This window comes from Silurus aristotelis, assembly GCF_946808225.1.
Source record: "Silurus aristotelis genome assembly, chromosome: 6".
NCBI lineage: Eukaryota > Metazoa > Chordata > Actinopteri > Siluriformes > Siluridae > Silurus > Silurus aristotelis.
The window spans coordinates 24,792,573-24,918,354 of NC_139579.1; the positions used below are offsets into that span (position 1 = coordinate 24,792,573).

The 125,782-nt window shown below is 37.3% G+C and overlaps 6 protein-coding genes across 11 annotated transcripts; 2 read left to right on the forward strand and 4 right to left on the reverse strand.

Annotated features, from left to right (window-relative positions):
- Positions 1–6,975: 6,975 nt before the first annotated feature.
- On the reverse strand, positions 6,976–8,841 carry LOC310727269 (rho-related GTP-binding protein RhoB). The gene has a single exon (XM_083543529.1). It carries the CDS (start codon positions 8,648–8,650, stop codon positions 8,060–8,062), a length of 591 nt encoding a protein of 196 aa, XP_083399655.1. The 5' UTR covers positions 8,651–8,841; the 3' UTR covers positions 6,976–8,059.
- Positions 8,842–10,912: 2,071 nt separating this feature from the next.
- Positions 10,913–14,503, reverse strand: LOC310727453 (b(0,+)-type amino acid transporter 1-like). The gene is made up of 6 exons (XM_083543967.1): positions 13,771–14,503; positions 13,004–13,137; positions 12,796–12,925; positions 12,360–12,484; positions 11,925–12,012; positions 10,913–11,390 (listed from the first exon to the last, which is right to left on the reverse strand). Exons 1-6 carry the CDS (start codon positions 14,479–14,481, stop codon positions 11,160–11,162), a joined length of 1,419 nt encoding a protein of 472 aa, XP_083400093.1. The 5' UTR covers positions 14,482–14,503; the 3' UTR covers positions 10,913–11,159.
- Positions 14,504–20,410: 5,907 nt separating this feature from the next.
- LOC310727454 (b(0,+)-type amino acid transporter 1-like) lies at positions 20,411–25,626 on the reverse strand. The gene is made up of 6 exons (XM_083543968.1): positions 24,621–25,626; positions 24,242–24,375; positions 23,978–24,107; positions 23,333–23,457; positions 22,150–22,237; positions 20,411–21,670 (listed from the first exon to the last, which is right to left on the reverse strand). The coding sequence occupies exons 1-6, from the start codon at positions 25,323–25,325 to the stop codon at positions 21,440–21,442; spliced, it is 1,413 nt and encodes a 470-aa protein (XP_083400094.1). The 5' UTR covers positions 25,326–25,626; the 3' UTR covers positions 20,411–21,439.
- Positions 25,627–25,774: 148 nt separating this feature from the next.
- Positions 25,775–49,462, reverse strand: LOC310727452 (b(0,+)-type amino acid transporter 1). 4 transcript variants are annotated; one of them, XM_083543965.1, is made up of 6 exons: positions 48,745–49,462; positions 29,704–29,837; positions 29,452–29,581; positions 27,015–27,139; positions 26,532–26,619; positions 25,775–26,347 (listed from the first exon to the last, which is right to left on the reverse strand). In XM_083543965.1, the coding sequence occupies exons 1-6, from the start codon at positions 49,441–49,443 to the stop codon at positions 26,117–26,119; spliced, it is 1,407 nt and encodes a 468-aa protein (XP_083400091.1). In that variant the 5' UTR covers positions 49,444–49,462; the 3' UTR covers positions 25,775–26,116. The 4 variants fall into 4 exon arrangements, with proteins under 4 accessions (XP_083400091.1, XP_083400092.1, XP_083400090.1 ...); XM_083543966.1 differs by lacking the exon at positions 48,745–49,462 and adding an exon at positions 42,019–42,778; XM_083543964.1 differs by lacking the exon at positions 48,745–49,462 and adding an exon at positions 32,103–32,834.
- An 8,099-nt stretch (positions 49,463–57,561) lies between these two features.
- Positions 57,562–69,181, forward strand: LOC310727465 (uncharacterized protein). Its single transcript, XM_083543982.1, has 5 exons — positions 57,562–57,782; positions 65,922–66,006; positions 66,142–66,752; positions 66,870–67,008; positions 67,242–69,181. Exons 1-5 carry the CDS (start codon positions 57,717–57,719, stop codon positions 67,406–67,408), a joined length of 1,068 nt encoding a protein of 355 aa, XP_083400108.1. The 5' UTR covers positions 57,562–57,716; the 3' UTR covers positions 67,409–69,181.
- Positions 69,182–84,943: 15,762 nt separating this feature from the next.
- On the forward strand, positions 84,944–117,309 carry LOC310727472 (hippocalcin-like protein 1). Of its 3 annotated transcripts, none has more exons than XM_083543994.1 (4): positions 84,944–84,962; positions 111,110–111,606; positions 113,931–114,036; positions 114,924–117,309. In XM_083543994.1, the coding sequence occupies exons 2-4, from the start codon at positions 111,229–111,231 to the stop codon at positions 115,019–115,021; spliced, it is 582 nt and encodes a 193-aa protein (XP_083400120.1). In that variant the 5' UTR covers positions 84,944–84,962; positions 111,110–111,228; the 3' UTR covers positions 115,022–117,309. The 3 variants fall into 3 exon arrangements, with proteins under 3 accessions (XP_083400120.1, XP_083400118.1, XP_083400119.1); XM_083543992.1 differs by lacking the exon at positions 84,944–84,962 and adding an exon at positions 86,776–87,552; XM_083543993.1 differs by lacking the exon at positions 84,944–84,962 and adding an exon at positions 103,653–103,889.
- The last annotated feature ends 8,473 nt before the right edge of the window (positions 117,310–125,782 follow it).

Below are 125,782 nucleotides of genomic sequence, written 5' to 3' on the forward strand. Positions count from 1 at the left end.
GACTTGATTTTATTTCGCTGCAACACATAGCAATGCAACAAGTTTATCTGCAACAAACTGTGACATTCATTGTGGGAGGAAATTACACTTAGCTGGCAAGTGTGTGACACCATGAGGCAGACTGACTGCATTAATTGCTGCCAATGTTATATTGGACCTTTACCTTGTCTTGACCTTAGGCAGATGCCAAGGCCTTGTTAGAAAGAGTTTGCAGATTATTTTGGTCAATTATGTTTGTGTTCTAACAGATATCAAAATATATTATTTACAAAATAAAATTTTTTTTAGTCTTTACTGTTTTCCAGAATTACACCAAACCAACACTTGATGGACTTTCCTACATCAGAATTTAGTTATATATCAACAGTACTGAAGTCAAGATGTTTGCAAATAAATGAATATTCAAAAATGTAAAAAAATATTTATAATGAAAATGTGTTTTATGTAGTAATCTCTCTAGATCTCTTAGATAGATAGATAGATAGATAGATAGATAGATAGATAGATAGATAGATAGATAGATAGATAGATAGATAGATAGATAGATACTGTAGATATACTGTAGATATACTGTATATATGCATTTTTTTGACAACTGACCATCATCATAGTTGTGTTTTGTTGAAAAAGCCATTACAGTTTTATTCTTTCATTGCTTTTATAATAATCTCCTTTAGAAAGTAGCTGTGGGGATTTGTGACCATCCACAAGAACACTGGTAAATCAATAAGTGATGTCAGAGGAGGAGACCTGGCATGTAGTCAGTGTTCCAGTTCATCAGAAAGGTTTTTAGTGAAGATGAGGCCAAGGATCTGTGCAGGACCCTCACCCCCTTCTTCCAAAAACCTGTGTCTTTATACACCTTGCTTTGTGCATAGGGACATGCTTGAAAAGTGAAGGTTGCTTGAACAATGAATTCTAAGTCTTACAGTTTACAAAGATATTACTACATAATTATGTGCTTCCAGCTTAGTAGCAACAGTTTGAAGAAGGCCCATATATGGGTGTCATGGTTGTGTGTCCAAATACTTTTTATCATATATTGTAAATTTTCAGAGTTTTCAGGCATCTTATTTGGAGTCCATAGTGCATAAATGGCTGTGTTGCAATTTTACCAAACCAGATCAGACTGGATGTTTCAACATTACTCATAGAACAGTCGCTTTATTAACTGCACAAAGGTCTGACCTTGTGTATCTTTATGATAAAAATATCTTGCACATTGCTCATCCATCTTCCAGATATTCTCTTCAGATTGCAAAACAAACACTTTAACTGTAAATGAGCAAATCTGGTACACATCTTAGCACACATCTGGTAAAAATGACTTTTGCAAATAGCTGTGTTGGATGTTCCTAAGGAACTAAACTGAATGCTTGGGAACCAGAGCTAGTTTCATTTTGTTAGTGAAGTGAACATGTGGTACTCTGTGTTATACACAGATGCATGATTTCAGTGAATGTAACAATGCCAAAAACTGTTCTGACTTGACCAAATCAGATTTCTGAGATGGCCATTTTGGCTAGATACATAACCCTCTATTCATACCCTGTTTCCATAGTGCATGCTTTAGGAAACTCAGCAGTTTTTTAAATAATACTATGCCTACATATATTGTCATATTTTGTAAGTGTGTACAATAGGGTAGATACATCCCCAATGACCTTTTCATAATACCTATTAAAATGCCTTTCTGTCTTTCTTTGCTCATCAATGCCTTTCACCACTTCACTTCTCTTTTTCAGTTAATAATAAGAATGTGATGAATAGCCTACTGACAATGTAAGAAACTGTGGATTTTTTTCTTATGATTCCCTTTCTAAAGTATTTCTCCTATTCAGATAGGACTAGATTTCAAATTTGTAAATGGTACTCATGGGAGCGCTCTTTTCTGTTATTCATTTATTGTATTATTTTTTAGTGATTTTTTTTTATATTAAATATAACAGAAGGTACATTTTAGATATTTTACGTAAGTTATGTAGTTCTGTGTACAAGTAAGGTCACGTGACCTACTAATAGTTTTGCCATGTGAACGTTTTAAATCATAACACCCTTATTTGTACTATTTAATAATATGGATAGATTTTTTATCACATTGCTGTAAATTGAAACTGATCATTCATTAAAATAAATAGAAAGGGGAAGAACATGTATTTGATATCTTAGTCAGGCAAGAGAACATCCCCTTCAGCCCTGTGGTCATTTTGGCAGTTCCCCAGACTCTGATAACTTGTTCCACCTCCAGTGAGACAGACGAGGTATTAAAGATCACTGTTAAATTTTTTTGCACATGGAAACAAGGTTTAGTCATGTGTCTGCAGGCTTATGTAAGTTTTAATCAGCAGTGCTGTATATGAGACAGGGCATTTTTGATTTCTCTGTCACTGAGTTTCTCTGTGTAGATCTTGAGAATGTTCAGCCTTTTGTAAATCAATCCTATAAAACTGTCCTAGCAATCTAGCTCTATGCCCTAGCGATTTTGCTGCACCCACATGAAACACATGACACTCTCTTAAGGAACAAACTGTAAAATAGATATTTCCAAAATTGTACACAAATAGATGCAGATCAGAGATCCTTTAAAATATAATAAGGTATATAGAAAACAGGTTTACTTTTTTTAATGGTCGTAGGCTAAACGTTTATCATATTATGCTGAGTCACTATTAGCTGTTAAACACAAACGCCCTGATTTTTTTTATATATTATTTCCATATATTTTTATATCAATATTAAGACCATTCTCAAAACATTACTTCAGTGCTTGAGAATAAAGCATACTGTATACACACACAGATAAATGATTTTAATACAAAAAATTGAGCACACATATAAAGGTATGCACATGTAGGCCCTATAGGCACGTGTACATATTTGCCCACTATCACACCTTGCCTGAACACACAGGACAAAGAGCAGGAAATTCCAAACTTAATACCCCCAGATCCCACACTCACAACCTTTCTATTTAAAGTGTTATAAACACTTCACCAAAAAATGTACCACAGCTTTAGTGTATCTTGCTCCTCTTTCCATCGTATTGCACACAAACACACACGTTTGCATTCAGGAATGGAGTTTAAAAAATAGTACAAAGTGGTGGCTGGCATTGCTCTGTTCTTGTTTTTGGTCTAAAAACAAACAAGCTTGGAGACCTTCCCAAGTGAGTCATTCATTAAGTTGATGACCTCAAAGCACAGATTTGGCTGGAGGAAGTGTTTATCCAGGACACAGCACATCGGAACACTGCCTCAAACTTCCAGCCACCAGGGAACGCGGAGTAGATCTTCCAGCTTTTTCTATCCCAGTGCTTACTCAAGCATGTCTCTGATTCTTGTTTTTTGCTACCAGTCCTGTACAATTATGACTAACAGAATATGAGGGCTGTCTGGATGGATACAGTCTAGAGTGTCATCATCTAGATTGTCATCCTGTTTACAAAGTAGTATAGGTCACAAAGTTTACAATCACACATAATCAAGAACATAAATCAATTAGGGTCACGTTCCATAATTGAGGACCTGTTTATTGTTTGTTTTGTTGTTGTTTTTTAATATCTGACATAAAATTCAGACAGAATTTTATATCCATGCCGTTTATCCAGGCAGTGAAAGTGAAGAAAATTATGAAAATTATTACTGAATGAATGAAACTTGAACTAACAACTGCATGACCACAAAAACAACCAAAACATATTTTTTCACAAGTGTTATGACCAAAAATATGTTGTAGACATCAGATTTTTCAACATTCTTATCAGGATAAAGAGCAGTAGTTAGGTTTGCTACAAGTAACCGGCTGCTTGTAAACTTAACTAGAAAGTAGGGGGGAAAAAAGGAACTAATTAAGGGAGATACAGTGTCTTCAATTAAAATACCTTATAATCTATTAAAGATTAGTGCAGTGCTAAGTTCAAGCTCTGAGCCTGTATAATAACGTTGTGGGAAAAAAAGCTAGCAGTGATATAGCAATGATAACTATTGAAGGATCAGATTGATTTGTTTGGTGGTTAATAATTGGAATAGCTATAGTCTGCAGTGTGGCAATTGTTTTTTTCATAAGAGCACACATAAGGACTGTAGACTGCTTTGACTATTCTGTATAAGCACTCTATGGAAAACTTCACTAATGTAGTATATAGATCAAGTGGTCAGACTTCCTTTATGTTGCTGCTGATTCAGAACAATAGTCAATCGTCAGGTTTTTATTTTAGATTTCATTTCTAAATGCTTCCTGCATGTTGCCTGTGTAATATTAGGTGATAGGCAAAGCTGTCATTTGTTGGTGCATGCAGCTGATTTGGGAAAGTTTGAACCTTACTGCTCATATCCTGCCATTGTTTTAAACCAGACCTTTGGGAAAGTACACACAATGCAATCTTTGGTTTACTGCTTTTGTTCCATTATTAATGATAATAGTCATTAGATTGTGGATGTACCCCCTTGGTGAAAAGCACTAAATGTATTTTTTCTGCTCTCTCCTGCACACCTTTTGTAATATGTATTTTTTCCTATGAAGATGTATGTAGTGTATCTTTGAGGTTTGTTAAGGTTCACAATATCCACAATTGCAATACTCAAGTATATTTATTAAGCACATCTCATGTGCAGGCTAGCTTTTTGAAGCTTATATTTTTTCCATTTGCTTTGATTGGTACCCTAGTGACATATGGCCCTGAGACAAAGGACACAAAAAAACGTTAAAACGCATATATAAATCAATAAATCCACCCTTTTCTCTGACCAAACTAGTCAGCCCACACACTTCCCTTTGAGCTATCCCATCATCCTCCCCTGAGTTCCTTCCATGTGCCTCTTCTTCTCTTTGATGGTCTTTATTTTTCCAGCTACAGTATATTTACCCAAGAGAATGCAACGATTTCCTTAAAAAAAATCATACTGCTGATTAAAATAGTGCAGCAATCATCCGACTTACAATATAAAGACTGCAGCTCTGTGTGTTTTTAAAAGTCTTGACAGGCTCTAACTGATAACTGATAGGAGGATGCATAATAGATCAGTCAACAGGCACTCAAAAGCATTAAGTAGGTCATCTATTTTTCTTTCTTTCTTTTTTTTTATTCATTTCAACAAGATTTTGCCCAGCAACAAGACATTTTACATAGTGGTTCCAATCAAATAATGACATGGATGGCAAATATCAAACTTCAGATCAAGTCAATGTGCAAAAGGTTTAGTACGTCATGCCTGTTATGTAGTCTTGTGAGGAGTCATTATCAAGGAATCAAGTTATGTGCATAAATTAGTAGTGATGACAGTGGTAGTCATTGGTCTTGATAACACAGTGCTGCTGAATTCTTGATTTTAATAGGTCAGAAGTTCTACATCAGTTGTTCCTACAATATGCTGACAAATTACAATATTTGAATGCATGGTTCTTATAGCGTATCCTTTCTATCGTAATAGACACACAAATAAATAGAATTTACACATAAATAGAATTTTAAAAGATGTTGCTGTTGATATGATGTTTTCTCTAAAAACATGTTTGTTTTTTTCATGATTATCCAGTGCTGGGTTTATGTAGCAATTTAATGCAAAGCTGTTACTTTAAGGTTTCCGGTAGTTTCCATGAGGTATACTTTCCAGATATCCCTATAAAATTACATGCTTTGTTTTTGTCTTATTAACTTCAAGTGACAGAAGGGACTGATGAAGGAGCAACTGTTCATACCTGTTATAACATGAATACAGGAATGAATTTGTTTGGAGGATATTGGCAAATAGCTGTGGTGTAGGAGTAATGCGACTCTTCCGGATATCAAATTGCATCATACCATTCCATCGCTGATTATTTTTCCTATGAAAACCTGTCCCATAATGTCTAACTTATTATATTGTATATATCTTGAGAAGTACTCATCAGAAAGAAAACATTTGGGAAATTATTTTTTCTCTTTCCAATAAATGAACTTACCTTTTGCTGTTGTAATATGAATAAAGAAAGGTAAAATTATATGAGTGTTTATCATTTCTATTTACAGTGGGTACGGTTTGTCACTTTCTTTTACTGACTGTCCGATTATTTTCACATTTACAAATGAAAAAAATGACTGGCAAGAACAATATAAACGTAAAAGCATTTCTAGGTTATAACGCTGCATCATCAAAAGCTCTGTATTGTTAGTGCATTGTCATTTGTCTTAGTTGCATCATTAGGATGACAGCCTTCAATACTTTGCAAGAATGTTTTCCACATACTCAAAGCCATTGTGATTTGGCCTAAAGCTTGCTAAACTAGCATGGGCATGCTAAATAATCTAAAGAGCAACCCTGAACTGTCATGTGCTAATGAGTGGAGCACAGATAACTGCTCACCAAATTAGCAATGCAGAAGCATCATCTTTAACTTTTCAAAGCGGATTAAATCTGATGTGTAAAGGTCTGTAGGGAATGTGTATTGTGTGGGGATCAAAATCCAGACATCTCACAGCATCAGGCGATATTACTGAAACATCGGACATTTCAGTCACAATAGCACACCATATATTTGACTTAGCACACAGATGAGGTGTACATGCTGCTATTGTAATGCAGGGGCAGACAAAAGACAGTTTAGTTGTTCGTCATGCCTTGTCCAAAAATAGATGCATACTTAAATATCATGTGCTATCCCAAATCCATAATTTGCATTATGTTCTTCTTAATCACTTTGGATTTTGTGCTTTCTTTAAAAAAGGTTTTAATATTATAAACCCTAAAGCAAGGCCATCATACACTTCAACATTTATAATTATTGTATACTATTCATGGATATTATAGATGATAATAAAAAATTGAAAATTCTTTACAATTTTAGGGAAAGTTTTTGTTCAGTTGGCTTCTTTAGCTTTGTTAAAACAACAGATAACTATGCATTTACAAGTAAAAACCACAACAACAGTGAGATAACAGACGGTTGTTAGGTGATGCTCAAATGGTGTGTTGCACAAAATATCTGACCCCACCCATGTTTAAGTTCACTTCCAATTTTTTTTTTTATTTCTGTAGAACCAGTTATACAGTTGAAAACCACAACAATTTAACAAAGAAAGGAAAAAAACAAAAAACTAACACACACTGAAGCCTTAAGGTTTCTGTCAACATAAACATAAGACATTTACATTATTTGATTTTCTCTCTGTAAAACATTCATTCATGTCAAATACTTGCTGGGTTTATGTAAACTTGAGAGTTTACCACATGAAACATACAAAAAAAAATAAAAAAATAAAACCAAACTTAAAAAGTACCACAGACATTAAACATTGGAAAATATGCATTTATTGTAAATCTCCTCTTCTGCTGTGTCCTGTGGTGGTATCGAACACAAAAACAAGGGCTTGTACGAAGATGTTTTTCCCATTCGTTTTAAAAACACAGATGGCAGTTTCATTCAGTGCAGTGGGATTAGCAAAAAAAACAAAAAAAAAAAACAATAATTTAAAAAATTATATACATTTGGACTGCACTGTAATGGAGCTTTATGACATAAAATATCTCACAGGCTTTGATTAGAAGCAAGTCGAATTTTCGAGCAAAGCACAATGAAAACACAGGCCTGAGCCCTGACGACCCACATCCCCCACTCCATACGTCCGTCATGCATTTCTTCAAGCAGCATCTGCAGGACTGCGTGGCAACAGTTGTAACAGTGTAAGCAATGCATTTCTCTTTCTTTCTCTGTCTAGTCATGGAAGGGAGATCCAGAGAGGTTAAATGTTGTCCCCCTATAAATATATAGGAAGGTTGCTCATAGCTGGAAACCCTACAATCACACTCGTAAGAGCAGTGGGTTTGCTAATCACCCCCCTAAGTTCTCTTTTCCCACAATGCAACGAGCAAAGGGACAATTCAGTGTGTGTGTGTGTGTGTGTGTGTGTGTCCTCTCCCTTTTAAAGCAACTCGACACTTCACAAAAAGGAGACGAGCCCATTTTTTTTTTTGTTTTACAGCAACAGCTGCTGTTCTGCTTGTATGTTCAGCGCCGGTGGAGCAGGACACGTCGTGGTTGCTCGAGGTTCCTTAATTCTTCAGAAGAAATCAGAGGAGACATTTTAGAGCAGTTTGCAGCACTGGCCGCAGATCGGGGCGGGTCTCGTGCGCTTCTGCAGCGCCGCGCGTGTGGCCGTCTCGAACACCTCCCGCACACCGTCTTTAGTCTTGGCCGAACACTCCAGATAGTCGTAGGCACCGATGCGCACGGCCATGGCGCGCCCGTCCTCGCCCTTCACCGGCTCCTGCTTCATGCGCGCCAGCTCGTTGCGCACGTTCTCGTCGTTGCGCAAGTCCTTCTTGTTGGCCACCAGTATTATGGGCACGTTAGGGCAGAAGTGTTTGACCTCGGGAACCCATTTCTCAGGGATGTTCTCCAGGGAGTCAGGGCTGTCCACAGAAAAGCACATGAGTATTACATCCGTGTCCGGATAGGAGAGTGGTCGAAGCCGGTCGTAGTCCTCCTGACCGGCCGTGTCCCACAAAGCCAGCTCCACCTGCTTGCTGTCCACCTCGATGTCCGCCACGTAGTTCTCAAACACTGTGGGCACGTAAACCTCAGGGAACTCGTCCTTGCTGAAGACGATCAGGAGACACGTCTTGCCGCACGCGCCGTCCCCGACTACCACCAGCTTCTTTCTTATAGCAGCCATATTGTACTAGTTCGGTCAGATACTACAAATGGAACCACTACACAACCTTCTGAGATAGAAATCAGTGTTTAAATCACGCCGTCCTTTACTATAGTGAACAAAGCCACTTTCTCCCCAGATCTGACCACAACGTGTTCCTGAGCAGCTGCCGGGCAGAACTTCTTTATAAAGCAACCTCGCTGCTTTCTTAATATAGCTCTCCAATGGCGAATGGTACGATGACTTCATGGTTTTAAACACGTAATCTGATTGGTTGAACCCACACGGAGGGTGGGGTTTATTCTTTCGCCACGAGGACTAGAGTTGCACGGGCGCGGAGTTTGTTTTGCGCATGCGTATTTGTTCTCGTAAAGTTAGTGGACAGGCTGAACTGGAAAAAAAAGTCATGAATTTTTCATTATAATAAATGTTTCACAAGATGATAATTTTTTTTAAATAAACATCTACAACATTCAGATGAAAAACTTTAATTATGTTATTTATTAGGGTATTCCTGATTATTTCTTTTAGCCTCCAATGGAATATTTGTTTTTAATGCGCAAACAAATTGAATTGACTATGTTGTGTTTGTTTTGTGAGCAAATTTTGACATTAAGCATAAATGTAGCAACAATTGGCTTCTTTTAGCTTGTTTATGGACGGAATGTTTGAAAAAAAAAACATTATTTAAAAGTAACTTTTCTTAAAATAATAATAATAATAACTTAATAATATCTTTTCTTAAAAAACAGAAAGTATCTCTCTGGAAACCTATTTTTGGCTGATTATAAGCATTATGTAGATAATTCCAACCCGTATGTATGTATATATATATATATATATATATATATATATATATATATATATATATATATATATATATATATATATATATATATATATATATATAGCATATATAGGGTTGGAATATGAATATATATACATACAGACCAAAAGTTTGGACACACATTCTCATTCAAAGAGTTTTCTTTATTTTAATATCTATGAAAATTGTAGAGTCACACTGAAGGCATCAAGGGCTATTTGACCAAGAAGGAGAGTGATGGGGTGCTGCGCCAGATGACCTGGCCTCCACAGTCACCGGACCTGAACCCAATCGAGATGGTTTAGGGGTGAGCTGGACCGCAGAGTGAAGGCAAAAGGGCCAACAAGTGCCAAGCATCTCTCGGGGAACTCCTTCAAGACTGTTGGAAGACCATTTCAGGTGACTACCTCTTGAAGCTCATCAAGAGAATGCCAAGAATGTGCAAAGCAGTAATTAAAGCAAAAGGTGGCTACTTTGAAGAACCTAGAATATGACATTTTTCAGTTGTTTCACACTTTCTGTGAATCTACAATTTTCATAGTCATGAAAATAAAAAAAACTCTTTGAATGAGAAGGTGTGTCCAAACTTTTGGTCTGTACTGTATGTATATATGTATATGTATATGTATGTATATACACACTACAACTTTAGTGTACTAGAATTGTGATTTTAACATTTGCCAATATTTTCCGAATGGATAAATAGAAGCTTGTTTTATGGCTATTTACGGATTTTATTTTCTACAGCAATTCCTTCAAATTGTATAAAATCTCGCGAGATTAGAGAAGGTGCCTCCCATCCTTACGATGACGAGCAGTGGTCAGTTGATGGATTGCGCCATGTGGCGGTGACAGCTCTTCACTGCGCCTGTATGGTGCGTGGGAGTTTCTTGTTGTCATAACAAACGGTGGCTACAGTATACAACACTAACAAATCTTCTTTATTACCATATGCTTGTCAACACAGACGTCATCTACTGATAGTTTGCTTCAAATAAGCAACCCTTTAGCAGGGACGAATCAACCTACTGTAAAATCACAACTTTTTCTGGTTGATCTTTGAAGAAACACCCAAAATGTAACAAACTTGAGTTTTATACTCGATTATAATAACTCCTCTGTGTTTTTTTTTGTTTGTTTGCTTGATTAGGATCCTGCTGGGCTTCATGCAAATGTGGGAAGTGAATGAACTTTTCTTTAAAGGCCTAAAAGAACAAATGTTTGCTTTCTTGTTTATTTGCAATTTTTTTTTGCTTTAAAAAGTGATCTTGTGGCTATAAAGTGAAAGCAGTGGGTGAGTTTAATTTACAATTACAATAAGACCAGCTTATTAGAAACGTTTTTATCATTTTCTTTCTTGTACATATATTCTCTACATACAAAAATAGCTGCGAATACAATATCATGTTTTCATATAATGAAGTAACATTTAAAAACACATTTCAGCTTATGTTTTATTATTTATTTCTACTATCTATCGTTTCTACTGTTTATTGTATGTTTTTATATATTAAAAGCAAAAAAAAAAAAAATTAGAAATGTCTTTTGACCAGTGTGCATTCTTTCTAGAGATTCCACAAACCAACACATTTTATAAACTTGCAAGAAGGCAAGCTAAAACAGGCTTTAAATGTGCATCATTAAAGTGTTAATGCTGTACAATAATGCACATAGTTATTAATCTAGCACAAGAGATGTGGTGTTTTATACATTTTTATCAGCTGGCGCCACCTCCAGGAAGAGCTGCAGGAACACTGTGAGTTTGTCCAGCAGGCCTGGACACAGTTTGAAGTGAATGAATGGAAAATAAAACAAAGCTCCACTTAGGATGAAGAGAGTCACATATAGGTACTCGAGCTGAGGCTTGTCAATAATGGGTGCTAGAACCAGGAACACAGCCACCAGAAACACCAGAATGGGGACAAAAATAGGTACCTGGGAAAACCATACACACATTTTTTCATTTATTTTTCTTTTGCTTTTCCTTCTAAAACTTTATACAAAATAATGACACTTTCACTCAAACAATAATTTGTTTTCTTTTAAATACTAGTGTTATAAAAAAAAAAAATACACATGCCAAAATGACTGAATGTTATCTCTTTTTCCTTTCCCTTTCCCTTTATAAAATAGCCAATAATTTAAGAGTTTGTTGTTCCTTATATCTTAGAGGAGAAATCGTGCAACTGAGTAATTGAGTAGGAACATATGTTTCTGTCAGTTTCATGTTTGATGTGAACATTAACATTAAGCTCTTCAGCTATATCTTAAGACATTTTGGCATTGTTTCACTGCCACGAGTGGCATCCTGAATAATTGCATGAATGAGTAAAGGGGGAATTAAAATAATTGATTGACTGTGATTGTGTATAGAAATAGTAGGTATTCTGGTAACTTAAAAAAAAAATATATATCTTTAATATCCATCTATTTTTTTATAAGAATTAAAGTATTTCTAATCTCTCTCACCTTATATGCACGGGGAAGATCCAACTTTTTGATTTTTATATAGAGCAATCCTGATATGGTAACTCCATAGAAGAACCAGGATGTAAAGCTGAAAGTCAAAGTATAATTAGAGAAACAGGTGAATAACAAAATAAAACCCTCTTTGTATTGTTGGCATTCAAGGGTAATAGAGTTTAGCCAAACTGTGTGAAAGAGTTCTTATCATGAATGTGCAGCTCTTATCATGTTTTCATTCAAATCACTCATATAGTTTATATTTTATATTGAACATTATTGCTCACTAAATTTCTAACTTCATTTTGAGGCAGCTTTGAACAGTTTGATCTAGATAAATCATACACTATAAAATATATTTTGTAGCCTTTAAGTGGACACCAAAATGCTTTTAATATGCTTTTACTGACAGTGAAGCTGAAAATGTTACGTTATGCATACCTAAAGAAGTTGATTATATTCTGGAAGTCTCCAGGAATGAGCACGATAAAAGCGATGATGGTGGAAAAAATGAGAGCTGGAGAGGGAGTGAGGTGCCGGACATGGGCCATAGAAAAGATACTGGGCTGAAAGTGCAAGAAAACATGAAGGAAGAAATATCTAAGGTCAGACATTTAAGGTGTGCGTTGTGCATAAGCACAAATTAGAGAGGCATTAAGATCAAAAAGTGTACAAAGTAAGAATTTTTTTTTTTTTTTTTTTTTTTACATACGATGTGTCCCTCTTGGGCTGCCACAAAGCAAATTCATCCCCCATCAATAATTTTTTTTTCTATGATTTGATATTTTATAATTAGGATTATTCTGCCTTCGATTTAATTAATACCGTTTTACGTTTTTTGTGGAGCCATCCGTGTTTCCATAACAAAACAACTTACCATGTGACCCTCTCGAGCAGCAACAAAGCAAATTCGTCCCCCACCAAAAAATGATCCATTTAATGTGCCAAAGGAAGATAATGCTGCTGCAATAGACATCACCCAGCCCCAACTGCCCAGCACCTTATTACTGTTTTTAGAGACAAGATTTATTAATATTATTATTTTAAGCATTACCTTTGGTGAGTGCAAACCTGTGATGACCTACCCCCAGGTAACCGCTACAGCACTGGACGTCATCATCTCTCTAGGAGTCAAGACGACCAGATAACTGATATTGACCAGCAAGTAGAGGACTGTTACCAATGGGATGGCAATCATTAACGCTCGGGGAAGATTCACCTTTAACAAATGGATATTATGTAAAATTCAGTACAATTACAGTATTTGTGGATGCTTCTTTAAATAAATAAATTATTTTCCTTTACACTTTAGACTTATATACTGATATAAAAAAGCAGCTAAATTTACTAAAAGCGGCTAAAATGTTTTAGACTAGATTCTACAGTCAACCATGTGAGTACATTGGTAAATATTCTATTTTTCCTTTGGTTTATTGAAAGCAGGATCTCTTAATACTTAGACTGCAAAAGATATCACTTAGCTAGTTTCAAGTCTAATCAGCAGTGTACGTCACCTCAAATATACCAATTCAGACTCTTTTCATGTGCTATTCAGAGTTGATTATTTCAGTGTCTGATTTAGAAATAACATGGTTTCTTTATTCTTTTGCTGCTACCTTAGAGCTCTAAGCCTACATCCGGTTTGTATAAAGCTGCTTTATGACCACATACTGTATATTTTTAAGAGTGCTATACAAGTTAAATGGAACTGAAGAAAATATATGCGATATCTTAACACTCTTGTGGAGGAAATACTTGTCATGAATAAAATATAATTACAAAAACATTGAGGGTATATACAATATCATATATACAGTGTTAAGTGGGATATTATATCAACACAAAATCTTACCTCTGGCTTTTTGACTTCTTCAAGCACAAAGTTTAAATTGAACCATCCCGCAAAAGACCAGAGTCCCTGATATAGAGCCATTCCAATGGTACTTAGTTCCAAAGTTGTGCCTTCAAAGGCAATGTCTGGAGTTCCAAGGTTTCCCAGACCATTCTGGGCCATGCTAACTATTCCACCAATAACAATCACCATCAGACCCACAACTTTGGCCACCAGGAAAATAACCTGAATGGCCATAGCGAAGCGAACATTCATCATATTGACAGCAGCCACAACAAAAATGGACACCACTGCTATAAATTTCACCACCAATGTAGGTGGCATGCAGCCTGAATAGAAAGGAGCAACTGCATACTGAGCTAAACTTAAGGCAACAGCTGCAATACTTGCCGGCTTCACCACAAGTATGAAAGTGAATGCGACAAAAAATGCAGGTAATGGTCCATAGATTCTCAGGACATAAATAAATTCACCTCCAGATTCTCTGAACATGGTGCCAAGCTCTGCATAAGTGAGCGCAGCACATAGAGTCACCAAGCCACAAACAGCCCAGATGATCAAGCTCGCTCCAGGGCTTCCAACATTGGACATCACAAACTGAGGAGACATGAAGATCCCCGATCCTATCATAGTGCCCGCGACCAGAGATACGGCACTTATTAACCCTATCTCCCGCTTCAGCTTCAGTCCCTGGTGATTGTTGTTCGTCATGGTGTGGTGTGCAAGTGAAAGTCTGCTTAACACGAAGTAAAAGAAAATATTTTAAACACGGGTAATCAGATACTAAGTACAAAGTGTTTTAGATTAAATATTAACATTTATGAGGTCTTACATTTACAGCATTTGGCAGACAGCCTTATCCTGAGCAGCTGACAATTTTCCTATTAGAGCTGATCAGTTAAAGGTTAACGGCCATGCTCACATTCACAGCAGTGTTGGTGCTGGGATTTGAACTTTTCTCCAAAATCTTAACCACTGAGCTGCCACTTCTCTTTATACTGTTGGCAACTGCACGTGTGGATATTGCAATTTATACTAAAATATAAAATCAATTAATACTTACTCTTTTGCTTATCTTTGCTTCATCATCTTAAATACAAGGCAGGATAGAACTTTGTGAGTGCCAAGTTGAGAACCAAGTTGAGTGATACAAACAGTGGAATGTCTCTGTGATGTTGTTGTAAGTGCACTTTTGGAATGCTGCTTGTCCAATCAAAATAGAATGAATATAATAAATTAATATAAACACACACTTTTCCCCAACTACACAGTGTCCTTAACTTTAATACAACAATAAGGACACAGAATAATCCATATCCTTCTCTTCCTGTCACCGCTGTGACATCTGTGAAGCTGGGAACGGTTTCTCATCAATGACTTGGGTAGTTCCATGAAATTCCCGGAGTAAGAACAGGAGCTTTGAAGATGGAATTGGACTGTGGTTAATGTCAACAGTCTGCTACACTGACTCAGGACTACAGTTTTCTTATGATCACTATCACTGTACCCTTTCAACATCGTATATCTGCGTGTATCTGTAAACGAACATTCGGTGCAACCCAATTGAGGATGGGTTCCCTTTTAGGTCTGGTTCCTCTCAAGGTTTCTTCCTTATGTCATCTCAGGGAGTTTTTCCTTGCCACAGTCGCCAACGGATTGTTCATTAGGGACAAACTTACATTTATAAAGAACAACTTATTAATTTTTATCACCACATTATCTGTGTAAAGCTGCTTCATTGTTCATTGGAAAAAGCGTTATACAAATAAAAATTTAAATTTTGATATATTATGATTTCATACTGTTTTAAAAGAAAATACTTTCATTTTAAAATTGCAAAAATATATTTCTTCATGTAAGGGCACATGCTACCATTTAACAATGTTGGGAACACCAGCATGAAACCATCCCAATTAACCAACAATCTGTATGCCCCTCTAATGTACCCCAAAGCTATACATGGTGTACTACTAAACAAGTACTAAACAAACACATTTTTGCCTATATTTAAATGAGAATGTGAATTGATTACAATGAGAGTGGCTTGTAGAAAAATTAGTTTATAGGCAAACATATAGGTATTTAATTGTATTTTTAGAATCAATGCAAAAATCTATTGGGACCCACTGCAGTTTTAATACAGTATATTAATATTCTCCATGTTTCAGCTGCTAGTAAAGACTTTGTTACTTTCTGGACTAATACCAAATTTGGGCAGTTAATGAAACTTCCAGAAAGCAAAGTGTTCATAGATGTGTTCGATAGAAGTAAGAAATTGTAATATAATACATTTAATTGTAATGTGCTTCTTGAATTGAGATTTATGGAAGTCCAAACTTCATTTATGAATGTAAAGAGAAGGCAACATTAACATTTACAAACATATCAATGGAATCATGAGAACAATCATTATCTTCTGCTAGCAATTACAATTTTTTTTGCTGGGGTACATAGTCTTATTAGGGTAGAAATTAAAATGCCTCATGGCATTCTTAAACTGATTTTAATTACAAGTCACAAAATAAATGTCACAAATTAAAAACAAAAAAATTGTGAGCAACAAGGAATAATGACTTCAATGTTGTACACTTTGCATTCAATCATTTATAGAATATCAATGACATTTTGAGAATTACATTTATTTTTATTTTGTTGGTTATGATGTCAGTTCATTGTGATAGAAGAGTATGTGCAAGAGTGAAAGGGAATGTTTATAGGACTGTGGTGAGACCTGCTATATTGTATGGAGACAAGGGCATTGAGTAAAAGACAGAAGGTGGAGCTGGAGGTAGCAGAGCTGAAGATGTTTAGATTTTCATTGGGAGTGACGAGGATGGACAGGATTAGAAACTAGTTTATTAGAGGGACAGCGCATGTAGGACGTTTTGGAGACAAGGGGAGGGAGGTGCGATTGAGATGGTTTGACATGTGCAGATGAGGGACATGGGGTATATCGGTAGAAGAATGCTGAAGATGGAGCCACCAGGAAGGAGGAAAAAAGGAAGGGCCAAGGAGGTGGTTTATGGATGTGGTGAGGGAAGACATTCTGGTAGTTGGTAACAAAAGGCAGATGAAGAGGACAGGGTGGTATGGAGATGGATGATCCACTGTGGTGACCCCTAATGGGAGCAGCCGAAAGAAGAAGACAGTGGCATGAACTTTTGTAATGACTTAAGTCTTGTTTCTGCCCTGTCTTTATCATCTGTAGTGTCCAGGTCATTGCTTGATTAGTTTGACTTTTTTATTACCTCCTCTTTCTTATCAATAAAGGGTTGAACACTAAGGAAGGAGAAAAGGATTTGTACTGATTGGCCAGGCAGAGGGACAGAGCTGGAAAGGATGTGTTGCAAGTTAGAGCAATAAAAGATGGAGATGGAAATGTGTTGACTAGTGAGGAGAGTGTGTTAAGAAGGTGGAGGGATTATTTTGAGCAGCTGATGAACGAGGAAAATGAGAGAGAGAGAAGGTTGGATGATGTGGAGTTAGTGAAGCAGGAAGTGGATAGGATTAGTAAGGAGGAAGTAAGAGCAGCGAATAAGAGGATGAAGAGTGGAAAGTCGGTTGGACCAGATGACATACCGGTAGAAGCGTTGAGATGTTTAGGAGAGATGGCAGTGGAGTTTTTAACCAGATTGTTTACCAAGATTCTGGAAGGTGAGAGGATGCCTGAGGAATGGAGAAGGAGTGTGCTGGTACCGATCTTTAAGCATAAGGGAGATGTGCAGACCTGCAGTAACTACAGGGGAATTAAGTTGGTCAGTCACACCATTAAGTTATGGGAAAGAGTAGTGGAAGCCAGGCTGAGAGAAGAGGTGACTATCTCTAAGCAACAGTATGGTTTCATGCTGAGGAAGAGCACCACTCATTCATTCATTCATTTTCTCCTGCTTATCCGTACTTCGGGTCGCGGGGCAGCAGTCAAAGCAGGCCCCCGCCTTCGACTGCTGCCCAATCCTCACAGCACCGTCCCTTATGATCCCTCCTGCAGGTGGTGAGCCCACGGGAAGGCGGCCCCACGTCACTCCGACGTCACGGACCTTGATATTTCCCTCGTAAGGGACCCCTGGAGCATAGACGGTTAAGGGCCTTGCTCAAGGGCCCAAGAGTGGCAGCTTGGCGATACCAGGGCTCGAACCCCAGACCTTCTGATCGACAACCCAGCGCCTTAAGTACGGGTAATCAGATACTAAGTGCAAAGTATTTTAGTTTAAATATTAATGTATTAATAATTAATGTATGATGTCTCACGTTTACAACATTTTAAGACACCCTTATTCTGAGAAACTGACAATTTTCTTATTCGATCTGATTGGTTGAAGGTTAAGGGCCTTGCTCACAATTCAATCAGTGGCATCTTGTTGCTGCTGGTATTTTAACTCATGACCTTCATATTGTTGTACACATGTTTAGTAAACAACTGCAACTGTGGTTATTGCAATTTATACTAATATATTAAAGAGATTAATACTGACTAACTGATATTTCAGATACTGTCTCAATATTTGGCTTATCTTTGCTCCATCATCTTAAGTGCACAGCAGGATAGAACTTTCTGATGATCATGACTGAGTAGCAGTAGTAATATTTAACAAACTAGTGCTAAACTAAACTAGTGTAAAAAAAAAAAAAAAAAAAAACACAAACAAACAGTGTGATACAAACAGTGGAATGTCCCTTTGCTGTTGTTTTAAGTATCAGCACTACCCTCTTGAAATGCTGCTTTTCCAAAAAAAGACCTATGATAACTCACACATATAAATTAATATAAACACACACTTTCAATATATTATGATTTCATATTGCTTTATAAGAAAATGCTTTCATTTCAAAATTGTAAATATATATTTCTTCGTACAATAGCATGTTACTATTTAGCAATACTAGCGCAGCAGAATTAAACTGTCTCAATTTACCCAAAATCTCTATGCCTGTCAATGTACCCCAATGCTAATTAGCAAAATGTCTGACTACATATTCATGTTTTTCTGCCTAGATATATATATATATATATATATATATATATATATATATATATATATATATATATATATATATATATATATATATATATATATATATATATATAAAACTCCAGTGGAAAAATATTTTTATCGCCTATTTTATATTAAATATAATAGAATCAGAAAATTGAGACAAAAATTTTAACAGCTATTAGATTGATGTCAGGGTCTGGACATTTTTTGTGTTCGTTTTTGCTTTAGCCACTAGATGCCGCCACTGAGCCCTTATCCCCTACTTCCTTAGCCCCTGCTCCCTAGCCCCTAACTGTGTAATGTCTCCCACGTGCTCCTTGTTAGTGTTTTCTATTTAAGTTGCCCCTTTTGCCTTGGTCTTTGTTGGTTTATTATATTTGTCATTATTTTTGTGTTGTGGTTTTGTCGGCTTGATAGGCGCTTTAGAATCTAGATATGTGTGGGTTTGTTTGTGCTGTTTAGTGAGTGTCTTTCTATTTTGTTTGATTTCCCGTCTTCCCGAGTCTTCTGGCTTCCTCAGTCTTCTTGAGTCTTCTGTTTTCCTTATTCTTCCATCTTCCCAAGTCTCCTGGCGTCTTCTGTTTTCCCTAGTACCCTGGCTTCTTCTGTCTTCCCGGTTTTCCCTAGCCTCCTGGTTTCTCCTGGCTTCCCCCGTCTTCCCGAGTCTCCTGGCTTCCCCAGTCTTCCAGAGTCTACTGTATACCCTAGTTCCCTGGCTTCTAGTTTTCCTAATCGCCTGAGTCTCCTGGCTTCCCCTAGTCTTTCCGAGTCTTCTGTCTACTCTAGTCCCCTGGCTTCTGTTTTTCCTATTATTTTGAGTCCTCTGTCTTCTCCAGTCTTTCCTAGTCTCCTTGCTTTTCCGTTCTCCTGCGTTTTCCCAAGCCTCTGGTCTTCTCGAGTCTCTTGGTTTCTTCGTTCTGTTTTGTCATTACTTTTTTGTATTTTGTCTAACTTATTGTTTTCATCAAAGAAACATGCCATTGCACATCTTGCAATTGTCACCCGCTCTTGCACCTGACAATTGATATAAAAAGTCAGACTCTAACTGACTGAGGGGACATACAAATTCCCGATTATAGTGCCTGCCAACAGAGACCGCAATAATTGACCCTACCTCCCATTTCAGCTTCAGCCTTTTTGCTCGTTGCTTGCATGGTGTGAGTAAAAATGAGCTTAATACATTTTGCGCATGAGCATTGAATGCAGAGTATTTTAGTTTAAATGTAAACGTTTGATCTACATTTGGTCTACATCACTGTTCCGGTCTACAACGTACTGTTCTGGAACTGGGGTGGTGGATGAACTTTACCTAGATGTCCGAAACAGTGGAGTCCCTGGCTATCTTTTAAGCGACAGTTGAAGACCTACTTCTTTCTAAAACACTTAAACTAACACTTTCTTTTTGCTTTGTAAAATTTTGTAAAAACAGAGTTTTAGGCTGATTTATATTAAGTTTGTAATCTAGTGTACCAGTGCTGATTTATTCATTGCTAGAGACTCAAAGAACCTTTGTATGTCACTCTGGATAAAGATAAGTCTGCTGCTCCCGTTAGGGGTCACCAGAGCAGATCATTCGTCTCCATTCTACTCTGTCTTCTACATCTGCCTTTTTCAAACCAACTACCTGCATGTCTTCCTTCACCACATCCATGACCCTCACCCCACCCATGAACCTCCTTCCTCTTTTCCTCTTTCCTGGTGGCTCCATCCTTAGCATTCTACTACTGATATACCACATGTCCCTTCTCTGCAAATGTCCAAACCATCTCAATCGGGCCTCTCTCACTTTGTCCCAAAAACGTCCTACATGTGCTTAACCTCCATTTAACTTGTTCTTAATCCTGTCCATCAGGTGTCTGCTTATTGCCGCAAATGTAAATCACAGTGCAAAAGTCTTAGCCATGCCCATATTAAACTGTGAGTGCCATATTGAAATTCATACTGAAATATTAACAAGAGATTAATACTGTAACTAATATTTAAGATACAGTATGAAGACCAAACCTTATTTATAAATGTAGAGAGAAGGCACCATTAATGTTACAAGTAAAGGGATTATGAGAACAATCATTAGTTTTACTAGCAATTACTATGTTACTCACTTACGGAACACAATTTGATTAGTGTATAAAAGTAGGATGCCTCATGGCAAAATTTTATTTGCAAAACTTTTTTTGTTTTCACAAATTGTCAAATTGTACAAAATATATTTGTAAGCAACAAGGAAAAATGGCCACTTTTGTACACTATGGAATTGGTAATCTATAGAGTGTAGACCTTTAAAGAGTGTAGTCTAAAATTAAGAGAAGTAAAGTGTTATTAGTTTGTAAACACTTCTGGTATCCAGACACAGTTAGTTTCTCCAATAAATTCAACTGTAATACTTTGCCATGCCTCTTGCAAAACTTGCCAAAGGTGTTCTTCAATAGTTTTATATTTGACCTTACAATCCAGTTAATCCCAGAGAAGTTCAACAGGATTTGGGTCCGGTTACTGGACAGGCCATTGCATTATAGATAACACTCCAGCCAACAGTCTCTTAAAAATGATTATAGAGCTTGGACATATGATTTGGGTCATTGTCTTGTTGTATGGTGAAGTTGTTTCAAAATGTGCTAGGATTCAAATGATGAAAAAGAGTCTAAAAAGCTCTGCATCTAAATCAGATGAAATGTTTAGAGATTTTTGTCAGCTGGCGCCACCTCCAGGAAGAGCTGCAGGAACACTGTGAGTTTGTCCAGCAGGTGTGGACACAGTTTGAATTGAATAAATGGAAAATAAATGAAAGCTCCACTTAGGATGAAGAGTGTGACATACAGGTACTCAAGCTGAGGCTTGTCAACGATGGGTGCTAGAACCAGGAACATGGATGCCAGCAGCACAAGCAAAGGTATAATTCTGGGTACCTGAGGAGACCATATATAAATTGAACACACACACACATTGATGATTCACAAGAATGTTAACATTGTCCAGTTTCCCTGGAGTGTAAATATGAAATTGAATGCAAGTAAAATATTACTACAGCACAAAAATCAGGTAGTCACAAATTTACAAAAATGTAGTATAATAAAATAAAATAAAAAAAAAACATTATATATATATATATATATATATATATATATATATATATATATATATATATATATATATATATATATATATATATATATTTAAGCAATAACTTCCAAGAATTGGACTGCTGATGCAGAAGGAGAGAAAGAAGTATCTGAAGATCATATATGGTACAATGGGTACCTTTATTATTAGGTGTACATCATTTAAAAGGAATAAAAATAATCTATTGAGCCACAGTTTAAGAGAGAGTATAAATATGTATATCTAATGTGCAATAATGTATATTGAATACCTAAATCTCTCTTACCTTGTATGCACTACGAAGATCTGATTTTTTTATTTTTAGATAGACCAATCCTGATATCGCAAGTCCAATAAAGATCCAGGATGTAAAGCTGAAGGCCAAATAGAATGGAATTACAGGAGGAAATTTTACGCAATAGAACTGGTTACAAAAAGTTGCATGTATCACCTATATTTAAAATATATTTATTGTGTAATATAGATATCGGTTTCAGCTAATTGTTTTGATTTTGCTGTAAGTTATTATGCATAGACAGATCTTTAATCACTTGATTCGCACAGACGCAGCACTGTTGTATGTTTTTTTATTGCAATTCTTAATATATTATACAGTTTTTATGATATTATATAATTTTTTTTATTATATTTGTCATTACCGTATTTTCCGGACTATAAGCCGCTACTTTATTCCCACGCTTTGAACCCCGCGGCTTAAACAAAGTGGCTAATTTATGAATTTTTCCTGGGTTTTTCACGGTTTCACAAACTTCAAGACAAAACACTGAGCCCCATAACATTAGACCAATGAAATTTCCGAACGGGTTCAGGTGAACCAATGAACCTCTTTATATTAAATCAGATGCGCTCCCACTGAATCGGGCCGCACCACATCATAAATATGGATGATGTTCCTCTGACGTTTGACCTGCCGCTCACTCAGACTGTCTACAGGAAATGCGAATCATTCGTCACGCTGAAAACAACCGGGCATGAAAAACGCACTTCACCTGTGTTCTGAGCTGCACGGCATCGAGAGAAAAGATTCACAGATGGTGATTATTAAACGCACGACGATGCCAAAAGATAAACTCTCGAGAGAAATAGTTGTGAAAGGAAGGAGGAAGACAGTGAACAATGACTTTCTTGGTAGGCTACTGTTTAGATACAAGCCGTGTAACAGACACTGTTTTTCGGTAAAGCCTGTTTAAAGTTTTAGTTTTACACATTAGTTTCAATGTAGACACCTGCGGATTATAGACAGGTGCGGCTTATTTATGTAAAAAAAATAAATCTTTGTCAAATTCAGTGGATGCGGCTTATATTTGGGTGCGCTTAATAGTCCGGAAATTACAGTATTTAAAAGCGCTTTTAAGCATTGGGATCTGCATGAATTATACGCTATATAATGCATTTTGTATCCATTAATAAAAACAATAATGTATGTATCCAAAGTTTGTTATCCAGACCTGAAGTAGTTGATTATGCTCCGAAAGTCTCCAGGAATGAGCACAATTAAGGCAATGATGGTGGAAAAGATGAGAGCTGGAGATGGAGTGAGGCGTTTCACATGGGCCATAGACAGGATGCTAGGCTAAAAGAATAAACCAAAATAAAATAATTCTCCAAGGAAATACAATTTAGGAAATAACATCTTTAGGACAGATGATTATAGTTTTTTTAATACAAATACAAATCAAAGAGCTAATTGGAGTTTGAAACATTATAACTGTAAATATTAAAGGCTTTATTAATGCTTATGTCAGGACACAGCCTTCTAGCAACTTCACTCCCCATCAAACATTGTGTCCTTTAAGCATGGCCACCACAGGCTATACTTTAAACTTTCTGCAGCATTCTCAGCACCATCACTGATTGAACACATCAGTGCTAAATTAGACACACACACTATTTATAGAGACTTTATTTCAAACCGTTCAGTTCTTGTTTTTCTACACCTGACATAAGCATTCTAATTTTGGTTGTCAATTATCAACCTGTATTGTTTGTTTAGACTGCTCGACCCTGTTCTGATTTCTTGACCATGAGTTTCTTTTAAATTCTGCTTTGGATTTGATTGTAGCCATCTGTGTTTCCTTAACAGCACAACTTACCATGTGACCCTCTCGGGCAGCTGCAAAGCAAATTCGTCCCCCACCAAAAAATGATCCGTTCAGTGTGCCAAAGGAAGATAATGCTGCTGCAATAGACATCACCCAGCCCCAACTGCCCAGCACCTTATTACTGTTCTCAGAGGCAAGATGTTGATCTTTAGTGGGTCATTTTTTTTGTAAATGCATGAATACATGTTTACATGTATTACATGAATACATGTTTTATACATAGTCTTTAGTGAGTGCAAACATGTGATGACCTACCCCCAGGTAACTGCTACAGCACTGGACATCATAATATCTCTAGGAGTCAAGACGACCAGATAACTGATATTTACCAGCAAGTAGAGGACTGTTACCAATGGAATGGCAAACATTAACGCCCGGGGAAGATTTACCTTTCACAAATAGATATAGAAAATTCAGTAAATTTATTTATTCATTTGTATTTCCAAATTGCATAAAAAGCATTCCTAATAATAGATTAAATAGATTTCTGTTTCCTGTATAGGATGTAAATGCTATATTTTGAAAGTGTGCATATTTGAGATATTTAGTTGTATAATAACATAAATAATATATATGACACAATATATAACAAGATATTGTATATCATATCAATAGAAAATCTCATGGAACCTACCTCTGGCTTTTTCACTTCTTCAAGAACAAAGGCTAAATTTGCCCATCCTGAGAAAGACCAGAGTCCCTGATATAGAGCCAATACAATTGTACCGAGTTCCAAAGTTGTGCCTTCAAAGGCAGTGTCTGGATTTCCAAGGTTTCCCAGACCATTCTGGGCCATGCTAACTATTCCACCAATAACAATCACCATCAGACCCACAACTTTGGCCACCAGGAAAATAACCTGAATGGCCATAGCGAAGCGAACATTCATCATATTGACGGCAGCCACAACAAAAATGCACACCACTGCTATAAATTTCACCACCAATGTAGGTGGCATGCAGCCTGAATAAAACGGAGCAACAGCATACTGAGCAAAACTTAAGGCAACAGCCACAATACCTGCCGGCTTCACCACAATTATGAAAGTGAATGCCAAAAAGAATGCAGGTAATGGTCCATAGATTCTCAGGACATAAATAAATTCACCTCCAGATTCTCTGAACATGGTGCCAAGCTCTGCATAAGTGAGCGCAGCACATAGAGTCACCAAGCCACAAACAGACCAGATGATCAAGCTCGCTCCAGGGCTTCCAACATTGGACATCACAAACTGAGGAGACATGAAGATCCCCGATCCTATCATAGTGCCTGCGACCAGAGATACGGCACTTATTAACCCTACCTCCCGCTTCAGCTTCAGTCCCTGATTGCTTGTCATGTTGTCGTAGTGCAAGTGAAAATGAGCTTAACACATCTTGCAGTAGAAGATATGAATCATAGGTAATAAGAAACTAAGTGCAAATTAAACATTAACATTTAAGGCAACTTAGTATATTGTACAGAGACTGTAACTGTCCACCTAGAATTGTGTTAATGTATGTTAAAATTGTCTGCATAGTTTCCAGTTAAAGTTTGTGGTTAAATTGGAGGAAGTCTGTAAAGTGAAATGCATGAACTTTCTAATACATTGAGGTCTTTCCACCTCAATGTATTAACTTAAAATTTTTATTTTTTTTTTGGCCTAACCTTTTGGAAAATGTATCCAAGAATTCAAGAAATATAAGAAGTAATTTTTTTTTCAGGGAACTTTAATCTTCTACTTATTGCAAAAGTTTTATTAATTCCATTTCAGTGAACTTATGCAACAACACAAACTGAGTCATACTATTTCCACATGTTTATTTGTTTTGAAAAAATATGGCTAAAGCTCAACCAATAGGATAAAGAATTTAAGCCCATTTCCTCAAACGTATACAACAGTTAAATTTATCTCAATATAGTGTAAAGAGTATCAAGTAGGTTGCTTGCTCTAGCATTTAAGAGCAATCTTTGTACTTCAATGCTTTTGGAAAAATTATAAAATGTATACAATTATAACAAATATAAGATTACAATAAAAAGTTAGTCTGTAACTGACTGTTGGTAAAACATTGCCTTGGGAACATTAAGGGAGCTAAATAATAACCAACAAAAGCTTTGCTTCACAGTATGACAGTTTAACAGTATGTTTTACACATTTTTGTCAGCTGGTGCCACCTCCAAGAAGAGCTGCAGGAAAACTGTGAGTTTGTCCAGCAGGTGTGGACACAGTTTATAGTGAATTAATGGAATATAAATCAAAGCTCCACTTAGGATGAAGATTGTAACATACAGGTACTCAAGCTGAGGTTTGTCAACGATGGGTGCAAGAACCAGGAACACAGATGCCAGCAGCACCAAGATAGGGATAAATATGGGTACCTGAGGAGACCATATCAGAGTGATCAATAAAGTATTCTTAAGAAATAAAGACAGTTAAATATTTTTTTCTTGGGTAAATTAAAGCTTGTGCCATGGCACAGTGTGCATGTTTACACTATTACAATTTAATCAGCAGATTAAGTATCCACATCTGTAATATTTTGCACTCATTTAAAGCTCTTACCGTGTATGTACGAGGAAGTTCAGGAAATTTTATTTTTAGGTACAGTAACCCTGCTATCGTAACTCCATAGAAGAACCAAGCTGTAAAGCTGAAGGTTAAATTAAGTAAAATTAGAAAAACAATACAGAGATAATATCTTACATTAAAATTAGTCATCACATGCAAACCTGAATTATCTAAATATCCATACAGCACGTGCTTCAAAGACATGGATTCATGCCAAAAGATTTCAATTTGCTCTACTGTTCACATTTATAATAACTGCTATCATGTACTGTATAGATAACTCCTATCACTTACATTTACTTTACACAACAGCAATAATGTTGTATGCATACAGTTTAGTATATGATGTAATTGGATTAACAGGCTGTATAAAAAAAAACATTTTTTAAAACACTCCTTGCCCAATCTCTATTTAAATAATAATTATATTTTGAGTTTGTAGAAACATTCAAGCTGCAGGTTGCATGTTATCCAGACCTAAAGAAATTGACTATGCCCTGAAAATCTCCAGGAATGAGCACAATGAGGGAGATGATGGTGGTGAAGATGAGAGCTGGAGCAGGAGTAAGGCGCCGCACATGGGCCATGGCCAAGATGTTAGGCTGGAAGAGCAAAAAATAGATTTTTATTAAATATTTAAAATTTGGGGGTCTGCCTTTATTCATGCAACAATTACTACATAATACAATACCAAAATAAAAAAAATTTATAAACAAAAATAATACATGAATATCCCAAATTAGAATTTTCTTTATCCCATGAGTACTTTCTATTTACAAATTGGGATGGTAGGTGAATTTGCTTCTCTAATTTTCTCAGGAGGTGTAAATGGGTGTATGTGTTTGCACATGCATGCACAAACATGGTGCCCTTTAATTGAGTGGCATCCCATCCATTATGTCTTCCCACCAAATGCCAGAATTCCTGGGAATGGCTGAACCATCATGACTCTGACCATGATAAGAAGTGATAAGATAAATGAAATGAAATGAATGAAATCTAGAAATAAGAAACTTGTAAAAACAGAAATACATATGTAGATTTGGCTAAGCATTCTAAAGAGTAAGAACTGTATTAGCAAATGTAACAAAAAAGGTAACAAAGAGTTTGCCAGCTGAAAAAAAGCTGCTGTATTTAAGGCTGCTGTGTGCTTGTGTGTACAAAATTACATAGAAATTAGAATGGTGTGGAAAAGTTAATTTATTTCAGTAATTCAACTCAAATTTTGAAACTTGTGTATTAAATAAATTCAATGCACACAGACTGAAGTAGTTTAGGTCTTTGGTTTATTTAATTGTGATGATTTTGGCTCACATTTAACAAAAACCCACTAATTTACTCTCTCGAAAAATTAAAATACGGTGACATGCAAATCAGCTAATCACTACAAAACACCAGTAAAGTTTTCCTAAACCTTCAAAATGGTCTCTCAGTTTGGTTCACTGGGCTATACAATCATGGGGAAGACTGCTGAACTGACAGTTGTCCAGAAGACAATCATTGACACCCTTCACAAGGAGAGTAAGCCACAAACATTAATTGCCAAAGAAGCTGGCTGTTAACAGAGTGCAGTATCCAAGCATGTTAACAGAAATTTGAGTGGAAGGAAAAAGTGTGAAAAAAGATGCACAACCAACTGGGAGAACTCCAGTCTTTAGGGGCTTGTCAAGCAAAATCGATTCAAGAATTTGGGTGAACTTCACAAGAAATGGACTAAGGCTGGGGTCAAGGCATTAAGAGCCACCACACACAGACATGCCAAAGGAATTTGGCTACACTTGTCGTACTTCTTTATTTAACCACTCCTTAACCACAGACAACGTCAGCGGCGTCTTACCTGGGCTAAAGAGAAGAAGAACTGGACTGTTGCCCAGTGATCCAAAGTCCTTTTTTCAGATAGGAGCAAGTTTTGTATTTCATCTGGAAACCAAGCTTATTAAGTCTGGAAGAAGGCTGAAGAAGCTCATAGCCCAAGTTGCTTGAAGTCCAGTGTTAAGTTTCCACAGTCTGTGATGATTTGGGGTGCAACGTCATCTGCTGGTGTTGATCCACTGTGTCTTTTTTAAAAACCAAAGTCACTGCACCTGTTTACAAATAAATTCTAGAGCTGTTCATGCTTCCTTCTGCTACCAGATTTTTAAATATGCTGATTTAATTTTCCCCTGCCCACACTGCCAAAAGCATCAAAAGTTGGTTAAATGACCATAGTGTTGGTGTGCTTGACTGGCCAGCAAACTCACCAGTCCTAAACCCCATAAAGAATCTATGGGGTGTTGTCAAGAGGAAAATGAGAAACAAGATACCCAAAAATGCAGATGAGCTGAACGCCACTGTCAAAGAAACCTGAGCTTCCATACCACCTCAGCAGTGCCACAGACTGATCACATCCATGCCATGCCGAATTAAGGCAGTAATTAAAGCAAAAGGAGCCCCTACCAAGTATTGAGTACGTTTGTGGTATTAGTTCGGGGAAGCAGTACATATGACCAGAAATATCAGGTGTCCAGATACTTTTGTCCATATAAAGTGTATATAAGTACTGAGTATAAATTGGAATCTGGAAACATACTTTCCAGAAGGCCAACAATTTACTAAAAATGCTTTTTTGATTGGTCTTATGAAGTATTCTAATTTGTTGAGATTGGTGGGTTTTTGGTAAATGTGAGCCAAAATTATCACAAAAAAAAAAAAAAAAAGACTTAAACTACTTTAGTCTGTGTGCATTGAATTTATTTCATAAACGAGTTTCACAATTTGAGTTGAATTACTGAAATAAATGAACTTTTCTAAGACATTCTAATTTATTGAGATGCACCTGTGTGTGTGTGTGTGTGTGTGTGTGTGTGTGTGTGTGTGTGTGTGTGTGTGTGTGTGTGTGTGTGTGTGTGTGTGTGTGTGTGTGTTTTGTCCTTACCATATGACCTTCTCGGGCAGCTACGAAGCAAACCCGCCCTCCACTAAAAAATGATCCATTCAGAGAGCCAAGGGATGACAGTGCTGCTGCAATTGACATCACCCAGCCCCAACTGCCCATGACCTTATTGCTTATTTTCAGAGACACAACATTGTTCATCCACTGACCAACAATACTCAGTATGCCATTGCATTTGTCTTAATAAAATTTAAATACAAAATAATAATAATAAAAATAAAATAAAACACTTACCCCCAAGTAACTGCCACAGCACCGGATGCCATCATCTCTCTTGGAGTCATGGCAGCCAGATAGCTGACATTGACCAGCAGGTAGAGGATTGTTACCATTGGGATGGCAATCATTAACGCACGAGGGAGATTTACCTTTCACAAATAGATATAATGTAGGAATCAGTAAATATTTTACTGACATTTACATATTTTACAATAATTCCTAACTGACTACTAGATGCTCTTCGAAAAGGTAACTGTTTCCTTGCATGATTGCATAACATTTTTCTGCAGACAATTGGAGATATACAGTATAATTCTTACATAAAACAGATCGTTTAATACAAAATATTTTACATCTCACCTCTGCATTTTTCACCTCATCAGTCACACAATTTAGATTAGACCATCCTGCGAAAGACCAAAGTCCCTGATACACAGCCATTCCAATTGGACTGAGTCCCAAATGTGTGCCGTCAAAGGCAGTATCCAACTTTCCAAAGCTTTCGAAGCCACTCTGGAAAATGGCCACTATTCCGCCTATCACAATTGCTATAAGAGCCAAAACTTTGGCCACCAGGAAAATAACCTGAATTGCCATGGCGAAGCGAACATTCAGTATATTGACAGCAGCCACCACCAAAATGCACACCATTGCTATACATTTCACCACCAATGTAGGTGCCATGCAGCCTGGATAAAAAGGAGCAACAGCATACTGAGCTAAACTTAGAGCCATGGCTGAGATACCTGCTGGCTTTAACACATTTATAAAGGTAAATGCCAAAAAGAATGCAGGTAATGGTCCATAGATTCTCAGGACATAGATGAATTCTCCTCCGGATTCTCTAAAGATAGTGCCGAGCTCTGCATAAGTGAGCGCAGCACATAGAGTTACCAGGCCACAAACAGACCAGATGATCAAGCTCGCTCCAGGGCTTCCAACATTGTACATCACAAACTGAGGAGACATGAAGATCCCCGATCCTATCATAGTGCCTGCAACCAGAGATACGGCACTAATTAACCCTACCTCCCGCTTCAGCTTTAACCTTTTATACTCTCTACTTTTCATGATGTGAATATCAGCTTATCAAAGTTTGGAATGAAAGGAGAAAAAGAAAATGAATGGATAATAAAGCACTAAGTCCAACGCCTTTTGCTTAAATATTAACATTTATAGTGTAAAAAAAGAACTATGATAAAACACATTAGGGCTGTTTAGGGCACCAAGGGTGAACATAGAGAGAACATTCTTTGTCATAATTGCAAATCATTCAAATAAATTAGATTCTGTTTAGCATTTAGTACTGGTTGGGATAATTGAAGAAAAAAAAACCTTGTGAAAAGTTTTAAGGCAAGTGTTTTGCATTTCACAATCATCAAGCACCAAGTTCAACTAAGAAAAAAATATTTTGTTGAAGTCTTGCAGAAATCTGTGGAAGCTGTATGTTCAGTATTGAAGAAATTGTTGTGCAAGTTATGTTGCATTTGGAAAGTTGTTTGTAAACAGCTAATTAGAAGCTGGTGGCATGTCTTATGGAATGGCCCTCATTCATTCAAGTTGTATACAGTCAAATCTGATAATGTAACACATTCAAATGTGTATGTGTTTGCAAATTCTGAGTTCATTGGTTTTGTCTTTGGTACAACTGTATGATGAAATAATTGATGATTATAGCAAGAAAAGGAAGTACAAGAAAATTAAAGACAAGCAAGGAAAGTAAAGTATGATCTGTGCAATGGAAATCCCACACTACAATATGTACAACAATATGTACAACATGTACTCATCTAAAATGTGCAAGGAGCATGTGTTTAGTCTTATGCAAGGTTTTGTGAGGCTTCATACATAAGGACTGTTCTGAATATCAAATGTCAGTTGGCAGTAGCTTCTAAAGTGAAGTGGCTCTGTCATATTATTAAATGCTGCTCATGTTCAGCTCAGCCCAACCAAGATCAAAGCAAACATAGGTATGCCAGAGCCAAAATGGTCCTGACTCATCTTAAACCCAAAGGGTAGAAGCAAACAATAGTTTCCATATCACACAGTATGATGACCTTAGAATGTTCAGAATGTATTTTTGCGAAAGCATAGTCCAGTAAATGATTTTAAACCGCCCTTCTGCGATTTGACCAAACTTTTTAAAATGATACTGTGGGTAAAGAGTGAGTGAGATATGAGATATTCATATACCAGTAAATGAAACCTGCATGTACAACTGAAGTGAATTCTTCATTTTATTCAAATAATTTGCTGCCATGTGAATAATTATTGAATCGGACAATGACTTGTTCTTTTGTCTTTCCAGAAACTACAACAACCTTCTTTCAGTGTGAGGATTGCATTCAACAAGACATTTATTTACCACTGTTAGCTTCCTCATCATGGTTTTTTATCATCAAGATAAGAATTACCTCAGGACGCTTAAGCTCTTCAGTCACAGAGTTCAGGTTGTTCCATCCATCGTAGGACCACAGACATTGATAAAAAGCCATTCCAATCACACCAACACTTTTGCTGGTCCCTTCAAATGCATTTTGAAGATTCATTGTGTTTCCTTGAATGAGCAACACCACACCACCAATGGAAATAACCAGCAGTGCAAGGAATTTGACTGCCAAGAGGACTGTGGTAACAGCTACAGAAAAGCGCACATTTAGACAGTTCAATATGACCAAGATTAAGAGGCTAACAGCAGCTACAGTTTTTAGCACCACTTCCGGAGGTTCACAGTCTTCATAAAACGGTGCAACAGCATTCTGGGCTAAGCTGAGAGCCAGTCCAGTCATACTGGTTGGCCTCACAACCAGCACAGAGGTAAAGGCAAAAATAAAGGCCATCAGGTTGCCAGACGTGCGTATTATGTAGATGTAGTCACCTCCAGATTCACGAATCACTGTTCCTAGCTCAGCATAACTCAGTGATGCCAGCATTGACAACAGTCCACAGCAGGCCCAGATCACCAAGCTAGCTCCAGGACTCCCGATGTTCAGAAGTACAGTTTGTGGGGACATGAATATCCCCGAGCCAATCATGACCCCTGCAATGAGGGACACCCCTCCCATCAGTCCCACCTCTGACTTTAACTGAAGTTTCCTAGATGTGCTTTCCATGTCTATAAGTGTATTAGAGAATAGATTTCATAGTGCATACTTTTTATAGACACTGCAAGGTGTTCTGTGTACTGTGCCCCACCGGCAATTAAGTCAGTTAATAATTACAGGCTTGAAAACACATTTAACCCTCTGGTCAGTATTGTCTATGTGAAGCTTTGTTTATGGCATGATACTTCTTGTGTCATATTTTTTCATTTGGTAACAGCATTATTTTAAAGTGTTAAAAAAAATGTGTGATAAAAATCATCAAGTAATAATGCATGTTCTGTTCGACAAGCTCTTGTTTTTGACAAGACTACAATGTGATTTAGGTTTTGCAAGGTAGCCAAAGTAGCTAATAATAATACCTTATTTTACTTATTTGTGGTAACTCAAATTGTTTTCTAGGCACCATAAAACCTCAGGTTGTTTAGAATGTTAAGCCTGAGTCAGATTCAACCCCATGAGCCATGATTAACTTATGCCAGTAAGCACGTGTTATTATTGTCTGTAGTGAATTAATGACATGTTTGTCCCAGTGTCTTTTAGAGGGAATTATGAATTTAGCCCATTATTGTTTTCCAAAAAGATTCAGAAATTGTCTGCATAAATGAGATTAAATAGATTGATGGCTATGCTGCTTTGTAGTTTTGAAATTCATGCTTGCTTTAATTAATTAATATCAGGAAGAAACACATACACACAAACACACTTACTGTTAGACTCACAGTGCGCACACCAATATTGTGTACAGATATTGAGACCTGAAAATATTATCGGTCACTAGGTGGCCTTGTTGAAATACTTCAGTATACTGTATGTGCTTGTTAGCAGAGGAGAAAAAGAATGAATTAAAATACAACAGGTTTAAATACATAATTTAACTGAGGAATTAATTCATCAACAGGTTGGTAATATTTTCCTGAATATTGTCTATACACCAACTGCAGATAGTCTGCTAGCAAATACATCTACATTCAATTTTATAAAATATATACAGTATAATAAATGTATTCAACTAATATTATATAGAGATTTTGTTCTTTGCTTAACCATTTTTAATTCCCTATTTCTTTGGAGTGATTATGTGTGAGTGGCATTGCAAGTGCATTTTTTTTTAAATCACCTCGGGTTAAAATTCTCTAGGGGTTATAGTGTTACCAAAGTACAGAGATGTACATAAGTCTCTTTGACGAGCTCATTATCGAATAACCAATTCCATTAAATACAAAATCTTTCATTTAGTTTCTTGAACAAGTTAATCATACTTATCACTTTACATTACTTAATAAGGCTATACATTGTCAAGATGAGATTGTCAAGCATGTGGCAGCACCACAAGGCACATAATCATGCAGGTACAGGTCAAAAGCTTCAGTTATTTCTGTGTATGTAGAATATTTGTTGCTGCTAGTGGGGATGCTTTAAGTATTTCAGAAACTGCTGATCCCCTGGTATTTTCATGCTAGATCAAAATAGTTCAAAAACTGTACAAATAAAGTGAAAAAGAAAAAACATCCATGTTTTGTGGGCATAAATACCTTATTGAGGACACAAATTGAAGGAGAACAGTCATAATCTTTGATACTGACAGGAAGGCTTTGGTAACTCAACTAACCCATCTGCTCCAAGGTTTGATATGTTTTTGGGTTAGTGATAGAACTGCAGAACTGTCCCTCATACAATATAAAACATAACATTACACTAAAGCAAAATTCTTTCTTTGCATATCCCATCTGGAAAGAAACTGTGGACAGAACACATGATACAGTGCTCCTGCTTCTAATTTGTCACCCAGAGCCTTCAACAATTGAGGCAAAACGGTTCTATATATATTTGCTGCAAACATTAGATACAATTTTGCATGAAATTCCAGTTTGTAAAATATGGAAACCTGCCCCACTGGATCCAACAACCATGACTGACCACTGACTGTGCAAACTTTACATTGGACCTCAAGCAACTTGGATTCTGTGCCTCTCCTCTCTTCTTCCAGACTCTGGGACCTTGACTTCCAAATGAAATGCAAAATTCTATTTCCTTTCATCTGAAAAGATGACTTTGGCCCACTGAGCAACAGTCCAGTATTTTTTTGTCCTTTGCCCAGTGAAGACACCTCTGACGTTGTCTCTGGTTTAAGAGTGGCTTGACACAAGGAATGCAACAGTTGTAGCCCATGGATACGTCTGTGCATGGTGGCTCTTTAAGCAATGACTCCAGCTGCAGTCCACTCTTTGTGAATCTTTCCCAAATTCTTGAATGGGCTTTGTTTTACCTTTTTCTACGTCATTTTTTTCTTCCATTCCACTTTTCATCAATGTGCTTGGATACAACACTCTGTGAAAAGTCAGCTTCTTTAGTGATTACCTTTTGTGTCTTACCAATCCTGTGCAGGGTGTCATTGATCGTCTTTTGGACAACTGTCAAGTCAGCAGTCCTCCCCCATGATTGTGTAGCCTGAACCAGACTGAGACACCATTTAAAAGCTCAGGAAACCTTTGTAGGTGTTTGGATTTAATTAGCTGATTGAGTGTGACACCACGACTCTTCAATATTGAACTTTTTCACAATATTCAAATTTTCTGAGATACTGAATTTTGGGTTTTCATTCGCTGTAAGAAATATTTAAAAGAAATAAAGACTTTATATCAGTCTGTGTGTGATGAATCTATATAAAATACGAGTTTCACTTTTTGTATTAAGTTACTAAAATAAATCAAATTTTAATGATATTCGAATTAATTTATATGCACCTGTATATTTTAAAGTGCTACATCGATACACTTAGTTTGCAATCCATTAACTTTATGTATTATTGTTTAAGATGTGTATTATATGCTTTGAGCATGGTCAGGTTCAATTTCACAATCAATTTAGGAGGAAGCTGCCAGTGTGTTTCTATAATCAGTGAAAGCAGCAAGGCAAGCAAGGGTCACAAATAAGGTTCTTTGACATGATTTCTTAATCCTCCATAAAATGGAAAGAGTCGGTTATATACAAGGCAAGGCATATATCAGGTGAACAGGAAAGTCAGAGGCCAGAGTGTCCTTATCTGTCAAAGGGCTTCCATGGCACAGGCAAAATTATCCACATTTTCTGCCAAATTTTGATTGTGTAAAATAATGTTTGTAATATCAGAAAGAAAAACATAATTACTGTAAGACTGAGCTCAAGGATCAATATTGTGATATTAAGATAATTAGACTTAATTAGCTCAGGCATCAAGGATAAAACAATGGTTTATGAATTACAACAGTATTAACTGTAAATACTGTGCAATATATGGTACTTATTGAAAATATCTCAGTATATGAGCACGTGCAGATGTCATATGCAACTTCTGTCCTGATAGTTAGCAGGGGAGAAAAAGAATTTGTCAGCATACAATGGAAAGCATAAATTACACAAGGCATCTTTCTCTACCAATCCCGAGTCATCCTGAAGTTGCTCCAGCCCCAGTCACATCCCACCTTATGAAGATTGTGGACCTTTAAAGAACTAGATGCCGACCCCGCAAACATCCCGAACAATCTAGAGATGTACCAGTGCCAATTGGATCCCACTTCATGTGGAGTTTTGACATTGGACCTTGATCGCAAATGTTGAGCTATTTTATGAGTTGCTCAGTAGCTCCTAGTTTTAGAACCACAATGACCTAAAGACTGTAGAAAGAACATTACTCATAATCTTACACTCCAAGTGAGGATGGGTTCCCCTTTTGAGTCTGTTTCCTCTCAAGGTTTCTTCCTCATAACATCTAAGGGAGTTTTTCCTTGCCACAGTCGCCACGGCTGCTCATCAGGAATAAATGCACACCATTCACCTTAACTGTTCATTTCTGTAAAGCTGCTTTGGGACAATGTCTGTTGTGAAAAGCGTTTTTTTCGCGAATTTCCGTCCCCTTCTTAACAAAACGGATTTACTTCTTCACCTCACCCTAATCAACAAGGATTTTTAGAACTCTGCTGCAAGGTGCGTCATTTAAACCTGGCTGAGTGAAGCCACTCCAGACAATGCCCTGCATCTGCCGGGCTTTCAGATGTTTATGTTGGATCGGCTCGCATCGTGGATGTTTGAATGACGGTCACACTAGCGGTCTTAACACAACTAGGCTCCTTTATTGAGAACCTTGTTCATCCATAATGTTCCATAAATGTGCTTTTTCCTATTCCTCCACCATACTTCTGACGTCATCACTTCAAATAGCCATTTATACAAATGCTTGTTAAACATAACAGAACATTAACCCAATGTTCTACAGCGGAGTTAAACGGGAAAATGAGAGGTGGTGGATTGCAACGTTTCTAAACTATAGACCTTTCTACTCGCCGCAGGAGTTTTCTTCTTTCATTCTCCTGTACGTTCCTCCAGATGCGTGCATGAGCGCAGCGCTGCAACAGCTGGCTAAACAAATAACTGAAACGGCGCAAAGGTACTCAGACTCTCTTTTAATCATTCTTGGAGACTTTAACAAAGCAAATCTTTCCCATGAACTGTTAAAATACAGACAACACGTTACATGTCCCACCAGAGACAGTAATATTTTGGATCACTGTTACACCCCTAAAAAGGATGCATATCACTCTGTCCCACGAGCAGCTTTGGGGTTTTCTAATCACTGTGTAGTTCATCTCATACCAACCTACAGGCAAAAACTGAAATCAGCTAAACCTGTACTAAGGGCTGTTAAAAGATGGACTAATGAAGCAGAGCAGGATTTACAATCCTGCTTTGATTGGAGTGTATTTAAAGCTGTAGCCACCGATCTGGATGATCTTATGGAGACTGTAACTTAATACACCAGTTTCTGTGAGAATAGTATGTGCATCCCCAACAGGTCATTCTTATCACTCAATAATGACAAATCCTGGTTTACTGGGAAACTCAAACAGCTTCGTCATGCCAAAGAGGATGCTTACATAAGTGGGGACAAAATGTTTTATAACCAGACCAGGAACAAACTAACAAAGGAGATCAGATTGGCAAAAAAAACTACTCTGAAATACTGAAAAAACAGTTTTTAGCCAAAGACCCAGCATCAGTATGGACTGGTCTGAGGAACATCACCAAGTACAAGACACCACCCCCTCAGTCTGTGGAGAATCAACAACTGGCTAAAAAATGAATGTGTTCTACTGTCAATTTTAAAAGACCAGTCTAACACCCATCACCCCCTCTAATCTGCACACATTCACCTACCCCCCTGCACTCCCCTTCAAGTCCCTCTATTCAACCTGCGCTTATTGTATGTGTAGATGATGTGAAACGAGTCTTCACAAGACAAACAGCTAGAAAAGCTTCTGGGCCAGATGGTGTTTCACCTGCCTGCCTAAAAGTCTGTGCTAACCAACTGGCCCTCATCTTCACTCAGATCTTTAACAGATTACTGGAGCTGTGTGCTTGAGCCCTGCCTCTTCAAACCCTTGACTATCATTCCGGTCCCCAAAAAACCCAAAATCACTGGTCTTAATGATTACAGACCAGTTGCTCTCATGTCGGTGATCATTTAAAAAAACTGGTCCTGGCCTACCTAAAGGAAATCACTGGACCTCTGCTGGATCCTCTTCAGTTTGCATACAGTACAAACAGGTCTGTGGATGATGCAGTCAACATGGAACTGCATTATATTCTGCAATAGACCTGGGACCTATGCAAGGATCTTGTTTGTAGAATTCATCCATCACTACCATCATTTCTGACCTTCTCTCGGCCAAACTGAACCAGCTCTCCGTGCCCACCCCAATCGGTCTGTGGATCACCAGCTTCCAGACAGACAGGCAGAAGACAGCGAGACTGGGCAACTCACATCCAGGTCTCTTTCAGGGTTGCATTCTCTCCTCAATGCTCTTCTCCCTGTACACAAATGACTGCACCTCTAAAAACCCCTCTGTCAAGATCCTTGTTGAGTCTTTCCTGGGCACATCTATAACTGTCTGGTTTGGTTCAGCTACCAAATCAGACATCAAGAGACTACAGCAGATGGTCAGGACTGCTGAGAGGATTATTGATTCTCCACTGCCCAATCTCCAAGATCTTCTCTCATCCAGAGTGGAGAAAAAGGCTAAGAAAATCACTTTGCACCCAACACACCGAGCCCACTCTATCTTCAAACTGTTGCCTTCTGGTTGGTGCTACAAAGCTCCATGGCCTGGAACAATCAATCACAAAAGATTTGTTTCCTGCAGCCTATACTCTCTATATTTTTGTATATAGTGCATTATTTAATTGTCTGTTTTACTATTTTTTTGCATTATGTCTGTACTTTCTCCTGCACTGGAAGCTCATGATGGCAAGTCAAATTCTTTGGGTGTGTGTAAACCAGCGGTGGGCCGGCAGGGCCTGCAAGGCCTTCTCTGCTGGCCTAAACACTATCAGAAGCACTGACCTACATTTACAACCTTAATTCTAATATTTGTTTCATGAAATTGTATTAATTTAGTCCCAACTGTTTATTCTTATTTCGTAGCGTTTCTCTTGGCTGCACTGCTTCCAGTACATGTATGTGGATGTTAGATTTTTTTGTCTAATCAGATTTCAGTCTCTATGTGCTGCCATGTCAAACTAATGTGCCCAGGGCCTTCAGATTCAGTATTGCTGGCCGATGTACCTTAGACTATATTAGCAATAGCTCTGTTTCTTTAACCAATCAGATTTCAAAATCGCCTCACAGGGCCAGCTATCTGCATTTTGGCCTCAGCATTTTTCCATCCTCTGATTGGTTGGTCAGAGAGAAACTGTAACAGCCAAGTTTGACTGGCAAAACACGTATGTAGCACTCTGTAAACATTGATACATCTGAGTTAAATTTTTTATGCCCACAATGGATGAAGGAAGAGAAATGAATTTGGTCACGGGCGTTCCTAAAAATCTATTTTTAAGGCGGACTTTTCCAGAAAAGCTAGACGGCTAGGAGCGGTTGGCCAACTCCAAATCTAGCTAGCTTGTCTCAGCCAGGGAAAGGGTTTGTTCGCCACTTCCAGACCAGTGCCTAAGAGCCGTACCACTAGCTTACAGCCTCTGAGGAGCAGTGCAAATTATGTGAGTATGCATCTCTAAAGAGTAGGATGTATTTTATTTACATTTTGTAAGTTTTTGTCATGTTATTAGACAAATATTGATTCTAAACTGCTCCAGATGATGTAGGTGGCACAGTTGCGGATTCGAGTTGTCTTAACTGGGATTCTTGCTTTAGTAAAAATGGTATTCACCCTCCATATGTAAAATGCCTTTCTCTCTTTAATGCTACGTGTTGTTATATTGCGTTTTTTTATTGTTTTGATGGCTTCTACACTGTGTGCACAATTATTAGGCAAATTGTATTTTTGAGGATTCATTTTGTTATTGTACATCTACAGTTCTCTTGGTCAATCCAAAATGTTAATAAACCCCCAAACCTGAACATTTAAGTAGTAAAAGTGAAGTTTTGGCTTTCTTAAAAGAATATTTACATGTACACCATCATTAGGCAACTATTAGTGTGCAGAATTATTACGCTACTAAATGAAAAACAAAGATTTTCCCATCTCACTTGTTTATTTACACCTGTTAAAGTGAGAATAATAAACAAACTCAAAATTTACAAATAAACATTTGTGAAATTTCAAAAAGAAAACCTCAGTGACCAATATAGCCACCCTTCTTTTCGAGAACAGTCACAAGCCTTCCATTCACAGAGTCAGTCAGTTTCTTGATTCGGTCAGAATCAACTTTTTGTGCAGCTGCAACCACGGCCTCCCAGACACTGTTTAAAGAGGTGTACTGTTTACCTTCACTGTACATTTCCTGCTTAAGAAGGGCCCAAAAGTTCTCAATAGGGTTGAAGTCAGGTGAAGAAGGGGGCCATGTCATTATGTCTTCCATCTTTAAGGCCTTTACTGGCCAGCCATGCCGTTGGAGTACTTTGATGCATGTGATGGAGCTTTGTCTTGCATAACAATCAAAGTCTTCTTGAATGATGCAGACTTTTTCCTGTACCACTGCTTGAAGAAAGTGTCTTCTAAAAGTAGTTCTGAGAGTTGATTTTGAGTCCATTTTCAACCCTAAAAGGTCCAACTTGCTCATCTTAATAATACCTGCCCATACCAGTACCCCACCTCCACCTTGCTGCCGTCTGATTCGAAGTAGAGCTCTGTGTCCATTACTGATCCAACCACGGGCCCATCCATCTGGTACGTCAAGAGTCACTCTCATCTCATCAGTCCACAAAACCTATGAAAAATCTGTCTTCAGATATTTTTTAGGCCCATTCTTGACGTTTCAACTTATGTGTCTTGTTCAGAGGTGGTCGGTTTCAGCCTTTCTTACCTTGACCATGTCTCTGAGAACTGAACACCTCGTACTTCTTGACACTCCAGGTAGGTTGCAGTTGTGAAATTTGGCAGCACTGGAGGATAATGGGTTCCTGGTAGCTTCATGTTTGATTCTTCTCAAGTCTTTGGCGGTTAATTTGCGTTTTTTCTTCTAGACACGTTTTTTGTGACCCTGTTGACTATTTGCTACAAAACGTTTGATGGTTCTGTGATCATGCCCCAATATCTTATTTCAATATCTTATTTCAAGAGTGCTGCATCCCTGTGAAAGACTTTATACAATTTTTGACTTTTCAGAGTCAGTTAAATCTCTTTTTTGGCCCATTTTTCCTGAGGAGAAGAATCTGCCTAATAATTATGCACACCTTGATATAGGGTGTTGATCTCCTTAGGCCACACCCTCCCTCGTTACACAAATACACATCACCTGATATGCATTAAATCCAATAAGCATTCAAGTTTATACAGCTTGGACTTGGAAATTATGGATAAAATGATGATATGGTCAAAATAATCACTTGCCTGATAATTGTGCACACAGTGTATAATTGTGACGTGATAGTGGTGGTATTAAGAGGTGGATTAAGTCGGACAAGTCCCCACTGAAGGCCCAGATAACAAATGCACAGCCCACCACTGGTGTAAACATACTTGGTAATTTTTTATTTCTGAATCTGATTTTATTTTTTCCCAAAACAAAAGTAAGATGCACGCAGATTGTTAGGTTAGAAATCTGAACCCATAATGTGAAAAGAGATTAACTGTTTAAATTATATACAGTATCATAAATGTAATCAAATTATCATTCACAATATAAAAGAGATTCACGGCATGTTGTACTCTGTATGTATGTATGACAAATAAAATTTAATTTGATTTGATTTGATTTACAAAGCTACTAATGTTTCATAGCATGTGATAGTTACCTCAGGACGCTTAAGCTCCTCAGTCACAGAGTTCAGGTTGTTCCAACCATCATAGGCCCACAGACAATGATAGAACGCCATTCCAATCACACCGGTGCTATAATTAGTCCCCTCAAATGCATTTAGAAGATTATTGTTGTTTCCTTGAACGAGCAACACCACACCACCAATGGAAACCATTGTCAATGCAAGAAATTTAATTGCCATGAGAATTGTGGTGATAACCATGGAAATGCGCACATTTAGGCAGTTTACTGTGGTCAAGCTTATGAGGCCACAAGCAGCTACAGACTTTACTACCAGTAATGGAGGTTCACATCCTTCATAGAAGGGTGCAACAGCATACTGAGCAAAGCTGAGAGCCAGTCCAGAATTGCTGCTTGGCCTCACAACCACAAGGGAACTGAAGGAAAATATAAAGGCCATCAGATTTCCAGAAGTCCGCAGTATGTAGATGTATTCACCTCCAGATTCACGAATCACTGTTCCCAGTTCGGCGTAACTCAATGATGCCAGCATTGACAATAATCCACAGCCAGCCCAGCTCACCAAGCTAGCTCCTGGACTCCCAATGTACAGCATTACAGTTTGTGGAGACATGAAGATCCCTGAGCCGATCATGACCCCTGCAATGAGGGACACTCCTCCCAACAATCCTACCTCTGACTTTAACCTAAGTTTTCTATCTGTGTTTTCCATGTCTACAGGTTTATTAGAAAATTATCTTTCCACTGCATGTACTCTTTACAGACAATCTGCTCTAAAATGTGTAGTGTCTGCTGCCCAACCTTCAGCTACGTCAGTTAATAATTATAGACCCAAAGCCATGTTTAAACTCAACCCTTTATTCATTATACAATAGGATTAAAGAAAGCATGTTTTTAATCGCTGACCACTCATTTAACTTGTTATATTTTCTCCTTTGTTTTGTATTTAAAGTTAAAGTTTCATAGAAGTACACAGGTTTACACACACCTTTTCTAGTTTGACAAGCTCTTGTTATTAAATAACTTATCCTTGACAAAATCCTTGATTTATTTTTAGCAACATAATCATGTTAGCCACACTGGCTTATACATATTGAATGGTTTAATAAAGACAGTTTGACCGTTTGAATTCTAATTTACTAATTTGTTTCAGTGATCACCTCCATATATTGGAATTGCAATACATGACACCCCCCTTGCTTTAAGATTTAATATCTCTAGTGGGTAAAGTGTTCTAAAAGACTAGAGATATGCAGAGGTCTTTTCTCTTTGACAAGCTTGTAAAAGAATAACCAATTCCATCAAAGACGAATCATTTGTTATATTTTTAACAACAGAATAATACTAATCACACTACTAAAATGTTTTATTATCACATGAACCAAAACTGAAACAAATAGTTTAAACATCAAACAATGCTCTCTATTAGATATTTTGCATGTTTGGAAATGCAGAGAATATATTGTGGTCAAATATCATAGGTGCCATTCCATAACCATGGGCATTAACATGGTATTTCCTTGCTGTTGGAACTACAGGAACTGCTTTGAGACGTTCATGCACAACGGTCTCTAGAACTTACACCAAATAGTACAAAACATGGTGAAAATAAAACCAATTTCTGTAGGCAGAAATTCCTTGTTTAGGACAGAGATCATAGTAATAAAGTGGTAAATATACCAGTTGTTCTTCTAAGCAGTCTCCTCACTTTCTAATTTAAATTTTCCAGGATTTGCAGTGTTCCTAAACATAAACATTTATGTCACAATGTTTCTAATAAAACTTAAAACCATCATGAGGTCATAAACTTTTGCTAAATAGTTGCTGGTAATTTTGAAACAAAGGAAGTTATTTGATGTCAATATTTTGTAATGACAAATTTGTCCAGAAGATGTCAATGTTTAACAATTCAACGGTCAATTTTATGCCTCAATGAGATAGAATTCTGAGTAATCCAGACTGATTTAAAGATAAGTTTTGACTTTTTAGTCAGAATGACTTGACCATCAGAAGTATTTATTAATGTAAAGCCATTTCTTCTTTTTTTTAAGTCAAGCAATACATAGATGCACTGTGTATTATTTGTACAGATCTGTGTCAAGTCAAGTCAAGTCAAGTCAAGAGGCTTTTATTGTCATTTCTACTATACACAGTGGTACACAGTACACAGTAAAATGAGACAACGTTCCTCCAGAACCCTGGTGCTACACTAAACAACAACATAGAGCTACAACACAACACAAAGCTACATAAAGTGCATCGAGGGCAACCTAGTGCAAACAGTGCAGACGAAAAACCGTACAGACAGACAGTGCAGACAGACAACACAAGACAATACACATAACACCAGCTAGCTCAGACCAGTAAACATACTGTATACTCTGAATATACAGTGCTGTGCAAAGAGAACTATAAAAACTATAACAAAGAGTATATATAAACAAACACAATGCAGTGCAAAAAACAGCAGTAGCGGCAGTCAAGAGGTGCAAAAAACAGCATGTAAACAGTGTAAATAATTATAAATAAATGATGGTAGAATGGAATGAGATGAGTAATGAGTGTGTGTTAAATTCAGGTTGTACAGTTTGGTATTTGTGTGTGTGTGTGTGTGTGTGTGTGTGTGTATGTGTGTGTGTGTGTGTGTGTGTGTGTGTGTGTGTGTGTGTGTGTGTGTGTGTGTGTGTGTGTGTGAGAGTTCCATTTCAATTCTGTGTATTGAGAAGCCTGGTGGCTTCTGGGGAAAAAGCTGTTACACATTGTCATATGCGCTTTTGGTTTTTAACTAATCTGAACTCATTCTGGTGAACATAAATAGATAATCTTGTTCTTGCTACTATTTTGGTAGCTAAGAAAAACACGAGATGGATTTTTAGTTTAGTTCACCTATCTTTGCACTACTTGCACTAAATCCTGACTACTACAGAAATAAGTGTAGACTTGTAGCAGTAGGAGAATGTTCCTGACCAAACATGACAAACAAAGATCTTGCTGACCATTTCAAGGTCACAAATAAGGTTGTTTGGCATGGTTTCTCAGTCCTGTACACATTTTATTGAATCAGTTATATATCAGAAAAGGAATATATCAAAATAGTCAGGGACCAGCGTATCCTATCTTAGTGGGCTATTTAGTTCTTCCAGGAAGAACCACAACTGGCAATGCAGAGGTGGCAAAAGTACACATATCCTTTACTTAAGAAGGAGTACAGATGCTTACGTTTTAAAAGACATTAGTAAAAGTTTAAGTACTGACTATACTTTTTTCTCAAGTAAAAAAAAAATAGTAAAGAAGTATGGGGTCTGACGTACTTAAATAAAAAGTAGCCATTACTACTACCTGTTTTAGTGTTACGCTGGTAACTGGACCTTATATTATAGTGTATATTTATTATTAGTATTTTCGTTAGGGCTGACAATCGATTAAAATGTTTAATTGTGATTATTCGAATGATTTTCGTCAATTTCGATGATTTACTTTTATCTGTTTTAAATGTACCTTTAATTAAAGTTTTTCAAGTTTTTAATACTCTAATCAACATGGGCATTGACAAATATGGATGCTTTAAGCAAATGCATGTTTATTATTAGTGAAACCATACTCAACCTAGAGCATAAAGACAAAATATCCTTGCAAATGTTTTAAAGTAATTATGGTGTACTAAATTACGTAAATCATCAGGACACCAAACGGAACCATTGCTATGTCTCCACATGGACGGTTACTGAGGTGATACCGGAGAAACTGTGCCTCTTCTAACTTTCATACGGATTACATAATCAGAGAGTTTTTGTATTCAATGTGAAATGGTTTAATTAAGTAGACATTTCACACATATACAACATAAGTAAACATAAACACTATAAACATGAAGAAGACGCACTGTGGGCGTGTCTCCGTTTATTCAGGTCTGTGCAGCAGTAATGGCGAGTCGAGGCAGAGCAAGACGAGTTTCTCAAAGTGGAAATATGCTCATTATTTCACTTTAGTTGAGTATAAAGACAAAAACTTTTTAGTCAAATGTAAGCTGTGTCTTTCTGGCTCGAAGGTCGTATCTACTGCGATAGCAGCAACTCCAATCTGTCGAAGCTCCTCCAGAAACTCCACGCCTCGACGAAGCTAGAAGCTAGAAGCTAACCCGGTGTTCTGTTTTACATTGTTGATAGTTTTTATACTTAAGCTGTGAAAGGAACATTTTTAAGGCTCAACACAACAACAAAAGCCACTTTACTTTTTGATTGTGAATATATAATTTAGCTTGTTTTGTTATTTATTTCAGAAATCCTTGTGATATATTTAGTTTGTCCTGGTCTGACTTAAATAAAATAGTGTTTAAAAATGTATTTATTTATTATGTGTGTGAGGCAGGTATTCACTGAGATTCATGTTGTGTAATTTATATGTCTGTGAAGAGAGATGACAGACAGAGGCGGCAGAGAGTGCCTCCTGTCTGTTTTCTTTATTTTACAAAAGCTTTATGTTGTTATTATGAGTGTATACAAATAAAAGTAGACCATTTACAGATTCGAATGATGTATTGCGTTATAAGGAAAAATGCCACAAAACACACCGGTGAGTTTGTCGCCCCCAGAGGGTTAATTGTGTGCATCATGGCAGATTTTGGTGCTGATTTGAGACTTGGCGCATCAGTAAAACAAATGTTTATTGATTAAAAAATTAATTTAGGTGGAGTTTATTATTTTTTTAAAGTAAGTATGTCGTCAATAAATGTGTGTTGTGTTGAATGTTTTTCATTTTGTGTTGAAAAATTTAAATAAAAATGGTCAAACAGAAATGCGCACTGCATTAATCACGAGTTATTGAAATTAGTGCCATAAAATGATTTTGTGTTGACGCATTATTGATGCATTAATTTTGACAGCCCATATTAATATATTATACAAAACAAACTAAAAATGTTGTTAGCTAATGAATGTATCCAGGCTGAACAACCACAATATAGAACATAAGCAGAGAAAAGATAATGATGATCGGGTGATCAGGAATGTCTCTTTTCTCAGTCATGTTTACATCACTGACTTCCTCTGTCTCATCCAAATTAACCCCATACTTTTCGTTGCCTTCTGCATTGCTCATTGTTATCTTTGTAAACTAGCCTACGTCTCTGGTGTGTGATAGTCAGGAAATGATACACCAGTGGTAGATTGAAAAAGACACACAATGACAGGATATAGGTTGATGGGCTGAAATTGGTGTGCAATCAGAAGAAAAAATTTTGACATTTCACCAAATACATTAAAACTAAACAATAGTATATGTTTATTTGTGTACAAATTTAATGAGTGAAAGTAAAACGTTTTAAAAAAAAATAAATATTGAAGTAAAGTACTAATACCAGAAAAATCTACTTAAGTGCAGTACGAAGTATTTGTACTTCAATACTTAACATCTCTGTGGCAAAAGTTTAACTTGGTTTAGGCAAAGAGCTCCATTTGTGCCTGTACAATCTTTTTCCAAATATATTGGCTGCCAGAAAGGTGTACACACCACACCCCTCATAGTAAACCATACCACTATACACCCCTGGCAGTTGAATTCCTGTCAATAAGGCTAACTTGATGAATATGGCGACAATAGCTCCTTGACCTCATATGGACTGTTCTTTACTCTAACTGATTGATATACCTTATACCTGGTAGCCACATTAAAATGCCTGTATGTGCCTTCTAAAAGATAGTGATTCAATTAACTCAGTGTAACTGGTTTAGATTCTGTAGATGAAATATTTAGATAGATCAACAGGAGCAACACATCACAGAACTGCATATTTCATATTTGAACAATTTTATACCAAGCCTACTGTAAGAAAACACTGGATTCTGCTACTACAAGCTCAAAAAATACTATATAATAGTGAATAGTATGTATATTTATGATTGTGAAGATTATATTATTTATGACTGTGCTTGAATCTAAGTAGCTGAGTGTTTAACAATTAAAGATACTGCAGGAAAATCTTTATCCTATTCCAATCTGCAATGCTCTGTATTGTCCAGTAGAGGAATTCAGACATACAGTATATATAGAAATAGTTTTTAACACTATCCCTGGAGAACCTGCTGAATTATATCAGAGGGACAGCCTCTTAATTCTATAATCAGTTAAATGTGGGAAAGAAATGAAATTTGCAGGGCACAGCAGAACAGAATCTTTTTTGCTTTCATTTACAAGGTTATATTTCACTCTTCATGCTGCTCTAGGTATTAACTAGGATTGGGGGACTGTCTTCTGCAGTCTTCTGTAAGAGACACTGTCATCAGGAGAGACATATTTCATTATAGGATCAGGGTGATCAGTCATAATAGCTTTTTGCATTAGCTTTCAATAGCACTGCTGATTTGCAGTGACACTTCCCTCTAAGTCATAAGAATCAGCATTTATGTCATCGGTTAAGGGGCCAAAATCTAAGACTATTCTTTATAACATCTAATATATATAAACAAATAAAAATAACCTATCTGATTAAAGAAAAACTGGATGCTTTTAGAGAACAAAAGTGTAATTATTACCAGTAACCTGGTCACTTTCAGCCCTGCGAGACATAAGTCCACACACACTGAACAGTGGCAAATGCAGAGCTAGATAAATAAATAATACTACCACATCTAAAGTTTATTAATATGTTTCAAAATTATTTTTTTTGCAGGTTTAAACATGTCTGCACTCGAATGGAATCAAACAATGACACTGGAATAGACTTACAGAATGTGATAGTTACCTCAGGACGCTTAAGCTCTTCAGTTACTGAATTCAGAACGCTCCAGCCATCATAGGCCCACAGACACTGATAAAAGGTCTTTCCTATGATATTGATGTTTGTGTTGGTTCCTTCAAAGGAATTCTGCAGATTAGCAGTGTTTCCATGAATAAGCAAAAATACACCGCCAATGGAAATAACCAGCAGTGCAAGGAATTTAGCTGCAGTGAGGACCATGGTGATAGCCATAGAAAAGCGCACATTCAGGCAATTCATTATGGCCAGAAACACAAGGCCACATGCAGCTACAGACTTCACTACCAAGGTTGGAGGCTCACAGTCTTCATAGAAGGGTGCAACAGCATTCTGACCAAAGCTGAGAGCCAGTCCACACATGCTGCTTGGCCTCACAACAAAGAGAGTTGTGAAAGCAAAAATAAAGCCCATTAGATTGCCGAATGTGCGAAGTATGTAGATGTATTTGCCTCCAGATTCACGGATCACAGTTCCCAGCTCAGCATAGCTCAATGATCCCAGCATTGACAACACACCTCCAGCAGCCCAGATCACCAAGCTAGCCCCAGGACTCCCGATGTTCCGCATTACAGTCTGTGGGGACATGAAGATCCCTGAGCCAATCATGACCCCTGCGATTAGAGACACTCCTCCCTTCAGTCCCACTTCTGACTTTAGCTGAATTTTCTTAGCTGTGTTTTCCATGTCTTTAAGGGTATTATAGAATAGATTTACCAAATTATGAACTTTTTATAGGCGCTTAAAATGTTATAGTGCATGTTGCCCTGCCTACTAGGTTTTCAGTTAATAATTACAGATTTAAAGCCTCTTTTTAATTTAGCCGTCTATTTATTATTATCTACGCACAGAAAAAGCTATGTTTATATCTCTGGCCACTCATTTAACTTTTTCTTTTCTATTTTCCCCTTTAGTCTGAACTTAAAGTTAAAATGTTATAAGTTTAGAGGTTCACACAATTTTCTTTTTTTCTCAGCTTGTTAACGAATAACTACTTTGTTAAATCAGAAACATAAAGAAACCTTTTGCATTTTACTGCTCAGTCTGACTTAAGAGCTGGATGATCCTTGACTATATTTCACACCCACAAAAACTGCATTTAAACTTTTATCGAACTCAAGGTTTAGCAAATAAGCAGGAGTTATTCAACATTTATTTACATTAAGAATGAAACCAAAACCTCAACAAAGAATAGAGTGATATAAGAGGATGCTTCTAATATCTGATGCATCCTCTTATGCTGAGATGAGAATATGCTGTGCAGCTTCTTATCTTCTCATTACTCTGTTCAGTTCCAGCCTGGAATATGTCTCCTTCTATAAGTCTTGTGAATTCAGACAGACTGTAATTAGTCATAAACTGGGTGGCACATTACTGTCAGCTTTCTGCTACACTAGTATAGTCTTGCTGAAGATATATAAGAAAACAAACCAGATCTGACGACCTAATTATAAATACATTTAACAGATACAATTCTTAATAAAAAAATTTTTTTTAATGATAAAGTATGATTTTATGCCATGGATAAAACATATTTTACTCGTGTTGACTTTTGAATGATAGTAATTAATCTGTAACCTGTAGGTCAGTATCTTGTAATGATATGCTATTCCAGAAGATGTCCTCATATTACTAGTTGATGGATTCTACAGTCTATCCGTAACAATAATCTATGCGGGTGTGATCATACTTGCAGACATTAAGAGCATGGTATTGTTTAAGATTAATCTTTTAACAATATTTGTGGAGAGCAAATCAATCTAATTTGATCAATTTATCAACATCAATATCAATAGTGCAGTGTTGCACCATCACAGTCATGTTCCAATATCTAGTGGAAAGCCTTACCAGAAAAGTGATTGTTATTTTAATAGTATAGGGGTACAAAATCTGAAATAGTATGTTAAAAAAACGGATATACTAGTCAACATTTGTCCATTTAGTGCATTTACTCTCTCTTTTATATAATTTTATCATCAGAATTTTTAATCCACCCAATGCAATGTACACAGGCATTTACCACCAAATATGAGTGCTGCTAAATGTTACATTTACTGCTAAATAACCAACAGTTACACATACAAGATTCCTTACACTATAGATACAGTACTTTCAATCAACTATATCCAGAAATGCTATGAAAATCTCACGTTTATTTCAATATACATGTAGGCCAATATGAATTGCTGATGAAATATTCTTCTTCTTCTTCTTCTTCTTTTGGCTGCTCCCTCCAATGTTCCTGGCCTTACTCCCTTTCCACTTGGTCTCCTGAACACACAGCATATCTACCTTTCTCCTCTCCATCATATCCGCTACCTCTCTCCCTTTACCCGTCATAGTACCAACATTTAAAGTTCCAACCCGAACCTTTACTCTCCTACACTGCTCCTTTCCCTGCCGTCTCTGTAGACGTCTTCCTCCTCTCCTTCTCCTCCTTCGGCCAACAGTAGCCCAATTTCCACCGGTACCCTGTCGGCTAACGATACCTGTGGCGGTCGTTGTTAACCCAGGCCTCGACCGATCCGGTATGAAATTCTCATTTGTGATCCGCATATTTGATTTGGCACATGTTTTACGCTAAATGCCCTTCCTAACGCAACCCTCCCCATTTACCCGGGCTTGGGACCGGCACTAAGAGTGCACTGGCTTGTGCCCCCCTAATGGCTTGGTTGAATTGCTGATGAAATATAATGATCTTAAATTATCTAATCTAAAATGTTTATTTCAGTGTTCAGCATTTAATCCAGACCTTCTGTACTTTAGCTAGGCTGTGGAGAACAACTCTCGTAAGAAAAGCACCAGAAAGAGTGAAGAGTGAAGTTTTACCTTTCTGACACTGTCCTCTTGGCTTAACTTTAGAATGAAAAAATTGCTAAATCTGGTCCAAGCATTATAAAGTGGAGCATGGCAATGTGAAGACTTCATGTTTGTTTCTTGCAATGATGATTTGCTCAATCAATGTCATTTTTAGGAGATGTTTAAGAAATGGTTAACGTGTTCAGTAAAACGCCACATAGCTGTGGAATAGCAGAGCTTTAGAGCATTGTCTTTCTTGGTCAAAAGCAGTTTAGTTCAATAAAGCCCGGTAATGATAGCTAACTGACTTTAACATGCTTTTATGCTGTCTAGGAAGTCAAAGGAGAGATCTTTCTTCATAATAGTTTTTGTTAATTCACAATTTTTTTTTAAATTTTTTTAAATAACTGTGTGCAAACATTGATTTTAATAAATGCATCAGTAAAATTGTATGTAATTGTACAGTATTAAACTGTGTTGTCTACAGCAAAACTGTATATTGTAATTTTTTTGCAGAGGAATAGTGTGATTGCTGCTTTTCAAACTGTACAAAAAATAATTAAAATATATAATACGTATATATTTTTTATTAAATATTTTATTATTCTAAAGAAAGAAAGAAAGAAAGAAAGAAAGAAAGAAAGAAAGAAAGAAAGAAAGAAAGAAAGAAAGAAAGAAAGAAAGAAGTGCTTTATACTTGTCAAATGTACTTTACAGCACAGTAAAATGATTGCTTCACATATATATCCCAGTGATGTTAGCTGGGGTCAGAGTGCAAAGTCAGCCATGATGCAAATATTCTTAATTTGAATTCAGTGGTGTTCATATAATCTATTTTAGTCATTTTCTTTATTGTATTTGAAAAGTGACTAAACAGATATAAAGAATTAACTATGCACATGTACTTTGCTCTAACTTGCATTTTTAAATGTGTTCCAGTATACAATTTATCTCCCTGCCCAACTTTTTAAGTGTATAATGCTTAACTAGCATTTTTGGCTTAAGCTCATGTCAAGCGCCACATCACTGAGCTGACAGAGCTTTAGTGTGGCATGAGGTAGATGCAGACTTCAGATCAACAGCCAGCTGCTCCCAATTACATTCAAGAAAAGCTTGTGCAGGATCTCTCATTAGGAATAAAAACTCAAAGCCACATGGCAGCAACCTGTGGGAATCATGGAGCAATAAGAAAAGTCTCTTTACCACAATTATTGTCACATTGGCACATGCAAGAATAGATGTGGTGTAAAGCTTCTGTGTCTGCAAACATGTATGCGTGCTTATTCTGTGGTAATTTTGGACTGCGTATATATGAGCTGTTTGCCTGTTGCATAAATCCAGAAGTATTTCTGCTTGCTGAGCTATTTTATCCAACGTGACTGACAAAGAGGAACTGTGACTCATTCCACAAGTACAGTTTAGTCAGCAACTAATTCCAGAAACCACAAAAGAGCCAAATACCATAAGCAATGATGCAGTATATAATCATGACTTCAGCTGGGTAATCATCATTTCCTACAAGGTCGACAAAAAAATATGAAGCCTTGTAAAAGTCTTCGTTCGGCTTCATTCTTCTTCTTCACTGGACTGTCAGGTGGTAATTATGCCTAACCCAGAGTCTTGCTGAGTTTATCTTGAAATGCCTTCAATCGTAGCTCAATTCACTGGTTAGAAATGGTCTGTTACTGTACTGCAGCTCTGTTCCAGATCCCAAGGAAGGAAAAGACTGGTGATTTAAATAATTTTTGGATGCTGAAAATTCAGGATTTTCCCCAATGTAATGCCATTGTATTTTTCCTTTAATTAAATATTTGCACTAAGAATATGCTTAACAAAAAAAATTGAATTATAAAAAGTCCCAACACACTCAAATCAACACTGTTATTAAGGACACCTCACATACTTGACACTAACACCCTTTCTATGTTGGTCACTCATATCATGGCTTTTCACTCTCCCCCATTAGTCTATCTGGATGCAAACTTGTCATACCTCCTAGTTTTTAGTTCATCAACCCCTTTAGCAGAATTTCATTTTTCATTAGATTTTTTTAGACATAATTATGAGGTTTAGGATTTCTACCACTGTGGCAAAATAGGGGGAAAATAACCTTGAGTATGCCTCATGGACCTCTGGGGCTTCAAGACAACTGACACAAGACATCTACATTTTCACCAAGACACAACAGACTCGCACAATATATCATGCAAAACACAGTAGATACGTAGTTGAAGTTGAAGGATCTGGCTAGCATAAAGCATAAGCTTCCAAGAAGTCCAACCCAAGATATAAGAGTCTTTGGGTCATGTCTTTCCACTAAACAACACACCCAACAACACACAAACACGTGTTATCACAGTACAGTACCTCAGTAGCTCAGCAAACTTAACCTTCCTCTCGGTTCACTTTCTATAAATTCTCATTTTTATCATCTAATGACATTGTCTACACTAGTGAGGTCAAACCCAATCATAGAGGGGGACAAAATTGTGTCTAGGTATAGAGCAAAACAGTGTCAAATTTTAATGAACAATAAGGCAGACAGGAAGTATCCGAATGTACTGCTTTTACTTTCTTGTTTTTTTTTTTTTTTTTTTTTATGAAGAAATTTAAAGCAGTACATTCTGCTCTCATGCACATTTGCCTAAACATGATGCTTGGCATCGTCTCTTGGCTGTCAGTTAATTAGGTTTGGGGTTAGGTTCTGTGCTGTGGCAACTCTCAGGAAATAGTGAAGGTGTGCATCAGTGAGACAACTCCTGTGTGTGCTTTTGTTCATCTTTACAAAGAAATGTTGCTCACACAGATATGTATTTCCAAACATGCAGAGAGTTTGAACAGCCTGTAGGCAGAGGTGGGGGTTTAAATTTCAGGGATTAAGCATAGAAACTGTGCAGTGCCCACAGAGCCAAACTTTATCAACTATGATAGAAATATGATATTGCTTCGTGGGCTGGATATTCTGAAACCGCGGGCCAGAAGTGGCTCGGCGGCCTTGAGTTTGACATGTCTGCTCTACACCCAACACCTTTGTGTATAATCCTTAATATACTGTATAACAATGTCTAGTTAAGTATCTTCTGGAAGCATGACTGTCTATGGCCAGCAGAAGCCAGCTTAAACTCCAGCCCAAGTTCTCAGCGTTCCATTACAGTTTCACAAGCACTATACATGCCATTTATTGAAAATTTTGGGCTTTTCAAGAAAACTTCCCCAAAACATAACCACAGTTACCAGATAAGCTGGCTACTTACAGAGGGTAGGATGTCACATGTGTCAGATGCCACAACCTCACATGAGCACAGCTGGCTGGCAGACTCCTAAAATATACCATGATCTTATTTCATGCAGCAGACAAATACACAAAACACTCATACTTGTCTTCAGGGATGTCACTAGAATAGCACCCACAATTCGACCCTATGCCCTATCCTGTCTACTACTGTCTGCAAATGAATGACGTATGCGATTGCTATTGCTTGAAGTCTCCATCCAAATTCTTTTCTTGATGGTTGAACAATCTACAGTAATTTTAATAAACTCCAATGTTCGGTTTGTTCCTTGATGCATAGAATGTGACTGTTACATTGATGTTGTGTGACATGATGGTTTCTCTCCTGTTTAGTGTATTTTTAACTTTGAATTGTATGTACTGTGTACCTACTGTATTATTTAGCTTTGGCAGTACACTGAAGATTCTTTCCTGTCTTATGATATTACTTAAAGTTGTTGCACAATAACAAAATATTTGTTGATTGATTTATATTGTTGAATTGCACTTTGAACCATGTTTATATGCACTTGAAGATAACTTTTGTGTAGCTTTTGGCAGCACATCTGCTTTCTTTTCTATCACTCCAACAAGAAGGGTGTGAGCTTCCACTGTTCATCAAAACACAACAGTTTAAAAAAAACAATAATGATTTTGCTCAAACCCAATTCTGTTTGGACACTTTGTATGAGACACCAATATATTACTGCATATGAACCTCTGCTGTAAATAATTAATAAACCTTTCATCTAAATTTTATGAACAGTAGCAAAAGATACCATGGTTGTGAGTCAGTTCACTATAGTAAATTGGCCTTTATTGCAAGGATGATTTACTCTAAATGTCGAGTGATGTTCATGGTTATGGCTAGCAAGCAAAAGGAGGCCAGATAGGAAGATTCTACTACTTTTTTCAGCCATTACTGCCATTTTCTGTGGGTGCCAGGTTCTGTAAATGCAGAAGATGAGCCAGCAGTGATATTTCAATAAACATAGCAAAGTTAAGATAATTTTAACTGGGAGGTAGAAAATGTTAATTGTGATGCTCATTCTACAGTTTAAATATGAACTTTGTTCTATGATGCTTTTTGGAGACTTAACTATTTTTCATTTACTGTAGCACTACATAAAAACAGCCAACAAACGATATGTAACATTGTTCACAGTAGTACAAATAAGATTTAGTTCATATCAATAATTACATTTCCTACAAACTAAACTACCTACCAGTAGAGAGTTAAACATTACGTTTCAAGCAATTCTCATTTCAAAAATCAAATCAATCTGAATCCCTAAAATCTGAAGTTTTAATTTTCATATTCATACTAGTCTACAAAAAAATCATGTCAAAAACCCGAATATAAATAAGTTATGGTTGTGTAGTACTTGCATATATTCTAATATATACTTTTGAGTAAGTTTAACATCACTTTAGTCATAATTGCACTATGCTGCAACAATAAACTGATTTTTACTGATAACTGAAACTTTTTTACTGAAAACTGAAACTGATAACTTTTTTTAATTGCATAAAGACGATTTCTCTAATGTATAAAGCTTGTACTAGGTATTTCTGCAACTATTAGCAAACCTTTTATACAGTTTTGTATCTTTAAGCAACATTTACTTTACCATAATTAATGTAAGTTAATGGGATTATTAAGGATACTTTTTATTTGCCACCACTAACCTTTTACAATCAATTGATGTCAACAAATTAAAACATATAATAAATGTCTAAACCATTAAGAATTATCTCATCTCAAGTGTGTCATAATACATTCTACAATTTATACTGTATGACTTTAGGCCTGATTTTGCTGTCACATCACACATCATAAAATAATTTTCTGGTCATTGATCTTAGTATTTAGAATGTGACCTGGTCAGTGGCGGGTGATTTAGTAATGTTAAGGAGGAAAAAACAATATTATGGCAGTCTCAAAATATTTCCAATGAGTTGGAGGACAAAACAAACAATTGTGTGCAAATTGTGGGACAATTGACAAAGGCAAAACATTAAATTGAAGAAAAGACATATATATATATATATATATATATATATATATATATATATATATATATATATATATATATATATATATATATATATATATCAGAATTTTGAATCTATTGAGCTGTGAGGTGACGAAGTTTAACATTTGTTTGTAAACATGTACAGTATGTAACATTTTTGCTACTGTTCACAGCTATTTTGTGGTTATTTTTTGTCTTGTGTTGTATTTGCACTGTTTGCACCAGGTTTCACACATGCACTTTATGTGGCGAGGACACTTACTAGTCCTCAGCCCTGTGTTTTCTGTTTCTGTGATTATTGTTTGTATGTAACATCAGGGTTCTGGAGGAACGTTGTTTCATTTCACTGTGTACTGCATCAGCTATATATGGTTAAAATGACAATAAAAGCTTCTTGACTTTACTTGTATATAGTGTGACTATCAGTATTCATGTACATTTGGAAACAATCATCATAATTTTAAAGATAATGTTAAACATGAGCTCTGACACACTGAACTAGCAGGGGCATAGGTTCTTATGAAGACCTTAATGCACTTCTGTAACTCGCTTTGGATCAGCACTTCAGCCAAACCCCAATATATATAATTGGAGCTATAATACTGTAGACTGCAACCGGTTGTGTTGGAGGATATGACCATATATGTATGTGGGCGGAGTCCCAACTTCACTCACCTTGAGCCAACCGTAAAAGTGGGCGGGGTTTATATGGTCTAGTTTCTTTCTTTTATTTTCCCCGAGTGTGTTCTGATCCGCGTCTCTGTCCATGTCTGTCGGTTTTTACAGTTAGGGGTCTTCGGAATAGGAAGTTCAACCAGTCCGTGAATCGGTGTGGAAACTCTGTCGGTGTGAAAATGCTTCTCCTTCGTGAAAGCGCGCTTGTTTTGTACCTCTGCTTGTGGATACCTGTTGATTTTTCGGTAAGTTGGAGGTGAATGAGAGCGATGCCGTTTGACTTTAATACAGGATATGTATGAGCTGCTGGTACAGATTTGTTTGAATGGTTCATTTTGTATATCCGTATTGTTTTCTTTGATGCCATATTTCCACACGTGGCACATAAAACAGGCTAAAGCGTTCCGGCTCAGTTTTGTGCTGCTGGGATTTTTTATTTTATTTTTATATTTTGTAGAATATTTTTCTTTGTTGTTCAGTAACTATTAAAAACAACCTTGAAACTCGTGGTTTCTGTGTAACAAACGGTTTTGTGGACCAAACGCTGTTTGTGGTGTATCTTCGAGATTCTCGGTGTCGACTCAAACAGGTAAGCAAGAGCGCACTGATCTGAGCATGCGCAAATCAGCCATCTGTAGGCCACGCTACTTAGAAACAGATCTCCTGAGTATAACATGCACTTATAGTTTCACCTCTTTATTCCATGTGATTATTTCAGTCTGTAACTTCAATGGTCGTGTTCCTGGGTCTGAACCTCCCAAACCTCTTTCATGGCCACTTTAGATGATAAGAACCTCAGATATCAGATTTTTATCTAAGGATGTTGAATTCCTCTGTTATCTTAGATCTTCATGAGAAGAAATTATATATATATGTATGTATATATGTATATACAAAGTTTTATTGCAACACTGATGTCTTTCCCTTGTGTGGTATACTGCATTGCCTTCACCTTGCAAGCATTCACGCATGACTTCTCAATCAGGAATGTTGCGAATGGAAAGTCTGAACGGCTTGGGGGCTTTTATTGATGGTTGTTGCTTTCAGCCAAGCCTTAATTAGACTGCCCCTACTCTTACTTGTAGATGTAAACGGCTTTTTGCCCAGCGTCCGCTCTGCTAAGAGTTTTAAACAAATTGCTTCACCATACCGTCCCACCATGGTTGTCAGGGAATATAATTATGCTGTGCACTTTATGGTAAGAGCTTCCAGCTATTTATAGAGTTACAGCCCTTTTTTGGTTGCTTCCCCACCTCAGTTACTGCAAGGAGTTCAAGAAGTGCATAGATTCCCTTTTTTTTTTTTTTTTTGTAACCTACAAGAGTAAGGCAGAGTGTTTGTGTGTTAGAGTTGGTACCAATATGCAGGACATTGTTGAAAATTAGTCTAATCCAATTCACTGTGCAAATCGCAAGCATCCCCAATAACAGCTTTTACATTGTGCTTATCTGGGGGTAAAACAGGAACTACCATTTGTCTGTTGTTTTACATGGCCGTTTCCTGAGGTCTTGGATTAGCAGGTCTCCTGTGACGTACAGTAGCCATGTGAAATGTTTTTTTTTTTTTTAACAATGGGTGGATAGCAAGGTGATATCTGCAGCAATCATTGAGAAGTATAAAGACAGAAAAACCAAACACACCCAAGCGCTCCTTTATCCATGTCTTCTCTGTCATGACTTCTTGGCATATTTGGTTTCCTTGCCTGCTGGGATTGGTGTTTCTCAGTTGCTATAAAAACAGAGCCTATTTTAGGATGAAAACATGTACAAAATAAGAGGGTTTGTGATTGAGGTGATGTACACCCATTGGCCCTCAAGTTCTACTAAGTACTTCTACTTCTTTTTTTTTTTTTTTTTGCATGATTCAGCTTTCCCCCCATCGGTCTGGTGACTTCTGGAGCTGTCTAGACACTGATTGTAATAGAGTAAAGTCAGCAAACTAAAAATTCACTGTTAAGAATCCTTTAGTTGGTTGGCTGTGCTGATTTAATCTGCAGTTTCTTGCATATCTAACAGCACCTTTACCTCCCTTTGTCAGACGAAATCCAAATAACAGACTTTTCTACCTGATTATGAGCCGTGGTTTTGCTGTGGCCGCTGTCATAACAAAGTGATTGCTGTGACTACAGACTAGTTCACGTTGCCGTGTCATGCAGCCTGACTCATCCAGTCTGCGTCTGAAAGCTTCGCTGTGCATACGTTGCAGACTGCTAATGCATGTCTTTTATTTGAAGGAACATCTTTTGTTGGTATTTGTAAAGCACTAAATCACACCCTTTTTAAACTACAGGTATGAGATGCCCTGTATTTGTATAAGGTCTTTTCAGATGTAGTCACTCCCCCCAAAACATGTAAATTGGTGTAATCTCTGGGTGATTAATTACCATGACTTAAACCGACTCGCCAGCACTCTGGTAAAATGAGTGGATCACTGTAACGGATTTCTTTCTTCACACCTTTACTTAAGTACTCTATCTGCCTAATTCACAGTGGACTTTGACTGTCTATTTGGGTTATTGGTGTGATGACTCCTGAATACCCGATGAATGAATAGGCTAATCTTGCTGTGAATTTATACTACTTTAGACACTGATTGACTCATCACTAGAGTGGAAGTGGAAATCCAGATTATCGCATCTAGCAAAAGTGTGAAATACAAAGACATAACTATAAGTCTCCTTAGCTTACAACCATCTGTTGTCCTGAGAATTGCACATGAACTTTGCTAAAGCCTTTGTGTTGTCAGTGTGCCTGTTGGATATTTGCAATAACATTCTTCTTAAGCCTGAAGCACACAAGTCTGGACAAATCGTACATTTATTATCGGACAAATAAAAGGTCCATTGTGCTGCACAGCCCTATGTCTTAGTTACTAAGGAACCAAAGTGAATAGGGTAGAAAATGGTACTTAATGTAGTGTAGTAATATGACCTAAGTAGATAAGTGCATAAAAAAGAATTATTATATGATCCAGCAGCAGATTTGTCAACAGAGAGTCGAGTCATTTATCATTTTAGCTGTACGATTTTATTTCCATTGCGTGTAACTTGTATTACTTTCGTCTGACTAACATCTGTATTTTTTTTCCACTCTTGTGATGTTTATAAGTTAGTTGTGCTAGCACAAGGTTTAGATTACAGCCACCGTTTTGTCAGTGTTTCCACACATCTGTATATTCCGGTTTTTGAAAATGTTACCGGTCTTTTATGCAGTTAATTAATACGCTACCCAAAATAATGCATGTTGGAACATGAAAGACATACTGTATCTGTAGCATTAATGCCAGTATCATGCACACTAAATTAATAAGGGGGATCTTTTATTTTTGTCTTTTTGCGAGGTTATGGAACCAGCTAATGGAAATAGCCCGGACAGAAACGTAGTTTTTTTTCTTCCCAGGCATCATTTGTCCACCCTTGAATTTGATAGTATTTTTGTTTTTCTGGCTTTTTTCGACATGTGCAGTAAGGATAATGTACCTTTTGTGGTGCAGGCCTGTTCAAGGATCCCACCTCCGAATTCCAGTTATCGATATGTCTCAGCCTGTTTGTCACATACCTGAAAGCATTCGCTTTGGTTATCAGCGTATAGCCACTGAATGCAAGCCGTGTTTTTTTCCCATGAATATTCCACAGTGCACTTGTCACACCCTGCTTTATGTAAGATGTTTTTATGCTCTGTGCAGTTCTCTAAGCTTACTTGACATTTATATTATGGCATGTGCATCGTGCTGTTTTGTATTTTTCCTCGTCTCTTCCATTGTCCTGCACCTTCAGTGAACTGAAAGCAGTCCTGGGAGACAGGAAGTTGCAGAGACAGTGTCCATCAACTGTGCATATGAATGTTTTGTCACTGTAACTTTACTGGTGGTGGTTGCCTGAAAGGTATTTGTTTTAATGAGGCATTTCACAGGGATCACTGAGCTCATCAGCAGGTTGTTAACACCACCTGGTCCTCTAGGGCGTTTAGCATTCTAATAAAATGCGTTCACTGACGTTGCGCCCTATTAATTTCTTTTGTTTTAATTTTTTTTTCTGTATCTGGCTTAAAGCAACATCAATTTGGATAGATGTTGATAGCTACTTGTCAGCATTTTTTTATAACCTCAATCTCAGCATTCCACAAGCGCTAGTGTGTAAGTCGCTCTGTGATGCCATTGAACCCTGCAGTCTCTGTTTGAAATGTTTGTTTTGAGATAATCAAGTGCATTTTTCATTATATTTTTACAATGACTGCAGAGGCAAAATACACATTTGGTGGTGTAAAATACCAGGGAAACAAAACATTGTTTTGGTTAACTGCGAGGCTGAAATGTTTTAAAGGACCTTGCTACTATGTACTGTGTCGATATAAAATAGCCGGTTGAGGTTGTCCAGTGGTGTAAACATGTATGATGCAAACCACGTACTGGCATAATTTTTTTTAACTGTCCTTGATTACCAACCTTATTTGGTGTAAGCAGGTCCCTGTTCATCCATTTCCAACAAGTAAAAACAGTTTTGGGATGCACATGCAGGCAGTAATGGGGACCAGCTTGTGAGGAACATGATCTTCAAACATAAACTGGTCAGGACTTCCTTTTGACGCCTGGCCTGAGAATCGGCTTTGTTTATATGGGTCCTGTCACATAGAGCAGGGATTAAAGCATTGCCGCGCGTACCAAGCGGTGAAAGATAATGTCGGATGTGTTGGCTGAAATCTTCCAGATGCTCTTAAGTCATGTGGGGGTTCTGTCTATTGGAGCATGACCATCCTGAACTCCTGAAAACACAAATAATTTTTTCATTGTCTATCCAGAGTGATTCAGTGTCCTTGAATGTATAAAGAAGGAAAAAGCAGAAATTGCTTGCTATATTTTGAAATGCCAGTATGTGTGCATCTTATGCAAGCATATTCTTATACTCCTGTGTATTATTGACGCAAAATGGTTTGAATTACAGCTTTCTTGGCAGAACATAAAGTCTCTACTGACTTTACTGATCTCAGGAAATCAGTACATTGTGTGAAATGTGTCTATCCCCTCACACTTCCCCCGAACAGTACTTAACTTACCCCAGGGCAGGCAAGACGTATAGAGGTGGGATATCACACGTATATGTGAGCGTTCAATGCTCTGAGCTATTTATACACTGCATCAGCCTACCAGCAACTCCATGCTACCCCTAGTTATCAAGCAACTCATCCTGGTCATTTACTGTAATTCAGTTCAGCAGTGTCGGGTATAAGTGGCAGGATTGTAGGTGCCTTTGTATTGTTAATCAAAGCCTAAATTATACGGAGTAGTGGAGAGTACATTTAATGTATGACAATACGTTTAGTTAAGTACATACAACGAACTGTTGAAGTCTGACAGTGATTCTTTGATTTTGCACATAAATCTTAAAGGAATGCTTTTCCTTTGGTGTAATGGAAAAGTCTGTGTGTGTTATCTTACATGACAAGTGGGTTTTTGTTTTCTGAGTTTTGCACCTTGCTATAAAAATGCCTGCACCAAATGGCAAAGCTAGTCAAAAAACTGTTAAGGATGAAGCTTTTACTTGGGACCTAGGATATGCATGGGTACATTATGAACTTGTAACGAGGAGCTTGATCACCCCCAATGTTCTGACTGGCTGTTAATTGTATAGCCCTCCAGCTGCTGGGGCTTGTTAGCTGACCAAAGTAGATTTTGATGAAACCTGAACTTCAGTGGCAAATGGCAGGAGAGAAGATAGACTAGCTTTATTAGCTCATGAAAGATTTTTTTTAGTTAGTTTGTTTGTTTTTTTTTTTGTTTTTTTTTTATCCAATTGGATCAGCCAAAGCACCTGAAGTCGTACGCATTTTTGTAATGTGAAGCTGCCCCACTTGCCTGTATTGTGATTGGCCACTGGGCTGTAACTTTGTGTAAAATGATAGCTTGAGGCCTGTGGATCAGTGACTTACTGAAGACTTGCTTTTAATGTGTGGACCACTTGAGTTATGTGAAATGATTTAACTTCCTTAGAGCTATGATTTTGAGTGTGGGGTGTAGTCAGGGGGTGTGATTTTTTTCTTGAGTTAGTAGATATTAGTGTGATTTATAATTATTCATGGAAATAATAATGAGAACTCTATAATTCGTCCCTAACTGGGCACCTTTTTGTAGAGTTTTACACTGAAGGCTTAAATTCCTTGTCTATCCATAGAACATTTTAATTTATATATATATAATTAAGGCCATTCATGTAGTTGGTTTGACTGACACAGACACCATGTTGTACTTTATAAGCTGCTTGCTTAACGGTCAAGGGGTTTTTCTTTCTTATATAATTTCTCATATATATATTTGGGCAATAATTTAACCACATTTTCAAGATCATGTCATATGTGATTGTGTTGTTAAGACTCCACCCCTCCCCGCACTGCCTTCAAAAAAAAAAATCGGAAGCTGCTGGACAGGAACACAGTCAGTGGAATTGTTTCCTGTTATCAGACTGCAGATCCTAATTTGGTTTGCATTTGCAGTTATTATTGTCTCCCTCCAGCTTCCTTAAATGCAAGAAAACCATGAGCCATTGACTAGAGGCTTATTGTAGGCATGACATCAGTGACACAACATCCTGCACAGGCAAAAACAATTTAATGTGGTATCAACACCGAGTGAAAAAACTGCTGGCAGACTACTTTAGTTAAACCGGCTCCATGGAGTCTATGGCTCATATTCAGCCACAGGGTATGAGGGGTCAAAGAGCAATGTCATATAAAGCTCTACAGGGCCAGAGGATGGTGTGGATAGCAAGAGCAGAGGCTTCAGGGCTTCATTTTGGAAATCCTGTTGATCTGAATGCACTGAGAAAATGTGCTGTGTGTGCTGATTAAAGATCTATCAATTATGTATGAGCTTGTTTCCCAAGAAATCAAAGTAAAATCTGATGAAATATTAAATGAAAAGATGAAAAGCCTACAGTTTTAATATGAACTTCCACAATTTTTGTATGCTTTAATGTACTATATGTCCAAATGTGGTTCTTCCCCAAACTGGAAACAAGCAATTGTCTTTGTGTATACTTTAGAGGCCATGTATGAGGACAGTGTTACAGCAGTAAAGTCTGCAGTAGAAATGACAGACTGGTTCAAGGTGAAGGTTGAATTGCATCAAGGATCAGCTCTGAGCCCTTTCCTGTATGCAGTTGTGATGGACAGGTTGACTGATGAGCTCAGACAGTAGTCTCCTTTAACTATGTTTGCGGATGATATTGTGATTTGTGGTGAGAGTAGGGAGCAGGTGGAGAAGAGCCTGGAGAGGTGGAGGTATGTGCTGGAGTGAAGGGGAATAAAAGTCAGTAGGAGTAAGACAGAGTACATGTGTGTGAATGAGAGGGAGGGCAGTGGAGTGGTGCGGTTGCAGGGAGAAGAGGTGGCGAAGGTGGAGGAGTTCATGTATCTGGGGTCAACAGTGCAAAGTAATGGAGAGTGTGTTAGAGAAGTGAAGAAAATAGTGCAGGCAGGGTGGAGTGGGTGGAGAAGAGCGAGAGGAGTGATTTTGTGATCGAAGGGTATCTGCAAGAGTGAAAGGGAAAGTTTATAGGACTGTGGTGATACCTGCGATGTTGTATGGTTTAGAGACAGTGGCATTGAGTAAAAGACGAGAGGTGAAGCTGGAGGTAGCAGAGCTGAAGATGCTGAGATTTTCATTGAGAATGATGAGGATGGACAGGATAAGAAACTAGTTTATTAGAGGGACAGCGCATGTAGGACATTTTTATAGACAAGGTGAGGGAGGTGCGATTGAGAAGGTTTGGACAAGTGCAGAGAGGGACATGGGTTATACCGGTGGGAGAATGCTGAGGATGGAGCCACCAGGAAGGAGAAAAAGAGGAAGACCACGGAGGAGGTTTATGGATGTGGTGAGGGAAGACATGCAGGTAGTTGGTTTGAAAGAGGCAGATGTTCGAGGACAGAGTAGTATGGAGACGGAGGATCCGCTGTGGTGACCCCTAATGGGGGCAGCCAAAAGTAGTAGTAGTCTGTGCATACTATAGCATTAGGAATTTCCCTATATTGAAAAACTAAAGACCCAAACATGTTCCAGCATGACAGCGATGCTGTGCACAAAGAGAAGTCCATAACGGCAGGGTTTGCCAAGACTGATGTGGAAGAATGCTTCAGAAGGAGTCCTGTACAAACCTCAGTTCCAATAACCACCTCAGGGATAAAATAAAACCTAGAGCTGCCCAATCATCAGTGTCCAAACTACTTTCCCAGTAGAGTGGGCTAACTAAATATAATGGGATGTTCAGCAATTGTCTACATACTTTTGGTCATATTGTATACAGAATATATCGCAATTAAGCGACAGTAAACAGGATATAAACTGCAGTGGCTGTTCAGGAACTAAAATGCTGTCTTTACTTCTTTTATCAGTATGGAGCGCTTGCACCAGAAGATCAAGATGGATCAGGAGATGACTATGAGTTCTCTGCGTCAGGGTCAGGGTCAGGAGATGATGGTAGGAGATCTTGTTTTAAAAATATTTTTTCTTGAAAACCCATTTCTATAGTTTTCATAGAAAAATTATCCCTTTCTATATAGGTGATGTATGTTGGTTATAGGTCTAACATTAATTCTGTATTTTAATTTTAAGACTTCTTGATCATGCCTGATGTGACAACCCAAGCAAGTCCTAACACTACGAAGGCAGCATGGTTCACAAATGCCCCCATTCATCTTCCAGAACATCCTGTTACCCAGTTTGTCTCCCCCCACACTGAGCCTAAAACATCTGGCCATGACACTGAAGCTCCTCCATCATCCACCACCCAGATCACTGAGACTCCAACATCTCTCGTTATCATCAAATCTCTTGGCTCAGAGGAAGATCAAGAAAGTGAGACCACAACAGTAAGCGCTGTGACGCAGACAAAGACAACTCTGCCTCCAGCCGAGAAACTACCCGTGGTGCCCACTCATAAAGAACAATATACAACCACTGCCCATGATGAGGAGGACACCAAAGAATCATTTGTAATTGAAGAAGCTACCAGTATAGTTGAAGCAGTGAGTGTGACAACTAAAGCACCTAAAATGGAGACTACTCCAGCACTTAGGAGTACATCAACAGCTAGTAATTCAGCTGATATTGACGCTTCAGGTGATTCTGTTGAATCCACAACTGTGCAAGCCATTGAAGATAATCTGATTGAAAATAACATCATACCCGAGGAGCATAAACCTATCAACAGGAATCCAACAATGGTAAAAAAGAAACTGTTACATATGTGGAGAGTAATTTGTTAACCTGCACTTATATTCACAATATATACAGCATAACAACTAGGGATTCCACCTAACACCATTATTTTCCTTCGACAGGATAATGGTGACTTTGGATTCGACAACGAAATCCAGAAGCCAGGAACAAGATCAGGACAACCTGGGTCCGAGTCTGATTTTGCTCTAGGCAGTGCTTCTGACAACGATAGCTTACTGGAAAGAAAAGAGGTCCTGGCAGGTAAGCGTCACTTTAAACCCACATTGTTCCAACATCGTGTTTTGATATTTGGATCCAGTGGAACATGCTGCCCATTTCAGCTTTTAGAAACCGTAATTTATAATGTATAAGCGAGTTCGTTTGCTCATTTAACATTTATTCCATACGTCCATCCGGTGTCATAGTACAAAAATTACTTTACCTTTAAGAGAATGAGTCATGAACTTATCTTTTCCATGTTGTTTTCTTTCCAGGTGTCATTGCAGGTGGCGTGGTGGGCTTGGCTTTTGCTATCATGCTTGTCACTCTCATGGTCTACCGCATGAAGAAAAAGGACGAGGGTAGTTATTCACTAGATGAGCACAAACACCCTAATGGAGGCTACCAGAAACCACAGAAGCAGGAAGAGTTTCTGGCATAAAGACACTCATATGTCTGGTTTCTGTCTCTTTATTCTACGCTTGACTGTCACTTAAAACTTCCTAACTTGCCAGATTCCACATGCTTGGTGACCCTTTATTTTATTTTATTTTTTTGTTTATATGCCCACGTTGGATTTGCGACACATTGGATTTGTTTGGTTGATCTTCAAGAACAGTTTGCTTGGGTTATTCCCCCCTTCCTTTTCTAATGGATTCTCACACTGTGGATCGAGACTGTCCTCATGAGCCCTAGTTAAGAGTGAGGGACTCGGGAGTCTGCCTTTTATATATATATTTTTTTTTCGTTATGGTTCTGCTTTCTGCCAGTGCTGGGAGACCACAGCAAACGTGGACCAGCTTCTCAATTCCACAGTGCCTTATTTCCTGTTCCAGGAAACCTGTTCCTGCATCCAGTAGCGAGAGAGCTCACCCTCCTCCAACTGTTTGTTACCTCAGTAACAGATAGTTGCCATAGGGACAGAAAACATGGATTGCATGCTTTTGACATGCAAACATTACAATCCTGAATTACAATCACTGTTTGCTTGGAACTGATTGTGTTTCTGCTTGGCCTGGGCTCTCTTACTTTCGTTTGTTGAAACTGTTATGTTCCACATTGGTTTATCACTTGTGTGTTTGTGTGGAAGGAGAGTTGCCTTGAGTGGGATTCCCTTCAATTTTTTCTTTGTTTTGTACTCCTTAGATGGCGTGTCAGAACAAGCGAAACAGAATGGGTATTTGGAAATTTGTGTAAGAAATTGTTGATAAGACATGACTGTCCTCTTGCGCAATGTTGCTGTGTTACCTAAGAAGCAAAATGACTTGACGTTCTGTATACCCTGAATTCACAAATACACTTAAAGTTTCTCAAATATTACACAAGTGCAGTTGTTTTTTGTTTTTTTTTTTTAGGTTTTTTGTTTTTTTTTTTGGAGGGGGGGGTTGTGAGGGTTACCCCAGCTCTTTGTACATATGCTAGTGGACCAAACTACAGCTTGAAAACCTTTACTGAGATGGATGACAGCTAATGTATATTACCAGGTCGTTTGAGGCCGATTTGTATAAGCGTGTAAATGTTTATCTGTTTTTAGTACATACATATTAAAGGACTGCTCAGCTACGGTGAGCTTTCTGTAAAAACTTTACAATCAATACTGCCTAAACCAAATGTTGTGGAAAAAAATGTCTTATAGCTCCCTGGAAACTACCAAACAAAGTGTGTTAAATAATTTCAAACCGTCAAACACAATTTTTTATTAAAGCTGTTCATTTGTGTAAATGCTAATATCACATGCCCTGGTATAGGCTGCTTATAATGACCGAGCAGAGTATTGACATATTACTAGTAAATGCATTTGTGCGTTTTACTGAACCTGCACGTGCCATGTTCTGTGTACAGCTTTATTTTGGTTTTCAGCTGTTTCTTTAATTCCTTTTTTTGGGGGGTTTTGTTAACAAACGAACAAATGTTTTGACTCTATGTAGACCTGTATTCCAGGCTTAAGGCTAGCTCAACTATTTGTCCATAATGGAATTTTTTATTTTTTTTTTTAAAGACGAATTGGCAAAAGTGTGTGAAAGTACGCTCTCGCAGCAGAGGTAGCGCGTTTGTGCCTTGCAGAATAGCTGACCACACCTCAGAGAGAGCAGCCTTTTGTGTTTTGTTGCTGTGCAAAAGAAAATTAGACCTACTTATGTCCTAGTTTGTACAAATCTCTCTATTTATTATGCACAGTTGTTTTCTTTGTTTAATAAAAGGGAGTCCATTTTCAGCATCGTGTAACGTGTAGTTTGTGCAGATGAATGAGCCATGTTTAGTATTATGAGTTCTTTGTATTGAACTTCCTTAACAGATACTAATACTATTGTGCTATAAACATACTAATGGTGTTACATTTACTGGTGTTACTGTTGAAGATGCGTCACTTTTTAATAAACAAATAATGACTGAAATCTTTTGGTAGTAAACCAGCCATTAAATATAAGTGCCAGTCATGTTCCAATATGCAATTTTCTTCATCCAACACTGAGGATGCTTTAATTTTGCATATTTTATTATTATTAGGCTAAAAGTGTATCTATGCCCCCATCCCCAGGTATTGCATGAATCGGTGATCAAAAAGTAAACAGCAGTATCATTGTTAGCTCATTGCTTATTCATGACAAGCAAGTTGGTTACTCTGTCCTGGTAACTATATGCAATAATTTAAAAGCATTTTTATACACTACATTTGAACATGAGTCACCCCTGATATTTGCTTTTAAGATAGTTATAAGATAACGCTCTGAGAAAGGGCATAGTGACTTTAATACCTATTGCAACATGTATACAACACTTGAACATGGAAAAAGGTGACTCATAATGATGTTATAGGTTGGGCTCTTTGTAAGTGAGCAGCTTGAATGGCCGGCCAGGTCATGCTTGAATGAGTCATTAGCTAGTGGAAATGATTTGAGCAACTTTGGCACTCGCTACTTGCTTTTACCATATAGAATAAAGTTAGCTACTGAGTTAGAACACAAGGTTATAGTATAGTAACCTCCTGTAAGAAAACAGTAATTTTATTGCTGCAAATCCCAGATACCTATATAGGATAAGGGTTTTTTTGTTTGTTTGTTTTATTTTTTTTAAGATGCAAAAATCCATGATTAAAGTGCTTTCTATTTTAGATGAGTGAATCACAAAGTCTGGCATATGAAAAGTTTACATATACCAGAGGTGGGTGGTCAGGGCCAGCAAAGCCTTCACTATCAGAAACACTGAAAACATTCACAACCCAAATTCTAATATTTGTTACATGAAATTGTATTAATTTATTCCCAACAGTTTATTCTCTTCATTTCGTAGTGTTTCTCTTGGCTGCACTGCTTCAAGTACGTGTATGTGGATGGTAAATCTTTTTGTCCAATTAGATTTCTTATGTGCTGCCAAGTCAATATAATCTGCCCAGAGCCTTTAAAGTCTGTACTGCTGGCAATTTTACCACAGTCTCCTTAATAAATAGCTCTGTTTCTTTAACCAATCAGATTTCAAATTTGCCTCACAGGGCCAGCGAGCTGGCTCAGAATAGCTTCAGCATTTTTCCGTCCTCTGATTGGTTGGTCAGAGGTAAACCGTTACAGCGATGTTCGACTGGCAAAACAAGTGTGTAGCTCTCTTGATTAGGTCTTGGACATTCTTAAAAAAACATTTTCAAGAAAAGCAAGACATCGAGAGGAGAGGTCGGTCAATCCTGAGGCCAGCTAGCTTGTTTCAGCCCGGGAAAGGGTTTGTTCTCCATTTCCAGACCAGTGAAAACGAGCGGTACCACTGGATTACAGCCTCTGAGGAGTGGTGCAAATTATGAGTCTGCATCTCTGGTGAGTAGGTTGTACTTTATTTACATTTTTAATGTTTTTGTCATGTTATTAGACAAATATTGATTCTGAACTGCTCCAGATGATGTAGGTGGCACAGTTGTGGTTGTAGTTTAGAGGTTTGGAGTTGTCTTACCTGGGTTTCTTACTTTAGTGAAATGGTATTCACCCTCAATATGTGAAATGCCTCTTTCTCTGTAATGCCACGTGCGGTTATATTGCGTTTTTGTATTGTATTGATGGTTTCTGTAATTGCGATGTGTGAGTGGTGTTATTAAGAGGTGGATTATGTCAGGTTAGTCTCCACTGTAGGCCCAGGTACCAAATGCACGACCTGCCACTGATATATACATACAAAAAATTACGAAGAAATTAGTCTGGTGAAATCTATAATGTAGCACTCACCATTACACCAAAAATAAAACTTTTGAGAGTCTTGGTGTGAAACACACTCAGAAAATAATGTTCCTGGATGCAGACTTGTGGAAGAGAGCCAATCAGATTGTAACATTCCAAACCCTCTCAAGATTATGGTGAGAAAAGTGAACAAAGGATATCAGATGCTCCGGAGCTCAATAATGTACCAGCTAATATCACATCTAAGTCTTATGTCTTAACAAGGATTTGTTTAAACACTTTGACATTTGCTTCTTGTTGAAAAGTTTCGATCTAAGTAATCTCTTAATGTTTTCCCAGAATTGGAATTCACCACTCCCAGAGTTGAGCAGTTACCCGTGACGCCACCGTGTTGCTAAATGTTTTCTACCGTTACTGGTAATATGAGGCACATGGAAGTGTGTTCAAGGTTGGGAAATGAAAAGGAGTGTGATTCCAGTTAAATCTTTTGCATGTTGAGACATGTCGCAGAATGCCAAGGAAAATGTTCCCTCCTTCCTCATTGTTCTGCTCTGTCTCATTAGTGTGACTAATTTCCCCTTGGGTGCTGTAGGCCTGTGTATAACTGCTTTAACTGAGGATAAAGAACAAGCGAGAACTTCCACAAAGACCTCACACATTGCTAAAAGTCTATCAAGCTGTGGGATGCTGGGGAGAGGAGAGCGGCAAGGAAAATGCATATTTTTCCAAGCAGTCACTGACTTTCATGTCTTTGCTGAAGTTTCTACTGACAATCTCCCAACCATCGATCAGATGACAGCTGGACTGCAGTAGGCACAAACACAGCATAAACATCCTATTATCTAACCAACTCCACACTCCCCTGGCTCCTGATAGATGCCATATGGTACAGGACTAGCCAGAGAAAAATTCGACAAGTTCCTGTCTTCACTGGTGTAAACTGATTTTAAAAACTGAAGTAAGACATTTAATGCCTTAAGTAAAAAAATAGTCATTATGAATATTAACTTGCCAGATGTAAGCTGTCTGGATGGACATAATTTCGTATTACTAACTGTGTGTCAGGGTCATGTGCCACTAACTCTTATAATTGTTCCAAGGCCCTGCCATGTCTGCCATTTCTTCCACATGAACGGGTATGAACCTGCATTAGCACAATCTGATAATTGCATGGACGTTTACCCTCATAAATCATGCGTGTACAAACTGAAACAAGAAACAAAACATACACCTACACTATTTGTGCTCTATAGCAGTTGACATTGTCCCTGGAGACATATTATCCACTTTCATTTTGTCCAACTTTAGCTTTCATCATAAATGTAGTAATTTCATCTAGTAGAAATATTTTTCTTAGACACTAAATGTGCAAAAACAATAAAAGCACCAGTTTGCATTAGATGAGGGCAAGATTTTTCTAAGGTAGTCCTGACATCCTAACAAAAAGAGGAAAATAATGGCTCCGAAAGAGTTTGTTTTGCTGACTCTGTTATACTCAGCCATCATAAAACACGATACATGTGGAAACTTACCAATAGATGAATCTTAATTTTATTAATGAACTGATTTCTCAGTTGTTGCAGATCTATTATGAACTTATTTGTCAAACTGATTATTAGTGTGTTAAAACCTTAGTTTGTATTGAAACCCTTTTAGTTTACTGTGCTTTGGGGGAACCATAGTTTGCTGCAGGCCATGGGAAAGCCCAATCCCCTCACACACGTCTGTTGCATTGGCTCAAATAGACCTAGCACAGCAGGGGCCTCTTTCTAATGAGGTGCTTAGACTTTCTGGTTGTCGCATTAAATCGTAAAGCAGACTTTTAACCTTTCTTTATGACTTCCTTTTATCCCATATAGAGGAAAAACCCTGTGCTCAACTGTCCACCACCTAGCAGCAGTGAGCCCAGTGTGTTTATGTGGGATTATGTTCGAGTCCCACACATTTTCCTGTCAGTGAGTTGGGATCTGTGTATCACTCTCTCATATCCTTAGTCTGGTTCAGCTGTGAATCACAGGCCATTTTATGATTCACTTGTAAAAGTCGTGGGCTGTGAAAGCCTTCCTGTTTTGTCATGCTTATGTGCTCATGATACACAATCACTAAATGCTTACTAAATTTTCAATAATTTTAAGTAGAATTTACTTTGTAAAATGTTGGTTCTAAAACAGGCAGCTTTGATTTCGAGGTGATGGCAGATTTTGCCTACACTAATTACATCACTGCATCCATGTGAAATGCCAATTAGTCTTTTCTGAGATGAGATAATACAAATGAAATGCATACAAAATATAGTGTTGGATAGAGTGTAGGTTACAATTCCCAAATGTATGCAATACTAGGTATCATTAGACATTTAATTAGAATAAGGTTGTACTGTTGTAATAAAAGTCCAAAACTAGCCCTAGGCATGCTAATGAGCTAACCATGAAGTGCTAAAGAGCTACAGAGATAAACAAAACATACATTAATAAAGGTTTTTCTTTGCACAGATCCCACTTTAGAGGACCATTCCTCAGCATCATTTCACTTAGAAAAATAAGGGTTCCCATTTTTCTCCTAGCTAGCTCTATGCTTAGATTATATAACTATATATACAGTATATAAAACTATAGCCATTTATTGAACTTAGCAAGTGTAAAGAGCTTCTCTAATGATCTATAACCAAAAGTACTTAGAAGTTATTAATCAATTCAATGGAAAAAAATCAGGTTTATATCAACAATAAAAAAGACTGGCTTGTTGTGATTTACTTTGCGAGAACATGGCTTCATTACTGTATATATTATAATCAAGTGATCCATAACTGTAATATTATAACTCGCATTTCTAGATAATCTAACCCAATTGTCGAGCTTATCATACCCATGTTGACTGGTTTGGGGGGAAAAAAGGACCTGTTAAAATACATTTTAACAGTTAAGGCATCAGACTTCATCAATGAAAGACATCAGTTTAGTGTAAAAGTAATGGTGTAATACAGCGGTCCCCAACCATTTTTGCACCAAGGACCAGATTAATGTAAGACAATATTTTTGGGGTTTATAAAAACAACAAATTAAAATGATACGACCGTCATAAAAATATAAATATAAAAAATCTCAATATAATAATAAATGTGAATTCGCTGTGGTGGTGTTTGTTAATTTAGCTTGCTTGGGGGTTTGAATTTAGTGGTAATGTATTGTGTTACTGGTTGGAGCAACCCCTTTAAGAAGGTAGCGGATGGAGGTAAGACATGTAACCAAGGCAAGCATCTTGACATGCATGAAGAGTGAGTCATTGACAGATGTGGAGGAAAGAATCCGGTAATTTTCCAAAATAAAACATCATTTAGAATCAGATAATAAATCTAATGGAAAAAATTTAAGTTATGTATTCTTTCTGTGTGGCCAATTGACCCACGGAACCTCTAACTCGGACCTCATCTCTTTTGTTCACAAGGCGTTCCTGTCTGTAAACCCACCACTCACAGGATGCTATGAAAACTCCAAAAGGTTGTGTGAAAATTCCTAGAGATCATACAAATTGGAAATACTCAAACCAGACTATCTGACATCCACAATAATGCCATAAAGTCAAAAGGAGCCCTCTTTTTACCCATTCTGATCTTTGAAGTGAGTGTAAACTGAAGATTTTGACTCATGTCTACGTGACTTGATGCATTGTGCTGCTTTCACATGATTGGCTGATTAAAGAACTGCGTAAATGAGCAGGCTTATGGGTGTTTCTATTTATGCGGATGATGAGTGTATCTTGATCAACTCACAGGCGTCATGGCTTGTGTATATGAAAGACTAATCCTTTGAAATAACTCTTCCACAATAGTAGGACAGCCAATAACAGGTTTGCCTAGCAACGCCTTTCAACCAGAGACATACAAAGTTCAACTCACTGTTGCCTGAGGCCTTTCTGATCTTGAACAAAGGCTAGTTGGACATATTCTCATGAAATAATATAGAAAGAATTTTCTCTGCTTTAACATAGGTGTATTAACAGAGTCGTGTGCTCAGTTTACTAATCAGCAGCAACTTTGTGGATGAGCTGTGTCTGATGGAATCCCAGTTTGTTAATAGTTCACATTTCTCCCCAGAATGGTGGTCTAATTAATAGTGGAGCACCCATATTTAATCTTGTAAATCACAGTCAGTACCACACAATTCTGTTTTGTTAACAGATTTAACATTTACAGTAATATTGTAATTATTTATATAACCCTATTTTGTGTAAAACCACATTAACCGGTCTGATATTTAAAGTCTTGGAGCTCCAGGGTTAAAAATAATTGTCAAGGAGGAAGAGGTACATTAGGCTATTAGGTGAAATGCTTACATATGAATTTTTGCCAGTCTATATTATAACATTCTCAAAAGCATCCCCATAGTTCCAAATATTTCCAGCCTTGAATTCACATAGCTCATCAATCAGTTTACAACTTGTATGCACATGAGTGCGGCAAGCAAAGGATGATTATATAAAGAGAGGCAAGATAAGACAGCAAAAATTTAAGAGGCCTGCAAGACATAACACTGGAGTGAAAAACAAGATTTAAGTTGAAAAACAAGTGATGTACTGAGATTTTCAGCCTTTATTTGCCTGCAAATCAACATCATTTGAAGTATTTGTATATTTACAAAATAAAGTATTTATAGGATTTTTTTTTTTATTATTATTATTTTTTTTTATTATTATTTATTTATTTATTTTTTTTGCAGGGTCCCTGGTGGTCTAGTGGTTAGGATGCTCTCACCGCTGCAGCCCTGGTCCGATCCCTGGTCAGGGAACCAACCCCAGCCACTCTTAGCGCCGGTCCCAAGCCCGGATAAATGGGGAGGGTTGCGTTAGGAACGGCATCCAGCGTAAAAACATGTGCCAAATTAAACACACGGATGATCCACTGTGGCGACCCCTAATGGACGAAGCCGAAAGAAAGTTAATAGCATTCATTTTTTTTATATTTACATTAATAACATTTAAAAAAAAAACATTTTTGCTTTTGGGGTTCTATCTTCAAAGTGAAGCATAGCTGGATAAAGATGGTGTCCAGCATCCAGTGTAGTGTGTAGTAAATCCTAATAGTGTGTCAGCAAGGAGTGGGGTTAACTAAACAATAGCAGGGGATCAGTCTCAATCCTGGTATATGTCCACATTCCACCCAGAATCTCACAGGAGCCACATGCCAGACATTCCCATGTAAATTTTTTCCTTCCCTCCCATTTAACCCACATTAATATCCCAGAAAAGGACTGGGGGAAACTCCAAGCAGGCATTTACAAATTATCCAGGTTTACATAATAAAAAGTATAATACAACACAGACAACCGCTTTTGGTCATTTTGCTTTTCACTTTTCTGTAGACATGTAGAACAAGGCTATTAATTTGGTTGGTAAATCTCATAGGGCTTAACTAACCCAATCATGTAAGTATTGATGCCACACAGCAGGATAATTCCATAATAAGCATACACAATATGGCCAAAGCTTGTGGACACCTGATCATCACACCAACACAAGTGTCATGCACAAAGTCCAGACCTCCTCCCTACAGAAACTGACTTCACTAATGCTCGTGTGGCAGAATGAGCACAAATCCCAACATCTTACTACAAAATCCTGTGGAAAGCCTTCGCGAGAGGGTGGAGGTTGTTATAATAACAAAGGAGGACTGGAAAAGGATGTTCAAATGTTGCACAAGTCAGTGATGGTGAGGAGCCCACATACTATGGGTTATAAACTACAGCAGATTTGAGAGATGGCTGATGCAAATGGGCTAAACGACAGTATATGGTCACTGCACAATCCAGGAATATCCAATCAATTATTTCACTTCATGAATTAAATGCTGTATAACTGAATATAATATTTAATATCAAATATAACTTGAACTTGTACAAATTCTTATAAAGCAGCAACCCTGGAGCTGATTTTATTCTAACCCAATGTAAGGATTCATGCAACTTAAAGTAAATCTGTGAATTTGTGCAGACAATTTTAAGGCTGCTTTCCTGACACATGCATAACACATCATCAGTAGTGTCTAAAACGGCACATGTGAAAGTTGTGGGTGTAATGATAGTGACTAAGCTAACCTAATTTTTACCCTTAGCGTTTTTTTTCCCACAAAACGCATGTGACTTCAGAATTATTTTGGTTAAAAATACAAAGGGGAAAAGGGAAAACTAATCCGTTTCCAGTAGGAGCCAGTGGATATTACAATTTACTAGTTATTTACAAATATTTAAAGCTCACATATAATATCGCGAGCATTTATCGCTGCTATGATCAGTACGCCGTTGCTGAAGAATTCAAGCTAGCGCTGTTATTGTCTCATATTTAGGATTAACTTGAGGGGACAACAGCTCATTATCTTGCTCAATTTTAATGCTGACTGTATAAACTGGTCAGTTTAAATCAGACTTTATGTTCATACCCAAATCATACGAGTAACACATTTAAATTGAATTAGCACAGTCTTTGACATATCTTAATTGTACTCTGTTTTTTTCCTCCTTTAGTATGGTAACAAATTTATTTCATTGAGTACAAAGTGGAACGAGTGGGTAAGGAAATTTACACTAGTAATCATGTGGAGTAGTCTTTTCACAATGGATTTATTAATCCTCAATTCTTTCCAGCCAGATGATAATACGCTTTATTGTGAGTAGGAAACATGAAGAGGCAGAGGAGAAGAATTTTGGCAAGAGAGAGTATAGATTTAATTCAGAAAGCAGCAGGAAGTAACTCGATTGAAAATGAGAAGATAGCCGGCTGGTCGAGACAGACAGGAAACGACAGGTGAGGGATAAAGCTCCACAAGGAAAGGAGGAGAAGGTGAAGGAGAGGTAGAAGGAGTGACGAAGAAAGGCTTTGTAGCACAGTAATGATCAGATGTCCCTCAGCCCTTATTTTCTCAGCTCCAGCTGGATCAAGTAGATCAAGAGGCCCTTTCACACACACCTGGACAAACAGGCAATAAAAGGCAATTGTTAATACAATTATAAACACAATCATTTCTGGCAAAGGTAATATGTATAAAAGAATATGCAAGTCATGATACAAGTTCACAATATAAATTGGAATTTTATTCTTAAGTGTCAGTTGTAAATGTCATGTTCAGATTGTATTGTACACTTGTATGCCGGGGGGATTCTTCTGTTTCCTACTGAGTGTCAGAATATTTGCATGAAACAAGTTTTTCAACCACACGTTCCAAAATAATTATTTAATTTATTTTAATCAACGTTTCTGCCCATCTACTGAATTGAGAATTGGTGTCCTCGTTAATTTTTTAATTCAATTCAATTCAGATTTAATTAATGGTGCCTTTAACAATGGACATGTTTTCAAAGCAGCTTTACAGGGATTATTGAATAAAGTATGTACATTTTAAATACATAAAGTAGTCCCTATATTATCCGCATATTAGACATATGAACTTGTTTAATAATGCACAGTTTGTTCTTGTAGGTATGCTAAACAATTCACATAATGAACATTAGAATAAATCTAAATGTATATATTTTTTTACTAGTAATTCCATTTAAATTTTAGGCGGACTGCTGCTTCCAGGGTACATATTCCACAATGTTTGAACATATACCTGAGTAAGTTAATTTTGCCTAACATTTGAAGTTAGACACTTTGTCCATATCCCACTTTTATCCTGGACTGCTGTTCACATGTCATCATTAGACCGTGTCGATCTTGGACCTTCATCCTCAACCTGTGCTTTAATGGAGAAAATGCACACACACAAGCCTGCTTCGATCAAAAGGGAAAGGATTTTCACATCCTTGTTGGCCTCCATTAATGAGCCCTGGAAATGGGCACAGGATTTATTGGTCACTTTATAGAAAGGAGTCGGGCTGCCGTTGAGTCTGCAGGCCCTTCAGCGACATGCATAAATGCCCTCATAGTCTGAGTTATAGTGCAGACCTTTTAACAGGCTATCATGTTGCAAAAAACGCATGTGAAGCAATAATCACTTTTAAGCTTTTTCAGGGGTGACACATCTTACTGTTGCTCTATTTCTCAGACTAGCACAGTATGAGATATGTGGAGTGAGGACCTAAAGGTCAACTGTATTTTGAAATAGCTATGTGTGGCCTTTCCCACCTTTAAGCAACTCCTATTGTTTTTTATATTTTGCAGGACCAAATACTGCATTTCTGAAGAATATTGTGCGTCATTGCCTTGTCTCCTTCTTATTTCTCAACCCATTTAATAACCAACCAATATTCCTGACTCTTCCTTATCTTCATTTTCCCATCATATACACAATCTGAATTCCTATGTCATAAATAACCACTCTTCTTAGTATTGTAATAAAAAAGCATAAATAATGCTGTCATGTATTGCTTTAAAGGTGGGAGAAAGGCGCTTTGAAGAATGTTGTTCTGGGTACCAGATGGCCACACTGAACAGGTTAGAATGAAAAAATATCAAAGGCACTGGACTGCAATTTATTGTGTGAGCTGTGATCTCACATTGCCTCCAAAGTGGAGTGATGTTTTTTATTGGTGTTTGCCAGTTCTCCACATGAACAATGTCGGAACTCAGAACCTGTCTCCGAGCGGACATATCACGGGTGGATTCTTTGTTGCAGTTGATTCCCAACTGTTAGATTTTTATCATGCCCAACACGAAACTTAATTCATGGAGAGATTTTCCATACGACCTGTGATGCTCCGTAGTGCCTTTCTGAATTCAGGGAAGAAGAAATACACAGCACACAGAATGTAGCAATGTTTCCAAATATCCTATAGACACTGAACGGACAAAGATATGTGTGTGAGATAGTGTGAAAACAGTTTTAACACTAACACCAATGTAACACATTTAATAATAATAATACAAATAATAATAATAATAATAAAGAATAGACCTTGAAAACGAATTAGGGATCTTCAGTCTCTGATGAGGAAAAGCAAAAACTTCTTTATTGCAGTCACGTTCCACAGAGCTCAGTAGAAGGTGATCACTTTATTTACATCAAAATGATCAAGCACACTCATTCTTCACACACACACATATTTATACCCTGTTGTCGGACATGGCACCTCTATTTTTTCTTATTTCTTTGTTCTGGCAAATTCCCCTTAATTTTCATTTCCTCTTAACTCCTAACTTTGATTCTCTTCCCCTCATTGTGAGTCTATATTTGGACTTTCTGTTTTACTCAGTTACCCTTACTTTCGGGCTTTTTATATTATACTTAAAAAAAATAGCGTTTGTTATAAAATCTTCGCGTTCTCAGGTTCAGCCTCGTTTTTTTTTCAACTATTAAAATGTTTTTCTCGACACCACCTCTACCTCTACTCTAATCCAAAAACGCTGTAACTAGCAAATATACATTTTTAAATTATACTATCTGCTAAATTTGCAGCTGTCTTAATGTGGTCTGCATGTGTCCTTCTGTGTTCATGCATGTGTTTGTATATCTGAGAAAGGAAATCTCATTGAGACTTCATATGGTTGCAAATGTTTGCCATTTAAAATTGGACAGCTGAAAGATAAGAGTCGCTTTATCTTCAGGGTTGACAGAGAGTACACGAAACGGCTGATTTTCAGTTAAATGAAAAGCAGTCTGAACTATATAAATCAGGACATTGGTAAGAGTAAGTGTTCCAAGTGGAAATGGATTGGGAAAACGTATCTTCCAAAAGTATACTGTGGACAAAGCCAAGTCTAGCTAAAGTACTTTATAAACTTGATTTGCAATGCAACATGCCTCACAGGAATACCACACCTGTCAGCTATCATGATATCATAATCCACCACCAACACAGTGTCTTTGTTTGGAAAACAAAAAGTAAAAGTCAAGAATAATGCTGTATGGTCTTGCTTTACACAAATTATTGCAATCTTATAAATGGCTTATTAGAGAGGACTGTGAGAAAATCGGCTTATGGTGACATCTGTTCTACATTCTTTCCACTCTTCACTCAAGCTCATAAGTATGTCCACATAACCGTGGTGACATTACATTTATTTAGTAACGAGACATGGTATTGCACTGAGATGGCCAGACAGTGATGCAATGCTGCTGCAACAGCCTTCAGCTCAAAAAGAAAAAATATAACTCTGCAAGGTATTATATTAGAATACCCTGGCACTCAATCAAGTACTGTCTTAAGTTAAAAATGAACCTTCTACTAAGGAAGCAGAGCATCATCTGCGAATCTGCTTATTCTTCACATAACAGACTCACACAGTCACTTAGACCAGACAGAAGAATCATAGGCTGTGTGTTGGGGTATTTATAGACTGACTGCACAGTAAAGTATGCAAGTGAAATACAGATCGCATAAATGTTTGTGAATGATAAGTTGTTTGGTGTCTATGAAATTCTTGGCTCCTTGAGGAGGCATGATGGGATTGATCATTCTGGCTGACCATTTATCTTAAACACATTTATCCACAACTATACTACACAAGCTATGACCATCAGCATACATTAAATGAATGCTGGATAAATGAGTCTTTTGTAGCTCTAGATTTCAAAGACAATCCGTTTTCAAGCCATCTACGTTAACCTGTATCTGCATGATTTCTGCATTGCTTTGGTTTATGTTGCAGCAGTTCGCGAGTGAGTGGCAGAGCGGGATGAAACACCTGATTAAGATTACACCTGTAGCTGATTAGACTGCACTCTGTTTTAGTCTGATTTAGTCTTTACATGTTTCCATATGGCAGGATAAGGTAGGTGTCTCAATATTGTTTAGCAAAGGGTGGCTCTATATACACTGAAGGGCATCCTGTTTGCTTCACTAATCCATAAAACTCCTACAAGAACGTTCATATAGTGGAAAAATGTGGGGGGAAAACAGTGGGTGGGCTGAGACACATAAGGGGAGGGAATGGAATTCCACATACATTAAGCATAATCCACTTTTTTACTTTACTTTATAACACCTAAGTGAAGAGATCTATGATTATACAGTATTTGCAATGCAGTTACATGATGGATATGTGTGGATATCGGTGTGGGATTTCTGAAATGCCAGTTGGCAACACAAATTGCCCTTTTTGATTCTTTAAAATATGGAAACTAAAGCTTTAACATTTTAGAGCTCTTTTTAACCATTAAGTATATTAACAATGTTCCCTGAGATGAGTGTGATTTTAATATGTTTATAGTTTGTAGAGGTTTGTATGAATACAATATATATTAAAACACAAGAAACACAAACCTGCATCCTAATCGATCAATTGAATTCAGTGTAATACACTGGTCTTTGACATTCATGTCTGGGTTACAGCAGCAGCCTTATTAAAGGCAGGTTAGAATGTTAGAAAGTTTAGAGACATGATGCCACCTTCAAAGGCAGAGAATGACTGGAATGTGTGTGTGTGTGTGTGTGTGTGTGTGTGTGTGTGTGTGTGTGTGTGTGTGTGTGTGTGTGTGTGTGTGTGTGTGTGTGTGTGTGTGTGTGTGTGTGTGTGTGTGTGTGTGTGTGTGAGATTAGAGACGCGGTATCCACTTCCACACACTTTTAAGCATCGCCAGCATTGAGGCAGAGATGAAAATGGATTGTGGGTGCTCAGAATAAAGTTTTTCTACGATTACACACACACACACACACACACACACACACACACACACACACACACACACACACACACACACACACATGCTATGTCTCAATAAAACCTTTTTAAAAAAACATTTAACTGTACAAAGAACCCATAAGGAATCCCTTTTTTAAGCATGAACACAGATAATCTATACTAACTGCAGACAGGCCGCATCCATGTGGGCCTCTATTCTCCATTTAATCCAGCTGTGAAATGGATTTGTTTCCATATGATGAAGAAAAGGCCTAAAACACCATAATTGCTAAGACTACAGTAAAAAAGCGTCTTTCTCAACGTTCTTCATTACACAAATGTCACAACTTGAAATATGAATTATTGAAAGCTTTTAGGACACTGAATAAAATAACAGTTGAAATGAAGGATTACTTTGACATAACAACTGTGTTTTCTCCAGCACTTCATGGTGTGAATTTGCCATGTTAATCTTAGGTGTCAGAGAGCTAAAATTTATAGGTGTTAGAAAAGTAAAGGTGGGTGGCTGAGTCCAGCTCTGACTGTTCCCTGTTGAATTTCACAAGTTGATGGAGCCTGGACAAAATGGATATTATGATGGTACTTGCAAAGAGGTTAAAAGAGAAAGTTTACAGAGCTATCAAACATCTCACACAAGGGTTAAGGGAAGGACACTCTGTCTCTGCACTCATCTTATACTACATCCTTCTGCATTACACGAGAGTATTGCCATGCTCATAGCATGAACAGATATATTGAGAAGCATGGTATAACCAGCACATGCACATCATTATAGTTCCAGCACTTTCAGCATTTACTCATAAAGGTAACAAACTGTACTGTTCCTTGTCGCTGACATTTCTGTTTTTGCCTCTATTATTTGATTTGCTTTTACAGTCAAACCTTTGGGGTACATCAGTGGTCCTGAGGGTCCAATTATGTATTAAATTATGTTTAAATGAAAAATATATATTTATATTTTAAAGAAAAGGATAAATACTAAAAAATACTCTGGTGTTGTACCATTAATTATCAACAAAAAATAGAGCTGTGTACCTTTATTTCTGAGAGTGAGATGTGTTAAACAGAAGGCCATCTGGATTAACATAAGCATCACATTCATCAGAGGCAACTTTTCAAAGAAATTGAAAACATTTTGTTCTTAAATAATGCACAAGTAGTATGAAAGTGCCCTGATATTATAAATCACAATACAGTAACACTCAAATGACAACAGGAATGCTTAGTTCATAAAAAGTATAAAACTTCACCACTTCCACTACAACTAACAAGCCTTCAACATTGATGAACTACTATATAACACTTCTTAATATTCCCTTCTTTTCCTTTCTTATCAGAGAGATGGCTGCTTGTCAAAGTCATCTGAGATCTAACCCTTCCTTGCCCCATTGAAGTGTGGGAAAAGGAGCATGAACAGATGCTTTGTGGAGCAGATCGCTTTCCTTTTCCTCATCAATGGCAGACTTATGCTTGCCTGGTCCAGGGTTTCGGCGCTTCTGCCAACTCTCAAAGGAGCTTTCATGTCTCGGACCGATGAATAGAATAGAAGCTAACAGACCTTCGTCCTAGATTTGATGTCGTCTTAAGCAAATAAACTGCATGTCCTTGGAGGAAAGGGAAGCCTGATTCACACTTACAACTTCTACAGATAACAGATAAAGCGTGCCTTTTATTTCGGAGGTCTTGGAGGTACATTTCACCTTTAAATTCATCTATCTCTAACAGGATACTAAGCCTTGGTATTTACAAATGTCACCAAATCAGCTCCATACACACTCCTCACTAACTAAGACCACAATACTGTAGCTACAATCACATACAGGAATTATTTAACAGCATCATATTGTCGCTTTGTTTTTACTGCATTCGTTTATTAGGCCACTATGCATTATCACCACACCACTTTCCATTTTTCACCATCCAGTAAATTCATACATTCATATTTTATCTATTCTATTATGTTTTAACCGGCACTGAAGTGCATGAAATAGTGCAAAATCTTTTTACAGCACTCTATTGCCATCTGGTGGATCTGCTTTGAAACTGTCATCATTTATTTATATATGGTCAGGAATGGTTTTTATATCTCCTGACTTTGCTCTTGGTACCAATGAAAACGTAAAAGCAAGCCAATATTTTATCCTAGATTCGTCAAAATTGACATTGTACACCAAAATTTCGCTTTATTGTGAGTCTTTTACCGTGATGAGCTTTTAAATTCAAAGCAGCAAACCTGACTTGTGCACCACTATGCTCTGAAATTAAATGGTATGAATCATTAGTCTTTCTCAACACTTTAATCATTCTATCTCTCGGGTATGTGGTCATCTGTCCATCATTCGACATGTTTTTTTTAATTCTGTGGCAACGTTCTAGCAATCGCACTTCTCTGTTCAAGAGACTTACCAATCTTTAGCATGTTGTGTCAATTCATTAGGAATCAAAGATTCCAGAGTCCATGTAGTCCCCAGAGTCATTGATTATATGATTTAGGTAATATTGTATATGTAGGGGTTAACAGTGGCACAGTGGATGGTGTTGACACCTTCAGAGTCCTTAAAACAAACCATGAGCTCTCGTTACTCTCTGTGCATTTCACTACATGTTCTGTGAGTTTGGGGGTTTATTCCTATTTCCAGTTCATGCCTATTAAACCATTTTGCCCCTAGGTGTGACTGTATCCTAACTGTGATTAAGTGTTGCTGGCATAGACTTAAAATTATTTAAATCCCTGACTATGGCAAAACTTACTGAACATGAATGAATGAGTAAATGTGTAGGAGTATTATGGGCTGGGAGATAACAAAAAAGTGGGCCAATTGGGTTTCTCTGAAGACCGTACTTAAAAACCCTACCTCTGAGATATGTTCACCTACTTCCTACTTTTGATCTTTTCATCAAAAAAGCTCTTTTCAAAAGCTTTGTTCTGCATTTTTCATCAATAATTTTAAATAACGCAAACTATTGCATTTATGAACAGACCAAATGCTGAGAATACTCTGATTCTTTATTATATTCATAGCATTTCCAATGTTTTCCTCAGACACTGTCTGGGACCGCAGACACTAACGCAAATGTTGCATAAACAGTTAACTCTAGATCGATTGCTTGTTTGGCTCTTTATGTCAAACTACACGAACAATGTAACAGGTACACACACACACACACACACACACACACACACACACACAAATAAAGCTGATATTCTGCAGTTCAACAAAACTAAAAGCTCTCAGTGAAAGACTACTATATCATGCTGAATATCCTCCCCACTATTTTTTTTTTATCAAGTTTTCACAGGAAACTATTTCAGCAATGAAAAGTTCAGTATCCTTTATTCTCCCACACTAATGATCTCATATTGGGCGAGTACTGTAATGAATTCTCCAGTGCCCAGAGAACAGAGCAGTGTGGTTGGAGTGGTGACAGCCTTTCAGGCAGTACTTTACAGTTAACACACACTCCCTCCTGAGAAACATTATATAACATGCCTCATCCTACTTTATCCACCATCTGACTTTAATAAAAGAAGTTTCGAATAACTGTTTGAGAGATTCTTATGTCTTTTTGGGGTTCAGTGAGGTTTTCTTCTTAGAGCTTCTAAAACAAAATCCTTTTTTTTTTTTTTTGTCCTCTTTGAAGTGTTTTCTAATCTCAAATGGATTCTTCTGCTACCTTTGGCTTTATTGTAAGGTTTGCTGTACGATATTATTTTGTATGTACTGTACTTGATAAATGATGTACAAAATGATGTGTAGTATTATCCATTCTTCTTTTAATTACTGCTTTATCCTAGTCATGGTTCATCAGGAACCTAATCCAGGAACCCTGGCTGAAGGGCAGGATTACTGGTGGCCCATTTTATGAATTCTCCTGTATTGCACCCAGTATTCCCATGATAGGCCCTTTCCTGGGATATTCTCCGGATCCACCACAACCCTGATGTTGTTAATGGCACTGAATGGAAGGACACTGCAGTCGGATGCAGTACGAGCTTTGTCCTTGTCAGGGTTGTGGTGGATCCAGTGCATATCCCAAAGGGAACACACTCACACAAAAACAAACCCAAACACACATTCACACATAGAGGCAATTTAATGAAGCCAATTCACCTGCATGCTTGGCTTTGGGAGTTCAGATGAAACCTGAGAACCTGGAGGAACCCCATAGAGATGTGAGAAGAACAAGCAAAGCTCTGTGCCAACATTTTTTTTAAAACCCCAATTATTGCAGACTTGTGTAGTGCAGATAGATTTACACTTAATTGTTTTAAAAAAGCAAAGATGGCATACTGTGATTATGGGTTATGTGTGTATTATTATGAGGTGAGTTTCCATAGCAAACAGTCTGCAAAGGAGTAAATAAATTGCTGTCCTGAAGCCCATCTGTTGTTTGTGATGGGATCCCCCTTGAGGAGGAGGCTTGGTGATGCTCCCGGATCCCCCCTTTCATCAAACGATATTGAGTCGGATCTTGACATGATGATGATGATGATGATGATGATGATTGCGTGACTCGTATTCTCCGCCCCTAACTCATGTGGCGTCCGTTTAAACTTGGCGAGTACATAACAGGAGGCAGTGCGGTGTAATCAGAAGCAGTGGAGTGCGGTTTGAGACACAGCCCTGTTCGTTTGGAAGCACTTCATAACCAACGCGATTATTTATTGTTCCTCACGATTTTATGGCTTTACACATTGCTGGACTTTTCGCGTAGGACTTGCACATGTGCCCACGCCTGTAGCACAGAGGTGGCGCTTTGTGTGTGTGTGTTTTGTTTGCAAGGTTTTTTGTTGTTGTTGTTGTGTTTTCATCGATGTGCATCTATAAATAATCAAGTCGCATCCAAAGTGGATCTGGTGAGTAACTTCCCCCCCCCCGATTTATTCGACGTAATTTTATTCGACTTATTCGAATTGGTCATGCAAACTGCCTTTCTGCTTTGAAGTGATTAGAATTTTTATTATTTCACATTTATAAAGAAACTGCGGCGTGTAGTCTTTTTTTCGAATAATTAATCGAATAATGCAGGTCGTATTTCAAATGCATCGTTTTAATAGATGATGCACCTAGGCTTTTTTTTTTTTTTTTTTTTTTTTACAAAACATGTGCAGTTGTTGAATATGGTACTATAGTCTGTTTTATAATTAGAAACACTGCTACTTTTGTGTTGCTTCATATTCCCGAGGTTATTTTAGTCTCTTTTTATTATTATTATTATTATTATTATTATTATTTATTATTATTATTGTTGCTGCTGGTGTTACTGATTACATCTTTGGTTCTTGGCTACTTTTTAATCAAACAGGTTTGTGTGCGTGTGTTACCTATTGTACTTATTAACACCTTTAGGCTGCTCAGTGAAATAGAAAACATCACCGAGAGGAAACCAGCAGCTTGTAGACGTGTCACTTTCTTTAGAAATACACTGGAAAAGTAATTACTGAAATGTAGCATGTGGCAAAGGCATCCCTCCTTCCAGTGAAAATGATAGAATACATATTGTAATGATCTTGCTAAGGCAAATATTGTTCATTGTTTGATTATGAATATGTGATTGGGCACATTTTTGATGAGCATGGTTTATATAAACATTATATACATTACTAGATAATCCACCATAAACATCGGTTTATTCATGGTCTGTAATTTTGCTTTCCCTTAGTCGCAGTGGTTGGAGGGCTTCGAATAATTTCATTTCCGGGGGTGTTACTTCCTTTCTACTGAACAGTTTTACATTGTTGCTGAATGTCTGCTATTTGAATGGACCAGTTATCTAAACATAGTGTTAAAATTAAAAGCAACATTTTTGTCAATGATGAGCTGTTTTCACTGACTTCATCAAACAAGTCAAGTCAAGTCAAGTTTATTTGTATAGCGCTTTTCACAACAGAAATTGTCTCAAAGCAGCTTTACAAAAATCAAAAGTCAAGGTGAATGGTGTGTGTTTATCCCTGATGAGCAGCCGTGGTGACTGTGGCAAGGAAAAACTCCCTTAGATGTTATGAGGAAGAAACCTTGAGAGGAACCAGACTCAAAAGGGAAACCCATCCTCATTTGGGTGACATCAAGAGTTTGATCATAAATCTTTCAACAATACAGAACACTGGAGAGTGAGAACTAACATGAGTACTGGAGTATACGATTATAAGTAATGTTCTTTCTACAGTCTTTATGGTTATAAAACTAGGAGCTACTGAGCTCAACATTTGTGATCATCATAGATCCAGCACCAGCTTCTCCATGCCAGAGCCTTTAAACACTCCAGGAGGTTCAATGTCAAAACGCTGTATGATAAAAATAATTTACAATCTCTCTTTCTCATAATGCAGGTGGTTCCGAACTACTGGTCCTCCAACCTGAAATCACTCTTGCATGTTTGTAATAATTTTGCATGAATTGGTTCCAGAAATGTCGTTAAGGCAGAGGTAAATAATTGGTTAGAAAGGTTTTGGAGAAAAACTAGTACCTGCAGTTGTGGTTTATACTAACAAATTATACTTTTATATAGTCAAAACTATCAGTATTTGGACATTGACGAAGTTGTTTCCTAAAACGCATGTTAGCTTTCTACCACAGTATATTCAAGGTAATATTATTTATAATGGGGGGCATAAGCCCCCCCTGGAATATATATTATATTAAAGGTAATATTATTTATATTAGCTTTAATGTAATGGTATTTATATCTGAGGTGGTGGAATGAACTTCCCCTAGATGTCCGTACAGCAGAGTCCCTGAATATCTTCAAGCGACGATTGAAGACCTACCTCTTCCTGAAATACTTAAATTAGCACTTCCATGCTTGTAGAATTCAAGGGTTATATTTATATTTAATTTGTAATCTTGCGTACCAGTGTAGATTTATTCATTACTAGAGACTCAATGCACTTTTGTACGTCGCTCTGGATAAGGGCGTCTGCTAAATGCCGCAAATGTAAATGTAAATATCTGATATTAGGTGTACAGTGTAAGTGTATGAATTAAAGTAGTAGTAACATGTGGTTCTCTTTTTTTCCCCTGTTTAAAAATAAAATTCCAGTTTTATTTGCTGTACACTACTTATTGTATTGAAATGTTAAAATGTCCCAGAGCTGTGCTTACATACATAGGTTACAAAGGCTGCAAATGATATGTTCAGTTGGGTATAAATTTACAATGTAATATATACAGCGCAATGTGGGTATAGTTATGGTCGTAATGTGCAAATGGTCAGTAGTGAGTTGTGGTAATGTTGTACAGGTAGACATGCCAGGAGACAGACGTGATAAAGGGGGCAACACCAGACAGTGCAAGATCACAAGGAAAGGTGACAGTGCACAGTGTGACAAGACAGTGTTATTCAGATGTAGGGGTGAAGGTTTTTTTTTTTTTTTTTTTTTTTTTTTTAAGGGTAAGACATACATGGGGAAAAGTGCAGTATGTAATTTGTGTGCAAGTTAGTATGTACCTATGTTGCATTCTCATTAATAAGACAGATGTGGAATGTACCATATTTTCCGGACTATAAGCCGCTACTTTTTTTTCCGCGCTTTAAACCCTGCGGCTTAAACAACGAAGCGGCTAATTTTATGGATTTTTCCGGGGGTTTTCTTGGTTTCACAAGCTTCAAGCCAAAAAACCGAACCCCATAACATTAGACCAATGAAATTGCTGAACGGGTTCAGGTGAACCAAACAAATACTTTATAGTAAATCAGATGCGCTCCCACTGAATCGGGCCGCACCACATCATAAATATGGATGCGGTTCCTCTGACGTTTGACCTGCCGCTCACTCGGACTGTCAACAGGAAATGCGAATCATTCGTCACGCTGAATGAACACCCGTTGAGTCTGGGTCATGGGAGAGCTCGCTAACTCCAGTTACAACAGAAATCATATAAGCACAGACAGGTTTCCAAAACTTGTGCTAGTTTATTTTTCTTGGCAACAGCGTTACGGGTTAGTCAAAGAAACTTAGCATCAGAAAATAATAAGGACATATTCCTCGGTCTTGCACACATGCTGTATTACCGGAAAAATGCGGCGACAGGCTATTCCCAAAATGCCACTCTGCTCTTAAAGGAGCCACAACATATTTCAACCGTGTAACAGACATTGTCTTTCGTTAAAGCCTGTGTAAAGTTCATTAGTTTCAATGTAGACACCTGCGGCTTATAGACAGGTGCGGCTTATTTATGTTCAAAATAGTCCAGAAATTACAGTAGCTTCTGTTGAGGTGCTCTGTGGTTGCTCTAATGCTGCAACAACAATCAGCAGAACACAGCTTAGTGCATTTGAATCTTTGTACTAAACGTGCTAAATTTTTGTGCTAAACTTTTGAAATAATAATTTGTTCAATGTCCAAATATTGATATAAATTATAATAAACCTTTTTAGAAATGTTACTTGAACTTAATAAAAATAATGAATATGTTAAAAAATATTATGTTTCCTCATTTCCATGGAGCATACCATTTGAAGTTAACTATACCAGGATGACATAACACGAAGAATTTAAAGATTTCTTTCTATTTCAATTAATAAAAGCAATTCAATAATGATCCTTTACATACTGAATGATTTCTAAATAAAAAAAGTTATTTAGGAGAAGACGACAACGCTGTTAACTGCAGTACCAATCCTGATATTATTGACTTTTTATACAGCCTTTTATTGTATTTTATACGATCAAATTTATTTTACAGTTGGTGAGTGTAGGAGGAACACTATAAAAGCGCTTAAAATCCCTTTTTTGCTTTTTATTGCAGTCTTGTAAAAATCTTTTGTAGCTTCCAATAAAGGAACCATTATGACCTCATTCTCATTTTAGATCTTGAACATTATGACTGAATTTGCTCTAGGATTGAATATGTGCTTTTTTTTTTTTAAGTCAGTCTAAAATTAAAGGCGTCTAGAAGATTAAACCGTAACCTGGAATTAACGTCAGTATAAGTTACAGCAGCAACCCAGCCATGGCAGTAACTACAGGGGAATTAAGTTGATCAGTCACACCATGAAGTTATGGGAAAGAGTAGTGGAAGCCAGGCTGAGAGAAGAGGTGACCATCTGTGAGCAACAGTATGGTTTCATGCCGAGGAAGAGCACCACAGATGCCTTATTTGCTATGAGGATGTTGATGGAGAAGTATAGAGAAGGACAGAAGGAGCTGCATTGTGTATTTGTGGATTTAGAGAAAGCGTACGACAGGGTGTCGAGAGAGGAGTTGTGGTATTGTATGAGGAAGTCAGGTGTGTCAGAGAAGTATGTGAGGGTGGTGCAGGACATGTATGAGGACAGTGTGACGGCAGTGAAGTGTGCAGTAGGTATGACAGACTGGTTCAGGGTGAAGGTTGGACTGCATCAAGGATCGGCCCTGAGCCCTTTCCTGTTTGCAGTGGTGATGGACAGGTTGACGGACGAGGTCAGACAGGAGTCTCCCTGGACTATGATGTTTGCAGATGATATTGTGATTTGTGGTGAGAGTAGAGAGCAGGTTGAGAAGAGCCTGGAGAGGTGGAGATATGCGCTGGAGAGAAGGGGAATGAAAGTCAGTAGGAGTAAGACAGAGTACATGTGTGTGAATGAGAGGGAGGGCAGTGGAGTGATGCGGTTGCAGGGAGAAGAGGTGGAGAAGGTGGAGGAGTTCAGGTACCTGGGGTCAACAGTGCAAAGTAATGGAGAGTGTGTTAGAGAAGTAAAGAAAAGAGTGCAGGCAGGGTGGAGTGGGTGGAGAAGAGTGACAGGAGTGATTTGTGATAGTAGGGTATCTGCAAGAATGAAAGGGAAAGTTTATAGGACTGTGGTGAGACCTGCAATGTTGTATGGATTAGAGACAGTGGCATTGAGTAAAAGACTGGAGATGGAGCTGGAGGTAGCAGAGCTGAAGATGTTAAGGTTTTCGTTGGGAGTGACGAGGATGGACAAGATTAGAAATGAGTTTATTAGAGGGACAGCACATGTAGGATGTTTTGGTGACAAGGTGAGGGAGGCGAGATTGAGATGGTTTGGACATGTGCAGAGAAGGGACATGAATTATATTGGTAGAAAAATGCTGAAGATGGAGCCACCAGGTAGGAGGAAAAGAGAAAGGCCAAGGAGGAGGTTCATGGATGTGGTGAGGGAAGACATGCAGGTAGTTGGTGTGAAAGAGGCAGATGTAGAGGACAGGGTGGTATGGAGACGGATGATCCGCTGTGGCGACCCCTAATGGGAGCAGCCGAAAGAAGAAGAAGAAGATAAGTTACAGCAGCTATAAAGGAGTAGAATGTGGAAATTATTACAGAGATGAGGGACTGAATGTGAAAGAAATGTGACAGTAAAATTGGTAAAACCACTTTGGCTGTCATGGAAATTTGCATAAATGTAAAATATAAAAAAATGTGCACTGGTTTGTCTCATAACGCATTTTGATTGATTTTCCTTAATTCCTTGCCAGAGTGATGAGTTTAACATTAGTTAAGTTCCATGACACACAAGTGCATGTAAAAGAAAGAAATGGGGTTGATGGACTGGCAAGATGTTTGTGTTATTAGAGAAAGAGAGACCGAAAAGACAATATCTGTGAATAGTCCTGCAAAAGCCTTTTAAGTTCTGAGAGATTTCATGAGGTGCTGATTCACACCTTTTTTTTATTATGGAAGGGAATTTCTAAAACATGACATCTTAGCACATTAGGATTTATGTCTTATTCCTGTAGCTTTGCTCTTAAATAAAACTAGTAGAAATCACCAGTGAACTGGTAAATGTGTGCATATGTGGTTGCTTGGTAACATGTTTTGTTTTTAACAAGCTAATTTTAAGAAGTTAATTTTGCTTTGTTGGTTGTATGTAAAATAGAGCAGAAGGGGAATAAGAGTTAAGAGTTAAGTTGCATTAATTGTGCTGTTGAAGTAAAATTCACTTTAAATTTAAATATTTTGCAGCATAGTACTTTTGATTTCTCAAATCTAATTGATCAGTTAAATGTTATGTTTTTTCCAACTTTAGTCTGGTGGTCTAGTGGTTAGGATGTGGCACTCTCACCGCTGCGGCCCGGGTTTGATCCCCGGTCAAGGAACCAACCCCAGCCACTCTTAGTGCCAGTCCCAAGCTCGGATAAATGGGGTTGCGTTAGGAAGGGCATCCAGCGTGATGTGCCAAATCAATCTGGCCCGATGTATATTATATAAATTATATCCCCAAGATCATTTATATAGATCTGTTATTATTGTTATTAATGGCCCGGCCATATGAAGTGCTGATAACACACAAACTACAGATCCCATAATGCAGCGCTTCAGCTGCCTTGCCAAACACTAGGCTACCTGGGAACATTCTATCTAAAATCAAGTCAAGCTTCTATTGATGTATACAACCCTATTGTAAACCTGAATGCAGAGCAGAAGAAACAGAAAGTAGAAGAGTTAAAGAAGAATCTGACATTACAGCAGACGTTTTTCACCAAAGCAAAATCACAAAGTGAAGCTGCTGTAAAAGCACGTTTTATGGTGGCAGAGGAGAAATCGGAGCCAAATCAGCCCAGCCATTTACCGAGGGAGAGTTTCTGAGGAGCTGCATGATGATATTGGAGATGCATGGAGATATTTTTATGGAGGGCAAAATATTTTAATTTATTAAAAATTATTAATTTTTTTTTTAATGGCATAAGAGCAAAGAAATCTGATTGTTTTGATTTGTTGTTATTTTAACATTTACTTAAAAGCAAAGTTTACTTAAAGGCTTTTTCTAAAAATAGCTGTTTCCTACTTTGTTAAATCATTGTTGATAAATATTAGGAGAAATCATTAACATGATCAGTGTCTTCACATAGATAAATATCATTAATTATTAATAATATATAATAAAGGGTAAATTGAGCAAATCGAACTGAAAACTGTGTGTATCAAACTGGTAGCCCTTCACATTAATCAGTACCCAAGAAGTAGCTCTCAGTTTTAAAAAGGTTGGTGACCCCTGCTGTAGACCATTTAATTCTTACCAAACATTTTGACTTGTTACTACACATGTCAAGCTTCAGCAGTTTTTTAATGGGAAGAATCAAGTGTAAGCTTGCTTTGTTCATTCTATTTTGATTAATTTGTGACAATTATATACTATTTATTATAGGATGTACAGTAATATAAAATAATGATCAATTGTCAAGTATCCCACAAGACCTAAGACCTGTCCATGAATAAGCATCTTGCCCCAGAGACATTTTAATATATTTTTCAGACAGACAGAGAGATGGAAAGCAAATGAATGAGTAATGCAAGCAAATATCTGGTTAAAATAAATGAATAATATCCCGGGGGATAACGACATCAGTAAGCTCTTGTTTCATGCAGGCAAAGCAGAATAGGTCCCAGTAGTAACAGAGGCTTGCTGGATCTCACCAACAGTTCAGTAAGAGGTGTCAAAGCAAATATGTAGCAGAAATACATTTACCCATTGGTTATTCAGATCAAAAAGTTGTCTGTGAAGTGAAAAGAAATGTCTTTGAAAACTACATATTGCACAAGATAAAGAAACCAAAGCCTAATTGGTGTTATGACTTGTGAAAGTGTTATAATTTTATTATTTATTTGCAAGACAAATTTCAGTAAAAGTTTTTATCATACTATATGCTCTTATGCTCAAACTTTTCCTATGAAGGTCCAAAAATCAAACTTGAGCAAGGGCTCAAGGGTATCGGTTGAAAGTTAATGTTGCATTTTAACCAACTGTATAATATTAAAAAACGAATTTTGCCATGGGTCCTCTTGTTTATGATTTCATAATAATTACAAATAATTTAATAGCCCAACTAATGCAGTTGCATTTTTTTATTTTTTTTTATTTTAGTTTTCTGGGTTTTTATTTATTTATTTAATTTTATTTTTTTAAACATAGTACAACGAAAAAAAATCCAATTTATAGTACAATAATTCATTAGTTCAATGCCTAATACAGCTGTTAATTCTATAAGCATTATATCTATCTGTTTGTAACATCAGTGACGATAATGAACTGATACTTATCTAATGCGGATATTGTTGGTTGTGAGGCAGTCTCGTAACATTTATCCTGTCAAGTTTACCACTGTGTACCATCTCTTTCTTTTTAAGAACAGTCCAAATATGACTGGGAACTGAGGTGACCAGTTGCTGGGGTTTTGGGAGAGGAATCCTGATACAGGTCCTAAGGCCTTTCTTTTTATATTTTTTGTTTTATAATGTGCCAGTTTTGTGACTTCAGGCAGGCTATTTCAGCACCTGGACTATTCTAGTATGAAGCCATACTTGTAATACCACTCCATAGGCACTAATGCACCCCCATAACATTAAAGATGCAGGCTTTTGAACTGAGGTCTGATAACGAACTGGATGGACTTTCTCCTCTTTAGTTCATAGGACAGTGTCCATGGTTTCCAGAAAAAATAAAAAATTTAATTTCATCTGATCATGGAACAGTTTTCCACTTTGCATCAGACCATTGTAAATGAGCTTTGTTTAGAGACCTTCGTAATGACAAGCAGACAGGAGGCGAAGCTGTAGATGACAGAGTTGAAGATGCTGAGATTTTTTGGAGTGACAAGGATGGTTGGAGAGAATTAGAAATAAGCTTATTAGAGGGACCACGCAAATAGGACGTTTGAAGACAAGGTGAGCGAGACTAGATTGAGCTGGTTTGGTCGTGTGTATTTGAGAGACATAGGGTAGAAGAATACTAAGGATAGAGCCGCCAGGCAGGAGGTAAAGAGGAAGGCCAAGGAGGAGTTTTGTGGATGTGGTAAGGAAATACATGCAGGTGGTTGATTATAGAGGCAGATATAAAGGTGGTATGGAGACAGATGATTCGTTGTGGCAACCACTAACGGAAGCAGCCAAAAGAATAAGAGGATTGTAAATGAGCTTTGGCCCAGTGAAAACAGTGGTTCATATATGGTTTCTTCTTCACATAATGGGAGCTTTAACCTGCATCTGTGGATGACATGGCAAACTGTATTCACAGACAGTGATTTCTGGCAGTGTTTCTGAGCCAGTGCGATGATTTCCATTATCATCTTATCATGCCTGTTTTTAATGCATTGCCACCTGAGGACCCAAAGATCACAAGCACCCAATATTGATTTCTGCCTTTGTCTCTTGCGCAGAGCTTTCTACAGATACTCTGAATATCTCATTGTCTACAGTGAATAATATATTGAAAACATTCAAAGTTTTTACCATTTTCTGTTAAGGAACATTATTCTGAAATTGTTCCACAATTTGTAGATGCAGAGGTGATCCTCATCTTCACTTCTGAGAGGCCCTGCCTATTTTAGATAATTTTTTTATACCCAATCATGACAAGCGCTGCACCCTCTCTGATTGCACACCACAAGTTTCTGTCGAACCTAGTGCTAAATGACTCATAAATTACCTGATTGGGGTGTCGTAAGTGGCAGAGCAGCTCCATCACTGCAATTCAGTGAAAGTCAACCCTTTATTCAATCTCTTGATTTACTAAGGGAGTTGGTAGTTCAGTGTTTAAGCTCTCGGTTACTGGTCGGAAGGTCTATTGTTTAACACCCGGTATCAGCGAATTGCCGCTCTTGGGGCCCTTAAACAAGGCCCTTAACCCTCTCTGCTCCAGGGGTGCTGTGTCATGGCTCACCCTGTGCTAACATTGCTGGGATATGCAAAGAATGATTTTTACTGTACTGTAATGTACACATGACAAGTATAAAGCCCCTCTCCCTTTCTCTTTTTTCTCTCCCTTAACTGGTTGCTCCCTTAACTGGTGGTATGATGTAGCGCTATGTTGTTTTATGTAGCACCAAGCGAGTTAGCTATATATTACAATAAAAGCTTCTTGACCTAATTGGCAGTTGTACATACATATTTATGTTACACAGTATAAGTGTGTGGTGAGGGTGATCTTTATCATCTTATTAACTGTGGCTCAACCTTGTTCTTCTCTATTCCCTAGTGACACTTATTTACTCCAAGAATCTCAGAAAACAGGCAATGTCAGGTCCGGCTGCCGTATAATTACAATTGATGGATGTACATTTGTGATTTTATTTTTTACCATTTGCTTAGTACTAATTCAAAGTATGTCATTTGGGTGGGCATTAGTTCATTCAAAACAATGTCAGTGTCTCAAAAATGCTCACATCATGCTTGTGGAAATGTTGCAGGCAAGAAAGTGTGTGTGTGTGTGTGTGTGTGTGTGTGTGTGTGTGTGTGTGTGTGTGTGTGTGTGTGTGTGTGTGTGTGTGTGTGTGTGTGTGTGTGTGTGTGTGTGTGTGTGTGTGTGTGTGTGTGTCAATGATTAAGCCTGCATGTCTGAAGTAAACGACTACAGTGAACTTCTGGACTAGAAGAGTCTGTGTTAGGCCTGCTCTGTGTGTGGGGGGAAATGACATTTATTCCCACAGAGCCAGTAAAACACACTCTTCTCTATCAGCCTGCCACACAAATGTTTGTTTCCTTTGAGTACACTGATACAGATAAAACCATCTACATTTGTTATAAATATTGCACATATAGCTGAGGTTGAGGAACTGTTGGGGGTCACACCCCATTTCTACATCATGTTTTTTTACCCAGTATTTTCCAGTGTTACAATTGGAATAGCAATAGGGTTTATATTTAATTATAAAAGGAATAGATATAGTTATGGCCATGCCTACTTCGGGTTTAAATCTGAACTCAGATGATTGATGTATAGAGCACTATACAAATGTAAATACACATGCAGGTAATGACATTGTGTTACATGCCTATATATGGACAAATAGCTTAATTTCTTTGTAACCAGCACATAGACTGAGAACTTAAGTAAGTAAAAACAGAGTAGTTAAAAAATTGTAGCACAATTCATTTTTATCCAAGAATTATAGGAAGCTATATATCCTGCATGCATACATACCCATACACCAGACTGTTTCACACTTCACACAGGAAATCTTGTATGGTTTCATGGCGTCACTCTTCCTCCATCAGGGTTTCCGTGCAGTCATTTATAGACAGGGAGCTTCTCCACGCTGCTCTGGCAGGAAACAGGGATCAAAAATGGCTGATTTTTCAGGCAGTGCTGGAAATGGTGGGTGGATTTTTTTGAGGTGTTGATCAGCTTACGAGTAGCTCCATGTGTCGGGCTGTTTGCATGACTGTTGTTTTGTGAATGAACGTAAATTATTTATATCAGTAGCACTATTTGCATATTTTTCACGAAGTGATGGCATATTTTTAAACATTGAATTGTACTGAAATTATCACCATATTCATTGAAAGTTTAATCTTTTCAGAAAAGGGCTAGTCGTTAGTAATTACATGATATGAGCTGCGCTTTAAATAACTGTGCAGGTCAAGATCAGCTAATTTCTTCAAGACTATTTGCATAAAATATTGATGAAAGTCTTATACTTCTTAATTGCAATACTTTTAATAGTAGTTTGCAGATGGAGATGGGGGAAAAATGTGTTCAAGTGCACACATTATTTTAGTCTGGAACACAATATTTTGCATAGTTACGATCATGATGTGTTGCTGGTTAGAATTATTGATTCCTAATTTTCCAGTCATGCACACTGTGGTTTACATTAATTTTCAGAATTCTTGATGACCTATTACTCAAGACCTTGGTAGTCAATGCAGGATAACAATGTAGAGCTTTGCCATCTGCCACAATAGGAAAACGTGCAGTATAGCCTGGGGTGAACATGATCACGTTTTTTTCAACACAGCTATCGACCTCCATCAAGGTGATTTCTGCAAGTTCTCCATGTTTTTCCTTATTAAGCTCCAGGGTTGGTGGTTAAGAAAGAACACATTACATTAGAGCTCCATCTGACATTTCATTGCACAAGTGTAAAAGTAAAAGGTCATCTTGTGTGGCATGGGTATTATAGATATGCTATTTATTTTACACTATCATTAGGATTATTGCGCATTTCCCCAGCATGCACTGATTCTACTTTATGTAATAATATAATTTTTTTAAGGAAGAAAATAGGGAAATTAGGAATTTCCTATTTGCATTAGTGTTCATGAGCTTTAAGATTGTCATCACTGACAAACTTTTTTTATGTTATTTTTGCAGTTGTTTGCTAAAAATAATTACTATTACTACCTTTTATTACTGCGATGAATATTAACCTTTACAATTAATGAAAAAATCAGGTTTACTTCAGCTGAGTGCACTTCTTGGTGTGGACTGTACTGCGTTAGGAAATCTAAATTTGTGCAAATGCAAAATTTGCTATATATACAGTGAGGAAAATAAGTATTTGAACACCCTGCTATTTTGCAAGTTCTCCCACTTAAAAATCATGGAGGGGTCTGAAATTGTCTTCGTAGGTGCATGTCCACTGTGAGAGACATAATCTAAAAAAAAAATAATCCAGAAATCACAGTGTATGATTTTTTTACTATTTATTTGTATGATACAGCTGCAAATAAGTATTTGAACACCTGAGAAAGTCAATGTTAATATTTGGTACAGTAGCCTTTGTTTGCAATTACAGAGGTCAAACGTTTCCTGTAGTTTTCACCAGGTTTGCACACACTGCAGGAGGGATTTTGGCCCACTACTCCACATAGATCTTGTCTAGATCGGTCAGGTTTTTGGCCTGTCGCTGAAAAAACACGGAGTTTGAGCTCCCTCCAAAGATTCTCTATTGGGTTTAGGTCTGGAGACTGGCTAGGCCAAGCCAGAACCTTGATATGCTTCTTACAGAGCCACTCCTTGGTTATCCTGGCTGTGTGCTTCGGGTCATTGTCATGTTGGAAGACCCAGCCTCGACCCATCTTCAATGCTCTAACTGAGGGAAGGAGGTTGTTCCCCAAAATTTCGCAATACATGGCCCCGGTCATCCTCTCCCTAATACAGTGCAGTCGCCCTGTCCCATGTGCAGAAAAACACCCCCAAAGCATGATGCTACCACCCCCATGCTTCACAGTAGGGATGGTGTTCTTGGGATGGTACTCATCATTCTTCTTCCTCCAAACACGTTTAGTGGAATTATGACCCAAAAGTTCTATTTTGGTCCCATCTGACCACAAGACTTTCTCCCATGACTCCTCTGGATCATCCAAATGGTCATTGGCAAACTTAAGACGTGCCTGGACATGTGCGGGTTTAAGCAGGGGAACCTTCCGTGCCATGCATAATTTCAAACCATGACGTCTTAGTGTATTACCAACAGTAACCTTGGAAACGGTGGTCCCAGCTCTTTTCAGGTCATTGACCAGCTCCTCCCGTATAGTTCTGGGCTGATTTCTCACCTTCCTTAGGATCATTGAGACCCCACGAGGTGAGATCCTTAATGGAGCCCCAGTCCGAGGGAGATTGACAGTCATGTTTAGCTTCTTCCATTTTCTAATGATTGCTCCAACAGTGGACCTTTTTTCACCAAGCTGCTTGGCAATTTCCCCGTAGCCCTTTCCAGCCTTGTGGAGGTGTACAATTTCGTCGCTAGTGTCTTTGGACAGCTCTTTGGTCTTGGCCATGTTAGTAGTTGGATTCTTACTGATTGTATGGGGTGGACAGGTGTCTTTATGCAGCTAAAGACCTCAAACAGGTGCATCTAATTTGGGATAATAAATGTAGTGGAGGTGGACATTTTAAAGGCTGACTAACAGGTCTTTGAGGGTCAGAATTCTAGCTGATAGACAGGTGTTCAAATACTTATTTGCAGCTGTATCATACAAATAAACTAAAACTTTCTTTTCGGCTTCTCCCGTTAGGGGTCGCCACAGCGGATCCTCCGCACGTTTGATTTGGCACATGTTTTACGCTGGATGCCCTTCATACAAATAAATAGTTTAAAAATCATATATTGTGATTTCTGGATTTTTTTTTTTTAGATTATGTCTCTCACAGTGGACATGCACCTACAATGACAATTTCAGACCCCTCCATGATTTCTAAGTGGGAGAACTTGCAAAATAGCAGGGTGTTCAAATACTTATTTTCCTCACTGTATATATATCTCATAAGTTAATATTACCTACATTTTCCTGGAAATATTTTGGTCTTACAGTCATTGAAACAGCCAGCAAGCAGCACATTACCACTGTCCAATTTGGACTTTTCAGCATATTTTAGTTCTATGACAAACCACTGTTTGTCAACCACAGACTAATCTAGCTGTCTGTTAAGTTTGTTTATAATATTATATCTAGAATATTAGGGTCAGTTGTGTCAAATCAGAGGTGGGAAGTAACAAAGTACTAATACTTTGTTACTGTGCATAAGTAGATTTTTTCTGGTATCAGTACTTTACTATTTATTTTTCGAACAACTTTTTACTTTTACTCATTACATTTTTACACATCTGTACTTTCTACTTTTTAAATTTTCAAAACAGGCTCATTACTTTTAGTTTTAATCTATTTGGTGAAATGTCAATATTTTTTCTTCTCATTGCGTGCCGTTTTTAGCCCATCAACCGATTTCCTGTCATTGTGCAGCTTTTTCAATCTACCACTGGTGTATCATTTCCTGACTCACACACCACAGATGTAGGTTAGTTTTGGAAGCTAACAACAAGCAAGTCAGAAGGTAACAAGAAGTATGGAGTTAATGTGGATGAGGGAGTAAGCGATGTAAACAGGACTGAGAACAGAGACATTCCTGATCACCTGATCATCATCTTTTCTCTGCTTGTGTTCTATATGGTGGATGACACAATTTTTAATTAGTTTTGTATTAATATATTAATTAAGGCTGTCAAAAGGCAAATTAAATTTTAACGGCACTGGTTTTATTAATGCGTGATTAATGCAGCGCACATTTCTGTTTGACAATTAAAAAAATCAAAAATATATAAATAAATAAATAAATATGAGGCGAAATTAAAACCTTCAGCGCAACACGTTGCATTTACATTTCTTTATTTAGGTATTAAAAAATAAACCCCACAGTAAAATAACTTTGAAATAGTAAACATTTGTTTCACTGATGCACCAAGTCTTAAATCAGCACCAAATTCCTCCATAATGCACACATCCGACAATTTACCATCTGAGGTCGACAAATGTGTCGGCGCGTTTAGTGGCATTTTTTTTCCTCATAACACCGAGTCTTGGTTTTTTTTTATCATACAGATAAAAGCAATACATCATTCAAATCTGTAAATGGTCTACTTCATTTGTATACACTCATAATAATAAGTAAAATAAAGAAAACAGACCGAGGCACTTTCTGCCACCTATGTCATCTCTCTTCATAGACAAATTAAACAACCTAAATCTCAGTAATACTTGATTCACTTAGTCGATACTGAATATATTATTCACATAATAAATATTTGAATTGAAAAACAAATATTCTCTGATTATGTAATCCGTATGAAAGTTAGTGGGGGTACAGTTTCTATGGTATCATCTCATTAACCGTGTGGAAATGCAGCAAAGGTTCTTTTTGGTGTCCTGATGATTTACATAATTTTAAACACCATAATTACTTAAAAACATTAAGTATATTTTGTCTTCATGCTCTATGTTGAGCATTGTTTCACTAATAATAAACATACATTTGCATAAAGCATCCATATTTGTCCATTCCCATGTTGATTAGAATATTAAATACATGAAAAGTATTAATTTTAGGTACTTGTATCTTCGGTTTTTAGAACAAATTAAAAATGTGGAATGTGTGTACGTTTGCCAATTCTGTGTCAAATGCATTTAATCACAACAGTGCAAATAGTATCCTCAGTGTGAGGTAGGCAGGAACACTTCAGTCTGCATTGCTTCTTTGGACCATCCCGGCATACATGTTTCTTACTTGCTTAAAAAGACTTCATATTGAAAATTCCAGATCAATAACCCGCTTCTCCCCTTCTACTCAAACTTTACTGTTGTCACTTTTATACCATCCTCCTGGCAACACCAAACTCATCCATGCTGCATGCTTTACACAACTCCAGCTGACACTTGGCACTGTGCACATTGATCTTAGGTTTGTGTACAGCTGCTCTGCTATGGAATGCTAGCGAACTTGTTCCCAGAGGCAGTTTAGAGCTGGGCATCGAGTGTTTAAACAGAGGATTGTTCTGTGAGTTTGCGTGGTGTACCACTTTGTGGAAGAGCTGTTGCTGCTCCAAGAATCTTCCATTTCACGATTATGCAACTTAAAATTGACCGGCACAGATCCAGCAGGGCAGAAATTTCACAAACTAACTTGCGGCAGTGTTGCCGCAAGTTGCCAGTCAGCAAACTTTTCAGTACGACCCATTCTACTGCCAGTGTTTTTGCATGGGTATGTACTTGATTTTATGTATCTGTTAGCAGTGGGTTTGGCTAGAAGGGGTTGATAATATACTTTGGGCCATAGAGTGATCCATTTTTTTTTTTTCTTGAGCTTCATATCTGACTTCCCACTCCCGCCTACAATTTTTGTTTATTTTAGTCTGTATGCACACCACTGTGTTTCTCTCAGTATGAAAATATGAGTGATGCAGCATTTGCTTTTTCATATATTTTTTCTGCTTTGATTGATTATATGCCATAATAAACACCTGTATAATAATTTCATTATGATTATATTCAGTATCTTAACACATCCTTAGTTTGATCAAATTTAGCACTTTGCAGTAATGATAACCTGCATGGGTGAGTTCTACATTGCTATGCGTGCCCACGTTTATTAGCAGTTGATAGGAGGTGTTATCTTGGGAATTGGAAAGTGCAAAACACTAAACTCAAACATGTTAATTAATGAAATGTGTTACTTGTATTTATACGTTTTGTATGAGATTATTTGTTACTCTTAATACTGAACATAGAAGCAATTGATAAACAGCAAAATACATCATCTCTTGTTCACAGTCATTCATCTTAAGAACTTAGACTTGAATGTACCCTGTTCATGTGTGTGTTGTTTGTATCCACCATGCCGTGTAGTCCTGAGGCCTGGTCAGGTTACTCTCGCTCCATTGTGGGTTGACCTGGTTGAGTGAATACCTGAGGACATGCATTAGTGATGAGAGCTTTGACTGAGTTGTAGCTTTTTCTCTCTCTAGCTCTTCCTCACTCGCTCTCTCTCACTCTCTCTTTAGAAACCAGATGGTGTGAAAGAAATTGCTAAAGGGGACTGGGAGTAAGGGGGGAAAGTGTAGCCAATGTTGTTTGATGTGAACATATGGCTGGTAGCATGTAGTTCTGGTAATAGTGTTGATGAATGTTTGCTATTCAGTTTAATAGACTACAGTTACTTCATCAAAAGCTGCATGTCATTTCTTTCTCTTTTATAATATAATGATGCATTTCAGGTCAAATTAATGCAAATTAAAGACTTAATACTTGATGGTGCACGTGGCTGCGGCTCAGTTTCTGAAGCTTAATAAAATCTATTTCCAAGCAGCAAGAATTATGAAAGGGGGAAACATTGGTAGGTGTTTGTGCATATGTGGGCTTCTCTCATGGACTTTTGTAATACTTTAATGTCAAGTTTTCCAAGGTAAAAAAGTTTCTCTTTTCACATGGCTGTCACCTTTTTTAAAAATAAACACACCTTAACACAGAGACTCTTGACTAAAGGTCACTGTTGGTGGGTTAAGAGTGAAATGCTGATCAGGAGAGTGAGGAGCTGGCAGCCTGGGTTTCTCTCGCTTGGTGTAACAGCTTGTGTGTGGGAAGATCACTGCCACAATGAAGACACCTCAGAGTTATTCCAGACCAGAAAACAGAGGAATAAAGAAATTATTAAATGAGATAAGGATGAGCTAGACATGAGCGAAGGCAAAGATGTTCTTGTGAAGATTTTATTGAAAAACCACAGGCTGAGCAATAGAGAAAAAAGGAACCCTTGTTGGTGCAAACATCTGCGATTTAGCATTCTGATTGTTGGTTACGATCACATTGAAGGACAGAACCTAGTATATGAAGGATGCATATTGACTTGTGGGACCAGTGACTTCTTTATCTAGGTAATTTTTCTGTATGAGTCATTAAAAAAACAAGAAGACCCGTATTAATCAGTGGTGACATGATAATGTTTTTGCTGTTTTGGTGCACCATCTTTTGGTGCAAATCTTAAAACATATGTCTTGTTCAGTTATGTACCCTAAGGCATCAGTGGATTTGTGGTTAAAAAAAATTTATTAAAAAAAAAAAAGTGTGTGTGTGTATATATGTGTGTGTATATATGTGTGTATGTGTATATATATATATAATATATTTGTTGTTTTTCTCTAGCTTGATCCCTTGTTCTGTTGTTTCCTGTTTATGTAATACAGGCTAGAGTTCAGCCTTATTGCCAGAGTTATGCTTCCTAGTGTAGCAATTTTCTTTCCACTAGTTTTGAACATTCCTGTACAGGCAAGCACTTCCCACTCCTCCACTGAAACACAACATTTTTTCACACTGTCAGACTTGTGGGAGTGGAAGGTCTATCTGCACTCTCTAGAGCCTAGTGTCTTCTGCTGTAGTAGCATTTAATAACTGCATATTTAGAGCTGAAAAAACCCACTTTGGAAAAGAAAAGCAGGAAAAACTTCACACTAATTCACAATCCTTTGAGATTTAGTAATTTAAACATTAGCTAAGAAGATGCTTATGTATCTCCTGTATTGTACTGTAGGACTGCACATGACTAATACTGCACTGTAAACTTCCTTATTAATTAATATTGATTTACTGTCACCTCTGTTCTAAGATTGTGTAAATATTTCTGTCAACATCCTCTTTGAGGTATGGTGATCTTTCTTTAATACCTCCTTCCTTCCCTTGAGGAGACAGTGATTTAAGATAAGTCAACAGCCGGAAGCGGTATTGTCTATTGTTATACATAAACCCACAGGATATTTGGGGTGGGCTTTTTTTTCCACATCCTGTTGTTCTTCTCCATTGTCCCTTTTCAAATCACTTTGAGGACAGTGAAATTGATTTCATAAAGACTTACTATATCTATTAAAAACATGCTTTTTTACTAATATACTGTACTTATAGTGACAGGAGCAGGGCCAGCAAGGTAAGCACAAACATCTTCTACGGTGACCTTTATTAAAATGGATTGTCATGCTGTAAAAACATAGATCTCTAGAGACCTCATGATCTTATCAGATTTTTATTTGGTGTCTGATGTAAGCTTACATAATCGTAATTTTGATTCACTACATTTTCTTTCTTCCAATAGCCTACATAATGATATTTTCATATATTAACAATGGCAACATAAATATATTCAGCCACTTGAAGAATTGTGTATTTCGGAGAGAACTCCATTTAGCCATTAGCCATTTAAATTTTCATAAATTTAAAATAAAGGAAATTATTATCCAATATTGTCATGCTAAAATCTAATGTAATACAATTAATCACTGAACGCAAGTCTATTTAAACATACTTTTCCTAAACATTGTGAATAAATGACATGTACCAAAAAGAGAAAGAAAGAAATGCGTGATCCTGTCGATTCTCAGTTGTCTAATTATACATGCAAAGTAAACCAATCAGACCACATATGCCATTTTATCTGACATGGTTTTGTTCACTGTTATAGCTTAAGTAGTGAGCCAAAGAAGTATGATATGGTGACAGTAAAGCCATGTGAAACGTAAAAAAATTTTTATTGTGTGTAGATGTTTATATTTCTAGGGTTAGATATATACTACATATCAGTGACCGTATTACTGTAGTTAAAAAGATTGTATAAAAACAAATCAAAAGAATTATCTTAAGTTGAAATATAATATTGTGCTGCTTTTTCTATTGACATTTCATAAATTACTTTGCATAAATAGTAAGCCATATATTGATGCAGAATTGTTCAAGAGAATGATAATAAATCAAACCATTCCCCCCCCCACACACACACCGATATCTAATCCCCAGTAAATCCATTTGGGACTGAAGGATTTGTGTGTAACTCGGATATCATTTCATGCATCGTGATCTGGATGAATTGTGGTTTGGTCCGCTACTCCCAGAGTTACACCACAACGCTATTAATGTCATCAGCTTTAAGAGCTCTTGACAGCTAGGAGCTGCGCTTTGTGCAATTAACTCCATTCCTTTGGACTTGTTCCTTCCTCTTATCAATATACACTATTTCTCCCTTTTCCTTTTTGCCAAACGGAGATCAGTATGCTCCAGAGAGGCTTTGACTTAATCTCTCACAGACTTTAACACTTCAGTTTGATCAATCTGTTATTTCTCTAAATATCTAGTTCACCAAATTGTAAAATCTATCATTCACGATAAGTTTGAGGAGCTATAATAGTAGACACTGCATTTAAACAGGTGATGCAACAGGTAAACATGGCATAGTATGGCATGAGTCCACATGCTCTTCAACAGCAGCGACAGTAAAAGTGTAGTAGAAGGTGAAATGAGAGGGATTACAGCCACTGATGTAAGCTTTGCATGTGCATGAAGGTGGATTTGGTTTGGTTGTGGCAGCTGGTGCATAGCTTTCTCACTATTAGGGAAAGGATTAGAGTGTGTCAGATCTGGCACACCACTTTGATGAAACATCTGCATTTGGAAACTGTCTGTCTGTCTGTCTGTCTGTCTGTCTGTCTGTCTGTCTGTCTGTCTGTCTGTCTGTCTGTCTGTCTGTCTGTCTGTCTGTCTGTCTGTCTGTCTGTCTGTCTCTATCCGGTATCATCTTATATGCTTCTTTTTGTTTGTTACTGCTAACAATTTAAAGTCATATCTGGTCACTAACATGCAGTGTATGAATATGGTCCCTTTACTCATGCCCAGTGTCGGAGTTGGTATTTCTCATTGTGTTTGTAGCCATGGAGATCTTGCTGTATCTATGTGAAGAGTTAATTCCAAATGGTGCTTTTCTGTATGTGCTATTAATAGTACCTTAGTTCTCCTGAAGTCTCCTAATTTGCATTTAATTGCTTAAATACGATATCATAAATTTTTCACTGGAAAGACAAAATAAGATGAATCACCCAAGCGCTTCAGTGAATATTCATGTAAACTTCTCCATGTTGAAGATTTTCACTAACAATACTGTGTGTTTAGTGGCAGTGAAAATTGTCAAATGAATCTGTGTGTTGACCATGGGGCAAAAGAGCCAAACTATAGCCCCCATTCGAAGATTATTTAAAAGCATTCTGCTGTATGAATAAGTGAATCCAAGTGCAACTATTTCTATCAGTAGCTATCTTATTTAGAGATTTGCTGTTGTTTGGTTAGCTAATCTTTCAGCGATATTAATGACCTTAAACTAGCTGAAACTTCAGCTTTTCCTTTGTGTGAAGAAATATTGATTTTTTTTTTTAGGTTTTTTTTATGATTATTATTCTTTAGGCAACAGTACTATTTATGGCCAGAAAGTCATGGGTGAAAGTTTTCAGTTTTTGACAGACTGTGTTTCCCTTAGGCTACTTTCTCCAGTTCAGCTATACTAGACTTTCTTATTCTTTCTGCTGATGTTTTATAGAGCAGGCTGAATCATCTTAATGCTAACTTACAGATAAAAGGAAAACAAACAAAAAATCACACAGCTAGAGCCTATCCCAGAAGCACTGGGCTCAAGTTTGGAGAATTCCCTTTGGATAGATGCCAGGCCACTGTGTACACACATTCACATTCTCATTCATACATCGGGATAATTTAACATTGGCAGTTATGCTATGAAAAGAGAAAACATGAATAAATTGTATTTAACACCTATAGGGCCTTATTATTGAGACAGTAGTATAATTTTAGTACAATTCATTTTTATTGATCAAACCAACATCAAACTAAGAATTTTAACTGTATAGCTACATATATCAGTATCATTATGTGTGTGTGTGTGTGTGTGTGTGTGTGTGTGTGTGTGTGTGTGTGTGTGTGTGTGTGTGTGTGTGTGTGTGTGTGTGTGTGTGTATATATTACATACACAAGCAAACAAAGATTCTTTTAATGACTGGTCTGTGACATAAAAGCAATGCATTATTATGAAGAGTATATCAGCCACATTTAACCCAATTACTTCCCAATATACAATTCTAAATCCATGTTAATGTCATGGCAGAATAAATAATATCTATACCCCTGTTTGTCACATAATCCATTTATTTAATTAAACATACTATATTAGTCTGTCAATATTTAAAGCATATATACAATATGGTAAATTAAGATTTGTGCTGCCTGATAGTTGCTGGACCCACATCGCTCACCAATGTGCTCTTGTAGTCCCTTTGACATTAAACCAAATATTTATCCGTTATCTCTGTTTTCACACTGTCCAAAACTATACAACCAGGTGGATTGCTTATGCTAACTTGCTTCCGCTGTGAATGACATGAATGTTCATGGTGCCCTATGACTAATCTGACATCTGTTGTGAATTTCTTTGCATTACATTTCTAAACATTCCCACGATTATTTTCAAATCAGCCCTTACTAAAAAAAGGGTTCACTACAGTAGAATGAAAGAAAAATGTATATTATATTATATATTTGTCACATTCAAGCAGCACCACACACAAGCCAGAAGGTGTCGCTATCATCATTGATATGGTTTATCTAATTATTTTACCTGTTCTAAATGTTGATGGTTTTAAGAAAGTATTGATTGGTTGGCACTGATATTGCCTGTTTTGCTTTTTCTCTGTTCTGACCATCAGCTGCTGCATTACTTACCGACATGTTTCCCTGCTTTGCACTGTCTGAAACTTGGATTGTTTCTTGCACTTTGATTCCTGCTCTGTGTTTTCACTATTGTTTTCTGGTTACCCAGCTACCCCTGTGTATCCAATAAACCTCTGCACATGCATCCATTAAATCCAGCCAAGTCCTCTTTGTTGCATGTAGCAAGAAATGGATGTTTTTGATAGTGACAAGAGCGAGGCCTGTGGGATACGTATAATTGAATCACAGTGGGGGTAGCAATTTGGAACAAGGCTGAAGTCATCATTATGCCTAGCTAAACGAAGCTAGTCACCTCTCAGGGCTTATTTGCATACTATCCACAGTACATAGTTTTTTGCGAACAGCTAACATTTAAAGGTCAGATGCAGCATTACAGCGCAAGACTAAGAACCTAAAATTAAAATGAGGAATGTGTCATGAATTGAATAACATTTTCAGTATACTACATACACATACACGCTATAATTGTTATATAAATGACAGACTGATTTTACATTAAGCAATTTAAAGTTAGGGTGTGTACTGATTTTATAAGTGAAAAATCTCGAAATTTTCATTATGCCTGATTATGACTTGAGAGAATCATAATTACTTGACAGAAGAAAAAGCGTTTTTTGCTAAATGGATTGTTTCTAAATGGATGCATCAAGGCTTTGTTTTGTTTTTTCTTTGTTTTCAGTGTGTTAATGTTTTTTTGATCTAATATGTAGATTGGAAAAAAACAAATGTAAACATTATTTATTTAATTAGCGTGCCATTTTCATTTAATCTGAAAAACTATTATTGTAGCCCTAATTGTTGTTTTTAAGTTCATCTGCAGTGTTAATCGTAGCACTTATAAATGCTAATGAGCAGATTTTGCCTGGATTCTGACAGGAAGAAGACTAAGAAGAGAAGCCTGAATATTGTAGCGCACTGTGAAGAGAGAGAGAGAGAGAGAGAGAGAGAGAGAGAGAGAAAGGCCAGAGAGAAAGGCATTCATTTATTTGGGCATCATGGGGAAACAGAACAGCAAGCTACGGCCAGAGGTGCTGAATGATCTGCGTGAGAACACGGAGTTTAGTGAACATGAGCTGCAGGAGTGGTACAAGGGCTTCCTGAAGGACTGTCCCACTGGTCACCTCACTGTGGAAGAGTTCAAAAAAATCTACGCCAATTTTTTTCCATATGGAGACGCCTCCAAATTTGCTGAGCACGTCTTCCGGACATTCGACACTAATAGCGACGGGACTATCGACTTCAGAGAGTTCATCATTGCACTCAGTGTGACATCACGAGGAAAGCTGGAGCAGAAGCTGAAGTGGGCCTTTAGTATGTATGACCTAGATGGCAATGGTTACATCAGCCGAGCAGAGATGCTGGAAATTGTACAGGTAAAAGCAGACCTGTATTTTCTTTTTATAAATATTGACATGTTTCAGAAATTTCTGTGAATCTATAACAGATCCATAATGCATGTTCTGTTAGTATTACAAGGTTCCATAATGTTCTGAATGAAGTTTTAAATCAAAGGTTTGGCATTCCAGCCAGTATACTTCTAAAACACAAAGCTCCAAATAGTTTACACTGTAACAGAACTTTTACATTTACATTTCCTAAATAATCAGACAGATGAAGTACATTTGGAAAATGGACCAGAAACAGAGAGAACTTTTATTTTTCTAATCAAATACAGTTACGAAGTTTTGTAAAGTTATATTTGACAGTTCATAATTTAACAATCCCCCAATCTCATTGAGTAACTATTAAATCTATGAAGTTTTTATGGTTTACATTTTTTTTGAACAAAATGTAAAAATAAAACCTGACAATACTAAAACAACTAAGCTACATACTCAAATGAAATTAACATTTAAAAAAATATTCTTTTGGCTTAGAAGATTCTCATGTAAACATCAAATATGGCACCAAATTCGAAGTGAGCAACTCTAGTTCTAATAAGTGATCAAGTTTGACAGTTAAAGACTGTCGTATTCTATGAGCTGCTTAGAAATAATGACCAGCAAATTAACTTTATATAGATAGATAGATAGATAGATAGATACAACTTTATTGTCATTGCATAGTACAGGTACACAGCAACGAAATGCAGTTTGGCATCTACCAGAAGTGCAAAATGTAGCAGTCGTGCAAAAGTGCAGATAAATATCTAGCATATTTACAGTGCAGATAACTATCTAGCATATTTACAGCAAGTGGTATATATGAAAGTATATACAGTGAATAAATATAAAGGCTATTTCAGTGCAGAGATGTGTGGACATTCAGAAGTACAGTAAATAAATATAGAGGCGTACAGTAATTAGGAAAATGTGCAGAAATGAAAGGTTACAGATCACAAGATTATGGCATTAAGGAGTAGCAAGCTGAATAAACAGTCTACTATATATAAAATTATATATATATATATATATATATATATATATATATATATATATATATATATATATATATATATATACACATACATTATATATACAAATGAATGTGAAATGTTGGGCAGAATGTACAGTAATGATAAAGATACATACAGATATAAAAAAAGTGCAGATGTACTGAGGAGTGAAAAAGATATAATATGTAGTATGTACATGTATTGTACAGAGGTTATATATAGTCTTTTTGTTTGTGTTTGTTTTGTAGTGATTTAGTGGTGTAGTGTTGAGTTTAGTAATGTGATGGTGGATGGAAAAAAAGCTGTCCCTGAACCTGCTGGTTCTGGTGCGCAAGTTTCTGTATCTCCTTCGTGATGGAAGGAGGTTAAACAGTTTATGACTGGGATGTGAAGAGTCCTTGATGATGTTGTGAGCTCTGCGCAGACATCTGCTGTGGTGAAGGTGTTCAATGGCAGGTAGTTGGGTGCCAGTGATGCGTTGGGCGGTTTTGACCACCGGTTTTGACCATAAATTTATATTCAGCTAAATTTATGTATGTCTCATTTGTCCAAAGGATATTTTTCCCAAAAGTCTTGTGGTTTGAGGAAAGATAATTACTAATGTCTTTCTACATTGGCATTGTGGTAACACACTGCTGAATGCTCTAGACCTTGGGCTTGGGCTTTTGTAGGTGGTCACACTTGCTGATGATCAATTCATCAGGAGCATTTAATTAGCAGCACCTAGCTGCTACTTACCTTAACTGTTTTAATCCTATAGAAACTGTAAAGGCCTTAGTTTTTTAACTCTTGGATGTTGGCTTTAGTTTTTGTAAAATAAGTAAAAACACAATGTAATATACCATGTGTTGTTTGTCTGAGTTTTTATTTGTCTAATTTTAGAACCTGCTAAAGACCAGAGGAGTTTTATGTCCTGATATAAAAACCATAGAATTCAAAGAGGGTGTACTTTTCTTTTTCACATGCTTACATTAGTCATGTCTACTAAGGAGCCAGTTTGGAAAACCTCCAAATATTCATTAGATATACTGATGTTAATAAGTTAAAATAGAATAAAAGACATGAATGATTTCAACAGATTAAAACAAAATCCCCTTTTCTTGAGTGACAATACATGAAAATTCTTGAAAAAATTAGTCATCAATAAAGATTTTCTATCCCTTATTTTTCCCATTAGTGTTGGAGAATAATTAGCAATTTAATTTATGCAGACAGTTACTAAGTTTTAGTAAGTAGCAACACATTTGTTCAGTTATTTTTATTAGGTTACACATTCAGTAACACATTTACTATGTCTTCTAGGCAATTTATAAGATGGTTTCATCTGTGATGAAGATGCCAGAGGATGAGTCCACTCCAGAGAAGAGAACTGATAAGATTTTCAGACAGATGGACACCAATAAAGATGGTAAAAAATAAAAAAAACAATATGTATAACCAAATATAACATATAAACTTGTACTTTACTCTTTCCACTGTAGCGACCTTCTGTCCATAAACAATCTGTTTGATGTTTTTTTTTTAAAGATTTTAAATTATTCATATGCATGTGAATGCTTGAGACATTTTATGAACCTGTGAATCATGTGGCCAATAGAAAACTAGAAAAGCTTGGCCACCACAGAAAAGAAAAGATGGAGGAAGTACTGATTAGAGGGGTGTCACACCATCCCATAGACCACGGATAAATACAGCAACCCAACACAGCTTTAAAAGAATATAAAATTAGCATATAAAGAGAAGTTTTGACATGGCGCTGGCTCGTGATGTGATATCCAGTCGCTGCCCATACTTACGACAGGTCTTTGAGGAAAGTTTGCATGCTGAAAGTCTAGTGTGACCATCCCCTAACTGTATAAGTATTTCTAATTATAAATTACACAAATATTTCAGTTTAAATCCTATGGTCTTGAGGGTTTTTAAAGGTAGATTACAAATCGAATTTAGTATTTTGCCATGCAGCATTTCCACATGAAATTGATTCTTTTAATAAAACAGAACACCTCATTGCTATTTAGTCTTTATTTAACCCAGACTTAATGCTCATGGCTAAAGATTCAGCTGCATTATTATGGGTAGATTTGATGGTATTATTTAAATCTACCAGAGAACCTACATACAGAGTCACTACTCCGGAGCGTCTGAGCGCAATCAGGATATAAACTTGGATGAAATAACAGTGATTAATTATGTCTTATTTGCAAATTGTAGCCTTGTACAGTGCCATGATTGCAGAGTGACTCTTTAATAGCACTTAACTGTCATTAAAGCTCAATTTCTGCTGTGCTCTTCTAGGAAAGATTTCTCTGGAGGAGTTTATTAAAGGTGCCAGGAGCGACCCCTCGATCGTTCGCCTTCTCCAGTGTGACCCGAGCAGCGCCAGTCAGTTCTGAGCGCCACAAACACAATGCAATCTAACAGTGTTCACTCGAGTCCAAAGTGAGCATGGTAAGTGTTTGTGTAAGGGTAGGAATGTGGGTGTTCTCGATATCATCACATTTACTAGTTTGTCAGTGGCATTAGGGACCAATTTTGAAATGTGAATGCTAAATAAATGCCAGTAAGCACTTATGTCAGTTTTAGTCTAATCGACTGTTAACAAGACTAACACTTGTTAAGAACTAAGAATATAGTGTTGTGTGTATTGTGTATGTGTGTATTATAACAGCAGGTCATAAGAGGAAATGTTTATAGAGGAGTTGTACTGTATGGTACTGTATTTTGCATAATTAGCAATGCATAATCGGTCCTGTTTTACTTTATTTTGAAATAAATAGGGTAATTTGTGTGTAATCGATGAAAATGCATAGCACACTGAGCTTGTAGGTGTGAGATAGTTGATATACAAAGTATTATTGCATAAAATTTATTTATTCTGATAGCTGTGGCAAGTTCGGATCTCAGTCTCCCAGAATCATAGATGTATGAAGTCTAGATGTGACATTAGCTGTTGCAAACAATTTTATAGACCAATGTCTCGGCCATGTTAAAGATAATTAATAGGTGTAGCTCTATTTTGACAAAAATCCAACAAAATTTGCTTTATGGCAAATAAAAAAAAAAAAATAATAATAATAATAAAACTTAAATGTACATTAAGATGTGAAATGATCATGTGTTGAGCATCCATCTTACTACTGATCATTTTAAATTCAATAAAAACATTTATAATACCCTAATAATAAATCTGATTAGAGATTCCAAGAGTTACTTTTAAAATCCATGTAACAATGAACCAGCACAATTATATAAAAACAGAGTATAAGCTTCATGAAACAATACCAATACACACTGATTACAAATTCATCAGCTAACATAATCTAGGCTAAATCTATAGCAACTTAAACTAGCTTGCTTACATTACCCAACCTACCAAAATCAACACTCCATCACAAATCCAACAGCAAAACTAATCTTATCAAGTTATAAACAACCAAACAAAATACTGAGCCCATTTATTATACTCAATTCTACTCTAACATGGTCTCAGTTTTTAGAGAAGCTAAACATTAAAAAACATTAAACTCACCTTGCTGATTTGCCGCAATCTGTCGCTTTTGTGAAAAATGATTGTTTGATCACTGAATGTGAAGTGTCAATGAATCTCGTATGTAAATGCCACATAGTGTGCTTAGGGTTATTAAAAAAAACATAATGGCAGCTCTAAACTCGATGAGAAAAATCTGGACTCTGGATTGTTGCTCCTGCCAGAAGGGGTAAATGTAACCCAAAATGGCATCTGGATTTAATATGATGTTGCCCAGAACAGTAACTGTTCACACATATACATAATTGTGGCAATTACACATAATTGTGCATGCAGGTTTAAAGCTGGTTAAAGGCAGTAAGACACAAAAAACACACTAAAAGATAGACTCTCTTTATATGTATTTTGGGGTCAAATCCGTCTGACATTATTTTCTAATAATCTCTAAATGATTTACTATATACAATGCATTGCAGACGTATCCACCTCCTTTGAATGAAGGATGATGTAAAGAATAAATCCAAGAATTTTAACTAATAGAATGTTTTAACTTTCAAATGTTGAATGATTGCAAAATGTCTTTCATTTGCCAGTTATAGTGTTGTGTATTTTTTATTTATTTTTTTCATTATTAAATGTGTTATGTTGAGTGTTTTGTGCATGTTTATAAATTCTGGCTGAAAATGCAAACTTTTTTTTATAGAATCACAATTTCTTTCCACATTATTCAGCTTGCAATGTGAAATGATCTTATTTTAGCTGTTTTTTTTTATTTTTTTATTATTTTTTTTTTTATTTAGGGTATAAAATTTGGTTTTATTTTCAATTTGCAGTTGTTTTATTGATTCATTTATTATTATTATTATTATTATTATTATTATTATTATTATTATTATTATTATTATTATTATTGCCAGCATTTTGTGAACATTAATAGACTTCTGGCTGACAGGTTTCTCGTATTCCGTTCATTGAAATTAACCAGCATGTGGTCGTGTAATAGTAATTATTGTTTTTATACAAGCAATGATTTGTTCTCATTTGTCAGACACTTTGCTTACAGTTGCATGTGTTATGGCAGTTTTTACATAAATATTGTAACCTAGATGGCCGTATTGATATTTTGTATTTTATGCACTTGTTGAAGTCTAGGGCACCTTTTATCAAACATTAGTAAAGTCCAATGTGAATGCATTTCTGCTTCTTGTTTCTCTTTCCTTGAATATAATAACGATTCACAAACTGATTCATTATCACACTGTGCCACACACTGCATCTCCCTTCATTCCTGTTGGATAATGAGTTTACATGATGTCGAGTACACGTATGCAACTTCATAATTGTCCTCTTCTATCACCATAGAAACTGGGGCTTGATTTGTACAATGCTGCTTGACTGCAGTAGTTATGGACATGTGTCTGACCTCATAACTGGCCTTTTCCCAACCCTTATAAAAACACTGCATCAAGAACATCTCAAATGAAGTGTTACAGGAAGTGTTAAGTAAATACTTTTAGTAGAAATAGATCCAGAATGAAGGCAAATAAAGTCAGCATGTAGTCATAGCATTTTAAATCCCTCCATGACAGTTATGGCGTGAAACTAGTGACTTTTGACATTTTGTAGTCAGAGATGTTGTTCATGGTTATAACTGATGTCTTGCTGTGTTTATAAAGGGTGCCGTAACTGTGCTGTTAATAGAAAGGTTTTGGCATGTTACTGCTATCGTTCTTCTTTTGTTTTCATTAAAAACTTGTGCTTCCTTCTTGCAATGAATTATTGACTCTCATAGTCAATTCTATTTCGTGAAAAAAGGGACTTCTTCCATTTTTAACACTAGTAGTTTCTAGGAAATGCTGGAAAACGGAGGACAATTTTTATTGTTCATGCTGCAAGCTCATAGCCTTTTTTATAATATAATCTGAATAAAAAGAAAAATATATATATATACATACATAAGTATAAAGTACTACATCCAGAATCAGGAATGCTCTGTATAGTAAGGAGTGTAATGTTCCTTCTGTGATGATTCAGTGCAATTTGACTATAAAACTGAAAGACTGGATAAATATTTCTGTCCTTTTTTTTTTTTTTAAAGATAAAAAGCTTTCACTCCCAGCTCTTCTTTTTCTTCTGTTCTCTTTTGGGAGCATTACACAGCTGCATATGTGTTCCCCAAACAGCAAGGCATGTGCCATATAAACATCAGCTATTAGGGTTGCTTAATTAGCCACGGTGCACTGTTGAATGCATCCTGCCTGGTGCGCTTTGGGTGTTTAATTCGCATGGTGTTGTGGAGAAGGGAATATCGACCAAGTCTGGAGAGCAGGAGTTCGCGCTAGAGAAACCTGTCTGAAGGATTTGATCGCAGAATTGCTATTAAATAAATGAATTAAAAAGACATAAATGGAAAGAGGGACAGTCAGTGAGATTGGAGGTAATTGAAGCAACTTTCAAAGCTGCCATGGGGCCACGAGCTTTGGTGAATGCACGGCCAGTAAACGAGTGAAAGCACACGGCTGCTAAATTTAATGAGCAAGCTGGTAGAACATCCAAAGCACAGACAGCTAGATTTCTTAATTGCTGAACGCTTCTTATGAAAGGGGCAAAAAAAAAACATCCAGGCACTTAATGTTTTAAACCAATGGGAGAAAAAAAAAGGCTTCATGCTACAGTAAGTTGTCATTGTGATTCACTGTATTGTGCTCCAGTTGGAGAACTGCATGGCGCAACATTGTCACCTAGTGGCAGAGTGCAGTGTTGCAGTATATAAATTCAGTTTTTTTTAAGAAGTAAGAGTATCATTTATATTCATGAATTTCTTCATTCAAATATATTACAACAATGCCCTACTGGTTTAATGGTTAGCATGTTTGCCTCGCTCCACTGGGAGTTGAGGGTTTGAGTCCTGCCTCTGGTCAGTGTGTTACAGTTTAATGTTCTCTCTGCATTTTGGGGGTTTCCTCTGGGTACTCATCTTTCCAAATTATCCATGGTGTGTATGTATGCGATTTGTGCCATGCAATGGGCTTGCCTTCTATCCAGTGTTCTCCACCTCGTGTCCCGAGTTTTCTGGCATAGGCTCCAGGCTTCCATGGGGCCCTGCATAGGTAAGTAGTATATAAAATAAGATTCTCTGTCTCAGTGGAATAATTTATTGAAAAATAATAAATGATCTGGTGTTGCGACGTGGAGTCACTGTTACCACCCACATGTTGATTTTTCAATACAATAATGTCCCAAAGCATTTTATTTATTTTACTTAACTTATTCATTAATGACTCATGTTTTTTAGCTACTTATAGTTACATGTTGTTGGAATATCCGTTAGCCTAGAGGCTGTAAACAGCCATTACTTCAACCTTCTATATTATATAGTAAATACGGAGGTAGAAGCTGATCTGTGCCTTTCATAAATCTCCTTCGCCATATCTAATACTGTAAATCTTTGTTAAATACTTTTTTCATTTTATGTGTAATGTGCATATTAGTCCTAGCTGATGTACAGCATTTGCCAAGTCCATGAGTTATAGAAATAATTGCTTAGGATTAATTCATTAATATAAACCTGTGCCTTGCTGATTTTATAGATGATTAGTCAACAGCTTCTCAAGTCAAGTCAAGAGGCCCACAGTGGTACACGTTACATAGTATAAATGAGACAATGTTCCTCCAGAACCCTGGTGCTACGTTAAACAGAATAGAGCTACAACATAAAGCTACGTAAAGTGCATTGAGTGCAATCTAGTGCAGACAGACAACACAAGACAGTGTGGGACAATACACATAACACAAGATAGCGCTGAACAGTAAACCTACTGTATACTCTGAATATACAGTACTGTGCAAAGAGGACTATAAAAGACTATGAACAAGAGTATATGTAAACAAACACAATGCAGTGCAAAAACAGCAGTAGCAGCAGTCAGGAGGTTGTACAGTTCAGTAATACACAGTTTTGTGTATGTGTGTTTGAGATTAGTTCTGTGTTGAGAAGCATGATAGCTTGCGGGAAAAAGCTGTTGCACAGTCTGGATGTGACGGCCCGAATGCTTCAGAACCGCTTTCCTGATGGCAGGAGGGTGAAGAGTGTGTGTGGGGTCATCCACAATGCTGTTGGCTTTTGCAGATGCAGCGTGTGGTGTAAATGTCCGTGATGGAGGGGAGAGAGACTCTTCTCAGCTGTCCTCACTACCCTCTTTAGGGTCTTGCGATCCTTCTGTCCTTTGTACCGATTGGTGAGGCAGAGGGACCGACCTGGGAAGGATGTGCTGCTAGTTATAGCAATAAAGGATGGAGATGGAAATGTGGATAGTGTGTTGAGAAGATTGAGGGAGTATTTTGAGCAGCTGATGATCGAGGAGAGAGAGAGAGGGGGGGGGGGGGGTTGGATGGTGTGGAAATGGTGAAGCAGGAAGTGGATAGGATTAGTAAGGAGATAGTGAGAGCAGCTATTAAGAGGATGAACAGTGGAAAGTCAGTTGGACCAGATGACATACCGGTAGAAGCATGGAGATGTTTAGGAGAGATGGCAGTGGAGTTTTTAACAAGATTGTTTAACAAGAGTTTGGAAGGTGAGAGGATGCCTGAGGTATGGAGGAGTGTGCTGGTACTGATCTTTAAGAATAAGGGAGATGTGCAGACCTGCAGTAACTACAGGGAAAATTGAGGTTGATCAGTCAAACCATGAAGTTATAGGGAAGAGTAGTGGAAGCCAGGCTGAGAGAAGAGGTGACCATCTGTAAACCAACAGTATGGTTTTATACTGAGGAAGAGCACCACAGCCGCATTATTTGCTTTAACAATGTTGAGGGAGAAATATAGAGAAGGTCAGAAGGAGTTGCATTGTGTGTTTGTAAGTTTAGAGAAAGCATACGACAGGGTGGAGAGAGGAGTTGTGGTATTGTATGAGGAAGTCAGGTGTGTCGAAGAAGTATGTGAGGGTGGTGCAGGACATGTATGAGGACAGTCTGACAACAGTGAAGTGTGCAGTAGGAACGACAGACTGGTTCAAGGTGGAAGTTTGGACTGAATCAAGGATCGGCTCTGAGCCCTTTCCTGTTTGCAGTGGTGATGAACAGGTTGACAGACGAGGTCAGACAGGAGTCTCCGTGGACTATGATGTTTGCGGATGATATTGTAATTTGTGGTGAGAGTAGTGAGCAGGTGGAGAAGAGCCTTGAGAGGTGGAGGTATGCGCTGGAGTGAAGTGAAGTCAAGTTTATTTGTATAGCGCTTTTCACAACAGACATTGTCTCAAAGCAGCTTTACACAAATTAACAGTTTAGGTGAATGGTGTGAATTTGTCCCTGATGAGCAAGCCGTGGCGACTGTGGCAAGGAAAAACTTCCTTAGAGGAAGAAACCTTGAGAGGAACCAGACTCAAAAGGGGAACCCATCCTCATTTGGGTGACATCAAGAGTTTGATCATAAATCTTTCAACAATACAGAACACTGGAGAGTGAGAACTAGCATGATTACTGGAGTATAAGATTATAAGTGATGTTCTTTCTGCAGTCTTATACAGTCTATATGGTTAGTAGCTCCTGGTTTTATAAGCTCAGCATTTGTGATCATCACAGATCCAGCATCAGCTTCTCCATGCCAGAGCCTTTAAACACTTCAGGAGGAATAATGTCAAACTCCACACATGTAGCGGGATCCAAATGGCACTGGTACGTCTCTAGATGGTTCGGGATGTTTGCGAGTTTGGCATCTACTTCTTCAGAGGTCCGTAATCATCACGAGGTGGGAGGTGACTGGAGCTGGCCAAACCTCAGGGTGTCTCGGGATGGGGAGGGAAAGAGAAGCAGTGGAGAGGAATTAGCGTAGCTGCTGTTCATGATATTAACAGCACAAGTTGATAATGTGCATGTGATCAGATGTTCTGGAGAACAAAGTTATGATATGTGATGTGTGTTATGTGTAGGCTTAGCTAAAAAGATATGTTTTTAATCTGCACTTAAACTGGGAGAATGTGTCTGAGCCCCTAACACTGTCAGGAAGACTATTCCAGAGTTTAGGAGCTAAATGTGAAAATGCTCTACCACCTTTAGTGGACTTTGCTATTCTAGGAACTACTAGAAGCCCAGAGTTTTGAGATCTCAGGGAGCGTGGCGGATTGTAGCGTGTTAAAAGACTGGATAGATACATAGGAGCCAAACCATTTAGTGCTTTATAAGTGAAAAGTAATAGTTTGTAGTCTATTCGAAACTTAACAGGAAGCCAATGTAGGGACGATAGGATTGGGGTTATGTGATCATACTTTCTTGACCTTGTGAGAACTCTGGCTGCTGCATTCTGGACTAACTGAAGCTTGTTTATTAATGATGCAGGACATCCACCTAGTAATGCATTACAGTAGTCTATTCTGGAGGTCATAAACGCATGGACGAGCTTCTCTGCATCGGATATAGACAACATGTTTCTTAACTTAGAAATATTTCTAAGGTGAAAGAAGGCTGTTTTTGTAACTTGGTTGATATGATATTTGTAAGACAAGTTGCTGTCTAAAATAACTCCCAGGTCTTTTACCGTTGAACTAGTGGTTTCAGAACATCCGTCTAAATGCAGGTTGAGATGCTGGAGCTTCTGTATACTAGTTTTTGGGCCGATGAGCAAAATCTCAGTCTTATCAGAATTTAAAAGTAGAAAGTTATGGGTCATCCAATCTCTTATTTCCTTAACACACTCAGTTATCCGAGTTAAATGAGCTGTATCGCCTGGTTTAGATGAGATATATAGCTGAGTATCATCAGCATAACAATGGAAGCTAATTACATGCCTTCTAATAATATTTCCTAACGGAAGCATGTATATTGGGAAGAGCAGGGGTCCTAGAACTGAACCTTGCGGCACGCCATAATTTACTTGCATTAGCCTGGATAGCTCTCCATTTAAATCTACGAAATGGTAACGATCGGACAGGTAGGATTTAAACCAGCTTAATGCCTGTCCCTGAATGCCGATGTAATTTTGTAAGTGATCTAGGAGGAGATCATGGTCTATAGTGTCGAATGCAGCACTAAGATCTAGTAGAACCAACAGCGAGATGAAGCCTTTGTCTGAAGCTAAAAACAGGTCATTAGTGATTTTAACTAGAGCAGTTTCTGTGCTATGATGGGGCCTAAAACCTGACTAAAATTCTTCAAAGATATTGTTCTCTTGCAGGTAGGAACATAACTGGGCAGCGACTATCTTTTCTAAAATCTTAGACATAAATGGGAGATTTGAAATTGGTCTGTAATTCGATAGCGTGTTTGGATCCAGATTAGGTTTTTTAATGAGGGGCTTAATAACTGCTAACTTGAGGGATTTAGGGACATGTCCTAACGATAGTGAAGAGTTAATAATATTCAGAAGAGGTTCACCAGTTGTATATAACACTTCCTTCAGTAATTTAGTAGGAATTGGATCTAACTGACATGTTGTCGATTTAGCTTTGGCAATAACATTATACAGCTCTTCCTGTCCTATACATGTAAAACAGTGGAGTTGTGAAGTTGAAGGTAACACTCTCTCAGGAGATGGTGTCAGAGGTTGAACTGCCACAATTGTTTTTCTAATGTTATCTATTTTTTCAGTGAAGAAATTCATAAAGTCCTCACTACTAAACTGTGATGGAACACAATTTTCAGAGCCCTGATTTGTAGTTAGTTTAGCTACAGTACTGAAAAGGAACCTGGGATTGTTTTTGTTATTTTCTATGAGTTTGCTCAGGTGTGCAGCTCTAGCAGCTTTTAGCGCCTGTCCGTAGCTGAGCATACTGTCTTTATACGCAATTCTAAATACCTCCAATTTAGGGCAGTGGAGTGGTGTGGTTGCAGAGAGAAGAGGTGGAGAAGGTGGAGGAGTTCAGGTACCTGGGGTCAACAGTGCAAAGTAATGGAGTGTGTTAGAGAAGTGAAAAAAAAAAGTGCAGGGTGGAGTGGGTGGAGAAGAGTGATAGCAGGAGTGATTTGTGATAGAAGAGTGTCTGCAAGAGTAAGAGGGAAAATTTATGTTGTATGGTTTAGAGACTTGACTAAAAGACAGGAGGTGGAGCTGGAGGTAGCAGAGCAGATGATGTTGAGGTTTTCGTTGGGAGTGACGAGGATGGACAGGATTAGAAATTAGTTTTGGAGACAAGGTGAGGAAGGTGAGATTGAGATGGTTCGGACATGTGCAGAGGAGGGACATGGAGTATATTGGTAGGAGAATGGTGAGGATGGAGCCACCAGGAAGGAGGAAAGGAGGAAGGCAAAGGAGGAGGTTAATGAATGTGGTGAGGAAAGACATGCAGGTAGTTGGTTTGAAAGAGGCAGATGTAGAGGACAGGTGGGTATGGAGACGGATAATCCACTGTGGCGACCCCTAATGGGAGAATCCGAAAGAAATAGTAGTAGTAGTCAACAACTGCTGTGGGGTGAAATATGGTGACTGAAATCAATTTTGTAGGGGAAAAAATACACAAAATGGTTATATGGGAAAAATGTATGGGTAATTATGAAAATTCCATTAAAAAAAAAGAAAGAATTCTTGTTGAAAGGATAACCATCTCCCTCACTACTGAATGTCAACTATGATCAATTCTTTATCATAGTTTGTCATTCCTAGTTTTCCCACACACAAATGTATATATGTTCAGTGTATGGAGGTATGTTACAGGGACTTGAACTTTGAAAATCCAGATACTATACAATCTAAGATAATATAATTCTACATACATCATGCAGACTGTGAAACAAATGTGTGCGAGTACAAAGGTGAAAGAAGCGCTAAAAAGTGTAGAATACTTTAAATGTATATGTAAATTTATATAAATTCATTGTAATAGTAAATTTCCTTTCTGCTTTAAAGAACACTCGCATGATGAACAATCTTGATAGCGCAAATCATTGACTTACATGAAATCCTTTGACCAAAAAGTGATGTAATCATTTTTCCTGACTTTTCCTGTTTTACTGCAAATACTTGAAATAATAAAGATTTCTTGGTCATTTTACAAACATGAAATTTGAGTTAAATATTGTTTTATTGTTCTTTAAAAAAATAACTACAAACAGGAAATACACAGTATACATATATACACAGTATACATATAGTATCAGTAAAGAAGAGGTTTATAATGGCTAGTGTTATAATGAACCAGCCTGGAAGATGACACATTCAGGAACATTAGGTAAACAAAAATCCCCAATGATCATGATTGGATATTTGCAAAAGATAACAGCTTCCTTCTTGGGTTCCCTCAGTCTCAAAAGCTCCTAACTGAACAGTATCCATGGCACACAATAATTTGAAAGTCATTTCGGAGGCAAGCCTTTCCTTTTATCTAACTAATGTGAGCATGTACCCAAGCACTGCTTGAATTTTGGAACGGAGTTATGGTGTCAGAGGATACAATAACACTTTTTGGCAACAAACAAATTTATTTGTCAGAAATATTTACATTTTTTATACAAAAAATATATTATATATTTATATTTTTAATAAAAAATATTTTTTTAAATCAATTTTCTTAATTATGTTTAAGGATCTGTGATGATTTGACTTTTCTTTTCTGTAAAATCTAGGAACCTTGTTTTGATACATGATCATTTAAAATACCCTTAGATGTTCAATGTATATGTGGCTGCCTCTATGACTAATTAGATTTTGTTGGTCTCTTCCAGTTGGATGAATAAAA

Coding starts and splice junctions, on each gene's coding strand:
- LOC310727454 (XM_083543968.1), bottom strand. CDS start 25,325: ATGACAAGCAATCAGGGACTGAAGCTGAAGCGGGAGGTAGGGTTAATA. Junction 24,108..24,241: donor GCTGTAGCAGTTACCTGGGG/GTAGGTCATCAC, acceptor CTCTGAGAACAG/TAATAAGGTGCTGGGCAGTT. Junction 21,671..22,149: donor ATCTTCGTAGTGCATACAAG/GTAAGAGAGATT, acceptor TGGTCTCCTCAG/GTACCCAGAATTATACCTTT.
- LOC310727453 (XM_083543967.1), bottom strand. CDS start 14,481: ATGACGAACAACAATCACCAGGGACTGAAGCTGAAGCGGGAGATAGGG. Junction 12,926..13,003: donor GCTGTAGCGGTTACCTGGGG/GTAGGTCATCAC, acceptor CTCTAAAAACAG/TAATAAGGTGCTGGGCAGTT. Junction 12,485..12,795: donor CTGCTCGAGAGGGTCACATG/GTAAGTTGTTTT, acceptor TTGCACTTTCAG/CCCAGTATCTTTTCTATGGC.
- LOC310727269 (XM_083543529.1), bottom strand. CDS start 8,650: ATGGCTGCTATAAGAAAGAAGCTGGTGGTAGTCGGGGACGGCGCGTGC.
- LOC310727452 (XM_083543963.1), bottom strand. CDS start 30,759: ATGAAAAGTAGAGAGTATAAAAGGTTAAAGCTGAAGCGGGAGGTAGGG. Junction 29,838..30,048: donor ATGAGGTGAAAAATGCAGAG/GTGAGATGTAAA, acceptor TATTTGTGAAAG/GTAAATCTCCCTCGTGCGTT. Junction 26,348..26,531: donor AACTTCCTCGTACATACACG/GTAAGAGCTTTA, acceptor TGGTCTCCTCAG/GTACCCATATTTATCCCTAT.
- LOC310727472 (XM_083543994.1), top strand. CDS start 111,229: ATGGGGAAACAGAACAGCAAGCTACGGCCAGAGGTGCTGAATGATCTG. Junction 111,607..113,930: donor AGATGCTGGAAATTGTACAG/GTAAAAGCAGAC, acceptor TATGTCTTCTAG/GCAATTTATAAGATGGTTTC. Junction 114,037..114,923: donor GATGGACACCAATAAAGATG/GTAAAAAATAAA, acceptor GTGCTCTTCTAG/GAAAGATTTCTCTGGAGGAG.
- LOC310727465 (XM_083543982.1), top strand. CDS start 57,717: ATGCTTCTCCTTCGTGAAAGCGCGCTTGTTTTGTACCTCTGCTTGTGG. Junction 57,783..65,921: donor GGATACCTGTTGATTTTTCG/GTAAGTTGGAGG, acceptor TTCTTTTATCAG/TATGGAGCGCTTGCACCAGA. Junction 67,009..67,241: donor AAGAAAAGAGGTCCTGGCAG/GTAAGCGTCACT, acceptor TTTTCTTTCCAG/GTGTCATTGCAGGTGGCGTG.